The sequence below is a fragment of the Bactrocera dorsalis genome, chromosome 2, assembly GCF_023373825.1.
Source record: "Bactrocera dorsalis isolate Fly_Bdor chromosome 2, ASM2337382v1, whole genome shotgun sequence".
In the NCBI taxonomy this organism is placed as follows: Eukaryota; Metazoa; Arthropoda; class Insecta; order Diptera; family Tephritidae; genus Bactrocera; species Bactrocera dorsalis.
Window position 1 is genome coordinate 105,645,979 of NC_064304.1, and position 125,000 is coordinate 105,770,978.

A 125,000-nucleotide genomic window follows, 5' to 3' on the forward strand; every position below is an offset into this window, starting at 1 on the left:
TTTAGTTAAGGAAGCCATTAAGCCAGAAATATGCCTCATCTGAGAAGATGAACGTGTATTTGTGAGTTTTTCGGAAAAATGTTACTTAATTAAAAGGCAAACCTTACTGAACACACTGACAAGATTTTGCATAAATCCGTAAACATCTATTTTGAAGAACTTCGGCATAACTTCGACCTTCTGCAGGTTTAAGTAGCACTGCTTCTTTTCGTACTCTGGTTCTATTGGCCCATTTTTGCCTCTGAGGCTTGTAATTTTTTGTCCGTCTGGTGTTGCTTGACGTTTGCTCTCTGCTTTTGTCTCGTTTTGCTTCCTGTTTATTTTCCCTTTTACCAGATGCCTGTGCTTATTCTCGTAGTTGACGTTTAAGCGAAAATATCGGTCAAGTGTGAAATACATATATAATTGAAATTCAGATGGAGTCCTTTCCTGATAGTGCTATGTCTGTGTGTTACAAATACTTCCCTTAGACCACATATCGAACTTCCGATGACTTTATACCGCACATGTATATCGGAGAGTCATCTTAATACATTTTAGAGAGTGTGTTTTCATTATAAGAGTACTTCCCTGGTTTTAATCCTAGCAAATTGCAAGAATACGAAATGTTCGGTTATACCCGAACTTAGTTCTTTCTAACGTGTTCCATTTAATATTTAGAATTTGTGAAAAGAAACGTGACTTCAGCTAAGATTAACTATGACGTTGCCGTTTTTATTTTATTATTATTTATTTATTTGTAATTTTTGAGCAAATCGCATATATTTTTCAACATAAATGCTAGTTTTGGCGCAAATATTTTTATTATCATCAATTGCAGAACAGCAAATAGGACAAACGCATTTAGTCTTAATATTTTTATTAAACACGCGGCGTAAAAATTATTTTTATTGCGCTGACGCAAAATAAACACCTGGCGCTTGTCAAAACATGCTGCGAATTTATAAGATATACATACATTGCATATTTATATATAAACATTTTAACAGACAGTGCAAGCGTAATGAGTACAACACTGCGTATACTTAACCGAATTTTGTTTATTTTTCTTTGTGCAAAAAATGTCTATAAACTTTCAACTATGTGTATATACATATGTATGTGTGTATATGTATGTATGGCTATAAGCACTAATCTATGCATATTACAAGAAACAACAAGCAATTAATTAAATTACTAATTAGATTATGATGTGATTGAAATATAGAGAATCATTGAGTAAATATGGCTTAAAAAAATAGAAAAATAAAAAAAATACTAAAGGAAATAAAATTCAAAATTTTCTATAATATTATACCGAAATATATGTTTTTATGATAGTTTAATTAAAAATTATAAAAAATTATTTCAAGTGATAGCCCCAAAAAGTATGCTATACTTAATGGCATATTTACCCTCGTCTCTCTGCCAGCTGTTCCTTTTTGTGACTTCAATCTACATACTATATGCATATGTATGTATATGCAAGTATTGTACGCACCGTCAATCGTGATAGCGGCACGTGCAATTAACACGACGTATTGAAACGCCGCTGGGACTACCGTGTACACTTTCAATTATGTTTAGTAATCTCAGTGCTCATGCAAAATTACTTATGTTTACATTTGCAAACACAATGACACTTTTCACTCTGTGCTTGCACACAAATGCTATTGTATGCATGTATGCGTGAGTGTGCATTGATTTGACATGTTGACGCTGTTGAGATTTTCGCACGCGATCATGTTGTTTGCACGCGGCTGCCGGCTTTTTGGCACAACTCATAGTGAGAAGAGGCGCGACGCGACAATGAGCTGTCTATGTTTACAGTGTTTTCTACACTTACACGCATGTAAATATGTACATACATATACATACATATGACAGCTTTATTCAAGTAGTATTTATAAAAGTTTCTCAAAGAAAAGAGCAAATATTTTGCTCTCAATAATTAAAGAGTTGAAAGTAATTAAATAAATTTCATTGTTATCACATAGCGGTAGTTCTACTGCTTGTTACAATTATCTATCTCATCTAGTTGAGTGACAGAGTGTGAATGAGAGTTGCGAGTATATTTCTCTTAAAGCCGATTATAATCCAATTGAGTATATATTGCATTATCACAAACTTGCGAACACATGCATATAATTCATAATAATTACTTATTGTTGTAATTTACAATTTATATTTATGTTTGCAACTTTTTAACTCAAGAGCATACAATAGTATCTCCACTCTCTGTCGCCAATTTCTTATCTCTCCTGCTGTACGAGTATTTATTACATATTAAGACTTGTTTTGGATTTTAAGAGCAAAGCAAGTCAAAAGAGAGCCATATCAACACTTATGACAACTTCTTTTTCAAATAGAAAGAAGAGAACAATTGTGTATGTATGTAGTTAAATAGTATATACTTTAGGACCAGTTGCACATAGTCCAATTGCCGGCCCAAAGTGACAAAAAGACCAAAAGAGCTGACACTTCAATCTAAACTGATTTCTCTCAGGCTAGGCAGCTTTCTTTCATCATAGCACAAAAATTATAGGCTGGCAAATTAATATTTCAATTTTCTTCAGCAGTCTTTCGAATTTTTAGTGAGTAATATACGTAACAAATAAAATAAAGTCCTATAATCCAGTATATAGAAGCTTAAAGGTAACCGACGTTGTAAGCTGTTTAAGTGAAGTTCTTCCTAAGATCGACCTTTTAACCTCATCTAACTTAACTTAGGATTGAAGCCCACCACCAACTAGGGGCGGATCCACGGGGATAAGGGATTGACTTCAGAGAATTCCCCCCCAAAAGTTCAAAATTATGCATTATTTCTAGTCATATTCTGCGAAGAAAATAACTTTGAGTTGCAAGTACAAAATTTTATAGTTAACACATACCAGAAAAATAGAAATAAAATTAAATAAAAAATAATACCATTATATACATTAACTGAATCCAAATTAGAGGTCTAGCGAGTGGTATTTTTTCAATCTTCTACGTTGTAAACTATTGTCCAGCAGTTGAATCCCAAAAATATTTTCATAATGCTCCAAACGGAAAAGATAATATCTGGTTAATTCTTCGATTGTTTCCTTTACAGTAAACCACTTAAGATGCCTGTGGAGGACATCGTTTCTCCCATAGGAAGCAGCCCCCACTATGGTGTGCAGAACTTTATTTTGAAAACCTTGAATTTCTTTAAAATTTGAATTCCGTACACTGCTCCAGATTTCAATGCCATACATCTATGTTTACATCTTCCTTCTTTTCCGTCGGAGAGCGGGCGCCAATCAGCAATATATTGAAAAACTCGCTTTAATGCGGATTGCGGCTAGACGTTCATTCACCGGGGGGAATGCCGGGACCGGCGACGGAGTATCGCTCCGCCACTGTAGTAAATGCTACTAGGACCTAAGTGCTGTCAGCCTTTTTTTTTACAAGGACATCAACCGGAGATTCCATTTGTTTGCGCTTAAATCATAATCCTTAGTACGTTTACTATGGTGGTAATCAGAAGGCCTCTCATCCGAGGTTGTTGTTTACTTTTCATTGGGTGCGTTTTTTACGTGGCGAGTCCCAAATTACAAAGCGCACAACACAGTGGAGTGATGGTTTGCCTTGTCACTTTAGCTCGTCTTAAAACGGATGTTTATTGTTGATTTAGCATTAATTGTAATTTTAGAATAAGTACTCGCAGTGGTTCTACATAAAAGAGAAATAGTTTTTCATACATTTTAAATTAGCACGGCTCGCTACTGGGTTTCAGAGCACTGGCTTTATGATTTCCAAACATATGAACATATATGAGCTAAAGACAAAATTTTGTCTCCATTTCTCAAAAAAAACTTTTAGTGCTGTTTGAGTGCTCTTTTCTCTTGAGCGATTTACAGTTAAGAGAAAATATTCATCCCATCTGTTGGTATGTTAAAATTAATCTAAATTTTCGACATTGTAGTTAGTAAGAATATTTAGGTTAGTTTTTTAAAATATAAATACCGGGAGTTAAAAAAAAACTTATTAATGGAAGATAATGCCAAGTCACTAACAAGTAATATATACTTAATAAATGAACAAGTTTTTCTGCTTTAACTTTTTTCCATCATAAAAAAATATTTACTTTTATATTATTTTTATTTTTTTTTTTTGAAAATGTGTTTAACTTTTATTTTACTACAATATAATTTATACATGAGTTGGCCTTGCACGTGCAACTGGTATATTATATATAAATTAAAAACGCTCTTATGTACATTTTTGTTGTTGTTTTCTTTTAAGATATCTTCAAGTTTTACCCGTTTGCGTTGTAAGCTGCATGCATTCCGCACAGTTCAAATGCATGTAAATGTAAAGTCAGCGGCATGCATGCAAAGCCAACAATAACAATAACGGAAAATAAGATTGTTCAAGTTTTTGAACTTATGAACGGCAACACGGTTGTTAAAGTAATTAATTATTGATATTTTAATGTTTTGTGTGCTTACACCCATATGTTATACATATGGGTAAATATTTATATTTATATTAGGGTGGCTGCAAATAAAGAAGTAGACTATTTTTTTAGATCACTCAGAATTGATTAATTGGAATTTTTTTTTGTATTCAATTTTTTGTATTAAACTATTTTAAAAATAAACACGACATCTCTCGAGAGTACGTTCGAATGGTTTTGGTGGATATTTTTGGTACAAAACGTGTTCTTCTTCTCTAGTCGTCCCGATAAAGTTGAATTTTTTTCAAAAAGAATAACGTAAATATATTTGGATATATTTGATAGTACGAATTCCAATCCCACATTCATAGAAACCATTATAACTGATGATGAGATATGGGTTTATGAGTTTGACAAGCAAGCAGGTCAATTATCACCGCAATGGAGTCGGAAAAAAACGAGCCGAAACCAAACAAACTGTGCCGAAGCCGCTCAAAAATCATGGTGATGGTCATTGTTTTTTTCGATATTCGAGGTTTGGTGCATCGTGAACTAAAGAGTTCTATTTGGCCATATTGAGGCATATTTCCGTGAGAACATCCGTCGAAAACGGAAGAAATTGTGCAAGAACAATTCATGGAATTTACATTATGAAATGCACCATCGCATCGAGCCACGATTGTGACCGGATTTATGATAAAATCAAAAACGTGTGGCTTTTTCCCCCCAAACTGACCACCTCGGATCGACAACGTGGTACCCGCTATTTTGCGCAAGCAGAAGTTTGAGCAAATTTATTTTATGTTCAATGAACTTTAAACTAAACGCTTTTAATCATACCCTCCCTAATGTACAAATTTTCGTAAGGTCATTTAAGGTAATTTCCTGGCAAACACAAAATATGAGTAACTTACTGAGGATACCCAACGGTTATAAGCATTTACATATCGGTTATTAAAAAATATTTGAGCTTAATTTTCATAAGTTCAAGTTAAATCAACTGAGGTTTGAGCACTGTTTAAAAATGTTAGTCACTCTCTCTCTTCTCTTGATGTAAACACATTTTTAGTACCTTAAGTCTTACGTCTGTTAACCAACCAACCAACTGTAAACATGCCCTATGCAAGCTCTATACTAACCGAGTAATTAAGAGCATTTGGACAGCTAAATCACTAATTAGATAATTACAATTTTATTTTATAAAATCCACGAGCGTAGAGAGACTTCTGTCAAGACTCGATTATACAAGTATTGACCACAAAATTTCAATATTTCTGTTTTAAAATGAAACATTTAGATAATTAGAACACAATTTCTCTGCAAGAAAGTTTTGAAAAACAAAATTTTATCACATTTTCGGCAAATTTGATGTACTAATTGCTTTTTCCAAATCACGTTTGTTTCAACCATATATAGGATCAGTTAATTTAGAACTTAATTGCGTCAGCTAAATCAGGTAGTGCTCTAACCCTTGCAGTCTGACACACTATTATTTTAATGATCGATAAAGTCATGACAGTGGCAGCTGGATAGGTCATAAAAGAACGAAGGTGTGGTACATCCCATAAAAAATAATTAAGGCCATATTATATGCTAATAAGCTATTATTAGATGTAATTTAAAAACGATAACTTAAGTAAAACTTGAGATATATTGATGAAATCTGGTACACGTATTTCTTGGCATTTAATTTTGTACAGTGCTTGCAGTGCTGAGACTACTGCTTTTGGTTTGAAATTATTTCACCTTTGGCCTGGCTCCACCATCTAATAAGCTTAATGTACATATCGCCCAAACCACTTAACTTAAATCAACGTCACAGCAAATTTTTTTAGTATCCTCTTCAAAAGTGTACAAATGGTTGAAATCGGATAATAAACCAGCTCACTCCCATATAACGGTTATGTTGAAACAACTAAAAGTGCGAGAGTTAAATAATTAAAAAATATTCTTCTTCTTATCTCCACAGGCGTGGACCCCGCATGCGAGGTTATAGCCAAGTTAGCAACAGCGCGCCAGTCGTATCCTCTTTTCGCTATTTGGCGCCAATTCGAGATACTATGTGCAGCCAGTTCCTCCTCCATCTGATCTCCTGATCCGGAGGGGTGGTATTCATCTTCCTCTGCTTCCACCGGCGCAGCTGCTGTCTCTTGACTTGCTGAGTTATGTCAATCTACAGTGACATGGGAGCCAAGTCGCAAGTACGAAGGTTGTTTGTTTGAAGACATGACATATTTCGTCTTAGCATCGTTCACTACCAGCGCCATTTTTTCGCTTCTGTGTCTAACTTGGAGAAAGCAGTGCTAACGGAGCGGTTGTTGTGACCAATGATACAGATGTCTTCGGTAGATCTTAGTAGAGTTCTAAGGTCTTACTGATATGGTCCAATCAGTTTGTTAACGGCAGGATTCAGTCTTTTACACACTACGCTTGCTAGGACCTTACATGTTATATTAAAGAGGCTTATCCGAAAGTCAGAGATATTAAATTTCGCATCCTTGATAATACATAAAATCTTTATAAGAGGCAGTAATAAAATTGTATAATTGCCGTGACTTTGCCCATATTTACACGAAAACCTATATCTCGGCATCCTCTCGACTGCTTTCAACCATATTTGAGGCTTCACATTATCCTAATATTTCTTTCATACAGTGAGAAAATAAACGAATTTGGACTACAGCCTACTTTTCATGTAAGACAATTTTAAATTCATTCTGATTCTAGCATTTCCAGTATACAAATCAAGCCCCATTAATTTATCGCGTTAAAACTTTGCACGAATAGTAGATTTGATCCCGGATAGTAGCTTGATGACCAAAATTGTCGAATTATGAAGATTCCAGTTGCAATTGCGAACTTTTTATCGAAAAAAGTGGCTTATCTGTGAGATATTGTGAGATATATTATTGAAATTAGGAAGAGTTGCAAGAGTATAAAAATTTCGGTTGCACCCGAACATAGCTCTTCCTTACTTGTTTGCGCTCACATTTGTAATTTGTTTGTTAATAGTATTTATTTGCAAACTGACTTAATAAATTCAAAATATTTAAAAGTTAATACTTAATTGCAGGGAAATCTATATAAACACCTGTGTTTGTTATGATAAATAGCCCATTGGTTATTGGAGACTAAGTGACTTTGTGGCGCTGTGCGGTGACAAACACCTTGCGCAGGCGCAGCTCTACAAACGACTTGTAACCACTCAAGGTTACACTAGTTAGTTTGACGCAAATTTTATGCCAATTAAAATATTTATCATAATTTAATAAAAAAAAATGTGTAATAAGCACACTTTCAATAGTGGCAGAGATCACTTTTTCATTAATTCGATTACGAACTTAGCCTTGTGATTGCGCAGGTAGCATAAAATCTTGCTTTGGCATTGGAAAGCGTTCAACTGCTATAAAGCTGATTTTCTGGGTTTCTAGCAAAATTTATGAGTTCTCTTTACATTGCAAAAGGTAATTGTTTCCTTAACTGAATACTTGAGCGCTTGTGGTGATTCTAAAAAGTGCTTGCATTAAGCGTTTCTTTATTCAATTATGCAGTGTGAAGATATGAAGAGGTCGTGCGAAAGCTACAACTATTGTCTTTTGTTGTAGTTAAAGTATTTACATGATTTTTGCATAATTATCATAAGATGTTCATATTGTTTGCCTTTTACTAAGCAATTATGGGTTATGGAAGGTTATTTTGCATTCATCTTTAATGTAGGGAAAATTTTCTTGTATTATTCTTGTAAGATTAATATAAGATAGTGTAGGAGAGCGTACACTTGTTAGATGATGGTTTAGTTTAACTTCAAACTGGTTGGAAGTTCTAAAAGTCTAAGCTATTTTAGATCGACTGTTATATCTGTGGCTCCTTCAAAAACATCATTTACTGAAAGGTGAACCATTTCTACTTGGATCACTCCTTATAATATGACATCCGGAACTGATTGTATTCCTCTGCTTATGCTTTTTGTGAACTTTAAGAGTGATTTATTACTTCATTTTGATACTTCGTCTAGTTCACTTGAACTGCGATGCTCCTATACATTTAAGACGAGATTAGATAATGCAGGACTGATGCACCGGAGGTATTCCAGCGTTTCTCTCCTACCTACTTTTCTGCACATTTCGTCGTTACTAATGCCCATCCGGCTCACATGAAATGCCAGTGGGTTTGACCTGTCTTTAGGCCAACAATCGTCCTGCCACCTTTTCAAGACCGTGCGAGTAAAAAGGGTGCAAATTTTTCTTCGGGACTCTTACACTTGTTCCGTTTGCAGCATCCACTTTCCTCTTGCATCTAGTGACATCTTCTGACGTAATGTGATGTGAGCTTATTACCATAAGTTTCACCTGGCTATCGACATAGAGTATACATATAGTCACATTTATCCTTTTTATGTTGTATCGTGCTTTGTTAGCTATCTATTAGCTATATCAACAGCTTTCCCAACTCAACCTCATTAAGCTTCTTGGTATATCGCAATTTCTTACCACCTTTAAGGAATACCAAAACCACTTTAACGGCATTTACACCCAGGTTGGCCGATATCGCCCATCAGGCTATTATTCTTAGAGCACAGTCCAACACGCTACTGTTTGGGGCTAGATACTTCCCCGTCACCAATATAGGATGTTGTCTGCAATTTTGCCAGTTTTGGTGCATAGAAACCTGCTTCTAAGGTAGGCCTGTAATTATTAATTAATATAATTATAAATCTGATAAATAACCGTTATACAAAGTTTTAAATGCTAATTATTTAACGGAACCATCTGAAATCTTAAAAAAAAATATAAATAAAAAAAATGATTATAAAATTTATCGCAAATTTCTTTTAACTATGACTCAATTTAAGAAAATAAACAATCAGTCTTAGCTACTTTCACCTGTCAGAAGGAACACCTGTCAGAGCAATTAGTTAGCATGCCTATGTATTTGTTGTTTTAGACAACGAGTGTCTGCACTTATAAATTCTATTTAAGATGATAAAACGCTCAAAGAGTAGTGAAAATGAGAGAGAAAGATTAGCTAAATAAATGAGCAAGCGAATGTAACATTGTTAACAGCAACAGGCGGCATAAACTGCTGATTTGAGGAGAAAAGTTTGCCCAAACCTAATGATTCAAGAAAAATGTCATAAAATTAAAAAAAAATATATATATTTTAAATTTTATATTATTGAAATTATAATATTGCTTTTTTACAATCAATAATCAATTTTAATTTAAAGTTTTCTCATACAAAAAATGCACTTAGAAATCATAGAATTCTTTGACATAAAAATAAAACAAATTTTTATGGAAATATTTTATAAAGTCTAAAATTATGCTCTTATAATAATCTATATTTTATATTAAAATAAATAGACGTCCACAACAACCGCTAACAGTGACACAGTGTAACAACACTGTAACAGTCAGAGTGGATGCTGTTGCTGTTAGTTTCACTGCTCGTTTACTTTTCGTCGCCGCTGAGTTGAGTTGAGCGCTCATGCCGTCAAATTTTTTTGAATGAAATTGAGTGAAAATTCTGTACGTAGCAAACCCCCAACATACTCGCTTTTGCATGCTGTGGTCTACATAGTATTTTAGTCCCTTCGTTTGCCTGACGCTTGGAGCCATGGCGGATAGCCACTCGTTGGCGCTCAATCAACAATCGCCACACACACACACACACATCCACCAGACAACGCACTGCCGATATAAAAATGTTTGGTGTTATGAGGAAATGCTCAGTTACTCACGGATTTTCGGCATGCGATGAACAAGAAATCATTACTAATGTTAAACTAAAAGCAAACATATATATGAAAATTCAACAAAATAATATAACTGAGTGTTTGCAATAATTTGGCAGCAAAATAAATAAATTTATAAAAAAAAAATAATTTTGTTAGAAAAAACGATTTTCTTGCGCGCGGTAAACTTGAAAAGAAATCAACAAAAAAATCCACTTTCAAGAAGTCACGCCGGTCAATGCTTAACAAACGCATACAGTAAAAAAGTAATAAAATAAAAATATTTTATGAAATATTTCCTTTAGTGCGCGCAGACGAGACATGACAGCAGACAAAAAGCGAAAGCTTGAATAATGAACGACCAGACAATTCTCGCAAATCCCACAACTCATAAATAAGTCACATAAAAATACTGCAGTGCGTTGTTTAACGACATATTTATTGGTTAAGAATATAAGTGATCAGTTTAATGAATAACGGAATTTATTCCCGCAACACCAGAAACGTGCAAAATTGAACCAAAAATTAACCTGTTTCGAAAATAATTTTCAACTGAAGCGTATGTGATTATTTCTGCCGCAAGATTGTTGAAAATTATGGCAACTGTTTGATAAACGGTTAGTAAAAAAATTGTTTCTAAAAAAATATTTAAAATTTTTGGTAATTACTAAGAAAATTATTTAATTATTAAAAAAACATGTTAAAATTTTCAAAAATATAGCTTTGTATCATGTTTTCTGACAAATTGGCTTTAATTTTATGAAATTTTGAAAATTGTTAAAAATACTTTTACTGGAATTAAAGAAAATTTTAAATCAAAAATAAATTTAAGAAATATTACATAAAACATTTTGCATTAATTTTTAGAAATTTTTTAAAATTTTCAATATTTTTTCGATTGCAATTTCAGAGAAATTTATTTAAAAAATAAATTTAAAAAAATATTGTGTTCGAAAATGTTTAATATTTTTATAACTGAAATTTTAGAAAAACTTAAATAAAAAATAAATAAAATAGATTAGTTTTGAACAAAATTATTTTTTTTTAATAGAAATATTTTAAAATTTTATTTATTTAATGAAAAAAATTATTTATTTATATCGATATTTCCAAAAACTTCAAAAAAAATTGAGATTAATTTTTTGTACTTTTTGAAAATTTTTAATATTTTTGTAAGTGGAATTTTAGAAAATTTTGAATAAAAAATATATTAAAAAAATATTATTTTTGAAAATTTTTATTATCATTTTAATTGGAATTTTGAGAAATTTAATTAATAACTAAATTAAAAAAATGTTATTTTTGAAAACTTTTAATATTATTTTAACAGAAATTTTAGGGAAATTTAATTAAAAACTATTATTTTTGAAATTTTTAAATATTTTTCAAACTAGAGCTTAGAAAAATTAAAAAAAAAATAATTAAAAACAATATTATTTTTGAAAAGTTTTAATATTTTTGAACTGGAATTTTAAAAACGTTTAATTAATTAATAAATTGAAAAAATAAGATACATATGTACAATATTTTTAGTATATTTTCTGCCATTAAAACAAAATAAAAATAATAATAACATAATAACAACAACTAAGTTCTTATATGCTTATAACATTCTATATAATGTTTTTCGAAATCTTTTACAAAAACAAAAGATTCTTTACAAGAGCTCGATTTTTATGGATCAGTTTGTATAGCAGCTATATGCTATAGCGACTCGCTCAGAACAATTTCTTCAGGGATTATGTTATTGCTTTAGTTAATATCTGTTGCCAAATTTAGGGGAGATAACTCGCCAAGTGAAAGAGTTTTCTATACAAACGATCGTTTAGTTTGAATGACAGCTATATATAGTGGAGGATATGAGGAAAAAATACGTATGAAAATTTTAAAAAAGATATCTCAAAAACTGAGGCACTAGTGCTCTTATATACAGATTGAGGAAGGCATAGACGTACATACATATGTATGTACATGGCTAAATCGACTCAGCTTTAACGCTGCTTACTTGTTTTTATGTTTGTATACTCTATACAGTCTCCGACGCTTCCTTCTGTATGTTATAAGCTTAATATACACTGCTCAGCGTTTAAAAAAAGTTTCACTGGACTCAAAAATCGTATGTAATTCCAAACTGGCTGTATGAAAAAGCAACACATAAAAAATGTGGCAACAACTTTATTATGACTACGCTTTAAGATAGTGAAACTTTGAATGAGTTTTTAGAATGAAATGATCTATCATAAAAATTATGCTTATCACAGAAAATTTGTATTGTACATATGTATGTATGTATATGCTCTGATGCTATCGTTTTTCCGGTAGTTTTATTTGCATTACTTATACTTGTACATATATTTCGTTATCTTCGAAATTCTGTGTTATAATAATATAATAATTTGCAAAAAAGAGGACGTAAGCATAGAAATATTGGTTTTCGATTCAACATTTTTCAGCGCGCTAAATTTAAGCTCTGTTCTTTTGTGAATGCCTCTTTTAGATTATGCGTGTATACATATTCAACTTATGTGAGTTGTTTGTCCGCTTCGCCACTTTTTGAAATCTTGTAAAGCCAAAGCTGTTAACTTTCCATACAACTTTATTTACTTTTAAGATATCTGCGTAATTTTTTTCAAGTCTACTATATACCTATTTGTGCTTTGTAACATATTTATATACGCATATATACATATATATGTATATGTATGTAACTGCATTTATATAATTATGTGTATTATGTATATACAGCTTCCTCTATATCAAGATAATATTATAAAGTATAGCAACAACACATGAAAACCAACACAATTTTGAATATGATAAGTACACAGTGCACAAAAAAACACATGTAAACATATTTTTCTAATCAAAACCACCGCAATATTAAAATTGAAAAAAAAAAAAATTTGCAAAAAAAGCGTACGCTCATTGACCAGCACTCAGTAGTACGTAAATGAGAACATAAACAAATGAAAAGAAGCGTGTAAAAAGGCAGCAGCAACAAGCTGCCACCTAAACAAACCACAAAAAAAAATAAAATAAAAATGTATTACATTGATATTAACATACTCGTATATAGTATCCATGATATATATGTATATATGCTACATTATTCATATAGTATATTTTACTCATATGGCACATGTGCAAATTCATACAACACCAACAACCAACAACGCATGGACTTATCAGTAAGGCCGTTTCGCGGTCAACAGCCGTGAGGGTGGCTCTGACTAACAGCTGCCGGCTGTTGACCACCAACAACAATAACACCAACTACCTCAACACCAGCACAATGATCATTGTCATTGCACACACCAGCTACCCGACACCAGCAAAGCAGAAAGCTGGCAGGCAGGCAAGCACCGGTGTCAATAAGCGGTGTCAAAAGCTGTCCACAGCTCGCACATTTCCCCCCCTATACTAATACACACACACACACATACACTTAAGCCTTGACAAAGCGCACAATTTATACTCTCATTTTGCTTTGCGTTACATCGTTGTTGCAACCATTGTTCTTGTCGTGATTGCTGTTGTGACTGCTTGTTAATTTTTTTGTTTTCAAAATGTTTGTTGTTGTTGTTGCTGTATTTTTTAATTCGCATTATGCGCACAATATTTGTCACTGCATATAATTCTCATGTTTTACAAATATTGTTTTATTTGTTGCTTCTCTTTTGGTGCGTGTGTTTGTGGTGCGCTGTGTTCGCTGTGTTCGCTTGCGGTAAATTGTAAATTTGTATTTCACATTTCTCTTTGGCAACTTTTGCGCGCTAAATTTTCAATTTCTTACTCATATTTGTCCAGCATACACTTTTTCAAGAATGATTATTTGTGCTTGTTGTCGTTCTTTTAGCTAACGACTTGCCAACTGCGAACAGCTGCTTGCTACTTGTCTCAAGTCTACATAAACGCTGCGAGTTCATTTGGCATATACTTATATGTAATATATTTCTGCAAATACTAAGTTTAATGTTGCACCTGATTTCTTGTCATGGATGCTGACTTTTTATGCCAAAATTTTTTTTCTAACAACACTAATTTACAATCATACCGCGACTGTGATGTTAGTGGCTGTTTGTTTGCTAATTTACTCCTAGAATTTTTTGTGTTTTAGTCAAGCGGCGTAGAGGTCAAACAACCACCATTTACTAAAATGACAAAAATAATTGTACTTGATGGGAAATTTTAGAACTCAAAATCCTTAACTGGGCACCTTAAATACCTCACAAATTGTGTGTCACATCAGTCGTACATTTTTCCTTGAGTTCTTTTGAATAGTATATTTATATGCCCATCGTAGTTACAGCACCAATCTTTCTCATTGTTTTAAATTTATTTTCACGTTAATAGGTATCATTACTACAAGTCCCCGAAAATTGTAATTCAAACACAAAATATCAAATTATTCATCAATATTATTTTGTCGGCTTCAAAGTAGTTCCCACCAAATGTAATACAGTTACGCCAACGATTTTTCCTGTCCTCCAAACACTTTTCATAAGAACTTTTTATGATGGCCTTTAGCTCCTTCAGCAAAGTTTGTTTTTCTCTTCGATCGACTGCAAGCTGGTTCCACGGAACGTCAATTTCAGTTTTGGGAACAAGAAAAAATCACACGGAACCAAAACTGGTGAATAGGGTGGTTGATCAATGGTACTCCTTGCGTTTTTGGCTCTAAGTTCGGTCAAAATTGTGGCTCGATGCGATGGTGCAATATCATTACCTAAAATTCATGAATTGTTTTTCCACCATTCCAACCGTTTTTAGCGGATGTTCTCACGCAAACGTCTTATTGACCGTCTGTCCTCCGAAACAAATTCATGATGCATTCAACTATGAATATCGAAAAGAACAATGAGCTTCAAAAATAGATCACTTCTTTAATTTTTGATAAGCAAATCACAGACGTTGATGCGACGAAGCAAATTTTGTTCTGTGTGATCATAAGGATCCCATATGTAATGCTTCGAAATTAATCTTGAACGTTTTATGTGCTTCTGCTCGAGTTGCTGTTTAACGATTTGCATAGAGCAATTTTATTTATATTGGTTTCAAGAGTTCTACCAAAATGTGGTGTATCCTCATGATAGAAATTTCCGGCACGAATCTACTGCTTATACATCTCATAATTTCGACCTGAAATTTTGCACAGAACCTTTTGGCCACAAGTAGGTGTCCATTTGTCGAAACCAGAGATATCGTATCACTATAGCGTATAGCTGTCATACAAACTGAACGATTGGAATAAAGAGCAGTATGGAAAACTTTTTCATTTGACGAGATATCTTCAGGAAAGTTGGTTGGTTGTTTAAGGTTACGGACAACTTAATAAGAAATTGTACAGATCGAGTAACTATAGCAGTCGTGCAGACTGACCAATTCTTTTTTCTTTCGGAAGGGTATTATAGCTTCCATGCAACCACAGTTAACGTGTTTCTGTGAAAACCAATCATAAAACTGTCATAGAAGTTTTACTGCGATATCTTACCTTTACAATGCCATATAGCATCTACTTATACCACGTGAGAGGTAGATAACTAAATTCATCTTTTGGAAAAATAATCGATTAGACCATATTTATTTGTCATTTACATATTTATTTGAATTTCGCACAACATCTTCCATATTTCATTTAATTCTTATATTTGTTTTCATACGCAAATAAAAAAACATATCAACATATATTTGTGTATATACATATATACATATATGTACTATGTACCACAGCATAGGCACACTCATATATCACACTTGCCATTTCCCTTTGTTCTGTACAATTTTTCATTTCAGTTTTTTATTCGAAAAACAATTTTTGCTGAACAACAAAAACAACATAAATACAAAGATTAGCTCTGTGTGTGTTTGTATGTAATATAAGCATTATACTAAGTATATGAAATGCTGTACTTGTACAAGCTTATGCCACTACTAATCGTTTAGTTCTACATGATGCCCGTAATTAATAGGCATTCGAATGTATACGAAGCACCATGCTTGTGTGTGTGTTTATAAGAGAATGGCAGTTAGTGTGTCTGTGAAGCGAAATATTTGCAGAAAATTGTGTGAAAAAATTTGCCCTTCAAAGCGTACGCTGATTTATGACAACGCACATTTTGCGTTTGCACACAACAACTACAACAAACACAGACGCGCTTTTAGCATATATCACAGAGAGTGTGCCAGCATATTGTATACATTATTATTTCACAAAATTATACCAAATTCGCACATTTTTTACTTTTAATTTGAAATATTAAAATAAAGTGACCTGTCATTTGAATTATTTGCCTGAGTTTTCGTGGTTTTGTTTTCCAGGTTTGTGAATTTAGCGGCAACTTTTTATTGATGATTGAAGATATGTACAAACGAATATTTACATGTAATGATAATGATATTGGAGATTGGTTATTATTTTGGCAAAGATGATATAAACGAAAATTACCGCCATTTATAGATAGATAAGGTTTTTAAGAAAAATCGAATAAAGCAATGCATTCGAAACACTCATATCCGTATAATGTTGTCTCTCACTCTAGACAAAAATTACTATTAAAAATTATTTATTAACGGTTTAAACTCCAAGCCCAGCTTTTCCGTCTTTAAGCTCAGTTTACGTGGCTTTTGGGAAACCTATTAATTAAAAAAAATAGATAAATTTCTGTTATCTCTCTTAGGTTAGAGCATTCACTTACCTATCTACCTAAAGAGCGGCGGAAAAGTAGTTACCTACAGAATTTAATAATGATACAGTGAAGATAATTCTGAGTAATTTATATAATATGGTCCGATATAAAGTTTGATGAGCTTCAGTTTAAAAAAAATATTTTTTCCTGCCGCTCCCTTCAACTGCGATCGCTTCTACTATTCAAAGAACTCTGCACTATTTCAAATACTGTACAAATGAAATAAAAAGTAAAAAGTTTCGGATATCAATGAAGTTCTTTATTCCTGTGCAAATCAATTTGACATCACACAATTACGCCGCCGGCTCATGGAGAATGTGCTGATTGCTGCCTGAGAAATAATGCATATTTTGCTTATTGTCGAAAACCATGCAACCAGAATGATGATAAGTTCAGCACAATTCACGAACATACGACGAATCTGTATGTAGGCCAAGATCTTCTCTCAAAATTCGCTAGAACGACGTCACAGAGCTGCCCAGATATGTGAGAGACTGACTTAGATCTTCCTCAATTGATGTGCTAGCTTTGTCTCACTGGCTTGGGAACATTTTGTACTGTGCTTGTAGACTCAATTTTTGAACTAGATGCTCAATTTTAGATCTGATAGGACGACCAAATGCTCTTAAAGTTGAGGCCACTGTAATAATTTCGACTCATTGTTGGATTGTACATCTTTTCATGATGAAATGGCATACTGAAGAAAAATGTTAAAATACCGGAAAAATATGGCGTAGTTTGATGTCCCTATCGGTCTGCTTTTGTTGCGTCCCTGTTGAAAAACGTGTTATATATCTTGCTACCATATCCTTCATTCATTTGAAATGAATTCGGCCTGCCAATTTGTACTCGGATCTTCATATTTCTGCGTCTACCTCCATTTCCGATCCTTGAGAAAAATGCATAATATGTTCACTGCCCTGGATAAATGATACAGCAGTGCGTATAAGCAACACTAATTGAAATGTGATTACCTATAGAAGCGCAATCCGGTTTAATATTTATAATATAGCATAAAAAACTAATATAATTCACTGCAACTTCTAAAATATTCTATAGTATCTATGTGTAGGTACATGCTTCACAATTTGTTAATTATTTTCTTTGAAATCACACTCAGACTTATATTTTGCATACATTATCAAAGCTTGGACGTGAAAGTTATTCATCTGAGATAAACGAGATTAAATTTTTCTATCATTTGTCGCTCTTCTATATAAAGCTGGATATAAAAACTCAAAAATTAAATTAAGAAATTATTTAAATTAATTATTAATAATTCAATTAATTAAAATTTAATATTAATTACAGATAATAATTTTTTATTGCGCTTAAAATATAGAAAATTCAAAAATTTCATTAAAAATTTAATTGTTATTAATTATAGATTTTAAAATTCCAAAATTTTTTTAAAAAAATTAATCATTATTAATTAAATTAAGTGAAATTTGATATTAATTAAAAAAATTACTGTTTTTAATATAAATAAAATTGAAAAATTTTATTTAAATATTTAATTATTAAAAATTAAATTAATCAAAATTTGATATGAATTAAAAAAATATCAGCTTTTAAAATATGGAAAATTCAAAAGTTTAATACAAGAATTTAATTGTTATCAATTAAATTAATTATTATTTAACAATTTAATTAAAATTTTAAATTAATTATAAAAAATAATTTTTTACAGCGATTAAAATATAGAAATTTCAAATATTTAATTAAAAAATTTAATTATAATACCATTAATTAAATTAGTTTAAAATATATTCTTTTTATAACGGTTTTTAGTCATTAGTCTCACTTTATGCGAAAAAAACGTTTTATTTTCTAACAGGTTATACTTTAAATAATAACAGCATAAAAAATATGTCAAAAAGTATTTGAGTTACTGCCATCTCAGTTCAGCCTCTTAGTTTAATTACTTCTATAAGTTCGTCAAAACGTCCGTTTCTTAAATTTTGCTTGTGTGATTACACGAAGACAAATGCTTTAAAAGTACTAAAAATACAACAAGCAAAAAATAAATAAAATATAATTGTTAAGAGCAACAAATGTGAACTGAAGCGCCGAGATAAAACGGTGGCAACGCAAATGTTACGCAGTTCAATAAGCATAAATAAATGCAAAATATTTGCATACTCACCGAAGCACAATAGGTGCAGAAAAATTGAACAGAACAGCAGCTGAATCCACTCAACCAATATACATGTACATATATATATGTATATATATATCACAGAACCGCATCATTAGCAAACTCCGCAGCAGCCGAAGGCGACGCTGAGTAAGTCATAAACTGGCGAACGAGCGCAACGCCGCGAATATATTGCTTGATTAAGGCTTTTTACACATATATACTTATACATATATATATGTGTGTGTGCATGTTTATTTACATGCGTGCTTGTGTGATTGCTTGCAGCTGTTTTTTCAGTTTTATTTACATTACATTTTTTCCCCCGTTTCTGCGTTGCTCATACGCCATGTACAACGCCATGCGGAAAAAAGACGCAGTTTGGTAAACGTTTGCGGAAATTTGCAACCCAAATCAAAGCCACAAAAACATTTCACAAAACCAAAAAAAAAAACGAAGGAGATATGGGAAAAAGGAGCTTTTTTATTTTGGCGTGGTGTATAAAATAAAAATATAGGCAGCCTGAGAGGTAACAAGCAGTGTGCCGGCTGTGTTGATAGAGAGAGGAAATAAGTGGCATATTTTGCATGTGATTGCATACAGGATGAGCTAATTTTGTTGTTGTCCTTGTACTGCTTTGGCTTTGACTTGAGCAGCTGAAGCGGCAATTTGCGGCCTTGATTTGCATATGTGGCATACACGGCGTGCGCTCAGCTGTCTAAGATTTGCGCGACATTTTAAAGCTCAAACATCTGCAGAGACACACACAAGCAAACGTATCCACAGGCACAGATGTTTGCCTGTTCCTTTCGCAAATTGCTTTTCATCGTCTATTTGAAAGACTGGCAGCAATAAAGGAAGTCGCTTGTTTTCCCATGAGCGCTAGTGATTTGCGGGCACCAATCGATTAGCAATCAGCCACAGCATGTTGCCACATATTTTACTTCATACTTTTACGTACAGACACATATGTCTTCATATAATGTTGAACTGCTTCGTGGGAGCGTAAGTTAATGTAGCAAGTAATTGCGGAAAATTGTTTCTTTCCTGGCGCTGATTCGTATTGATATTGCGATTAGGTTATAAGTATTTCAATTCTTTTGGAATTGGGCACATAACGCTGCAGAAATCAAAGCTCAATTGCTTGAAATTGGCCACAAATGGAGTTGAACAGTCGCTGCTTTGCTCTGTTTTGCCTTCAAAAGCATTTTTCCTCTGCCAATATACATGTGTGTAACGGTTTATTGCTCACTTCTGGTTCGCTGATTTTCTGAGGAAAGTAATTTCGTGGTTACTCCTATTATTTTTTCTGAAATTTGGTGCTTATAGGCTCGATAACTTGTTTGAAAAGGAAATGATTTTGTTGAGGAATTTGAGAAGTTTGAATAATTTTTCATTTAGTAAAGATTAGAGAAGCTTAAAAATTGGTATAAATACGTTAACTGCTAGTTATTGATATATGTATTTGAGTGTTTCTGAAAAATTATAAACAGAAAAAATTTAAGTTCGGTTGCACTGAACCTACCATACACTTGTGTATCCTTCATTAAATAAAAATATTCCTTACTAGATCGGTCAATTTCTTCGGAGATTGTATGATTTTTTTAGGCAATAACCCATATCAAAGTCCATGAAGATAACTCATCAATGAATTAAGCTTTCCTTACAAACACTCTATTTCGTTCGTTCAGTTTTAAGGGCTACAGAGACTCAATCCGTACAATTTCTTAGGAGAATGTTCCGTTGCCTTGAAGAATAACCTATGTCAAAAGAGCAGCTTTTTGTAAGAAAGTTTTCAGATCGATGTCTCAAAAACTGACGTGATATTTATATACTACATATGTATGTATATGTATATTTATGGAGTCTTAGAAATTTCTTTTTGCGTATTGCAAACAACGTTCCCAACTTAATAAACCATTTTCGGAGTATATTTTTCTTTTTTTGAAATTTCATTTTTTTTATTTATTTTCCACTTTTTTTGCATCTTCTTAAAATTTCCCCTTTCTTCTTATTCGAAAAACCACTAAAACTGAGCTCATTTCGACAGAAAATTCCAATATTACAAAATGTTGCGCATACGCACAGACCAACGCCTGTCCCATAACTGACAGTAATAAATAATTTCAAGTTTTGAGTTGAGAAATTTAAAGCAGTAAACTATGCATTATGCGCTATTTAATATTCAACAACAAATACAACAAAATAGCTATGCGCATATATACATTTTTAATGATTTATAGGTGAATAAGCGCACTGTGGCGTATGAGTAACCTGTTGTCATCTGAAGGAAATATTGCAAATTCTTCATTCAACTAAATTTAAATGGCTTGAAATAAATAACTTTGATGAAAATAAAGATTGTGAGGTAGTATTTTTTGATGTTGAGCAAATGCTCGATTATTTCTAACTTTTATTTCTTATTTTGTATATTGTAATTGAAAAAGAGAAAAGCATCACAAAATATGTATAAAACATACAAGTCTATACTCTTCATAGAAAATTATTCAAGAATTAAACCCTAAATAACCAAAGCGACGTCAAACTCAAACATCAGTGACTGCAGTTCAACAATTTATTTGTATTTATATTTTATTGGGTGGGCAGTTAGGGTAATGAGGGTCTTACTTAAGTCAACTGATAACTATACTATTTAAAATACTAAATTATCACTGAAATTGATAAGTAGTACTGTTTTTTAGTTATACTTGGAAAACGTGTTAGAATCATTGTTTAAAATAAACTCTTTGCTATCAGTAATAAACACATTAACTGGTGATTTTGAGATTAATGGTTGCGACAAATAAAAATATTGAGTACTTTCTGGAGAAGTGATAAGATTAGATCGTTTTAAAAGTTATTTTTAATATATGTGAAAATAGATTATAATGACGCCTAAAATGCGAAATAACGTAACATCACTTTTCATAAGTGTACGGACGAAGGAAAAGCGTTATAATAGAAACCACTTAAACTGAAAAAAATTGAGTTTTGGCAAAAAGTGGTTATAATAAATGGTTATTTATTGGTTATATAATGGTTATATATTGGTTATAACTGATACCGGAAACCTCAAATTTTATGCAATATGTGTTAAAATTCTCTAGTCAGCTATTAAGCAGATATAGAAATGTTTAGGTTGACAGCGGTTAGTTGGTAACCAAAGAACCAACTTAAATGGGTTAGTTATAATCAAAATGATTCCACACAGCATTTTTGAGTTCTACTGAAAAAATTGTCACTCTTGTAAAAACGGTACTTCAGTCATTTATAGAAACCCCAAATATCGAAAACAAAATAAATTCACAGAAATCACTATTATTTCTTGAAGGAAATGCAGCAGGGAAGAGCATGTCTCCTCCCTGTCTCTAACGCATATCATGCCAATAGTTTTTATTTTTTATATGTTACAAATACTGACAGCTTTATATCTGCTTCTCCATAGATGTATCGCATATTTCTTTAACTCATTTTCCGATTAAAAATTTATTCAGCTTTTGAATACTAAGAATACCATTTTGCTTGCACATTTTTCTTTCTTTTTTTGTTATTTTAACTTTGCCACATTTGCGAAATGAAATTGCAAAAATTTGCGAAAGAGCCAGGCAATGCCATCTTGTTTGTCCGTCAGCATTGAATTGCGTTGATTTGTTGTTTTTCATTTGTTACTGATAGTGTTTCGTTTACTTTGGCGATGTATGTGGGTCACCTGGTCGTTGCGGCAGATATCATGATATTTAGAGCTACGCTCTTTTTGTTTGATAACCGAAGTGAATTGGCATTTTGTGTGTTATTTTCTATCATTCAATCTCTGCAAAATGCTATCATTCACATTGTCCCGTGTACTTGCACTTGTACTGTTTTGTGTTGGCAGCTTTGTTTGGCAGGAAGCATGTACTGCTCGACATCTATTGGTGTGTCGGTTATCTAGTTATGTAAATATTTTTTTTTCGCTTGTCACTTGGAAGTCGGCAAAAGTACGTGCTTCAAAAATTGTTAATTTTTTCATAAGTGGTTTGCTGAAGCAATGGTTTTCGTAAGCGTCAGTTTTGCAGGCACTGGAAAGAATTACTTAAGCCTTTTTAAAACTAGCTGTGGTTAAAACTTGTTTTTTTCTATCAACAATAAATCCAAATATATTACTTTTATTGGTTTAATTGTGATACCATCGACCCAAAATAAAACCGAGATTGTTTTTTTAGTAGAAGATATAAGATCCCTCTAGCATATATCTGCAACCGGTCGCTACAGTGAAATATATAGGGCTCATCCTAGTTAGGAAGGTTTAGCAATGGCTGCGAGAGTCAGGGTTTCTTAAAGAACATGTATCTGAAAACCCCAAAAATTCCCACACACTTTGACTGTTTTGGAGTACAGCCTCCTTCAGAGAAGTGACCATCCACTCAGATAGCAGGGTGGCGATACTAGCCCTGAACTCATTTACAGTCTATTGTTCTGTTAGCGGCCATGCTGTACGGTTGAGAATGTTACCAGACGCCTTTCTGCAGAAGCTGTATGAAAGTCGACGAGGTGGAAAAAATTCAACACTTCGTTCATGGCTGTTTGGAAAATCAAGGCTTAAGCACTTGGAAGCGTATACTTAAATTTTTGGGTTCGAACAGGTGTTCTTCTTGCCATCTTGTAATTTGCCAAAATACTCTGAACATACCTATGTAAATGTCGAACACATCTCTTTTATTTGAAAGCTGGTTTGACAGCTAGCCCTCTATGACAGCTAATATCTCTAAGAGTTATCAAATATAACCTTCTTTCACCCGTAACAAAAAGTCGCATGATTTCCTTAGGAAGGCTCTTTGCTAATTTCTCTAAAAAAAATCTATTATTGGCGACTCTCTTTATTCGACGAAAATTTCTCCCCAGTGAGCATTCTTTTGAGATCTGAGAACAAGAAAAAGTTGTTGGGGCCAGATCTGAAGAATATTGTGAAGCAAATCGAAGCCAAATTCATGAAATTTTCTCATCCTTTTTACTGACTTCTGACACGTGCATTGGCTTCATGAAACAGCACTTTCTTTTTCTTCAAAAGCGGCCGTTAATACAAATTTATACACACGCACTTTGAAGATTAAGACTAATTAAAAATCATATGGATTTAATGCGTCATCTATGTGTCAGGAGGGGGACTTTTCAATAAGATTCAGTTGCGGACTGTAATTTGAAAGGAAAGTGTCTTCAAATTTTACGGATGGTTATGCTTTTTTCGAAGTAGTCAAAAATTTACGTAACAGAAAAATATATTTTCGCAAGATTTTGTATGTTTTTAGCACTTTTTTTTAACATATAATCTTCATACATTAATTTCTTTATCTGTAAGTCACTATCGATTCCAGTTCTTTTCCATATTACAAAATGCACATGGTTGCCAAAAAAAAAAATAATATAAATACAAAAAGTGGAATATCATAAATATAATATGTACATATAAGATTTGATTGGAAGATCGTATCGTAAATTTAATTGAAAAGTGAGAGTGAATACTCACACATAAATTAACCGTTAGTCACGCACATACGATTCTATATATATATGTAACCTTTATGTAGCATCAAAAAATTATTTTTAAACACAAACACACGCACACGAGCTCGGCTTAACGCAGACGACCCTTTGACACATTGGAATTCGCGAAATGCGACACACTGCCAGAGGCTTAATTCATCTAGCTGCTCGTGCAAAATTTATATATTCATATATACTATAAATAAGTATTTATATATGTACATATATATGTATCCATATTTGTTTAATGTTAATTGTCAAAGCCAATGTCATGTGAAGCGCACAATTAAAAGTTATTATGAAAAACGATTCTTTTCAATTGATGCGATATTGTTATAGCACCCAAATACAGCATGAATGAGTGCGATAGTTGGACGTAAGCTAACCAACGAGTGGGAGTGAGAACGTGCTAAGTGAGTGAGTAGATGTGAAAAACAATTCACACCCACAAGCAACAATTAGCTATCCATCTATTTCCAGTTCTTTAAAAACTCATAACTTATTAATTAAATCGCACAGAGCACCTATACACATATACATAAACGTATGTATGCGTTGATATGTACCTGGGTTTGTGTGTGCATGTGCCTGAGTTTAAAGAACTAGTGTGACGATCGAACGAAAATTTTAATTGGGTAGATAATATATAAAAATATTTTGATAAATGTGTCACATATTTATATTTGTTATACTATTTTATGCTAGATTTGGCTTAAAAGTTAAGTATGCGGTTCCCACATTTTTTTAAATTTTAAATTCGTTGACTATAAAAAATGATTTCGAAATGAAAATACATGTCAAATGTATTTCAACCGGCTATGTTAAAGAAGTTCTTAATTTATAGAGTTGCCAGCTGTATTTTATTTTATTTTTGAATTTAAACTAAAGTTGAGAGCTTTCAAAAAAATATGTATGTAACTGTGTCCTCATTAATAAACGGTCAGTATAAATGCTTGGCTATATATGTACATTAGAACAGGGTTGCCAACCATAAAGAAATTCTAGTTGGATATAATTTACGAAAAAAAAAAATCAAAATAAATATGAATGATATTTAATCTGCTAGCAATACAGCATCAGCATCATGGTATTAAACACTTGTCACCTTACTTTAAGTAGATTAAAAAAAATTATGATTCGAAAGTACTTGGCAAAAGTAATATATAACAGCGCTGTTCCAATTTATAATATATTATAGTAATTTATAAAGAGTGGCAGCTTTAATCACATCTATAATTATTGTTGACTACGTTGTAAGTTTTATGCCAAATTGTATTGGAAGTTTCACTCTTGTTAGAAAAAAAATTAGGTGGCAACTCCAAAAAAAATTTTTGTGAAAAATTACGTGGAAACTCCCAATTTGTTTCTTATAAATAATAGTGATATATTTTCTCTCTATAAATTGTAAATTTTATGCCAAACTGAATTAGAAGCTTAACTTTCGTTCAAAAAAAAAATGAAGTGGCAACTCTAAAATTTTTTGTGATAAATGTTAGAATAATATTTTATCACGATTAAAAAAAATTTAAAGAATAGCTAAAGTTTGTAGTTTATTTAACTACATCTGGCAACGTTGTTCAGACGTGGCAGTTATGCGACGAATCAGCTATAATAAGAGTTTTTGATACTCGTATTATAAAATCATGAGTATGCTGAGTGTCGTGGAAGTTGCAAAGTCGTGATCAAAGCTTTCGCCCGCATTTAGAAGAGAACTCACAAATGTCATAATTGCAATCTTCTCAACATTTGCGGTATCTGCGACGTTAATTTCTTCTTAAGTTATTGGTTTATTCAGAAGTGTTTAAGGAACTAATTTTTTTGTGCCGTCAGTAGTTTTGTAAAAAAAGTATGGTTTGATATTTCCAATTCATTATAACCTTAAGATTTGTCTTTAGATAAACTGGGACGAAATCGCATTGTCTTTCTTATAATACTTAGAACTTTCAGTGGCTTAAAAGTATTTTAAATAAAAGCACACATAAGCTGCGGAAGGACATCTCAATTACATTGAGACAATTAAGTGCTCAGTTGCAATACTTGAAGCTATCAATGAGACCACTTCAACTGTGATTTTATTTTTAAATAGATTAGTAGAGTGATAAGATAGCATTGATGACACTCTTTCTGCGAGTAAGCAGATATCTTTCCTATAATATCTCATATAATCAGTGCTGTCTACGATTCGTCAAAATTTTAAGTGTGACGAATAGAACAAACAACTGATATGAATGCAATGTTCTGGCATAATAAATTAGTGGTAGAATAGCGAGTGCTTATACAACTTTAATGAGGGAGCATAAAACTTTATTGTCGCCTTTACATCTGCATGTTCTTTTAACAAGAGAAAAGCGGCGAAATATTGCGCACAGCAAATTACAGTTAGACTACAATTCAGCGTGAATTATTGATAATACAAAATAGAATGGTTTAAATGCTTTGAATTTCAGCGTTTCACTATTTGCTCTTTGGCTGAATGAAGAATAAAAGTGAAAAAGTCGGAAGAGTTTTCTATAGAATTTTGGCCAGAACTTTTTGCTTAAAGAGCACAAATTTTTAAAACTTTAAATCATTATTAGAGACAGATTAGAAAATGATGCACGCCATATCAGCTTGCAAGCATTCAGCGCTTTATTCAACTATTATTCTCTTAAACTGAATTAGAGCTGAATGCCTAAAAAGCTTGATATAGGTTTTTAGCTTTAAGTAGAAAAATAATATTTGCAAAAAGTACGCCTTATTAGTTTCAGCATACAGCTTTTTATTCACCCATCATTCTTTTAAGCTGAATAAGTGCTGAGAATGTAACCATTGAAGGACACACAAAGTTATTGAAGCGCCTTGGCATTCAGCGCTTCACTCAGTTACTTTATCTTTAGCTGAATAAATGCTAAGATTTAAATGGTCAGAAATGTCGAATATAAATACCACTTATAACATTTTACTTGATGGGTAAAAACTTTTAAAGCGTTAAACTATCAACTTATCCTTATTTCGCAGCTTAAGATAATTTCATAACATAATTTTAATAGCCTATAAAATATCGACCAATACGCAAGACGTCTCTATCAGAAGTGATGTTGATGTTTAGTCGCAATCGAAAACAGAATCTTGTAAGAAATTTCGAAAATGTTGTAAGTAATGTAATATATGTAAGTCTGAAAGTTACAACATTTCAAGTTTTTGGCTTACCAAAATTACTCTACTAGTTCTAGCTTGAAAAGTTTAAGGAGTATTTTTCTAAGGCCAGAATATTTTAAAAACTATATATAATATTTAACTAGCTTCTACTTTTTATTCTATAGATCAGAAAATGTCTCCATAAAGCCTTCTGTTTATTTTATATTTTAGTAATGAATTGTGAATAAATTTTTTGCAATATTTCATATTTTTACTGACAGCAAATTTTGACTGGCCGTTATTGGCCGAAATATTTTTTGAACAAATTGTTTTGCATCATAACAAAAAACGTTAATTCTTCACTTGCTTGGAGAACCCTTCTCAGGAGCGATGAATTTTTATATGTACAGACGAAAATTAACTTGCGCGGTGCTTTAGTGGCAATAAACTACAGAATAACATTAACGAGTAATAACAGCTAATGACACTGTGTGCATGCATGTATATAACGGTAAATATATCTAGAAAACAGAGACAATGTGTGAGTTGGTGCTGAAGCTCCCGCGTGCAACAATGCGCCAGAGAGTTAACATACTCTGAGTAATAATAGTAAAAGTATGCGCGGTGACAGTTGTGGGCCGCACTTCGTGGTAAGCAATTCCATTAGTGTAGATAGACAAAGAGTTTAGGTGCCACTGAATGCATTGTTTGCGCCTTTTTGTAATAAATCCTACCGAACATTTCTACACGCTCCCTAAATCCGCATTTATGTATGCACTTTTTATATATTTTTCGTGCGCTGCGAACCCACAGCTGAGTGTGTAGCAATCACGTGCTAACGCACTCGTGATGTTGGACAATTTCGGCAAAGCGCGTATTAATTTTCACACATGGAAAGCACACTTTTTTTTGTTTTTGTGTTTTTTTTGCATTTGCTTTATTGTTTTTGTGATCATTACCAGCGGTTGAGCAGTGCTTTTTCGCTGTCATGTTTTCATCTATTATCTTTTGTGTTATTCCTCGTTTTTACATACGAATTTTCATGTTTTTTGTGCTCGCCTCAACAATGCCGTAATTTAAGCCGGCCACGAAATGCCGCCAGCTGCCGCTTTTGTTCCCTCAATCGTTCGCTTTACACCAAACAATGAGCGCATCTACTTAACGGTTGTGTGTGTGCGCTTCAATGCAACGCTCATACCTACTCATTGCACTTGCAGTGAAGAGCGATATTGCTTTACAGTCATAACGCACACACACAAATTTGCAAGCGATATGTTGCTGCTGTGAACTGTCAGCTGTCAGCGAAAGTGTCAAAAACGCATTTGCGGTGCGGAAATTTGTTTAGAATGTGGGGAAGGAGTGTACAGTAAATAGTGTTCTCTTCCTAAGCTAACTGTTAAATGAACGGACTACATATCGTATTTATGTAAAGTAAGTGGTCGTTAACGAGACATAGCTTAAATTTGTAATAACTCCAGACCATTTTCCAATGGTCCAAATTTAGGAGGTTTCCGAAATTTTCACTTCTTTCACATATTCCATGGTATAACTGTCAAAACTTATTATAGTGCATCTTCATACAAGATTTTCAGCTGAAGATCAGTGTAGCTGAATACAGCGCTGAAAGCAAAACTGTTATAGTGTGCTGCTAGCTTAATGGGTTACAAATGTTAGAATTTTTTTTATTATTACAAACATACACTGTTAATAACAGAAATTCTGAAATTCACAGGATCATCTAAAATGAAAAATACGTGATACGTGGAAAAATCTTCGTCCAAGTCTTTAAGAATTGTATCAAAGCCCTGTGTAAATTTTAATGAAAATCAATTTTCGAGAAATCTTACCAACCGACTTCAAAAACACAGTTTCGAGGAAAACGCGCTTAAAGACGCCGTACTTAGCCTAGGTAGCCTCGAGCGCACATGTTCTCAAGATTGTATCTCCGAAACTATAACTCGGCTCAACTTGAAAATTTAGACAGTAAAAAAAACTACTAAACCCATGTAATCCCTTAAGGCTTTATTGCAAAATTTAAAACTTTTACTCTTTTTGATCAAGTTTTTTTCTAGTTATTCAGATATCGACCTGAAATTTTGCAACCGTCATTTTCTTACGAACAATCTGTTCAATTACCGTCAATATTGAACTACAATAGAATATTACTGCAATACAAACCGAACGATCGGAATCAAGTGATTGTATGTAAAGCTTTTTCATTTGACGAGGTATCATCAATAAGTTTGATATAGATTATTGTCCAAGCCAACAGTACAATCGCCTAAGAAGTTATTCAGATCAGATCACTATAGCATATTGCTGCTATACAAACCGGTCGATCAAAGTCATACTATTAATTTCATAAAAATGTAACTGTGAAGGGTATTACAGCTAATATATTTATAATTTAAAGAACCCAAAGTTGCAGACAGTAATCAAAAGAAGAACTGGCTACCACAAGTTTTTGACCAAAACTTTAACTGATGGAAAAATTAGAGATGAAACCTGGTATCAAAAACGGCAATTTTGCAAGTTTGGTTCCATAACTTGTTATCATTTTGATCATTGTTGGAGAAACGCACATCCCTATTTGCAAAAAACTCTGACAGTCGGTTTTCACAAGCTTCTCTTGAGACGAATTTTTAACCAGCAAAATCATAAATCATAGAAAAGAACAACTAATAACCCTATGGTACCAGGTTCGAACTATAAAATGGATGCATTATAATCTACAACCAAGTCCTGAAGCTTCTGCTGGGTTTTTATCGACATGTGTGACCTGACGTTGCTCTGATGGCACACATTTTCTTTCTTTTTGGCCAAAGCTGTTCACTTCTAGACTCTTTCTTCCTTCAGAGAGTATAATTGTTGCTAGTACATATCCTATTTAAGAGTTTGTGGAGCATTCCATAGTAGATCTCAGGTAGATCATAATAGTACTCGTGCATATTATCAGGAGTTTTTTAAATTTCCGTTTAGTTATCAATTATAATATTCAGAGCCTCGTCTTCTATTGATGTGACTCATGATAACCAACTATAATAAATTGCACTGTATCATATATGATTAAAAATATATATTTTGATGATCAAATCCTCCTTAGATGGATTCATAATAATGACAGTTATGGTTTAAAGAAATGCGGCTCGTGACTATTAAACCTTTTGCCAAAAACTTAAAGTGAATGCAACTTATTTGCTACACATGAATGAAAGGCCGTGGAACTTTCACAAACTACAAAATGCTATTAGCATTAGAGTCATCAATATGACAGGCACGTAATGCAAATTAAGAAAGACTAACAATTTTACAGTGTAACAGAAAGATGACTTGCAGCACTGTCACACTGCAACTATTAAGTAGTTGAGAACTTTAAAGGTAGAATGTATTGGTAAGCAGGCACGCAAGTAAGCATGGTCATCATGACAAATGACAGTGACAGCTACAACAAATTTATAGTGACAAGGCAATAAACATGTAAGTAATGTGTTTGCGAATCTATGAGAATACAACAACAATGACATTGGAAGCAGAAAAAGTGAAAATGCATTAAAGTTGTTGGGCACACATCCACATATACATACATATATTATATTTTAATATACCTGGCAGTAAAAAAAGCGAACAAAAACTTTCTGAGTAAAGAGCATTGCCTTTGGAAAACTTAGACGCAGCTGCAATGCTTATTGGGTTAAATAGGTTCGCAAATGTGTTAAGTAAGCCAAGTGTTGCATTCGTGTTGCTGCATAATTAATTCTGACAGGTAACAATATGAAATATCTCACAGACACTTTAATAGTGTCACTAGGAAAACAAAAATTCCAAAAAATTCGCGAGACATTTATTTTTATGGCATATGTGATTGATATTGAATATCAGTTGTACACTTGGTTTATATTTTTTTTTGGGGGGGGGAGGGGGTGTTATATGCCTTCCACATCATCAGTGCTGTCGCCACATCAACCGTCGCCCACCCTGAGACCACGTTTGCATTACTTCAGCATGGCGTTCCATTTTTCTCATTGAAAGACTTACGAATACAATTGCGCACCTGCGTCCAGTTTCCGTTGCGTAGCAAGATTGTTGCGAGTTTCTGGATAATCTCCCAGTTTGATTCACTCTCCAGCTCTTCCTTTTTTTTTACTGCTGCAATGTCGTCCGCGTAGCCATTTAAGTAAGATTTGTTTGGCATTTCGAGTTTTAGTAGCTGATGTTCCACTTATCTGGGCATAAAATTGATCCTTGTGCTGTTCCTGGCGTGGCCGTTATCTGTCACGATCCCTCTATAGTTTGGTATAGCAGTTTTCTGTTGCTAAGATAGCTTTGAAATAGTCGAGAATTTTAAAGCCTTTTTCGAGAGCGTCGATCATATCCACCCATTAGCGCTGTTAAAGGCGTTTCGGACATCTAAAGTCACCAGCAACACTATTCTTTTATATAAATGCCATCCACGCTGTGCGGTTTCTCCACTCTCAATGACACATTTTATAGCTCCTGGAGTTGATCTGTCGGAGCTAACGCCGTGTTGTCTAGGGGAAAGTCCGCCAACTTTATTGATAACCGCGTCGATTCTGGCTTTAAGTAGTCGTTCACGGAGCTATGCTATGCTGATGGCAAGTTGGGGTCTCCTCTTTCCTAACTGATTAGCACCAGCCGTTGCTTTTTCGAGGGTTCTGGGATTATTCCGGTTCGAAGCAAGCGTTGTACATGTTCAGTAGTACTGCTGGTCTCTCCGCAGCGATTGTTTTTAGGATTTCTGCTGGGATTCCGTCCGGGCTAGGTGATTTGGTAGCTTTCAGTTTGCTAGTGACTGGTTGCAGCTCTTTGAGTATAAATTGGGGGACTTGTAGAGATCTTAGAGTCTGTTCTGAAACACTAGTCCTTTGCGTTTACGATGTGATCCGTTTTGGAAGCGATTAAGTCAGGTGGCTTTGCTCGACAGGCGAGTTTCTTCATTACAATTTTATACCCCAATTCCCAGGGATTATATCCTTAATATTCCTCTCATTTTTTTCTTTTTGCTATCGTCGATGGTGTGCTTCAGCTTCTTTTTGCTGCTTTGTATTGCTCGGCTTCTCGGGTGCGGCTCCTCTGCGCTCCATACTCCGCACAAATTGTTCAGATCACTATAGTATATAGCTGCCATTCGAATCGGTCGATATATTATATATATACAGATCTTTTAGTTTAGAAGCACTTTACACGGTTAACACGAATAAGTTTTTAAGTTTGAATTATTCGAAAATTCACAATTCCTTTCCCCTCCCGACACAGCGAAGAATTTCAGGTAACATACGCAATTCAAATATCGATAAACATTAACAATTTATTATGTAAACGAATTCTTAAAATTTGGAAAATATCAAATTCGAATTTTGGCGCGAATTGGCAAGTTAACGCGGCATTACGCGTCATAAAGAATAAAATTTATAATCGAAAATTACTTACTTGCATACATATATACATATAAGTAGTCGTAATAAATTAAGAAAAAATTCATAGACAAAATAAAGCGCTCATAAATTTCTAAAATAATTGGCAGTATTGATGGCAATTGCCACAAGCAGCCAAATAATTAAAAGGTCATTTAAATTTAGAACATTTCAGCAGCTTTAGCTATTGAATAGTTTCGAAAAAATCGAAGGAATAGCGGCAAATAAAGGCACTTAATTAAATACTTAGCATATTTCGACAGTTTTCAATTTTATTCGCGGCGGTTTAAATAGCCAAGGCTCTGACGAGCGAGTGTTGACTGAATGGCATAAATGAGCTCATTTGGAAGTGAGGATGGCGTCAATGTGGTATAATTTCTAATGCCGCACATTTTTTGCAATGTTTGTTGCTTTTGTTTAATGAAGGGCTGGCAGAATTGCGGCTAGCCGCGAATGTCGGCGTGTTTGAGAAAAAAATCAATTAAATATTGAATTGTTTACTTAAGCGCCTTGGCTTAGTGTGCACAATTTACATTTGTTATTGTAAACACATCAATTTACTGCCACCTTGTTATTTTTATGTAAATAAATTCGCAAATGCTAATATTAAACAATCATTGAACGATTATTAATATTGGAATGTGCAATTCATTCTAATTTCGGAAGTTTTATAAATAACTATGAGCGCTAATATATCAGTTGCTCTTATAGGATGATCCATTTTGAGGTTCCCTACACAGAAATTTCAAGTTTAATGGGGAATGTTGAATATCATCGAAAGAAATTCTTTGACATTTATTTTTTGAAGATTATCTCTTTCAAATGTTGGCCATGGCTACTGCTCAAATGGTCAATCCATTGAATGCAATTTTCGAAGACTTATTAAAGCATTTCGACTGGCAACTGCCGAATAACACGCCAGATGTTTTGGGCTGAATAAAAGCGGGATTGTCCGCATAGACTTTAAACTTTATACATCCCTACAGGAAAAAGTCTAACGGTGTGATATCACACGATATTGATGGCCAATCGACCGGCCCAAAACATGGAATTATCTGTTTACTAAGTATTCTCTGAATAAGTCGATTGATTGATGAGATTGTCGCCAAGACACGAGCTTCAATATCATACATCAAATAGTCGCCTATCATGGCGCAATAACGGTCGCCAATGACGGTTACATTCTCAACGGCATCATTTTGAAAAAAATATGGACCGATGATTCCACCAGCTCACAAACCACACCAAATTATTCTTTTTTCTGAATGATATGGCAGCTGTAGTATCTCTTAAGGTTGCTCGTCGTTGCTGCTGCCAAATGAGCCAGATATGGGCCACATCGCTGAACAAAATTTGGCTCGAAAACGTCGAATCTTTTTGATCGAAGCTTTTCAAGATCTCATAGAGTGAAGCTATGCTGCTAGGGAAGGTCGAGCGGCTTCAGTTCTTGCGCAAGCTGTATCTTGTACGCTGGCAATTCAAGACAGTCGTTCCATATGTCAGTCCGAGTTGCTGCGGTCCTGAATGGACTCTCCACGGTCTCAGCTACCGCTACTATATTTTCTTCACTACGTGCTAGACGCGGTCTATTCGGTCAAATATTATCCAATATTGATGATGGTGTTGCGAATGGTTCTCTCAGAAGAACGATTATGTACACTATAAGTTGAGCGAAGCGCACAAAACATATTCGTAAGTCTTATCATGACGAAATGCCAAACAATACTCAACGAAAATAACATGACAATTTACCACACCTCACGCGTGAACTGTCAAAAACGGCTACTGAAATAGTAACACAACTTGGATCACCCGTTATATATTTTAAATTCGTAAAATACAGTTACGTCATTATTTTATTTCATATATTCTTTCGATTTTATAATTAACCATTTTTGGTTAAAAATGAATGGAATTTGCTGTACTATAGCAATGTCGTCGTATATCTCGAATGGCTCATCGTTCCATCTCATGCGATATTCGCCAAAAACCCGTAACGTCGTCTCATCAGTTGCTGTCATGTCTCTGCACCATATATCAGGACGGGAATAAAGAGTGACTTATACCTGTAGAGTTGGGTCTTTGTTCGTCAAAAGGAAACAGCAACCCCGGATGTGGTTAATATTGGCTGTACTATATTTTCTTAAGAGTTAGGGATCTTTACCGAAGCGCCATTTTGGCGATTGCTGATCAGATAATTGTACTTTCCGATCAAAATTCAACGCACACAAGTATCAAAGAAGCCGCTGAGAGAATCTCGGAAAACTTAATATGAGTCTTCACGCGAACTTAGAGCTTCTTTGTTTTTAAACACGCAATTATTCACCAGAATTTCAATAATCACTTAAATAAATGTTTTACCTTTCTAAGAAGAAAATAAAAAAATAAATAAAATTACATCTATTCATGCATTTTCAGCATTAGATCGTATGCAATTATAATTAATTAGCAAAGAAAATTCAGTGAGCATTATAAATTAGATAGACATTGCATCTGAGTTACTTAGATTGCCTTAATTGCTTCTGAAATTAGTTAGACAATAGGATTTTCTGCAAGCACCTGGAATGGGTGTTGTTCAACTAGCATGCATTTTTAATTAAATGAATCGCGGTTTCAACAAAATGCGCATAAATCAAGTTTTTAAAATCATATTTAAAGTTACGTGAAGGAAAAATTTTAACAAAATGAGTAGATAACTTCTAGAATGCCCAAGATAATTTCATCTTTTTAAAAATTGATTTGCTCATTTTGGTTTGTATTTGTTAAATAATATTATAACTGACGTATTTGAACTCGGCAATTTTTAGTTTAAAACATCACTGCTCCTCCCACAACTTCTGCATCTCTCGGAAACATTGTAGACTTTTTCAATTGCTCATTATGCAAACATGCTGAGTATTTATCTAGAAATGTGCATACAATTAAACTATTAGCCACTTAACCGCTTTGTAATATTTATGTAAATTTGTATGTATGTAATGTAATTATAATGCTAAAGTCTAGCCACAGTCTAATATCTCACAATTTTACATTCGCATAAATTAAACATTATTCAGTGTTAGCAATCAAACAAATGCTTTCGCAGAGTAATTATGGAATTCTCATTTAAATTAACTATTGAAATTTCCACACAATGTAATGAGCTGTATAATTTCGTTTGAATTATTTTCAAAAGTGATTTCTAGGTTTAAATAAGACAAAATAAGGTAACTTCGGTTTCATTGGAGCTTAAGGGGCTATACCAGTGTGACGCATGAAAAATTAGGCGATTTTCGTGAATTTTTTTAAGAGAAAGTACGCTATTGAATATTTCGAACTTCTTTGAACGTAATAAGGTATATTTTCAGCTATATTTTAAGATTTTTTTTTTTACAAAAATGTTGAAAAATAACGGAGTTATGTGCTGTCTTTGGAGGTACCAAAAAAAAGTGCCCTAACTGCTGGCACGATTCTGGCCGAATGAGTAGCTGAAACAAAAAAAATTGAGAAGTTTATTAAACTTAAAGATATTTCCTATACAATGAACTACGATCTTTGAAAAAAAATCAGAAATTAACAAAATGGCGGAATTTTTTAACGCGAAATTGACACGTTTCAATCAATCAAAAAGATCGTAGTTTATTGTATAGTAAATGAATTCAAAAATACTCAGTTTTTATTTGAAGTCTATCGATCGATTTCTGGTTGAGTTATGATGCCAGCAATTTTGAAAAATGTCGTTTCGAGAAAAACGCGTTTAAAGTTTCACTTATATATGCTTGCACCTCCGAGCGGTCGCTCTTTAGAACTCTGCCATCCGAAAACTATTCAAGAAACGACCTTCCCGATTTCACAGACCCTCCGAAAACTCACTGATTTTTGCGATTTTTTTTAATGTTGAAATTAGCTAATCAGACAGACTTTTTATAAATAAATACATATATTCATAACAACTACAAAATTAGTTTTTTATGTTTATAATAGGGAAATAAATTGTTAAAATTACACTTAAAAACAAGTCCTGTACGACCTGGCTATGAAAGCTTGTGTGTGTTTTTTTTTTGAAATTTGAACAAGAAGTACCGAATTTGGCCCCTTTTATCGACAGTTTTTCTTAGACAAAAATAGACAGTAATAATACGTTTCATGCCATCCGGGTAGTTCGTAAACATTAACGCGACGCTGTTTTTCGAAAAAAATCGAAAATTTTGGAACCAATCGTGCATTCACTTTTCTTATGCTCAAATGATCTTTCAAAATGGTTTTCGCTGTTCCTTCCCATATACCAACGACGCCAGTAAGATCTCTGACGTCTGTTGACGTGTAGATTATCAGTTGACGTTGATAACCATCCTGGACATGGTTCGACGTCAACTCGTTTTCGACCCTCGATCCCGATTTTTCCGATTTTCTTGTTACCTGTAAATCAAACCGCTCTAAACTTGGGCTAGGCAGAGATTTTTATTAAATTTTCCGCCAGATTTAGTAACAAGCAGCCGCAGATTTTTAAAGCAGTCGCTAATTATTTTAAGGCTTGCAGTGCTGCCTGGTTTTCCATATCGATGATGGCTTATATTAATTCAATGTCTGATACTATCTGCAATTGAAAAGTACCTGTCCAGTTAGGCAAAAACATTGAGAGAAATATATTTAGAGCACCACCCATCTTCGCTAACGGATAATGAAGTCATGATCCCCTTAAAAAGGTTGCCTGCTGCAAGTTCTGTCTGCATCGAAATTTTACTCGAGCCATAATAGCGATAACTTTGAAGCTTAGGTTGAATCGGTGTGTCAGTTTGACATTACAGTGGCTGTTTTCGATTTGCCAATGTTATCATTGTGAATGGTTCAAATTGAAAATTATTTTCAAAAGAACAACAACTTCAACACCTAAAACAAACTTATTTTTCAAATAAATTTTGAGGTTATGTGTAAAAAGTATGTATACAAAAGCAATACACTTTTTATTACCCACAATTTCTTTATTTTCTTCTGTAGGACTCGTAGTTTTAACGGAAATCGAGATAAAACGCTTTTAACCCTTATAAATTCAATCACGCCCACCCCTGATCTAATAGTAATTTCATGTTTTACTATTTCTTCCGCATTTAAAAAAATGTCAATGTATCGTAAATTCTTACAGACTCATCGTACACGCAAATTCACTATACAAACACCTGATGTGTGTGCAACACGTTCCAATTATTGCAATCGATTTATCAAAACCGGAAACATTGTATGATTGTTGTTGTTTAATTATAATGCTTTAACAGTTGGCAATTGCAATAGAATAGTTAACATGCAAATGTTTGATGATTTGCTACACAAGCAACACTTTCATTCATATAGAGAGCCTTGCGCAAGGCTTGAAGCAAACCAGCAATTAAGTGGCATGCAAATGAAGAGCACAAGCCGAGACACTCGTGCACGTAAAGTGGTCGCATTAAGCATACTACATATACATATAAATGCATAAATATGTGCGAATGCTCTCATGTATGGTATGCACGTACGCCACCTGATGATCTGTCAGCGTAGTTGACCTCCTCAACCACGCCCAGCTAGCCAGTAGCCGCACTTCCGCATCCCATATCTGTCCTTGATATTAACACCAATGACATTGTCACCTTCCTCTCGTCGGCTCGCACCCATTTGTATCGCTTTAAATGTAATTTGTAGCATTGAGCGTTGGCTGACCTTGCCACCTATGGCCGTCAGTTGCCACCGATGCGGGCAACGTCAGGCGCTATGGTTACCAATTTTGCTGAAAAAGCCCAATACCAAGATCACCGTGTGACCATGAGTCCCGACGCCAGTGATGACGACACTGTGACACATGTGTACTGACACATACACACAAACAGATATGTATGCGTGTATGCATAGTTGCCGGTGTGTATGTGAGTCATCACTATGCAATGGCCAGCGTTCATGTTAAATGCCACAATTGTGTGCAGTGGAGTGTTGCAACAAATTGTCGCAGCTGTTGCTTTTACTTCCGTTAACACACAGTTGCAACCATATGCGGTATGTCTGTTGGTATGTGTACTTGCACGTTGCTTTCGTGCGTGGTCATAAAATTTGAGCATCAACGCATTCGATGCATAAAATAGCGAACGGTGAAAAAGGTAAAGAATGGAAAAAATGTATTAAAGTGGCTGTTAGTTTTTTAACTTTAACTTAATTTAAAAAAATATTAAATTCGAAATAAAATAACGATAAATAAAGGCAATTTAATTTGATACATATAGATACTCACACCAAGTAAGCCATGCTAGAACCTCAAAACATAGATTAGATTAGGTTATACGGGCTGATAGTCAGCCATACATAGACCGACAGGTCCTTTATAATGCCAGATGGAGTTGCCAGACGGGCTGAAGTTCACGTCGTGCAGAACGTCAACGCTTTTTGTGAAGCTTAACAGATAATTGAGGCTATTGTTGAGAGTAGTTTCTACTGGGCGAGTCCCAAGCCCAGCGCACATTTATATAGAGAGTTTTAGACTGCATCAAACTCTCAAACCGAATAAGTCGGAGTAGCTCCACTACTCCGCACTCCACAGCTATTTCTCTCTTTTAGCCGTCACCACAGGCTACACACGGCTATCGCATCTTACACAAGAGCTATGAAAGTGGCGGCTTCTCTAGTTTCAAAGATGAGCGGCGAACACGCAAGGATAGAAATTGGATATCCTTACCACTGTAACTGCTTACCAAGAAGCATGACTATTTTCCATTAAACTCTAATACCTCATCCAGTTCATTGAACTTTCAGACGCCTAGATACCTAAGCCCAGTTTTAGATGAGACTGGACATAAGCAGCGAAGATCCTCCAGCGTCTCTCTCATGCCTAATTTACCATATTTTCTACATATACCAGAGGTACTAGGCCTATCCAATCCATATTTGCCAATAAATTAGAAGTAGAAAGCTTGCGTGTTTTCCTTCATTAAGCCATTCTACTTCACCCTGATCCGTCTCTCATCCCTTTCGGAAATTTTATAGCGTATCGCTCTTAGCGACTTATGTATTTCTTGTACTTGTTCGGTAGAATGACGGATGGCAATCTCAACAGCTATTTCGTTTCCAAAAATGCCTTTGTGGCCTGAAAGCCCGTATATATTACACCGCTTCCCGTCAGTCACATAGTCTATTGCCTTCCTGCTTCTACGCCTGAGATCTAGCTTCGCGCAATAGATCCCGACATCTACCTTATCAGCCATTTTTAATCCGTCTCTATTGATGTTATAAATATCTCTTTCGAGTCGCATGATATGTGATCTATTTTATCTACCGACCCCCTGCCTAACGAGCGCTTCGGAGGTTATATGACGGGATCATGTACTTCCATATACCATATTCGTCTTACCGGTATTTATTTCTATGTTAGCCAACCATAAGCCAGAGCGCTATTCGTCACGTTATTACTTGCATAGTTATGTCGTTTACAAAAGCTATCAGTTTGGGTGCATTTCCTAAAAATTTTCCCAGAAACTCAGAAACTTCCAGACCTTATTAAACATTTACTTGCATTTTGACAATTAAATATAAAATGTATACTACTGGGCTGATTCTTGGAATCATCTTTACAACATAAGAGAGCCTCTACCGGCGCAAGTGTTGCTATGAACTCAAGCTATCTGAAACTAGTTTTCTACCAAAATATAGCAGTAAATAACAGGTCCATTGAAAAGTGCCACATAAATGGCGGTTTGTGAGTTATATCCTTTGGAGTGAAGCAACTTTTGTTATTGTGGCAAAAACTGGATAAAAAGAAACTTCGCTTATTGGTGGAATATTGCTTTTGGAAGAGAAATATTCAGTTGAGGCAAAAACTTGGTTTGATGACCAGTTTCCGTACACTGTCCCAGAGAAATCAGCACTTAAGGATTGGCATGATAGGACGATAGGTTTAGAATGCAGTGTCTCCTCAGCTTTGACCAATAACAACGACGAATTGATAATTCGAAGAGGGCAGGAAATCATTTTTTGTTTTTGTACCAAAATCTTGATAGGAGCCTACAATATACTTTAAGCCAAAGAAAAATATTAAATAATTTGTTCGAAGATTTTGAAAAACCACAACCATCTAAACTCTCCAAAAGTAATCACAAACATACAAATGTGTCTTTAGAGGACTACATTTCTACATGAGTAAAAGTGAGTAAAATTGTGTCTCAGCCAAGTTTATATACTGACCATTGTACTCGTATAAAATGCATGCGTCCGAAGTGCGATAATTAATTATCGTCATTGCAAAATACAGCCATGCAACATGCATACACACAACCATATGTACATTTGGTGTATGCCACACGCAGCGCTGAAAGCTTGGCATGGACTAAGCCAACCGACCAACACGTTGTGGCTATGTCACTGCCAACTAGCGTCACACAGTCTATCATGCGTGTGCCATTGGACGGACAACCTAAGCGCAAAAACAAATTTATTACCACTTGTTGTTGTTGTCACTACTGGTGCAGCTAGCTGTTGCAATCGACGCTCTACACCATTGTCATATGGCTGTAATTGTTGTTGCATGCATGGATGCATGCATGCCTGACTGATTTAGTTGACTGCAGCTTTGCGGCAGTCGCAGCAGCAGCAGCAGCTGTTGCAGTGGACGCAAGTGCATGAAATTTTTCGCTGGATGCATTTCAAGGCGGGAGCAGCACACTCAAGTATTATGTGTGTGTATGTGAGCGTGTATGAGTACAGTGTGCGAGGATATGAATATGCTTGCTCATAAATTGATAGATTCTATGAATGCACATAAATATTTTAAAGTGTGTGTGCATATAGTGAATTTAAAATTAATAAAGGGTGAACCAATTCGAGGTCTCCCACTTTTTTGAAGAAAAAATTCTAATTTATTTGGGAATGTTTATTATTATTCGAAAGAACATTCTTTGCCATTAATTTTTTGAATATTATCTCTTTCAAATGTTGGCCGCGGCCACGTCTCATATGGTCCATCCAATGGATACCATTTTCAATTACTTGTTGGAGCATTTCGGCTTGTCATTGGCAAAAGACACGCGTGATATTTTGCTTCATAGCCTGAATGGAAGCGGGATTGTCCGCATAGACTTTATACTTTACATATCCCCACAGGATATTGTCTAGCGGTGTCACATGAGACGGTCTTGGTGGGATTGAATAGACCGGCCCAAACCGTAAAATTATCTGCTCACCGAAGTGTTTATTCTCTTGATAAATCCAAGGATAGTGCGCTGTGTGAGAAGTGGAGCCGTCTTGTTGGTATCAAAATAGTCGGTTATCATGGTGTGATAACGGACGCCATTGACGCTTAAGTTCTCACCGGCATCATTTTGAAGTAGTTTTGACCGATGATTCCAACGGCCCACAAACTACACCAAACCGTTATTTTTCCTGGATGAAATTGTAGCTCTTAAATCTCTTCAGGTTGCTCTTCGTCCAAAATGTGACAATTTTGGGAGTTTACACATCCATTGAGACCTCAAAATTTGGCTCGTAAACGTCGGATCTTCTTGGAACTTTTCAAGAGCCCATAGAGCGATCGGATGTCTCTTGAGAAGGTCGAGTGGCTTCAGTTCTTGCACAAGTTGTTTTTTTACGCTTTCAACTCCAAATCTATACGCCAGTCGGAGTTGCTGTGAACGGCGCCGAATGGACTCTCCATGGTCTTCGTGTACACTCTCGTTTACGACTGCTTAATTTTTTTCACTGGAGATCTGTCCAAAAATCAATTTGAAAAAAAAATATCTCTGCTTGGATCACCCGTTATAAGTAGTGTGTGGAATTATGGAAGCGTACATGATAAAGTTCACTGAGACTTAATTTGTGCTTTCGCTCGGCGGTTGTACAAGTATGTGATGTCAGTGTGCACCCATGTTGCATGCAACATCGCTTTTATTTAATGCGTAAAGTTAGTTGGACCAAATAACTGTTGGCGTTCGCTTTACTTTCGCCGATTAGCAAAGTTTAAAGCACATGAAGAGGAAAGTTTTGCGGACAGTTATTTGCAATCATTATTTAATCGTTTTATTGCGGCATTTATGCAACATATCGTGGGTTTATTGCATTTCAAATACATTTATTATATTTATTCTAAAAAAAGTAAAATATGTTTAGTACTTTTAAGTTTGATGAGCCACGCATAGACACTTTTTGGTCTTTTGCGATACAAGAAGAAGTTCTGTTACGAGTTCAATGAGGAGTAGTCATCCTTTAGATCCTGCGCTTGACGCGAATTTCAAAAGACTCTAACCGATACCTCTACCAGTGTCCCATATGGTGCTGAAAGCTTGTCCTTGTCAGTGTGGTACTTGTTCACAGGAGATGCTCCATTGTTTTCCTGTTGCCATGCTCTTGACACCTTCTGCAGTCTTCTCTCACCTCAATCGGCAGGCGCGTGCCGCCAACAGCCCGTGACCAGTGAGCATTCCGATCATGTTCCTACAGTTCCCACTGTCGAGTATGAGTGGGAAGTACGTGTAATTCCGATCTACCGTTTTACGCATGAATTTTTCAGTTTTGCACCCTGGCAGCTTGTTCCACAGTCTTTTGATTGACCATTGCCTTATCGCCGTATAGATAATGTATGAGTTTTCCAATGTTGATCACGTTTGCAGTTATCAGCCGTAAACCATTCTTGGCAATATCGTCCACTAAGCCATTGCCCTCGATGTCTTTGTAATCAGGCACGAAATAGTTACCGCGTTAATTGCTACTTGACTATCTACTTAGATGTCGCCATTCGAGTGGTTCCTAAAGCTCTAGTTATGCACAACCCTGCTCGCCTCTGAACTCTCTCCGTTGACTATCTTTAGGTATCTCTCCTCGTTAGATCTACTACTGAATAGTTGGGCTTTCCGAGAATTTGGCCAGCGTTGGACTACAATCGGCTTGTGTCCAGTTAGCTCTTTGACCTCAGTAAGGCTAGCTACTCCCTAGTTGTAGTGGCCCTATCTGCGTCCTTGCTGTAAGGTTGAGAATATTACCGGGCATCAGCTGCAGAAGTTATATGGAAGTGGACGAGGTAGAGTCATCTTAGCACTTCCTTCTTGTCCTTGTGGAGACAACTTTTCAATTGAAATTTGGAATAAATTATTGTCTAAAGAAGAACTATAATCTCCGAATAAAGAAACCAAGATTAGATTAGGTAAATAGGCTAATATTTGTGAGACCATACATAATCCCAATTGTTATATCCAGAATTGCTAAGTACAAACCAAAAAGACCATCTTATATCAATAAGGCGCCTGGAGCTAGTCACAAAATTCTTTGAGCTGACCAGTATCTATATACTCCAGCCAATTCACCGGGCAAGTACAGTACACTTGGAGTTAACCTATGCAATTAAGGACTTAAGAACTTCTCAACAGTCTTTCATTAACGCTCTCTTGTCCAGTTCGCTTTTCAATCCGCCATATTTCGATCTTAAAGCTTGAACTCAACGCATCCACTGTAAGATAGCGCCAAATACAACAAAATGAATATAGTTTCCTCGAATAATAAGCTGCAAAGGTTGAGAACTCACTTACGCTAGTTAACTATTAATTAATAAAATATAAAATAACAAATGTGGAAAAAATACAAAGCAAATCTAAAATCAATTAGCAATAGTATTGTGTGGCGTTAAATAAATAATATAAACAATAGATTTACAATTCCGCACTCGTAATTAACACACGACTCTCCTTTGTACGCAGAACCAAGTTCGGCGCAACTTTAATTAATTTAACGAACTCTTAGTGAAGTTGGCTTAGAGCGCATTCTTTTATTTGCTCTGCGCGGATTTGTTAGCGGTATTTTCATTTCATTGCTTATTCAACTCTTTTGTTCATAGCGCTGGGCACATACTATAGTTAAGACCCATACATGCACACACACACATACACATGTAGTCACTCGAACTAACGGTAATGTGTCAGTGAATCACTGCTAATGCTAGATTAGTACAAATTAAATTACTCTAAGCTCTTTATACACTTACTGTTATGAGCAGTATCAGCAAACTAAACACTACCGACTAAACTGAATGCGAAACAAAAATGAAAGAAACAAGAAAAAACGTTAACTTCGCTCGCACCGAAGCTGTAATACCCTTTACAAATACAAAAGATTTCCGTACAAGCGCTTGATTTCGATCGTTTGTGTGGCATCTATATACTATGGAAGTCCGGTTCAGATTTAGATTTTGACAAACGAGCAGCTTCTTAGGGAGGAAGGGCAAAATTTCAGGCCGATATCTGAAAAACTGGGGGACTAGTTCGCGTATAAACAGACAGTAGACAGACAGACGACTATGTCTCAATCGACTCAGCTCATAATGCAAACCACTTATATTAGGTAGTCGAAAAAGTCTTTTCGTATTCCTAATCAAAATTCAACTTCTTATTTCTTTTCATAATACTCTTTATTCAACCAAATATACACTATTTTGGATAACTATTCCATCAGTGTAATATTTTTCTGGTTTCTCGCCGAAAACCTGCGTCAAGTAATTTTCATGGCTTCTCCTGAAGCAAACTTTACTTCATTAAGGAAGTTCTGCATTGACCGAAACAAATGGTAGTCCAATGGTGCAACGTCAGAAGTATATGGTGGATGCATCAATAATTCCCAGCCAAACTCTCCCAGTTTTTGTCGAGTCATCAAAGATGTGTGTGGTCTAACGTTGTGCTGATGGAAGACGAAACCCTTTCTGTTGATCAGTTGTGGCTGCTTTTTTCGATTTGCTGAGCTTCATCTCGCTTGAACCGCGATCTCTTTCGCACATTATTGTCGTATTAAAACGAAGAGACCTTTTCGACTACCCAATATATGAAGATATATTTTATAACGTTCCAGACTTTTAATTCTGGATAACACAAAATACATGGCAAACTTAAAAAGTGTGCCCTGTTCAGGGTATAAAAATTGGCAAAAAATACAAAAACTGCAGTGCTGCCGGTTTTCTTTTGTTGTTGTAGCAACTGAAGTCTGCTTAAAAGGATTAGAGAACTTACAAAAGGATTACAAGCAACTTTCCAACGCCAAACGGACAAAGTCTGCACACTCACACACACACTAAGGCTCATACGCATAATGAGTTTATTTATTTGTATTTTTTCGTCGAATTGCGAAACTTTTCGCATTTACTGACGCGCATAAAAGCAGAAAAACGGAATAATAAATAAAAAGTAAACCCAATCAGAGCTGACTGTCTGTGCCCGTGCCGGTCAGCATAAATAAATAAATACATATGTAGAAACATGCATACAACACTACATAGTGTCCAGTTATGCAGTGTGCTTTTTAAGAGCTTTTTCCAATAAAGTTTCGCCATTAAGTCAATTAAACGATAAAACAAAATTTTGAGAAATGGATTCGGGTGTGAAGGATGCACTTAATTTACTTGGAATTTTATCTTTTTAATGCATTTATTTCCGGCCGCAAAGAGCCGAGAAAATCTTAAAAATATTATAAACACATTGTCTAGTCAATTTGCAAAAATACGGAGATAATGATTGTTCATTATACATATATGTATATACCAAGCCTAAGGAAGGGGAAAGTACTAACTATGGTCCATCAAAATGTATTTCTTTCGAGGACAGTTAAAATATTTCATCTTGAACTCAATCCTCGTAGTGTTCGACAGTGACAACATGACATTGGCTTCAAATTGCTTGGTGGGCGACTTTTCTCGATTAAGTTTTTTAAGCCATATTTGACTTCTGGTGCAAAATGATAGCTCCATCTCCTTAGTATATATGTGCAACAGAATGGCATTTTTGCTTTTTCCATTGTATAACAAGGTATAGCAAGCTCACAGTTGTAGATCTGATCCTAAGTTTTAATTTAAACGATATTTTAGTAATAATAAGTCAATTAAAAAGGCCCCGCTTTGCCATAGTAAACCATTTTTTTTTTTTTGCAAAATTCGTTTTCATAGTTCCCTTTGAGGGATTGACAGCGACTCGTCAACTTTTCGATATAATTTTTGTAGCACGATTTGTTTTTTTATTCGATATAGAACCCAGTTTCGGGAATTACCTCTTCAGTCGACGAAAATTTCTTCACAGCGAGCATTTATTTTGAGACCTTAGAATAGGAAAAACTTTCTGGAGACCATATCTGGAGAATACGGTGGACGCGGGAGCGATTCGTAACACAATTCATGGATTTTGCTATCATTTTCACTGACTTGTGACACGGTGTATTGCCTTGGTGAAGAGCAGTTTCTTTTCCTTCAAATGAGCCCGTTTTTGGCGACTTCGTCTTTCAAACGGTCAAATAACCCTATGTAAATGTCGCTGTTGATGGTCCTTCCTTTTTTGAGGTAGTCAGTAAAAATTACTCCCAAAATAAGGATGTCATAACCTTGGCAGCCGACTATGCCGTTTTCCCACGCTTTGGAGCGGGTTCATCGTTTACAGTTCAGCCGTATGACTGTCGATTGGACTTCGGAGTAAAATTCATTATATAGTTTTTATGAATCTACGCAAAAACTCGGACTTTTTGCGCTCGAATTAATTCTCAATGGTTGATTTTTCTGGGTCTGTGTTTGGAAACTCATCATCAAGTCAAGTTTTTGGGTCAACTGTATTTTTTCCTTCCCAACGCAATATCAACACACGAAAGGGTATAAAGCCTGAACAGGGTATATTAGCTTGCCAAGTAGTTTGTAATACCCAGAAGGAGCGTATGTTGACCTGAGTCGAATTAGCCATGTCCGTCTGTCTGTATATATACGAACTAGTTTTTAAAACATCGTTTGCTCATTCCACTATTACATATAGCTGCCAAACGAACTGAACGATCGGAATGAAATTCTTGTAAAGAAAACGTTCACATCTGACAACGTATCTTCACAAAGTTTGCACAGGTTATTTTCTAAGGCAACACTGTAATCTCCGAAGAAATTGTTCAGATCGGTTAACTATAGCATGTAACTGCCATACAAACTGAATGATCGGATTTAAATGCTCTTCACGAAATTTGGTATGAATTATTGTTGCTCCGTGTTTTTATAAAGAAAACTCTAAGTATACATATACTCGTATATGATATATATGTATGTAATAATTTATAAATACTATAATTTTTTTTCTTTAAGTTTAAGTTAACAAGAAATCTTCTTAAAATTTTAAATAACTATAAACGTCTAAAAGATCAATTTTCTTTATTAAATAACCTTAATGTTTCTAACAAACAACCTGGCTAAAAAGAACTAGTAAAATGTTTTCCCTTGGATGAAAACCACTGGCTGGTTACGTCTTTAGATTTACTTAAACACATAGTTACTGAAAGAAATGCACCCGTGAAGGGTATAATAGCTTCGGTGCAGCCGAAGTTTCTTTTTTTCTTTTTTTATCCATTTTTTTCACAATAAAAAGTTGCTTTACTATTTGTGATATAATTTACAAACTAATAATCCAAAGCTGTCAAATTTATACACGCACCCTTTGAAGATTAGACGTAACTAAAAACCATATGAATTTAATTCGATGAACATTCTATTAGATTAGAGTGAGGGGATCTTAGTCCCGGTGGTTTCACAATGGTCGTCCTTTAAGCAATAAGATGGACGTACATACATAATTTCTGTTAATATTTAATTGCCACCCTACTATACTTATACATATACAAACTCAATCTTGCCTATATACTCTTAATGTCACTCACATAGAACTGAAAGTACACCAAGTGGAGCAAAGTTCAACCGAGCGTTAAGAAGTTTGACCAATTCACTTAAGTCAAGAAGGCATTGAACGCACACAAAGCTTCAATAAGCACTAACGCCCACACGCACACACAAATCCATAGGTATTTGTACACAAAACTGGCAAATTCAGCGGCAAATATCACCTATGGCCATCTTATTTAGAAAGCAGATCCGAAGGAACACAATCATATACATATAAATGTATGTGTGTATCACTCAGGAATGTTTTGTAGCAACAAACAATTTAACAACGAAAACAACAAATAAATAAATAACACAATAAATCAGCAACAAAACGGTCTGCTACTGAATGCGGTCAAAGGCAAATCACAACAAACATGTGCACGAAAATTCGCAAAATAGCAGGAAAGAAGAATTACAGGGAGGTCAAAGGCCAATTTCAGTTCAGTGACTGCTTGTATTCTGTGGCCTTACTATTGCGATTGCGTTTACTCTTAAGCGAAGCGCAATCATTTAAACACAAAAAAGCAGCAACAGCTAAATGAAATTAGAAATGGTAAAGAGGATAATTGCATGAAAAATTTATAAATGAAATCAGTGGAATGTTTAATTAATTAGAAAGAAAGAATTAATTAGCAAAAAATAAAGGGTGATCTATTTTGAGGTTTCCTACTTAAAAACCATACCACGGAAACTTTAAATGTGATGGGAAATGTTTATCGTTCGAAAGAACATTCTTTCGTTATATCTTTTGACTGTTGGCCGAGGCTACGTCTCAGATGGTCCATCCGTTGAGTCCAATTTTCGATGACTCGTTCCTGCGTTTCAACTAGTAGCTGGCGGATGAGGCGAGTGATGTTTTGCTCCAAGGCCTAAATTGCCCTCATAGATTTTAGATTTTACTCATTTAACCCCATAAAAATCGGTTCAAAACTTAGTTTATCCCTCATATACTTAATATAAAGTTAACTTTATACCATCGATATTAGTCAATATGTAAGATATCTTAAAAAATTAATTGAATATGTTGCCATGGATAATTGGAATGCGAAAATGGATGAAATAGGTACGCGAATAACCCTGACCGCTATAGAACCAAACAGAGTATGTAAAGTTCGGCTGCTGCGAGCTTAATGCCGTTCTTCCTTGTTATCTATTGTTCTCAAAAATGGTGAAAATACTTCCGGTCATCCAAATATTGTATTCCAATATCCGAATTTTATATTTAAGTTTTCAATAATTGGAATATATTACCTCTGTACAGATATCAGAAATTCAACTGAAGCATATAATCTCATAATTCCCTCTTATTTTAATTGCAGCCACACCATTTGGTAATCAACATAACCGCAAACAACCGTCCCCAACGCATGCACACACAGCTAATGACTGCAAATTAACAGCAGCAACAACAACGGTGACGTCACAACCGCAAACGCAACAATATCAACAACAACCGCTGCACAAAACACACAAACAAATGACGGCGAAACGTAAAAATTCCAATTCGAATGAGATCAACAACACTGCAACGAGCGAAGCGCCACCTGCCAATACAACGACGAATACGACGACAACAACAGTGACGTCAGCGGCGAACGCTAGAGCAAACAGCGGCACGATCGCCGCCAATAATGGCCCCTCACCGCTAGCGACAGCGCCAACCGCGCGACGGGAACCACACCTCAGCACGAGTAGCAATGGTGAGGATGAGACCGATGTAATTGGCGATTTGGTGGGGCATTTCGGCAAGTGGCAATGCCTGATGACAATGCTGTTGTCGCTGTTTCAGGTGCCGAATACATTTCACATATCGTCGTCGGTTTATCAGGTGAGTCAGCAAGCGTTGATGTAGTCAGCGCAAACTTTCATGAGTGTCGCGTAATTGTGTGGGTTCTGAGTGAAAATTTAAATGAATACCCTGAATAAGCTGTTAATAATGTTTGTCTAGAATTTTTTAACAAATAAAAAAATCGGCGAAGGCTCTATACTCATGAAAAGGTGAGACTTACATAGCCATGCTCGCCTGTTTGCCCTCTGGTTATAGGCGTACTATTCCCCCGCCTGTTGAGGTATCGATGAATTTTCCGATATGCTATTCTCCTTAAAAAGCTACTCATTTTTCGAAAACGACGATATAACACCACTATAACATATATCGCCCATACAAACTGAACGATCGGAATCAGGTGCTAGTATGGAAAACTTTTTTATTTGTCGAGATATCTTCACGAGCTTCGGCATGTAGTATAACCCAAGTCAGCATAACAATGTCCAAAAAAGTTGTTCAAATCGGGTCACTATAGCATATATCTCCTATACAAAGTGTTCGACCATAATCAAAAGACAAAACTCCTTTTACCATTTTCCATTAAAAATAATTCACTTGTGAACCATATTATATTTACAAATGTATTTTGCTCAACAATTTTCTCACTTATGTTTCGCTGCAGGCGATCAACAAAAACTTCTGGTGCAGCCGACCGCCGCACTTACAACACTTGCCGGTGGATGTGTGGCGCAATCTGAGTGATTCTCAGGACAATTGCTTTCAGGCGAATATTGACTGGAGTCAAGTGGGCAACAACAGCTTGCAGCTGCAGGTAAATATCAAAACAACAACAATACTGAAAACACGACACAACGCACACGGCTGCCACAAGACCAGAGGATTAGCTGCAAATTGCCGAAATTTTCGCAGTATGAACCCCCTCAATCACACTGTGGCCGGCTCGTGCATGTGCCTGTGCGTGTCTACTGCTAGTGCTGCAAACTCGGCGCGCCGTGCAGCCAAACGTGAAATTTCTACAAATTCGACAATTTAATGCCTACTCTTACTCTCGCTCTTCCTCCTCTCTTTGCAATTTCTTTCCGCTGCCATGCACCTAACTGTGCACTGTTGCATGCCATGTGACCACATTTATCTCAAACACACACCCATCAACATACACTAGCCAGCATTGCAACAACTGATACGCCAACAACAGCAATCACAAGGCATTTTACCACACGACGTCTCGGCGGTGTCGGCATTTCACAGTTATCTACTCTCACCGCTGGCAGTTGTGCAGAATGAGACACGCATACCCTGCACCGCTTGGGAATACGACGCCAATGACAATTTGGGCAACACATGGACTTCACAGTGGGATTTGGTGTGCGACAAGGAGTACATTAAGAATGTGGCGGAGATGTTCTTTCTGCTGGGTGTGGCAACAGGTGGCATACTGTCGGGCTATTTGTCGGATAAATTCGGCCGCAAGAAGATGCTCTTCGTATCTGCTGTGCTGCAGACGATATTCGGTAAGTGTGTGCCAACAAAAGACAACAAATATTTATATTAAAATGCCTTAGCAAGAATAACGTCGACAAATTGCATTAAACTGGAATTCAAAGACTGGCAATAAAAGCTTAATTTATGGATCCAAAAGTTTGTCATGGAAACTCTTTTTATTTGTGAATGCTATTGTTCTTCTTAGGTAACCTTCTTAGCAAGCAGTGTCTCATTTCTAAATACAATAAGAAACATAAAAAAATGTCAACTTCCAGCTTTGGCTTGCAGGAAAAAGGTCTATTTAAAGCTTAGTAGCCGTTTGGAGCTTTCTTTAAATTTCCTAGATTTATCTACACTTATACAACACGCAATATACAATAATATACGAGAAGCGGTGGTAATTTCAATAATTCAGACCTGTCGAGGTAGCGGATTCTTGGAACTGGAGTCCACTCTTTTTCTGCCATAAAGGATCAAGTTGGCCTAAAGTCTAAAAGAACCTTGAAAGTGTAATCGTTGACACAAGGTTCGTGTTTAGTCTTGTACCTCTTCTCTCTTTTATCATTTTTCAAGGATAGTTTTCGGACTTTTTTCTGAGAAAGTGAAGCATGATTGAAACTAGGCGAACCGATAGATTTTAATATAAGAGAAGATGTTTCAAATTTTTTAAGGGGTTTTCAGTCATATTTACTTAGTCCAATTTGAGAGAGAACGTTTTTACACCAAAATACCAAAGTTGGACTTGGTCTCTGCTGCTATTTGTGCACCTTTATTCATGCATACATATGGACAACAACAAATATGCACACGTATGCATTGCTGCAGCCACTTGAAGTCATTGGTTCGATACTTGCTAACGCCTTTTGTTGATGGTGTCTAAGCACCGGCAGCAACTGTTGCCAATTCGATCAACACAATCAGAAGTGGCTGCGGTATGCAGTATGTACATACATATGTGTTTCTAATGCACAAATACATACACAAACACCTGCTTCAGTTAATGGCTTATTTGATTGGCAGCCTTGTTAGAGTGGCGGCATTGATTGTCAAGTTCAGAGTCAATTCCTGCCAGTTGTAGCCACAATCAGTAGCTATTGTTGAGGTGTGTACCATTGTAGTTGTTGTTTTTACAAACACTTATTCATTGTTGCATTGCATTTGTTGTTTTAGCTGTTAGGCTGACACTGGTCAGTGGTAAATTTCAAAGTCAACTGCAAGTGTACAATGCTGAAATTTAATTGCAAGCACAAGATAATAACCACAATCGAGAATAATTGAGATGGAGGGAAGGATTAAGATTGCTCTTTCATTTCAAAACGAGAAGCTTTTGTATACTCATATTGTTTGGAAGTGGTGTGGAACATTAGTGTTTACTTTGAATTTTTTCATTAATGTTTATTTTAAGCAATGAAAAAGCAAACGAAACTTACCATCTATAAGTTAAATTCCTTCCGAACGCATAACTTGAAGAATGTATGCAATATTTCATTTTCTATAAGCCGCTTCCATCTCAAAAGCCTAGATATATATAAAAGATACTTTTATTTACACCAACGATTTGATTTCAGTTTACTTAAATATGTCGTTTCCAAGAAATATGTTATACATATATGAGATTTGCCTCTCTGAATGTCTCCATTGTTCTCAAGGGGAGTTACAGTGCTATGTTGTATAGCAGTCTAATAGATTACCCAGCGTTTATAGGTGAGATTTCAAAAGTATAAATGATAAAATCTCTCCTACTAATTTTACAGCACTGTTCTCCCTCTTCCAATAATAGTTCTGATCCCACAAGAAAGAATGGGCCTTCCCATTCTAAAACCACTCTGTCTCTCTCTCTCACTGGTTTTATTTTACCTTAGAAATGAGTATAACAGTGTGATAATATCTCCTAATTATCAAAAAGAAACGCCTTAATAGTCAATATGTGGACGAAAATCCTTTAATCAAAATTGACACCTGATAGAAAATTTCATATTATATAACAAGTAAGGCAGAGAAAAGTCCGGGTATAACCGAACATTTCAGACTCTTGAAACTTGCAAGGACTGAAGGCAGGGAAGTACCTGCAGGTACATGAGGCCTATTAGTTATATGGGGTCTAGTTTCCATCCGATTTTAATCATTCGATTTCGCAGATGGACGTAATCGCACCTTGACACGCCCACAAATCGCTATTAACCGAAAACATATAACGTGCCATACTCGTAACTAAGCACTAAAGTATGATATAAAGCTGTAATTTGGTACAAAGAATCGCAGTGGTAAGGGGCACCTGTGGGTAAATTTTTTTGAAAAGAGCGGGCCCGCCCTCTAACAAGTTTAGCAAGCTGGTATTAGAGAGATTTATGGGATCCGGTGTGAAAATTGGATGATGGGCGTGGCACCACCCTTTTTTGGTGAAATGCCATATCTCAGTACCCGACCAACCAATTTCGACAAAAATTAATACGTGGAATTCTTCCTACATTCTTATATCATATTGTGAAAATGGACGAAATCGGACATTAACCACGCCTACTTTCCATATAGCAAAATTTTATTCCACTTGATTCGTTCAGTTTCCAATACATAAATCAAAAAGCAATTAATATGACGGGATAAAGCTTTGCACGAATAATGTATTTGGTGTGTGCCGCTTTATGGCTAAAAATTTTTTGACTCCAATAAAAACTGTTTAAGCCCCTAGGTACCGGATATTTAGTCCCCAGTACCTATAGTTGATTTTTAATCGAAAATGTCGATCAATGTGCGATATATATAACTGAATTTAAGGGATAATCCTTCTCTTATAATGGAATGTCTGTATGTCAAAATGGGTTGAATTGGATCAATACTTCCCTTAGCCTCCTCCATATACTTAATATTTAGAAAGATTTTCGGAATTCGGGATGACTTCGTACCTCATATCTCGGCCAATATTTGAGTTATTGCAATGAAAATGAGAGAGCGTCTTTTGCTCATAACAGTGTATCTTTGTGCCTAAAATGGATAAAATTCATTGAAAACTTGACCTAGCTCATATACAAGTAATATCAGGATTTTCGAACATCCAGCGGACTTAATACTATTTTTTTACACCTTAAGGTATTTCTCTGGCTTTGATTATTGAAGGTTGCACCAGAGCTCAACCCTTCCTTACTATTTTATACTTGTTTTTTTTTTGGACTTTTTTAAAAAGTATATTTTAAAGCAATTATAATCTTTGGTATAACAATTTATAACACAATTTTCACTGCTTTCTCACAGGTTTAGTGCTGTACTTCCCAAAATCTTTGGAAATGTTTTTGCTGCTTCGCGCCCTACTAGGTTTAGTCTCCGTGTCCGTCACATATGCGGGCCTCATTTTGGCCATTGAATATGTGGATGGCAAATGGCGTACCATAGCCGGCATGTACAATTTATTTCCACTGCCAATATCGTACATGTTGATCGCCGGCATCGCCTATCTGACGCAGGACTATCAGCGGCTACAACTCTGCATCGGCCTACCGGGAATATTTCTTTGCTTTCTATGGTGAGTATCAACTCAACGGTATTTAGAATTGTGCGTGAATACCAAATGTTGTTAAATATATATTTGAGTTCTTCCCATTATATCTAAATTTTCAAAATACATATAAAATAATTTTTATAGTAAAAATTAATATTCTTCATTAAGTAATCAAATTTAAAGAAAACTTAATGAGAACAGACAGTTTGATTTTGTCTGAAATAATTAAACACACGAGAAGTTCTAACTTTTTAGTCAAAAAGTACCATATTAAAGCATTTGTATATGTATGTATGGATGTAGCTCAAGTGATTTTTCTCACGTAGACGTGCGATTTTTGATACTTGTTGTTTATGCTCCATGTGTGGGCGTCGATCGAATGAATAAATATTTTTTTAGTTTCTTATCGTAAAATGAACATGCGCAGGCTATGAAAACAGACTGCGATTAAAACAATAACAAAAGAAAATAAATAGTCGGAAATATTCATCTGCCATCTCTGCAAATTGAAAGTGAAATTATTTACACCAATTCATTAGAAAATTGATTGAAGTTTTGATTTCTTTTTCTCCGATTTTGAATTGGTCGATCGAATTTTGTATGCGCGATGTCATTAAAATTTCTATTATAACATACTATTTTGTATATCAATAAAAATTACTAATAAATTAAAAAAAAAAATAATTCATAAAAAATGTTAAGTTATTGAAATAAATTGCCAATTGAACTATGAGAAGAATGTAGATATACAAGATTCCGATAGCTGTCGCCAAAGTATAATTAAATTGAGGGCTCGAACTTAACTCAAATTTGAGTTTTTTATAGATAGTTGATTGCACCTGATAAACATGTTTCCGCTAGATGGCGCTAAAGTTGATATTTTTCCAAACTAATCAGTTCAAACAAGCGAAGTTAAGTTCTGATTTCGCCTATTTCCGAAATATTATATATTCTAGAAAGACAAATTTCTTGATAGTAGCTATAATATATTTGCATTATCTTTACCAGTAGATAAGCTACACTGAGGGTTCGACAAATATCCCGAAAACATCAAAATTTCTTAACATAATTCTTTTAAAATTAATCGTGATAACTTATTCTTTTGCATAATCATTGCAGGTTCGTCGTGCCCGAATCTCCGCGTTGGCTTTTGGTCAAAGGTCGCATAGCCGATGTGAAGAGTATAGTCGAGCGTGCCGCTAAATTCAATGGCCGACAATTACCACCTGACTACGAGTCCATGCTGAAACCACCACCGCAGGAAGACTCATCACAAAATTGCATCAGCCTCTTCAATTCGGGCTATCTGCGCTGTGTGACAATTTGCTTTCTCTGCATTTGGTTTACCATGAATCTGGTTTACTATGGACTCATACTGAATATGAGTTCGTTTGGCGGAAATGTTTACTTGAATTCGGTGAGTTGACAAAAGGAATGCAAATACAGGTTTTAGACAAGTTTAAATGAGAAAATTAAAATAATAAAATGGTAGAAATAGTCAAATGAAATCAATTTTTCTTAATTCTGCTTTACCAGAACATTTTTGCTAATGAAAAAGCGAAGCTAAATTTTAATGTTTTCCGGAAATTTGGGTGAAATCAACAGGTAGAGAGAACTTCCACAAAATATAAAAAAAACGTTAGCTGCCGGCTTTTGCTTCTTGCCAAATTTCGTGAAGTTAACTCCCCAAAGGAAACATTTTTCCAGAAAAGCACTTAATGGCGATCGTTCAGTTTGTATGACAACTATATCCTATAGCTGTCCGATATTGGCGGTTCCGACAAATGAGCAGATTCTTGAGCAGAAAAGGACGTGCACAAAATTTCAGAGCGAAAATATATAATATTAAACTATTGTAGAAGAAAAATTGTCCAGCGACGACACGTCGTATACGTAACATATGTTACAAGTATTCCATCAATCCTTTGTTCGTTTTATTTCTTGCTCAAAGCAACGACCAAATTAAATGTAAATGAAATAAGATAAAATTAACAAAATTAATGAAATTACACTTCAAGCTAGACATGTTAGAACATAAACGCAGATTTTCCTAGGCATTCGCATTAAAGTAAAGCAACGCAAACATCCATTCATATATGAATAACCTCTGCTAATAACTTATGTAAATGCATATAACTAATTCATTTCACTCATTTCATTTGCTCCTATCAAAGATGAGTTTGTGTTGACGTGTGAAAAGCTCATTTCCTCGGGTTGACGGCACATGAACTAACTGACTGAAATATTGTGAAGAAGATGCATTCGTAGACCTATTAAAAATCTAATTTACAAGCATATGTCGTTTATGTGCTTTAAGCTTTTTCTTATGTTAACTGTCAAGCTAACAGTAGTAGTTGTACTTTTTTGTAAGTTTTAATTGAACTGAAGGAAAATGAAAAAAACAGCAAGGCGAGTAATTCGTAACACATTTTGAGTGAGCTAATCTGGATATGAACGCGAAAAAGGTCTTAAAAGTAAAATATTCGCATTTTTTTAAATAAATATTTAGTTATGGGTAATATATAGTAAATGAGAAACAATTTTGTTAGATTTTTGGTAGAAATTCTAGTAGTTTTTACATCTAGTTTCAGGTTTGCATAAGCTAATCTAGAATTCGATGAACAAAATTACTAAACCTGTTTTCCAAAATCTTTAGCCCGCGAGGCCCCACACTAACACAAAAGTACCATTTTTTCTATAAAAGTCTAGCCTCAAAAATTTTATTTTTAATAATTGGAATTTGTCACATCTTCTTCATGTATTATCACCTCAGTTATGAGACTCCTTACTGGTTCAATGATATATAAGTATGAAGGAATTCCTTAAGAAATTGAATGAGTAATTTTTTTTTGGTTTGACCTTTCAATGAAGTCATATATAGTATGTTTATGTACATATGGGCTGACGACGTCGTCGACCAACTTAGACCAAATGAGTATTTTCTCATACGAATTTTAGTTCCATATTAAATGCAGTTAAGACATATAGTCAATTTAAAAATTGCTCCGTCTAGAGGATAACTAAAACTCTTTTAAACCAATAAATTTATAAGTGAAAATTTCAACTACAGATTGATACCAATTTTGAAAATTCGTAAAAAAAATAGCAATAATACATGAGTGTCTATAGAAAAATCCATTGTCCAGCTTTTGCAAGACTGAGACTGAAACATCACGATAGTCTTTCTTTCCGCGAACCAGAAGACATAGCCGAAACTAACATCAGTCGTCTCCACAAGTTAGTGATATGCTCAAAGTGCCTTTTTGTTTGTAAGGCCCTTATGACCCACTGTATAAAAGTTTTAGATACCACAACGGACCGAAGTTGTAAGCAGTCCAAGTGAGATTCTTTACTGGGATCGACTTCTTAACCTAACCAAATATTGCTTCCTCATGCAATCATGGTTGAAGAAACAAAAAAAATGGTATTTTAGTTTATAACGATACCTAGACAGTTGACTATTTGTTTTGGTTCTAACTCCTATGAATAAATCTAAGTTTCGTTTTCAATTACGATGCTCAAACTCAAGTCTCTGTATGGAAGACCTTTTTTGACACGATTTTCTTCTTCTAAATTGGCACAAACAGCGCTAACGCGGTTATAGCCGAGTTTACAACTGCGCTTCAGCCGTTCTACTTCGCTGTTTGGCATTCCAACTGAAGCCTTCCTGGTCCTTCTCCACCTGGTCTTTCGAATGGAGTGATCTTCCTCTCCATATGCTTCCCTCGGCGGGTACTGCGTCGAATATTCGTTGCATTGACTACGGTCTTCGCCATCACCACTGCGCAAAGGACCATAAGTCTTCCGCAAAACCTTTCTCTCGAAAACTTGTAGCGTCGACCCATCAGCTGTTGTCATCGTCCATGCCTCTACACAATATAGCAGGAAGGGGAAACATGCTCAAGCAGGCTTACATATCCATGCTGCACTGTACTTTGTATCAACAGTGCGATGTGATCGAAATTAACAGATCATTAAGCTTTCAACCATGCGCTTCAATGGTTGTCTACAAGAACATTGCTTGCTGGCGCTGTGCCAACTTTCTTTTAGTAAGATAGAGCCGTATCTAATAGTATCACAGTATTGACAAGGCATAAATAGCCAAGTAAATACCATAAATATATAATATATAAATTTAAATGCCTAACTAAAACATAACTGAGTCACGGACTGGCAACATAATGTTGTTTTTATTTTTTTGTTAATTTTTTTATTTTTTTTAATTAATGGCTAAAATGAGAACGCCAGACGCTCGTAAACGCTAATTAGGCATATTAAAGGGAAAAAAGTATGGCGAACATATTTGCTTTAGTCCATAAGTTTATTCCATAATATTCTGGTATAAACGTCAACAAAAATAAGACCGATAATTATCGATAAAATAAGTTGTTAAGAAATAAGAAAAACAGATCCACATCATATGCTCAATCATAGCACTTTTCTCGTTCTCTTTTCATTACAAAAAATATCAACAACAACAATGCGACACACAACCACAGGCTTTAGCTGGCCTAGTCGAAATCCCCGCCATCGCCATCGCCATGTACATCATCACAAAGGTTGGCAAAAAGTGGCTCTTCTGCGCCACATTCTTCTGCACGAGCATCGCCTGCTGTTGCGCGGCTATTACCGAAGGCAATGATGACCAGCTCTGGCTGAAGATTACATTCCTCATGATTGGTGAGTTGTTGCTGTGATTTTGCTTGTCCCAGCAAGTGCCCATAAATATGCTTGTATGCGGTTCTTTTGTATGTGCGTGTATGTGCGCACAAGTATATGTTATAAGTCAATCGGAATTTAATTGAATCGCATAAATGCCATTCACAAGCGCACACGCACACATGCACTCATACATGAGTACTTAGCGCAAATTTATGCTCCATTGCCTTACAAGCTCCCACATATGTATGTATGTATGCATGCTCCAGCTGACTATCTTTATTTTCGCAGGCAAGTTCACCATCAGCGCCGGCAACACCATTATGCCGGTCTACACCGCCGAGCTCTATCCGACCGCCATTCGTAATGTGGGCGTGGGCGCTTGCAATGTCGCCGCCGGTGCCGCACTGATACTCACGCCATACTTGTCGTTGTTGGTAAGTTTGTGTGGCGGGTAGCGCCGCTCAATTTAAAATATGTTTAAGTCTGTGCAAATGTTTTGTGATTAATGCGCGTATACGTATCTGACCAAAATCGCCGGCCACACTTCGCTGCACAAAAATGTTGGCGCATATTTTTTAAATCAACAATTAATCTTGAGTATTTATGGCTGACACATACATATATACATATTTTATTTATGTATTTTTTGTTTCGTGTATTTCAATTAAATTTGATTTTTGTTGCTTTTATTGTTTTTGCTTTCAGAATAAAATAGAGATTCATTTCATGATGACACTGCTGACAGCTTTTGCATTCTTTGGCGGATTTGTGGTGCTGTTCCTGCCTGAAACTATAGCTGCTCAAACGAAAAAGGAACCACGAGAGGAGAAGTGAGTGATTTCAATTTTAAATTTCAACGGACTTTTTTAAATACTTGTTAAACATTTATTTATATAGCTCTTATTCTGGGACTAACTCAAAAACAATTTATGCTTTCTTGATTTGTAGTGAAATATTAACGTATTTTGCATCTCAAATAATGCACCTCACCTATTTTCTATCCCTTGTGACTTCTAAATTAAAATCAAAGCATTTCAGTTAGCTCTTCCTTCTACAGAATATTACATTAACCGTCTACCAAGTATGAGTTTTGTGTTAAGGTTGTCTAAGGTTTTGGATCTTAATAATGAATAAAATGTAATAAGATTTAAAAGAGAAGCGAGTACATGTGGGGCCCACGCTGATCATTTGGAGATTTCTGTCAGAGATAAATGCCCAAATACCCGCGCTAACCTGATGGAAGCATTACTAAATGATATAAATCGATGGACCGTATCGTGTGGACTAACCGTAAATTTTAGCAAAATAGAGCAAGTATTTTTCACTAGGAAAAACAGAACTTCAGGCATTATAACGTCTTTACTAAATGGAACCAGGCTAACAATAGTTCCGTAAACAGCTGGTAGCGTAGGAATGGTAGTGAAGGTATCCTCCGTATTAGTAGTCTGTAATAAGAGCATTCTAAGATTAGTTATATAGTTCCCCTTTCTACACAATAATACGGATTTTCGTAATCCAGTAAAACTAAGCTTAAGTTCGGTCCGCAATATTGCCTTCGCTTCCAAAGAAAAATGAGTAAAAGGGGCGAGGTAGAGAGGGACGCAGGGATAAGCATCTATACGGATGGGTCCAAACTAGATAATTAGAAAAATCAGATACAAAAATAACCTTCCATCTCCAGATAATTGCGAATATCACAGCAACTAAAGGAAACTTTCTTGTTCTGACGAGGAGTGTGCTCACAACAAGGAATATATCATATATACTGTTAACCAAGCGACTTTGAAATCAAATTTAAAATTTAGCTGAGTCTTGTTGGAATCAATCCCTGGCTATGTATATATTGTAGAAGCTGTCAGAAGGTGAAAGAAGAGGAGACAATAAAATGTCTATTAAGCGAAATGAAAGCTTTGAATAGGAAAAGAATCGGTCGAGAGTTGTTTATCGACATTTTGGAGGTTGCACAGATACAATTTTTTGTACTACGAATTTTATCAAAAGCACTGAGTGGTTCAGAGAGGAGATAATAGAGTAATCTTTTAAAAAAAAAGGTATTGAAAAAAGCGCCTCTACTTGGATCACCAGTAATTTTATTTGAGAGGATTAATTATTTCAAAGTACATACATATTTTAACAAAGAACCAGTTGAAGTGGCTTAAGTTAACTAACAACGACGTTAAGCATGGTCGGCCGAAGCTTACGGCAACGCTTTAGCTTGCTAAAAGAGAATATAAAGGAATAGCTACTCACACAATGGAACTTTATAAAGAAAATTAATAGTGAAGAGCTTAGAACTAGGCTTTAGATAATTTGAAATGTTCCACGAATTTTTACTTATATGTTTTCCTTTTCATTTGTAAATAATACATGAAAGCTATAATCTATAATAATCTTCCATTACACCGTTTCATACAAATATCGATGATTATTTCTCCTTTCAGATGTTAGAATTGTAAAAATTTAGCTAAGATACCTTCCAGCAACTGGTGCCACAAAGGCCACAAGCCAAAAAGAGAGGAAAAGAAACAATTATTGTCAAAATACGACGAATTTAGTAGGCAAAAGATATTAGGTAAACTCGCCGCTGACGATTTTCAAATGCCAATTAGCTGTAAAAGGCGACGCAAAACCGAAGAAATCATAAAGAAAAATCACAAAGAAAGCACACAATTATTTAAACGCAAATGTAAAGCATTAACTGTATTTTGGCTGGACCAAAATGTATGAAAACAAACACACTAACTAATAGACAGACAGTTGATTGAAGACTTCCAATTCAAGCTAAACCTAAGTGCAGCAAGTATTTGCTTAAGCATGCTTACATACATATTAAAAAATAACGGTAAATAATTGCAAGCATATCATGTAACGGTAATGAAATTGTTGAAAAGTTGTAATTTAAAAAATCGTATGTCAAAGCTCAGAGAATTAATGAAAGCTTACAACAATTCGATACAAAAGCTTAAGTAAAGCGAAAGTTCCAAATGTTAAAATCGCTAAAATTACTGTTATGCATGTAAGTTACCAAACAAACACTTTTATTATAAAAAGAAATAGAAATAAATAAAAAATATTAAAATAAATAGATTAATGCACCCAAGTTCCATAAAAAACTACTAAATACAGGCAGGACCTTTTGTTGCAAATTCACAAAGTTTAAGAAAATTGTTTTTAATACAAAATATTAAGGAAAAAAATAATAAAATAAAAAACTAAACTCACATATTTTTAATTAAACACAAAAAATAATAATAAAACAACAAAGTAGTATAAAAATTAATACGGTATTAAAGTATTTCTACTTTATATAAATGTGTGCTTAACTATGTATAAATATCATCACCTAAAATGCAAAATGACGTAACATCACTTTTCATAAAATTACTGACGAAATAAACCAATCATATTGAAATAAAATTGGAGTTTTGGTTATAAAATGGTTATTTATGTATTACTTAATAAATCTGACAGCAATTTTTTTTTTTGATAATATGTATGTTGTTTTGCATTTTAGGTGACGATATGTAGTATTAAATTTCATAATTAAGTCAGACGTAATTAAGTAATATTTTTATGCCGTTAAGAAAGAAAATAATTTATGCCACAAGGTACTGAAAATGAAAAATTATTTGTATAACTTTAAATTTAAGTAAAATTTATAATTTTAATAGGCACTAAAATAATATTATTAAGTGGAAAAATTATTTAAGTGTAACATTATCAAAAAAAATTTGGTTGGAATATTTTTTTATTTTTATATATGTATTAAGGTGAGTCAAAAAAAATTTCGCTTTTTTGTTTTCTTTTTGTGGCGAAAGGGGTGGAAAATGCGTTCCGCATCATCACTGCTGTCGTCACAGTAACAGTATGTGTTATTTATTATAAAATTCAAAAGAACAAATAAACCACTACCGGTAATATCTTTTAAACAGTTAGGTTTACGAATGAATTGAAAGAGACCATTTTATATAGCACTCAATTTCACACAAAATTTATGAAACAAGATTATTCGCAAGTAGTAGGAAGCGAGATTTAAATTTTTCAATCAAATAAAATATAAATTTAATTTTGACCACATTTATTTGGACAAATTATTTTTATACAATTTTAATATAATAAAAAATATGTATTGTTGTAGTAAAATTATTATTATTATTTTTATTAATTTTAATTAAATATGGGTTATTTACCATTATTTTATTTTATTCAGTAGTTTTGACTAAGTGGTTCTCATTTCTTCCTCTAATTTTTATAAAAAAACATAATTAAATTTTGATTGCAAAGAAATTGTTCTTAAATTATTCATTTCACTTACAAAAATTAATCATTCAATTATATGTGTCTATTTAACATATTTTTAATATTTTTTTTTATTTTTATTTACATATTTTTGTATTTCCTATTTTTTTGAATTTAATTTATATTTTTGTCTCCCAAATTATTAATAGTTTACTTTCCGCAAATCAAGGAATATCAATAAATTTATATTTTATTTAACCACAATTACAGGAAGTACTATTGGTGCAATACTTTCCAACTTTGGACAGTCAATTAATTAAAGTAGGAAATTTTAGTGCCAAAAAAATAAAAGAAAAATTAAAATGATGGTCAATTAAAAAAGTTATGTGCATAAAATAACGTTTTTTGGAATAAAAGAGAGTAAAAATATATAAAATTAAAATATTTTTTCTTTTTCAGCAATATTTTTGAATTTCATATAGTTTTAGGATTTTTTAAACAAAAACAAAACAAAAAATAATATTTTTTTATTCATAAAACATAATTTTAATTATTTGTCTATTAGTTTTTAAGCAAAATCTACTATTTTACTTCCTAAAATGATATGAAATCAAATAATATTGTTGATATATCAAAATTGAAAGAAATTGTTATAACAAATGGCACGATTAAATATAAAAGTCAAACAAATAAAGTAAAAAGTATTCAATATGCAGTCCTTGAAACTAAAACAACACACAGCGAAAATATTTAAGCGCAATGGCGTGGCATTTAGTAATAAATTTCTCCAAAAAGAGTATTCACAGTGTTTCAACATTTTCCTTTTTATGGTTGTTAAATATAAAAATTATTATTAAAAATTATATAATTAAAAATATTTAATTTTATTTAATGCCGCTTAGATTGCTATAAAAAAATTTATTTTTACTTAGCGGCAGATTTTTTTTGAGAAAAAATAAAAACATCCAAAAAAAATTATTTAAATTTATTGTCAAAATTTTTAATAGGTTTTTATTTAATTAATTTTTGAACTTTATTTCTGTCATATATTTTATAAAGTTCTAAGAAAATAGAGAGAAATAATAAAATTTCAACGAGCACGTGAATACCACCTTTTCAATTTCCACTTAAAATATGGAATTTTACTATAAATAGTTATTTATTATAGTACTATATATATGTGTGTGTACCTAAATGTTTGTATGTATTTCTATATGCTACTTCCACACTAACTGAAAATTTCCTAAAGAAAAAGTATATAAAAAATTGTTATAAATAAAAATAAATAAATAATTATAATAAAAAAATATTAAAAATAAAAAAAACTATATGTTCATTTATAATTACAACAATGACAACAATGTATTTATGTATTTTGTAGATAAGTAGTTTTAATACAAACATACATATATTATCACTCAGTGATGAAGCATATCACACAGTCAATTGGCCACAAAGTATCTTGTAATAAACATAATGAGCATATTCAAATTAAATTATAATTAATTATTTTTTTTATATATAATTTGAAATATATGTAAAAAAAACTAAATATTAAATAGTATATTTATATTAATATAAATTATCATTTTCTTATATTTATTTTATACATATTTTCAAAAATAAAATTTCTTAAGATATGTGCTGTATTTTTATTTAAAGGTATTTTATATAAAAAGTTGTTTCTTTCGTTTGTTTTGTGAAAAAATTAAAATACCAAATTTTAACTTACTGAATTGTACATAACTTTTAACATTTTTATTGAAAATAATTTATTTTAGCTCTGCTTTTATATAAACCTTTCATCTTGTTGCCAAATAATTAATAATTTAGGCACGTAGTGGTCGCGAAGTACTTATGTTTTATATTCATTATATAAATTTTATGAAAAATTACAAACAAAAATTCGTAGTTAGCAAACGAAACAGCAAAATGTTTATAAATATGGCAACTCATTAGAAAATATCATTGTGAAAATGTTTTTAATTCTGACTCCACAAATAAGCATGCATTCATATATTTACATATATGTACGTATGTATTAACAGTTACATATGTAAATATACATACTTTTAACCAACTTAATTATTAGTAATGCAATTATTATTTTTATGTACTTATTAAAGTAACGGTTAAGTTTGTGATTGTGTAACGATTTCATATATTTTTTATACATATTTCTTAAAACATACATTAGAGCTGTAGCAACAGCGTCAATTATATGTAAAATGCATAAAAAAGAGTAATAACTTGTGTCAAATTAGTAAATAGCAATTATTAAGTACATATGTATGCATGTGTATAATATTAGTGAAGTAATTATGTGAGTAAAATAAAAAATCCAGTTATTTATTTCTCTGTTGTATATTTATCATGATAAGGCCAAAAGTAATATGAAATAAAACAAATAAAGTAAAATAAATTATTAAGTGAAATGTTGAAACAAATTTATTAGACGTGATTTTATTTCTGAAGATGCCGTTAATTGAGGTGAGATGCCAAACAAGTATAAGTCTACTGTCGTGTGAATACATGTCTATCAATCCTATTAATTTTCCAAACATAGCCAGGAGGTTTCGGGATTGGAGAACAAAAATAAATATTAATCATGAAAAATCGCTTTTTTTGTTTATCTAAAAACTCACCGAGGCTGTTGGTAATTTTTCGTGGGGGGCCGGCCCAACAACCTTTAGGAGGAATGGTTTTCCTTCTCACTTTAGCTCGCTTTCAAGTGGATGTTCTTTGGCTACCCAGAGGATACTTGGTCAAAATCCAGAAGTGCTTGAGCCATATGTACCAGAATCGTTTCTAGCCACTCCCAAGTGAATGGCAATCAGAGAACCTTCCTCACTTGCGTAAACTACACATGACTCCATCCTCAGCTGCTGTCGTACGCCGATGATATTGATATCGTTGGCCTTAACAACTGTGCCGTTAAGTTATGCTTTCTACAGAATGGATAAAGAAGCGATGCAAATGGGTTACGTTCATTAAGTTAAAATGCTCACACTTCTGTAAGTAAAGAGAATAGTTTACGAGCAACAGACTCCAATGGCATCGAACTCAAATTGCATTAATGTGAGTAAATATTTGAGTGACTGCATTTGAGCGCTAAGATGACTGAGCGCTGAAGCGCTGAGCAAAGCTTTGATTTAAGAGCTTTTAAGCGACGCTTTTTAATAAAAAGTAAATATATTGATACACTTAATTTATATACATACATAGATAGGGATGTATGCATTACATAGATGCTTGTGCTTTAAATTCCAACCTACCTCAAGTTTTAAATTTTTGTGTAGGACAGGTTTTACTGCCACAATAACGCAAAAGTGATTTTTAAAAGTTAAATGTCAGTCCTCATAGTATAATCAAAGCTTTGTATTAAGGAATATTTCGAAAAAATAATGTTTAAAGCACATATATGAAAATATAGAGAAAATGCTCCTGATCTCAATTTCATTCTTAGCCTGAATTGTTATTGGAGGTATGTATAGTATTGAGCTATGGTTGAAATTTGAGTGGAAGCGCAATAAGAATATTTTAAGATAAATCACAATGACCAATACTTTCGGTAAAAAGTCAACTATAAGCAAAAGATAACACACATCAAAGGCACTATTCATGAAAAGTTTTATACTGATATGCTGCGGAAATGGTCTCTAATGCAGGCGATTCCAGAGTCAACGTCTACATAGACAGTCAAGCCTCATATGGCCAGAAGTGTCTTAGGCAGGGCAGCTGCGGAAAGTGTGGCTAGAAGCAAACAACGTCACTTCTACTGGGTGCCAGGCCACGAAGGCGTCGAGGGCAATAAAATAGTGGACGAGATTGCCAAGAATGGTGTACGGCAACACCCAAACGTGATCAACATTGGAAACCCATGCATTGTCTATACACGATCTGGACAGGAGCATGGGTGCAAAACTGCAAAAGTCGTGTGCAAAGCGATAAAAAGAAGTACACAAAATTCCTCTTCCCGATAGAAGAGGCTATAGGAGCATGATCGAAATACTAACTGGTCACTGTCTGACAGCGGCAATGAAAAATCTTCCCAGGGAAACTCAGTCGGATGTTTGAAAATGTGATATTACTTATATGGGGTTTCGTCCAATTTTATCCATTTTAGGCACAAAGAATACTGTTATGAGTAAAACAGGCTCTGTAATTTTCGTTGAGATAACTCAAATATTACAAACATAAGTATGCAAATATGAAATTCTGTTTCTATAAAACATAAAGTTTGCTTTTCGTTTTGAAAATGTGATTAATGAAGGCTGGCAACAGTTGCCAAGCAAAGCACAAAAAGCTCTAACGATCAGTGCTATGAACAGTCAACTGAACAGAAATGCAGGTAAAAACAGAGAAATGTGCTAATATACAGATAAAGCAGCAGAGTTTGTTGATATCAAAGAATTCATTAACATTCTCTGTTAATATGCCAAAAATAGTTTCAGAGTATATTAATAAATTAAAAATATTATATGTATGTATATTATACCTGTAAAGCAGATTCAGTTAACAGCGCTGTTGAAATGTTAGAGAGAATGTTAACAGCGTGCCCGCGAACATCGCACTCCACTAACATTTTCTGCTGTGTTCACCAATGCTAACAGCGATTGCTATCTGAAAGTAGCGCTGTTAATTACAGCACACTGTTAAAGCCTTTTAAATATACTTGTTAAATAGCGTTGGCGCTTTTGTTGATTAGCTTGTAGTATAATATCGCGGCAGTTGATAAAATATAATTAGACCGCTGCAGCGCGAAACGCACGCGCATGAAATTTGAAGTTGAAAGTGCTGTGTAATTTCCATTTTTATCTTGATTATGTGAGAAGTGGATGTCTATAACTTTGTTGCTGCGAAAATAATTATAATTTTTAATTTTAAAATTGAAAACAAAAAAATAAAATAAAATAAAATAAAATTAAAATTAAAAAAATTAAAATAAATTAATTTAAATAAAATAAATAAAAATAAAAGGTGCTGTGAAAGTAAAGTGCGTGTTTGTTAAAAAAAAATAAAAATAAATTAAAAAAATAATAATTTTTTTGTTATTATTCCGAAACACCTACATTTTACGCGCAACAAAATGAGCGGTGTCCTACGTCGCGGCTCGCTGAACTTTGACTGCAATTTGAAGGGCAGCAATTCGCGCGGTAGCATCGAGGCAAATTTATATGGCGGTTATCGTGATCCAAAGCCGGGTACGCCGGAAATCAGCGTGATCGCTTTAGACTGTCGTCGCTACTCGGAAGATTTAAAAAAGGATGCAATGTTGAATAAAGGTCTGCCACCATCCGCCGTCGCTGATTTGAGTCAAGACGAGGATGCGGATGTGATCTCGAATTTTATTGGACATCGTGGCAGGTGGCAATATATCTGGACTATTCTGCTTACGTTCTTTCAGATACCACCGACATTACATTTGTTCGTCTACACATTTCAGGTAGGTCAAGTAGTGCTGATATAAGTGACGGCATATGTATTGTAAATGAAGTTTTACATTACGCGGCCTACAAGTGTTCGACCGTTATTTGATATGTGTGAAAATTTTTGAGCAAGGCTCCTTCGGTATGAAAATTAATACGCAGATGGTTTATTGCGGTTACCGCAATTGTGTTAAAGCATCAAGTGAGCGGTATTGTGTGTTAAGCGAGTTTTTTATATTGATAAAGAAATACTTGCCATTTTTTGTCAAAGAATTTGAAAAAAATAATATGCTATTGAAACTTGTTTAACGCTTTTGCTTTTAACGCATCTTAAAGCAGAAATCTATTTTAAATGGAAAAAAAATTTATTAGTGTAATTATTTTATAATTTTGAAAAAAAAACTAAGTATTTTTGTAGAAATACGACTAAATTTTGATATTTTAATTTGATGCCCACAGTCTAACCAAGTAAAACTCCTAGAAAATATACAAAGCGAAAGCTCCACAATCGAAACCACTGAAGTAACAGAACCAAATAAGTTAATTTTATAGTAAGAAAATTTAAAAAAAAAAAATTTAATTCTTGTTCGATTGCTAAGTGTCCTACGCTACAAAAGCACCAGAAATAAACAACTGTTTGATATATTTAATTATAGGGATGTTTAATTATTTTTCTTACCAAAGTTTTGGTATTTACGTGAAATGTGTATAAATTGATACGGCTATTTTGTTTTGCATTTTCGTTTTTTTCGTCAAACGTTTTTTAGAAAGTGTTAACTTATCTATAAGACCGATCGACACTTCAATATTTAAGCTTAATATTGAACTTACTAATAATCAAAATATAATGCCCAAGAGTCGCTGTTGATAGTACTACTATATTCAACATAGTCAACAAGAATTATTGCAAAAGCATCCCAAAATATAGTCGCCATAACTTTCCCAACTGACTGTTGTATTTCCACGCTTTGGAACGGGTTTATCGTGTCCAGTCCACTCGGATGACTGTTGATTGAACTTCGCAGTGAAATGATGGGGCCATGTTTCATCCATTGTCACATATCGACGCAAAAATTTGGGTTTATTACGCTTGGACATCTCCATCTGCTCCGAAACATCAAATCGTCGTTATTTTTTGACCGAAAATTGAACTCACGCTGCACCCTCTTTGTACAGAGCTTTCTGATACCCAAATATTCGTGAATAATTAAGTACATATTCAGTTGATTTCTCTAAAGTGCCTGCTATCTCGAACAACTCCACTTTACGGTCATCCAAATTATATAGTGGACTTCTTTGATATTTTCATCCACAATTCACAGATGTTGGAACATTGGTTCGTGAGGTATACATAAACTTCGAGTGAAACAAGCTTTGGTATTTAAAAAACATTTATTGCCAGAAATTAGCTAAAAACAATTTTTGAACATGAAAACATTTAAAAAATTCCAAAAATGAGTTTATATGACTCTCAAGATAGCAAAATAACACATTGGTCTTATCGTTCATTAATATTTGAGTAAATCAGAGCTATCAATATATTATGTTGGAAGTTAATGATACTCAAATGACGAACTTCCACATTCACAGAATTCTTCGAAGCTTCATTTTCTTTTCGCATTCTTTAAAAATGTTCGAAAATAAGTTTGGCGACAAATTTACGGTCATCATGGGGACTGAGACTTATTTTGAAGCAAAAGACAAATTGTGCTGTAAATATGGTATCTAAAAGTTGGAAAATCCCTATTGACCAAATATAATATTACCTCTATTTTTGAATCATTTTACGCTTTGGCATTTTCCGCTATTTAAAGCGTGATCACACTGGGTTTTCCATGCGTGTCTTTGTTTAAATTTTCTTCTTCGAAAATATACATAAACGTTGGAAATTCCAAAGTTAGTTATTTCCTCAAAACTGTAGTATTCAATATAATAAAAATAGTATAAAAATCATGAGTATGCTGAGTGTCGTGGAAGTTGCAAAATCGTGACCGAAGCTACCGCCCGCATACGGAAGAGAATTCACGAAACGTCACAATTGAAATCTTCTAAGCATTTGAGGTTTACGAAGAAATGATAAATCGCATCATTTCTTCTTAAGTTACTGGTTTATTCTGAAATGTTTAAGCAACCCATTTTTTATGTCGTCAGTAGTTGGCTACAAAAAAGTATAATTGTAATAAAGAATGCATCTTTGATATTTCCGATTTATTAAAACCTAATGAAGGAAAGTGTGACAAAATCGTATTGTCTTTCTTATAATACTTAGCACTTTCAGGGGCTTAGAAGTACTTTTAAATAAATGCACACATAAGCTACGGAAGGACGTCTCAATTACATTGAGACAATTAAGTGCTCAGTTGCAATACTTGATACTATCAATGAGACCACTTCAACGGTGATTTTTAAATAGATTAGTGGACTGATAAGATAGCATTGATGACACTCGTTCTGCAAGCAAGCAAATATCTTTTAAACCTTTAAGTGTGACGAATAGAACAAACAACTCGTATAAATGCAACATTCTGGCTTAACAAATTATTGATAGAATATCGAGTGTTTATACAACATTAATGAGGGAGTAAATAACTTTATTATCGCTTTCATATCCGCCTATTCTTTTAAGAAGAGAATAGCGGCGAAATCAAAGACGTCTTATATAACAACAAGTGTGATGCGTATGTACATTTTACTGTTAAGCTACAATTTACCGTGATTTAGCAAGAGTGCTATGCTATGAAAGCGACGACTACAGTTAGATGAAAACTAAGGGTCTAACAAAAGCGTCACACTTATTCAGGCTTTCTGATTCAGTTCTAAGGTACAATTTGAAAACAAGCGACTAATATTGGAAAATCTGCCTTTATGAGCTGGTTACGAGTGCAAACATTTCCATTTGCAATTAAAAAGTAATAATTTGTTGTGTGCAGTAAAAAGCCTACATTATTTCAGGTATTATTTCATGCATGTTCTTATTGGGGTAATAATATTGCAAAATTGTTTAGTGATGCAATAAATAATACATTTTACACAATACCAGTATATTTTGTGTCCAATAAAATTGAATAATAAATTACAATAATTCTAAAGATGGAATAATTTGCCAAGTATGTCTTTTAATAAATTACATTATTCCCGACAACACTTCAAAAATTTTTTCGTCGATTTGGGCATTACTGCTTATCACTAATGTTGTATCGCTTGTTCTGTAGGGCTACGGAGCGGTGCACTCTGACTACTACCATATGCCGGTTTTTCTTTTTAAAAACATCTGCCCAGATCTCAGCTCTGTATAATGGGACGCCGATTGTCGTTGACATTAGGAGCTTTCTCTTTCCTTGGCAAAATCAATTTATTTTATTCAAAATAGTCTCTTTCTGCTTCAATACAGCTTTTTGCACGGTCCAAAAGCATGTCGAACGAGTGTTTTAGCTCGTTGGCCGGTATGGCCGCCAGTATGCCGGTGCAAGCCTTTTGAATGGCGCCTACGTCTACACAACGCTTTCCTTTCATGAGCAAATGATTTTTCCGAAAAGGAAAAAGTCGCACGGTGCCATATCAGGTGAATACGGGAAGTGGTTAATGGTTAAAATATGATTTTTGGTCAAATAATTTTATTATGACGTCCTTCGAATGTTGGATTCTGAGCAATTTTGGGTCGTCAGTCAATTTGTGCGGAACAAACCGTGCACACACTTTTTGTAAGCCCAAATGTTCGGCCAAAATTCGATAAATCGTGGTTTTGGAGATGTTCAATTCCATTTTCATGAATTTCAATGATGATTTCGGCTGACTTTTGCTGAATTCACGCACAGTTTTGATGGAATTTCTGGTGATCACGGAGTATTTTAGCTTCGGTGCAGGCGAAGTTAATGTTTTTTCTTGTTTATTGTAACTCCGTAACTCTCTTTTGGCATTTGCGTATTATTTTTGAGTTGAATTTACTAAGTAACCATTTTGTTTTTGTACTGTATTTTTGTTGATACTCGTAAATAGTATTTATTTTTGTTTTAGCAAATTCCTTCCTATTTCATGCTAGCCTATTTAAATTTATTTTTTATTTCTATTTTATTTTTTAATTCAAACCATATAATTCATCAATTTCATTTATCATATTTCAGAGCATGTGATTTCTTAAAACTATCCTAACTTTCCAAAATAATTTGATTTTCTTTTCATTTTAATATTCATTAAAGGTTAATTCGTTATTAATATTATTTTTTTCATTTAATTTTGCACTTTACTTAAACTGACCTCACCGTCCCGAATGTTTCACTCCAGTCGCCCTTCGCCATTGCTCACACGTAGTAATTATGTAAACTGTATAGGTATGTGTGAATATTGCCTCAGTAACCCATAATTAAATGGTTAGAGTTCACTGTTACAAATCTTAATTATAGTTAGTTGTTTTTTGTTTTTAGGGTATATTAATTTTGCCACGAAGTTTGTAACTCCCAGAAGGAAGCGTCGGAGACTCTATAAAGTATATACAATATAAATGATCAGTATGTTGAGCTGAGTCGATTTAGCCATGTCCGTCTGTCCGTCCGTCAGTCTGTATATATACGAGTACGAACTAGTCCCTAGAATCTAGTGATGGTATGGAAAACTTTTACATTTGAGAAGATATATTCACGAAATTTGGTATACATTATTTTACCACCAATGTAATCTCCGAAGAAATTGTTCAGATGGATTAACTATAGCATAGAGTTGCCATAAAAACTGAATAATCTGAATCAAATGCTTGTATGAAAACTTTGACATTTGACATAGATTACTGCTTATTATTTCTTGTTTGTTTTCTTTTTGAAAACAGGACTTGTCGCAATCTTACCAGTAACTACTGAGTGGCACACAACCATTTTTTCCCCAGTTGTCTTTTAAGAAGTGACGAAATCTCACTGTTGAAGATTACTTTTCACCATGACAATGCGAGCTCTTACATATCGACTGGCACAACTGCATTTTTGAGCACTCAAAACTTCGTTTTGATGAGGCATCCTCCATAAAGTCCTGACTTGGCACAGAATGATTTCTTTTAATTTCGGTGCGTAAAAAATAAACTAACATGTCAACGTTTCTCTACGCTTGAAGAGGCGGTTTTAGGGAGATAGCTCAATGAGTGGCAAAAGTGCTTCGACGGTTCAAAGCATCCAAAATTTCATATACTTTTATAGAAAATATGAAAATATTAAACAATAATGAAGCGATTTTCGATAATTAAAATTGTTTGTTGTTCTCTAATCCTAAAATATAAAAGGCAACACTCATATGGATAGGTTTTCAATGACATCTGTCTTACATAAATGTAGAGCTGAAAATCTCCTGTTGATAATGACGTAGAGTAATTTGATGAAGTATGGATATGTTTAAGTTATTTCCTGAAAACGCACGATCTTTCAAAAATTTAAAATAAAATTAGGAAAATTACTACTGTTAATTCAGAAACACTCGTATTGCTGCATCTGGCGATATCATGCACAGAAAACTTACCTTGAACAACATTCACTTGCAACATTTTCATTCTACTAACAATAAATCCATCAGTAACAGCAAGACATTGCATAAACAGAGAAGAGACGCACGACAAATACCTTCTTCTGAGGTTTGTTTTGCGTACTAAGATTTTTTATGGGCGAATACCCTTGACCACATTAAGCTACTACGTGCGGAGTCATGTACGAGATGAGTATGTACTTGAGATGGGCCATTTGAATGCATTTATCTGACCAATAAAGGCAAAAACGATAATTAGTGGGGACAGAGATATAACTTTTTTCCCATTCACCTGTAATACTATGTTTAATAGATGCAGTTAGTGCAACACATATACTTAGTATGAAGGCTCCGCGCCATGCTTTTGCATTAAATGCGCCTATTTACCAGTTTTACGAAAAGGAAAATTTTGCATGCCTAAACTTGTTGAGCCATGTCTACACATATTTTATATTTTTTTTTCGCTTGTACAAAATTAATTTACATACCTACATTAACATTTGAAAGTAGTATTTTGAATAAAATACTTAAGTATGAGTAAAGCCATTAATAAGTGGTTAATTTAGAATTTTGAGTGGTAATAAAACCAATTTCTTGACAAAAAGAATATTGTGGTATCTAAACTGGCTTTATGTATGCATGTATGTTAGACAGGCACTGCGCCAAAAGGAGTAATAATTTGGAAAATTGTTTGTTCTGAAAGTCCATATATTGGTAACCAAGGAACCTAGTGATTTTTCTAGAAAGGAAAACAAGCAAAAACGTAAGCGGCCTTAAGAATTCCTTTGGAGATTGCACCATTGCCGACAGTGAACAGCTTCTTAGAGAGAACAGGTCGTGTGCAAAATTTCAGTGGGTCGGTGCTACAATTTCGTGGCAACTTCCTGTTCAGGGTATAATGATTTAAGATTAGCGTTAAAGTAAGGTTATCGAAATATTTGTTTTTTTCAATATTTCTTTATTTATTGGACTTGCTTTTTGCTTTTAAAGCCTAACAATAAGTTATAAAATCTTTAATCTGTTTAAAAAGTTGACAAGCTCAGGGAACTGACTGAACTGTTTTGGTGATACGTTCCTTTTAGTATGCAGGCAAATCTCTTCTTTTAAGGCACGTTTGATCGCAGTAATGTACTAAGGCATTAGCCAAAAGGTTTGGGTGATCTCAGAGTTTAGATAAACATATATTTCATTCTGCTGCCCTCTACTTCTTTCTTTACCAAGGTTTTTTGGGTATTTTCGGTTGTGTTATTTTTCCCCAGGTTTATCAATTAGAATAATCTGCGTCTTTTTCCCTGAAATTGGAAACATCTTTGGGGTAATATGTTTTTCCATGTTCTGGCGCTTTTTTTGGATTCAGTTTTTTTATAAATCTAATAATTTTGTAAAGTGAAGTTTTAAAAGACTCGAGCGTGTTGTATTTTCTTCTCAACTCTTAATAAAGACTATATTAGCTATTTCCTTTATATATGTATATTTTAAAAAGGCCACGATGTTTCAACCTGCAAGATAACATATGCACATATGTCTTCCGCTTAACTACAGCAGGCAAGGATATATTTTGGTCAGGGTTCTCATAAGCATTCGTTTAACACTCCTCTACAGACCGATTTCACTACAAGGAAATGCAGAACATTTTATATGAACCAGAAATCATAAATCAAGTTAAAATATATCTTGTATTTTATGCAAATAAATATCAATAAAATAAATATATAATCAATTAAGAAACAGTTCACTATTCACCACCAAGGTTTACAACCAGCACAATATAAATATTTCCATATTGTATTGAACAGTTGTTTGCCTATGAATTTTCCCACCTTGTAACTTTGACACACCCAAAGAATTATTTGAATTCCCTCAATTAAAATTATTAGCAATTAAAAAGCGCATAAATACCTGCATGTGGTTTGCAACTAGGTATAATATTATATTTTAATGGAGCACGTATTAACTTCTGCAAATTTTAAATATTTAAATAACCTGCAATCAGACCAAATACTTAGCGAATAAGTGCTTGCCACGACTTATAGAGATAAACGTGATCGCAGTAAAAAAAACCATAAAAGGATCACTTGAAAGCTTGTCGCTGCGCAAAGCTCTCGGGGAACAAAGCAGCAATAGGTGCATATATACAAGCTTCTATATAGACATATATGTAAACGTATATACAAACATATGTGGCATAGCGCTATATCATGATCGACATAAAGGTTTCTGGTTAGAAACATAAATACACTTTTTTCTTTTTGAACAGGTGAGGAACCAGTTAATACAGCTAAGCTAGTTAATAGCCATCAATCATGAGATTCAATGCCGAAAGAGCACTTGTGTCTACTCCTTTCCGTTTGCAATTATTTAGGGTGTGTATGCCTGTTTGATGGATGGAGTCATGTGTAGAAGTTCACGCAAGTGAGGAAAGTTCTCTGATCGCCATTCACTTGGGAGTGGCCAGAAACGATTCTTTTGCATATGACTCAAGCAGCTCACGACTTCCGGTCTTTGACCAAGTATCCTCTGGGTAGCCTAAGAACATCCGTTTGAAGGCGAGCTAACGTGAGAAGGCGAAACATCCCCTGCATAGGGTTGTGCGCTGGGTTTGGGACCCGCCACGTAAAAAAAACACCCCCAGCGAATATTAACAACAAGCCTCGGATGAGAGACCCCCTTTTGATGACGACCATGGCAAATGAAATAAGGACAACGAATTGAGGGCATGCACCTAGAATGTCCGGTCTCTTAGTTGGGAAGGTGGCGCTGCTCAGCTGGTTGATTTCCTCACGAAATAAAAGGCTGACATCACCGCCGACCAACAAATGCGATGAACGCGACAAGGACAGAGACGAGTAGGTCCTTGTGACATTTACTACAGTGGCCATATAAAGGAGCGCAAGTTTGGTGTTGGATTCGTGGTGGGAGAGAGACTCCGTCGCCGAGTACTATCATTCACTGCGGTGAATGAACGTCTAGCCACAATTCGCATCAAAGCGAGGTTCTTCAACATATCGCTGATTTGCGCCCACGCCCCGACGGAAGAGAAGGACGATGTGACCAAAGATGCCTTTTATGAGTGCTTGGAGCGCACTTATGAGAGATGCCCCGCCACGATGTCAAAATCGTGCTTGGCGACTTTAACGCCAGGGTGGGCAAAGAAGGTATCTTTGGCACTACGGTCGGTAAATTCAGCCTCCACGACGAAACATCCCCAAATGGGTTGAGGCTGATCGACTTCGCCGGGGCCCGAAATATGGTTATCTGTAGTACTAGATTCCAGCATAATAAGATACATCAAGCTCACCAGATCGATCATGTTGTGATAGACGGAAGACACGTCTCCAATGTTTTAGATGTGCGTGCGCTCCGAGGTCCTAACATCGACTCGGACCACTATATTGTTGCAGCCAAAATTCGCACCCGCCTCTGTGCAGCAAAAAACGCACGCCAACAAACACAAGGAAGGTTCGACGTCGAGAAGCTGCAATCACAACAGACAGCCGAACGTTTTTCTACTCGGCTTGCACTCCTGCTCTCTGAGAGCACTCATCAACAATTCGGTATAAGGGAACTGTGGGACGGCATTTCAAACTCCTTACGTACAGCTGCAACCGAAACCATTGGTTTTCGGAAAGTGCAAAAGAACAGCTGGTACGACGAGGAGTGCCGTGTCGCAGCGGAGAGAAAACAGGCTGCCTACCTCGCAACGTTACGATCGACCACAACACGTGCGGGATGGGATAGATACCGAGAGTTGAAGAGGGAAGCGAGACGCATTTGCAGACAGAAGAAGAAAGAGGCCGAAATGCGTGAGTATGAACAGCTCGATAAGCTGGCCGACAGGGGTAATGCTCGAAAATTCTACGAAAAGATGCGGCGGCTTACAGAAGGTTTCAAGACCGGAGCATACTGTTGTAGAAACCCCAAAGGTGATCTAGTTACCGATGCCCAGAGCATACTTAAATTATGGAGGGAACACTTCTCCAGCCTGCTGAATGGCAGTGAAAGCACAACACCGGGAGAAGGCGAACCCGATTCCCCAATCGATGACGATGGAGCAGACGTTCCATTACCCGACCATGAAGAAGTTCGAATAGCAATCACCCGCCTGAAGAACAACAAAGCGGCAGGGGCCGATGGATTGCCGGCCGAGCTATTCAAACACGGCGGCGAAGAACTGATAAGGAGCATGCATCAGCTTCTTTGTAAAATATGGTCGGACGAAAGCATGCCCAACGACTGGAATTTAAGTGTGCTATGCCCAATCCATAAAAAAGGAGACCCCACAATCTGCGCCAACTACCGTGGGATTAGCCTCCTCAACATCGCATATAAGGTTCTATCGAGCGTATTGTGTGAAAGATTAAAGCCCACCGTCAACGAACTGATTGGACCTTATCAGTGTGGCTTTAGACCTGGCAAATCAACAACTGACCAGATATTCACCATGCGCCAAATCTTGGAAAAGACCCGTGAAAGGAGAATCGACACACACCACCTCTTCGTCGATTTCAAAGCTGCTTTCGACAGCACGAAAAGGGGCTGCCTTTATGCCGCGATGTCTGAATTTGGTATCCCCGCAAAACTGATACGGCTGTGTAAACTGACGTTGAGCGGCACCAGAAGCTCCGTCAGAATCGGGATGAACCTCTCCGAGCCGTTCGATACCAAACGAGGTTTCAGACAAGGCGACTCCCTATCGTGCGACTTTTTCAATCTGCTGCTGGAGAAAATAGTTCGAGCTGCAGAACTTAATCGAGCGGGTACAATCTTCTATAAGAGTGTACAGCTGCTGGCGTATGCCGATGATATTGATATCATCGGCCTCAACACCGCGCCGTTAGTTCTGCTTTCTCCAGACTGGACAAGGAAGCAAAACGAATGGGTCTGGCAGTGAACGAGGGCAAGACGAAATATCTCCTGTCATCAAACAAACAGTCGTCGCACTCGCGACTTGGCACTCACGTCACTGTTGACAGTCATAACTTTGAAGTTGTAGATAATTTCGTCTATCTTGGAACCAGCGTAAACACCACCAACAATGTCAGCCTAGAAATCCAACGCAGGATAACTCTTGCCAACAGGTGCTACTTCGGACTGAGTAGGCAATTGAGAAGCAAAGTCCTCTCTCGACAGACAAAAACCAAACTCTATAAGTCTCTCATAATCCCCGTCCTGCTATATGGTGCAGAGGCTTGGACGATGTCAACAGCGGATGAGTCGACGTTGCGAGTTTTCGAGAGAAAAATTCTGCGAAAGATTTATGGTCCTTTGCGCGTTGGCCACGGCGAATATCGCATTCGATGGAACGATGAGCTGTACGAGATATACGACGACATTGACATAGTTCAGCGAATTAAAAGACAGCGGCTACGCTGGCTAGGTCATGTTGTCCGGATGGATGAAAACACTCCAGCTCTGAAAGTATTCGACGCAGTACCCGCCGGGGGAAGCAGAGGAAGAGGAAGACCTCCACTCCGTTGGAAGGACCAAGTGGAGAAGGACCTGGCTTCGCTTGGAATATCCAATTGGCGCCACGTAGCGAAAAGAAGAAACGACTGGCGCGCGGTTGTTAACTCGGCTATAATCGCGTAAGCGGTGTCTACGCCAATTAAGAAGAAGAAGTATGCCTGTTTGTACACATAGGTATGTTAACAACTTGTGAATATACATATAAAGGCTCCAGAACAACACGAACAGATGTTGCAAATTAATCAGAAAATATTTAAATAGTGAACAGCTTTCTGCTTTTACATAGGTATCTTATTTCCGGAAAAACAAAACTATTCCAACTCACATAAGTTTCGCAAGCGCTTCCTAGTTATGAATTACACTTACAATTAACTGCTAACAAACATCCAGATAAATTCTCAATTAAGCTTTTGAACACATATGAAACATGTAGTCTTATTTATCTAATTCTTCATACTTTCAAATCCATACAAAATCGATGATCGAAAATATTTGATATACAGATATAAGCAAATTAAGGGCCACAAAATGGAGTAATACGTAGTCTTAAAAAATCTTCGTGAGCTGATAGCCCAACGATTGTGGTGTTGAAAGCGGGAGGAGCAAGTATGAAAAACTTCTTCAGTTATTTTGACTCTTGTAGTTCTTTATTATAAATGGTCGTAACTTTTCGTATACGTGATCAAGAAACCCCACGATTTATTCTACATACCTGATAAATCCGCCATAAACCAAATTGGTATGGGATGAAGCAATTCGAAACCCAATTCATGAATTTTTGCAATCATTAAATTGTCTTATTATTTTACGCACTTTCAACCGACGGTCTGCCAATAAGAGATCAAGAAGTTTCGTCACCTCACCTTGGTAGTATCCATTTTCGGTGCATCTGACCGCGGCTAATCGAAAACTGACCTTGTTAAAACTCGCTAAATCAATTTTTGACGAACGCAATCAGACGTGAAGGGTCATGACGTAGATCATTCAAGTGAATATTGATATCACTACGTGATTTTCGTTCCAAAATCAAGATTCAGCTGCACACGCCAATTTCCGTACGCAGATAAAATACAAAACTCCTGGTTTAAACCGGCTAAAATTTGGGCAGTATTAGTCATCGTAATAAAAATTTCTATATCTCTAAAATACATTACTTAAAGTACAGCTATCTCAATCTCTATATATACGCTACTGCTATCGACTCTAATCAAGATACGCTTACTAGCATTTACACGGCAATTACTTAGTCATTCAAAAGCACAGACACAAATTAAATTTGATAACAAAAGTATAAATATGTATAAATACAAAGACGGATTATTTTAATTATCTGGCGTATGTGAATTTAGAAGTCTGCATTTTTTTTATGCTATGAAATGGCATTTTTTTCGATCTTTAGAAATCTAGATATACAATACATAAACTCTCAATTAAAAATTTATAAAAATCAAACGTATGTGCGTTGAACTTGAAAAAAATATTGAATGACAGAGTGTTCAATGATTCGTACGAGACACTCGGCTATTACCCTAATTTTACCGATACGTTTTAATATAAACCGTTACACGTTTACCCAGGCAGAAATGATATTTGTCAATGAAAAGCGAAAGTTATTTATAATTGTTGTTTACAAATTAGAATTTTTGCCGGTAAATGCTAATGAAGGTTGTTGTCCTCAAAAAAATATATATGTATGTATAAGAATATAATTAACCGAAAATGTACGTGAGAATGTACTATATGTTAGCTGGCGTACGCAAACATGTTTCATTTCTAAAGAGATCCCCAAGCAAACAACGTATGAGTAGCACGCTAATTATTATTTACATTGTTATCACACGATCAATTAATTTGGCCATAAAAAAAAAATTCATATAGTATACATATCTGGCAGAAATATGTACTATATATACAAATATTTGAACAAATATCAGCGAAGTGAGTTAATGATTGATAACTGTATACGTACTCTATATGATTAATCTCAAAGTTATTATGCCAAAATACATATACCGTTCAAATTCTAGCAAAGAAAGACGTACATAAGTCTTAAAAGATCTGACAAAAAATCTCTGATATGTTCTGAATTATGATTCCTCCATGGTTATGGTTGTATTATTGTTGTTCCTATTTATAAACATATAAGTAAGTCTAAAAGTGCTGCAGGCGACCTCTAATTTCAAATAACCAATCGACTGATCTGGAAGAAGTATTTAAGAAAAAATACCCATATTGAATTTTTTTAAATCTACCAAAATTTATAGTAGGCAATTAGTTAAAGGAAGAAAGAAAAAAACGATTGCCTTATTATAAAGTAAATAATGTAGGTATTCAGAATTTTTTTCAGGTATCATTCTTTGGACCAGGCCTTATCGATGGTGTGGTCCATTCAATCAAGGGATTATACTCCAAAACAAGTCTCGTGAAGGTCGTCGAAAATCAATTATTGAGCCGAAAATTTTTGATGCTGTCCCCAAACTGGCATTGCAAGATCCTCAAGACAAATATCCTCAAATTCAGACGACTATGGGTATTGGTAGTGGGCTCAGCATTCATTTAATATTGAATGAATGATCCCATAATTTATCAATCGCCCAGAAAAAGGCCGATTGTTCAAGAGAAATGTTAAAATAATACGATAGCGGTGCTTCGATACACGTTTATGGCACCGTGAGATGATCGTGGACTTACGCGTGTGAGACCGAAGGTAAAGAGCAGTCGACTGTACAGCTGTTTTCAGATGAGTCGCAACAATAAACTGGCTAAATACAGGCGTGATGTTTTGCTCCACGGTGAGATATATTCTCCCCACTTATCGTCAGTCAACAAAAAATTTGTATTGCTCTGGTTGTGTTGTAAAAAATTGCTCTCATCCCTAAAAATTTTCCATTTATATATAACAATGCCATAACTCTGCTATTTTGTTGAATATTTCTTCCAAAATACAAGTCATTACCAACCCAAAGGTATTTCGGACAATAGCGTAATAAACACTCTAAATGAGAATAAACGCCAAAAAATCTAAGCCCCCTTTGGCCTTTTCACGTCGCTATCTGATTATACTTTAGAATCATTAAACTGTTTACATTTTAGGCAAACTTCGTAAAATTGTCACGTCAATAAATTGCGATACTTATCAGCATGATCTTCACCGTGTCAAGCAAGTGTGATCAACATAATTTTAACACTTAACTTAATGACATAATTAAAGCACAGAAAATCAGTGAGTTTAGAGGCAATTTGCAAAAATCGCCTGAGAATATCGGTGCATGTGAAGTGCCGTTTGAAATCGCAGCAATTAAGCGAAATTCGTTGAAAATTTGTTTCCGCAAGTGTGAATCGCATTCGAAATTACAAAACACAGAGGGACATACATGCATTTAGTTATTTATAAATAAATAAATAAACACTAACATTTGAGAAATTTGCTGAAAATAAAGCTTAGCCACGCATAGTAGAATAAGCGTTGAAGCTAATAAAGCGTAAAACACACACTCACTTATCTGCACGCCTCAAACGCTTCAAGTCTCACTAACTAGCAGATATTTAGTTTGTAACTAATTTCTAACAGTACAATAAAACAACAATAACAATTGTGCAGTTAAAAGCCGCCTCTCTTTATTGGTGTTGTTGTTTTTGCTTGTTTGCAACAAGTGATTTGCGGTCGCGTGCCGTTGCCGCAAGCATGTTTTGCCAGATTATTACTGGGTTAAATGCGCACAACAACAACAACCATTAGTGATGTAACGCAATTACTCGATGATGAAAAGTAAACGCTTACAGTGCTTGATCACACTAATCATGAATTGATGTGGGTATTTTATGATCGGAGTTATATGTACTTACATATGTATGTATATACTCGTATAAGCAAGTTGACACACATGCAATATTAATTGCATCTAATTTTAAAGAATTTTTTGCTTGAGCATAAGGCCCTGCCTGATCATTTTTAAGTATGGTATTAAGTACTTGAAGACGCTTCACTGAACATGCAAATTTCTTTCAAGGTAATATAATTACTATTTATAACGATGTTATTATGCTTATGATGGGCATACGTACAAAAAGTCTCAAGTAACTTAACATGGAATGTAAAACTTTAAACTTACGAATACTTTAATGTACTACTATGAGCAAAAAATAGTCAGACACTGTTCGTTATTCAAAAATCCTTAATTTATGTATTCTTCGAAATCAATATCGTCCCTTTCAAAATAATCCCCCTTGACCTCAATACACTTGTGTCAACGTTTTTTCCAATCCTCGAATCAGTTGTAAAAGTCAGTTTCTGGAATAGCTTTCAATGCGCCTAGCGAGATACGTTTGCTGTCTTCAATTGACTCAAAACGGGATAACGGAGCGGTCGTTTGAGTTTGCTGAAAGCCAGAAATCAGACGGAGCTAAATTAGGCGAATGCGGTGGTTGCGGTACGACGTTGGTTGAAAATTCGAAAAATCGAAACTTTTTCACGAAGAAGCAATGCAGTATCTGACGGTGCATTATCGTGGGGGCTAGCCTTACTGAGGGCAAGGAAATCACTAGATCCTCTGCGATCAATCTTGGGCCAAAAAACTTTTGCTACACCGCAAGTACCGATGGTGGCTCCCCGCTGGCTTGGCTTCAAAGGAGCACTGCCATTCTACCGATAGCTGTTCTAGGGTGCCTCTTCTTGCTAGCTCATTAGCTTTAGAATTTTCAGCGATTTCGCTATTGTCCGCAACGCTGAACGCGCTGTAAGTCAAAAAGTGTTCTTTACGTTTTCTTTTGAAAGCCCAACTTCTCTGAGTCCTATTGCCACTTACGCAACCATACTTCTTCCGGCGATGTCTACGATTGGATGTGGATGGGAGTGAACATAAGTATCCAGAATGTGCCCTAGATATTGCTTCGTATCTACCGGGTGCAGACGGGTGCTCAAGCCAATGACTTCCTTTTACAGTAAACATGTTGCGCTCCTCATAGCTAATTCCTAGGAATGCGCCTCCTTAAGTACCAGTCGATCAGTCTCTATAGAGTTTTTAGTAAGACGGAGGAGAGACTGATGGGCTTTACGCCCTTGCCTTCGCGATGAACATAACTCTGACTCGTCTCCAGAACCCGGAATGTAACTCAGTCTGATGCAGTTCACATAGGTGCAAAAATAGTACTATAAAAGTATTTAATCTAATCTGATAAGTTCTTAAACACCGACTATAACTTTTCAAGAACACAGACACCATCCATACCCAGTCTACAAGTATATAGCATGAAACTAGATTACAAGTACTTAGTAAGTATAAGGGGTTCCTGCCAGTGCTGTATGACGATTGACACTTAAAGTTCCGGATTCTTAATTCCAGGAAGCAAGAAGAAGAAGTCCATGTTCCAATCCTAGCATATCATAGCTGGAGATTTTTCTAACTAACAGGTCACGTTAATTGATTTTATGCGAGTCAATAATCTCAACATGAAAATTTCGTCATATTGCATTTCATTAGAAAACTGCGAACCTCTTTCCAATTACAATACATTTATTATAATTTTATGCAGAACAGCTCGTAACCACAAATTAAACTTTCGAAAGAAGTGTCAACTTTTCAATTAAAGGCTTAACTATGAAATTCTAAAGAAAGATATTAAAAAAACACGTGTAGGAAAATTAATGTGTTTGTAAGTGTATATACTTCTTATACTCTTTTGTTGTTGGTTGGCATTATTGCAATTTACTTGTCGCTACTTCAATAACTTTACGTTAAATTACTATGCAATTATAATAATATTGTAAAAATAATTCTATATTAGTTTTAATATTGAAATCTTTGAACCATGCAGTGGATTTAATCTCGGCCAATGCAACACTTTAATTTACAGTTAAGGCACACTCTCCAACAAAATATACCAACTAATCGTACCTAACTGGTTTATTCAAGTTTCTACTGTAAAAGAATCAGAAACATTTTTTATAATTTTTAGAAAGTATTTTTTAAAATTTATGTAAAGGCGTGAATGGAAAAAATTGAGATGAACAAAAAGAAAAATCTCTGCGCAAACAACTTTTTTTTTACAAGTGACCCAAGTTTGTTCTTCTGGTTCCGAAAATTCAAGTAATTGCTCCCAATCGGTTGAAAACACAAAACCAATTCTCTGTTTCGCACAAAAACTCATTCGTCCAAATATTTTTGAACGGAAAGAGACGATCAGTCGGCCACGTCATGGCAGATCAAAAATCAAGATTATGTATGTTGACAGTTTAATTCGATTATCGAGGTATGGCGCCCTTCAAATTTCTTCTGAGCGGCCTAACTGTCAACAAGGAATATTATTTGAGTGTTATGCGTTGGCTGTCTGAAGCTATGCGTAAAAAAAGGCCGGAAAGGACAATTCCTTATTTTTGCACCACGATAATTCACCGTCGCATAGTGCATTGATTCTTATCCAAAAAAGAAAATTTTACTGGATGCCATATGCCGGTGCACTCCATTTGTTTCCTACTATCAGGCTGTCAGGTTAATGAGCCCTAGAACTACTCTAAAATCAAATTGGAAGGTGAATTTTGTTCCATCTCCTTCAAAGGCATGCCATGCGGCACGATATGTAAGTAAGAGATGGTCCATTACCACACTTCTTTGTTCAATAAATTTAGACATAGTAAAAATCGAAGAATTTACTTTTAGAGTCTCACAAAGCGGCGTGTATCTCAAATACTAATGAATAATTTGAAGTGAAATTCAGCATAGATGTCCCTAACAGTACTACCAACTTTCAGAAAAAAAAATTACTGATTCGAAAAACACGCGAAATATAAATTAAAAATTCACCTTTCAATTGGATCACAGTATATACATACTAAATTTCATAAGTTCTTTTTGGTAATTTTGGTATAGCTAGGGACGTCCGAACGAAAACTACGAATATTATTTTAAAGTACTTTCATCTGCAACAGCCAGCTTATGTTGAGAATTAGACAGTTGACACTCAAAACAAGCGCTTTTAGGCAAATAATAAGGCTACATACAAGATGCGTTTTAAAGTAAACAGGACTTAAAAAACAGAACAAATGTTTTTTTGGCAAAATCAATTTATTTTATTCAAAATAGTCTCTTTCTGCTTCAATACAACTTTTTTCATGGCCCAAAAGCATGTTGAACGAGTGTTTCAGCTCGTTGAGCGGTATGGCTGCCAGTATGCCGGTGCAAGCCTTTTGAATGGTCTCTACGTCTGCATAACGCTTTTCTATCATGGTCAAATGCATTTTTTCGAAAAGGAAGAATTCGCACGGTGCCATATCAGTTGGATACGGGGAGTTGTTAGTGGTTAAAATGTGATTTTTGGTCAAATAATCGGTCACAAGCGTCGATCGATGAGACGGCGCATTATCGTGCAACAAACACGGTGATCACGGATTTCGATTAGCCCACATGTTGATCGTCATTTATGTCCTCACGACCACTTTGAAAACGTTGCACTCTGCTACGGGATAAGCAATCATCGCCATAAACTTCTTTCATCAATTGAAACGTTTCGGTAAAAGTTTTACCAATATTAAAACAAAATTTAATATTGGCTCTTTGTTCGAAGCTCATTTTCGTCGACATATAGATGGCGCCACCGAGGGGCAGTAGATCCAAAAAGTCCTGTTTAGTTTGTAAAGTACCTTGTAAACTTAGACAGCCTTATAAGTGTTGTGGGGATACTAAATACAGACACAGCGGCATAGAGGTAGTTCCTTTTCGAGCTAACAAAGGCTTCCATTCTGGAGTCTTTTCAAAGAATTGGCGTATGTTGAAAATCTTCTCATTTACAGATTTTCCAGATTTGAAGCCACACTAATAAGGTTCTCAGTTTGTTGACGGTGGTTCTTCAGTCTTTCACACACTACGCTCTATAAGAGGGTATATATGTTCCATTAAAGAGGTGGTAATTGTCGAAAATGTATACATTTAATTTCAAAGTTTCGCTGTGAATGTGAAGATCTAAAAAAGTTGTACCAATTCTAGCACTTCGAAGGCCGATAGGCACCAAACAAAAATTATGTTGTCTGATTGATGGTATTCCGAAGAGACCGTGTTTTTTGAGCTTTTGCTTGACAATACCACAATTAATGCTGAAGTGTATTGTTATCAATCGGCAAATTGAGCGATGCACTCACACAGAAGAGGCTGGTCAATAGAAAAGATTATCCTCATGTAAATATGATAACTGGCCAAAAGCTTTTGCAGCCTTAATGTGATGTTTTTATTTTTTCCTTATTTTCCCGACTTGGCATCTTCGTACCAATACTCGTTTCGGTCTCTACACAATTTTTTGTATGATAGAACCTTCACCTCAAATAAAGACGTCAAAAACCACTTGGACTAGTTGCTTGTTTGTAAAGATCAACAATTTTTTGTGCGTGGAATCTATGTCTCGCCCGAAAGATGGCTATAGATATTGGATCAAAATGAAGAGTATATAATTTCACAAAATGTTTTACACAAGAAAAAATTGTGTTTGAATTAATGAGCCACTAAATATAAGAAATTCACACGAAAAGAGTATTAAATATTATAGCATTTTCTTGTTTTTTTTTTTTTTAATTTCATAAAATTCTCGCTTTAGCGGTATCAACTCAATTTAACGCTAATTTTTTCCAGTGCACTCACGTGACTAATGCAGCCTCTCTGTGCATAAAATATTATATACAATATTAGTGACCGCTGGGCACTAATCTTAGTGCTCCATGACGCGTAGAAACTTGTCTGAGACCGAGGCTCGATGCAGAAAAAAACATGAAAGGCAAAAAAAACAGTTATTTATATATGCGCTAATGAAAATGAATAACGTAGAGTTTTTTCGCCACGAATTAAATTATAAAAAATTAAAAAAAAAATACAACAACAACTATTATGAATGAACTCACAGCTTAACTTACATATAGAAATAAATGGAACTAGAATATGAGATGCTAGATTTACACACACCGATTGCTGATGCTGTGGCAGCAAGACAGATACAGATACACTCATACATATAAATATGTGTGTGTTTGTGCTGTGCAATAGACACTCGTGGCAGGGAGATAGTATTTTTTCTATAAACGCCGCAGTGCAGCGCGGGCACTGTGAGTAGTTGTTGTATTTGGATTTTTTTTGTTAATGCTTATTTCACTTTTTGTTGTAGACGATTTTTTGTTGTAACCAGGCCAGGTGTTGAAGTACTTATATTAAATGCTGCAATTTTATTGTACTTGTTAATTTGTTGCTATTGTTTACTTTTCCATTATTTTCATTACTGTTGCATGCGATTATGGCGCTTGCTGTTGTTGTTGTTTTTATTATTATTGTTTTTGTTGCTAATGTTGCAATTGCTTTATGTTTAATTACGAAAAAGTGATTGTACAATTGCTGCCTAATAAATTGCACACACACACACGTACATTTGTATACTTGTATATGTATATATACATATATGCTTATACATGCATACTTTGTATATGTATTTGTAGCTATGTAACCCATACAAATATACATACATTTCAAGAATTTTGCTATGAAATTCAGTTGCAACATTTCGCAATTGCCACCCAGAGCACAGTTGTCTACATCTCTAAGAAGCGTTTGGTAACGGTTCCTACTACTGTAACTGCGCATTCGTGACATTTTCTGCGATCAACGCAACGCAAAAATTTCGAGATAAAACAACAAAAATGTCAGACAAAAAGTCAAAAAAGTCAGCGCCTGGCGACGAGGAGCGCGTGGCCTTCTTGGGCGTTGGCTTGGCGGTGGCGTGCGGTGAGCAACAAGCAACGCAACAACTTACGCAACCGAAAGTCCAAATATTAGCTGCGCAACAGCCGCAGCAGGATGAGCGTTGTGTGGACGTCGATGACGCACTCGAGCGGCTGCAAGGTGAGGCGTTGGCGCGCATGCTCGGTGAAAACGGTCGCTGGCAGGTGTTTTGGTGCTGCTTGCTGTCCGCTTTCCAAGGTGCCTCCACTATGCACATTTTCTGCTTCGTCTTTCAAGTGAGTGAATTTTATAATATATTTTAAATGCATATGCAAACAGGCATACATAAATATACATATGTATATAGTAACTGCAGATTTTGCTGGCCCGAGTGCGTGACGTAACGCCAGTAAAGCCATTACAATATTTTTCGATTTTTTATAAAAAACATATAAAACGCTTTTTAATCGCTTATCGCTTTAGCTGTTGTGTAAATACAGGCTTCGTTTGAATTGCATAAATTGCATGTAATGATTTTTGTATTATTTGTTTGCGTTTTAACTAAATATTTGTTTAAAACATATTTTGTTAATGTGCGCGAATTTGCACGAGCTCCAATTGAAATTCTAACACTTCACAGCGTAATTCACCGTGGCAAATGCATTAATAAGTATATTAAATGTTAGGGTGCTGTGAGGCGGAACACTAGGGTGATGCTAAATAATTTTTAATTGAAAAAATATTAAATTGAGCTTGTGAAGTGATTGACAAAATAAATTATGTATTTCTCAATCAAATTAAATGACTGCAACGAAATTGTGTGACGCAACAAAAAATCGTAACCATATTTTTTTGTTTTATTTGAACCGAATTGTGGATTTTACTTTATTTTTCGGTGAAATACTACTACCCTTAGTGTCAAAATTGAATTATAGGGTGGCTATTTGTTCGAATATTAGATATTAAAAATTGGTTAGATTACAAAAATTATGACGAAAACGCAAACAGAAGAGCTAATAAAGCTGAAAATTTTTCGATAGGGTTGCCACTTAATTCCAATTTTTTACTGATTAAAATTCGTAGGAAATATAAAATATTTGCAACAAAAATCTCTATCTATTTTTTTGTTTCGAAGCGAATCGATGACTTTTTCTACTTTTCGGTGAAATACCCTGCTTTTACTGTAAAAATTATATTATGAGGTTGCCATTTGTCCGAATATAAAAAATAAACAATTGTGAAGTAAAGAAAATAATGAGGAAAATAATAAAATGAGTTAAAATAAAAATTTTATTCGATGAGTTGCCACTTTATTTGAAAAATTTACTATATTATAAATATTAAGAAAAAAATGGTAAGATAACAAAAAAATGAGGAAAATGGGAAACTGAAGACTGTTTTAACATATATCAAAAATTTCGAAACGATTACTACCTAATTCAAATTTACTGATTTAAATTGGCAGGATATATAAAAGATTGTTAGATACAGATAAAAATGCGGAAAATGACAAACTGAAGAATTAAAATAAAAATATTTTTCAAGAGGGTTACCACCTTATTTGAAAATTTCTTTGCCATAAAGAAATTGAAAAAAAGTTCAGTAGGGTTGCCACCTAATTAAAATTTTTCAATTATATAAATTTGTAGGACATATAATTTTAATTTTTAATTATCCTAAAACCCTTGCGGCTTAATAAGAGTTACACTCTAAAATATTATTGCGAAGTGATGCCACCTGCTTAAAAATGTATACGCCATTAAATAAATTGAATAATACAGTACGCGTATTAAACTAAAGAAAAATGTTTTTTTTCGTATTTTTAGTAAGATTATCAAATTATTTAACACATTTCCACTGAGAATCAATCAAGACTTTTACAACATATCTGAAAATTTAATAAAATTCATGTAAACCAATTTAAATTTTTAATATTATAATAGCAATAGAATTCTAATAAATACGGCAAACCCATTTCAGCTTAGCTTACATGTAGAGTTCAGCAAAAACCCAAGTGCAAATTCTTCATAAATTTTTTCCAATATGAAATTTAGAATTCTTTACAATCAGATGGCAACTCGTCCAATTTTTTTTTAATAATACCATCTCATATCTCATAGAAATTATAATAATTTTTATTTTACTTTTTCATTAAAACAACTTTTGCCACCGTCTCCCTGATTAGGGTGGATCTGGAAAATATATTTTTCAAAAACTCTAAATAACACTACGCAATTCTATTATTAGCAAACCAAGAGTTGTATTCTTATTTATTTCTTTTTATACATATTTTATGCCAATAAGACTCCGTATATCGTACATATATGCCCCACCCTAATGTACCAATCGTAAAAAACTTTAAAAGCTCGCTATGCTAGCTTGTTTTACATAAATAGCATTGAGTCTAAAACAAATTTGTAACTTGAAACTTTTAATTTGAAAAAAAAAAAACTGAGCGGAGATTATTCCTAAATATACCGTTAAATAAATACTCAACTTTTTATTGCTTGAGTTACAACCCACGTTATAATAAAATAAAAGCTCAGAGAAAGCACTTTCGAATAATAAAAATCTATTATATATTATATAAACCCTCCAGAATAGGTTCCAACTCCGCCAATGCTCTCTTTGGGTATGGAAAAAGTGGTAAAGGCCATCCAGCGTTTGCCACCAAAAACATAAACTTTTTTTTAGAAAATATCAGTTACAAAAAATTACGAAAATGCAAATAGTCGTTAATGTGTACCCATTCAGAAATTTTTCCAAGGTTTAATAACACTCATTAAATGTTGAAAAACATGTTGGAAAATAAGTCGTTAACACCAAAGCCACAAAGTTTATGTAAATATGCGAAAAACCATGCCATGGCGACCAGAGAGAAAAACTCAAATGAAAAATAACGAAATTATCAAAAACCACAAAAGTACTATAAAAAACTCAAAATTAAAGAAAAAAGCTTTTTCGGCGATGTACAATTAAATATGTACCTCAGCACAGGGTGGCTCATAAATTTATTTCTTTTTTTAATTTGTTTCTCAAGAAAAAAATTTCTACAAATTATTGCAATTCGGTTTACTCAAAGCAATAAGTACCACTATTCATAGATATACATATGTATATATCGACGTTTGACTTCAATTCCCTCTTTTTATGTGAATCCCCAACGAATTAAGTAAAGGTTTGAGCTAATAAAGAATTTCTAAAAATCGTTTAAAGCGCACTAGACACGTGGATATGATAGTAATTAAAGGTAATAAAATTATTGTCTGAACAACGATTATACTTTGGAAGTAGCTGAAGTAATGAACGAAATTTGAGAATAAATTACCTAGAACGTGTGAAGCGCATTATTACTAGTGCTGAGTCTTGAATCTGTGCTTACGACCCGGAAACAGGCGATGGGCGAATATCGTGGCAAAAGTGAGCCGCAGACGAAAAAACACGTCAAAGCAAGTCAAAAATCAAAGGTATGTTGACAGTTTTCTTCGATTATCGAGATGTGGTGAACTCCGAACTCGACCGGCCAAATTATCAACAAGGAATACCATTTAAGTGTCATGCGTTGTTTGCGCGAAGATATTCGACAAACTGATCGATCAAAATGAAGTCATTGTATGGAAAACTGTTTTAATTTAGAAAATATCTTCACAACATTTTATATAAAATATTTTTCTAAGCAACACTACACTCTTCGAACAAATTTTTGAAATTCGAGGACTATATCATATAGTTGTCATACGAACTGATCGATCAAAATTAAGTCCTTGTACGGAAAACTTTTTTATTTTATAAGATATCTTCCCGAAATTTGACCTACATTATATTCCAAAGAAGCGTTTTAATCTCTGAACGATTTTTCAGGTCAAACCACTATAGCATGTAGCTGCCATTCAAATTGGCCGATCAAATTTAAAGCAAATACTAATTATACTATTTTATGCTAAAAGAACTGCACCTGTTAAGGGTATTAAAATTTGATGCAGCCGAAGTTAACGATTTTTCTTGTTAATCTAAAAATTGGTCTCTTTCATGAAGTTATGAAGCCAATAGTCCAATGTTCTCATAATTTCTGAACCCAAGTCTCACCACATCTTCTCCAATCAGCATTTTGCCGGCAAGTTTTACGATAACTGTCACCGTTTTGTTGTTGTCGTTACAACCTTTGATTTATATCTAAACTCTGATCATCAAACTAATGAAACGACGTCAGCAAATAGCTGGACGCCAAGCGTTGTAAATTTACGTAGTTGAGAAGATAATGTCATGTAATTTGTTGTTGCTGTAATTAAGCTGTCAGCAGGTTATTAACCGCAATTAAAGACGTGTTTTTGCTTAAACTATATTATTTTAAATACTACATTTCGTTGTAGACAAACGAGTGAGGGTTTTACAACAGCATATACATATGTATGTGCGCGTGTTTGGCAAGTCAGCTGGTGCGTATGAGTAATCCGCGTTAGTGTCAAGTAGCAGGCGATCACTCATTGTGATGAAGTAATACCTTAATATATTTGTTGTAGTTGGTTTTTTAATTTTTTATTGCTGTTTCATTCACTTTTTCCCCCTTTTTTATTGTTGCAATCTATTTAATACTTAAGTGTTGTTTTTTCGGAAGCATTTTCAAGTTCAAGTCGGTGTTAACGGCAAACTCATCGCGGCTGCGCGAAATGAAAGTGAGTTTTTCTCGTTGTTGTTTTTGTAAAAGCGAGTAAAAGTTGTCTGTTAGACCCAGTGGCGTTGCCCGTTTGCAATAGTCATGGCTGTAAAGCGGTTTATTGCTAATTTATACTGCTTTTAAGCTTTTTTGTTTTGGTTTTGTTTTTCGCTCACTTTGTATTTGGTTGCGTTAGTTAGTGCGCTTGGCTTTTCGGTTTGACTTTGAACTGGTATTTCGCCACTTCCAGTCAGTTGGGACGGATATGCGTGTGTGGATTCAATTACCTCATAAGCATGAATATGAATTTGAGTGTCTAGTTTGGTTACACACTCCAGTTAAAGTTTAGTGGCAAGCACCTTCGAGTAAGTCTAGTTGTAGTCGCCTTATGGAGGTTAAATGTAATTGTAGTAAGCAGGGCAATGGAAATATTTACATAAACAATATCATTTTTCAATCGGTTTAAACATTTTTCATATCAACTTGATTAATGATATGCGTAGCAATCCCAAATATGTTAAGAAGTTAAAAAAACATCTTGTTTCAGTGCAGAGTTTGTTACTCAGTCCAAAGTAGCACCTGTTGACAACAGAGATTATGCGTAGGATTTCAAGGTTAGTAGACGAAGTTATCTACGACTTCGAAGCTATAACTGTCAATAGTGACTGCGAGACAAGTCGCGAGTGCGATGACTGTTTGATGACAGGAGATATTTCGTCTTGTCCTCGCCACAGCAAGACCCATATGCTTCGCTTATCTAGTTGGGTAATTGCTATTCGAACCTCATCACAGTAGGGTAATGGAACATCTATTCCATCGGCATCGATTGGGGAATCTGGTTCGCCATCTCCTGATGTTACACTTTCACTGCCGTTGAGCAGGCTGGAGAAGTGTTCCCCTCATAACTTCTCCAGCATAAACAAAATCTTCATGCATTTTTACACAGGTCTTTGAAATACAATTCTTTGTGACTTGGATGAAGGATTTTCTCGATTACAACTATTTGAAAAACAAAATTTCGCGAAATTTTTACGGAAATTTTAATTTTTTTTTAAAAGTGTCTGCCAAAAATCCATTTTTCAGTTTTTGTTTTTCCATCATCCAAGTTCTACATCAGCTTATCAGCTTAGAAACCAACAAATCCATTTTATCGATTGTATTATAATTTCTAAAATAATTAGATAATAATACATAAATTAATATCTAACAAATTTAGTTATAAAAAATTAACTAATTCCAACTTTAATTATAGAGGTGCCTACTGGTTTCTATATTTTTTACATCATTTCTTTAGCGGAAGAAAATAATTTTCCCATATTAATTAATAAAATCTAGTAAAATCGAATGATGCATAATAATTATTTTTCCTACGAAAATATTAAGGAATACCCACAAATCCAGCTGAAGTATATTCTCAATTCTTCAGTCTGCTACACTTCATTATTCTAATACTACTTATCTCGGAAGCTCATCAGCAATTTTCCTTGAGAACAAATTCTTCCAGCAAAACTTTATTACTCATATCAGAATAGAATACCGCTTTGCACTCTGAATTTCCCCCCTTCAACACAAACTGTTTTGTTTACACGAACACCGAATCAGATAAAAACCGTTTGCGACAACTGTGAGCTGCTTCTACAGCGCTGTTAAATCGATGTTAGCGCTAAGTACGTGCTACTCACTCTGCTCTACAGTGCGAAATGTCAATGCCAGCTGGGAAAATTGGTTCTGGTTTTTGTTAATTAAGTGAATTTATTTGTTTATTTATCTATGCTAAACTAATTGCAAATACCTATTGTGCTCAACGGGTCACGTTCTTGCCATTTGTGAGTACATATGTGATTTTGTTTTAATTTTATTTCAAACAGCTTTAAATATATTCATTATTATATATATTCGCAATACCTTGCATAAAATTAGCAGCAGACTTACTTGCCTATCTAAGTGCGCGTGAAGTGTTTGTCATACTTTGACTGACGTTGGCACTCCAGCGTGCATCTAAGCCAGAGTTTGACATGTGAATGAATTTTTTTAGAGTACGTCAACGTATTGTTACTGAAATTTCCATACAGCTGGTCGGCTTGTGTTTGTAGAATACTAAAATTTATGACTGGTTATGATATAATTGTAGGTACTTATATGTCTCATTGTACGAGGGTGAACGGATAAAACCATTAAATTAATGTATTCTAATGAAAAGTTATTTATTATTTGGAGCAAATCAGCGATATGTTGAAGAACTTTGCTTTGAAGATGATTGTGGCCAGACGTTCGTCCACCGGGGTATATGCCAGGTCTCGACGGTGGAGTCTGTCCCCACCACGAATCTCACACCAAATCTGCGCTCCTTTATATGGCCTATTCGTCTCAGTCCTTGTCCCGTCCATCGCATTTCTTGGACGGCGGTGATGTCAGCCTTCACTCTAACGAGGACATCAACCAGCTAGGCAGCGGCACCTTCCCAATCAAGGGACTGGACATTCCAGGTGCATGCCCCCAAATCGTAATCCTTAATTTGTTTGGCATTGTCATCATCAAAAGGGGGATCTCTCATCCAAGACTGTTTAAACTTTTTCATTGGGGGCGTTTTTTGCGTGGCGGTGCGTGGCCCAATCCCAATGTCTAACCCTGGGGAAGGATAGTCCGCCTTTTTACTTTAGCTCACCTTTAAAAGAATGTTTTTTGACAACCCAGACTTGGTCTAAGACCAGAATTCATGAGTTGCTTGAGATATATGTAAAATAATCAGAATCCGTTCTGATACTTGAATAAACTTCAATACATGACTCCATCGTTGTTTGATAGCACAACGCTCTCTTAAAGAGTTCTGATTGGAAAAAAACCACTATCTAATCTACATAGTTATACCTTTATAAGTGTCTTTCGTAGATTTTCTGTCAGATTTATTTTAGAAAAGTATAATAACCATATGAATTAAAAACTTTTAACTGCCGACTTGACATCTGAAACAACCATCGTAATTATGTATAATTTTCTATTGTTTGTGCCAGAAATTCTCACACATATCCCCACCGGTAGTCCATGAAAAGCCATAAATCAAATTGACGGCTACGAAACTACACTTAAATTTAAATAAATCGAAGCAGTGGCAACACCATGTTATAAACTAATCATAGTATTTATATAAATATCTTTGACAATTATTTATTTGTAAATAATAAACTAAAATTACCACTTATTTAAATATATCACCCAACTAGACCATCGCCAAGGTCTACTGGTGCGCACGCCCTGATACTGCACCCGATATGGATGTATCGCTGTGGCGCAATCTAAGCCAACCTGCTGGCGCTTGCTCTATACTAAATTTAAATTACTCGCTGCTAACTGAAACCGCTGACACCGCTGAGACCGCGCAACTAATAAAATGCAACAATTTTGAATTCTCCCGTGAAGACGGTAGCGCGCGCTCGGTAATTGAAGAGTTTGGCTTGGTTTGCGGTCGTGAGTACATGGTGAGTGTGGTGGAAATGTGCTTCTTGGCCGGCGCAGCGGTGGGCAGTGTGTCGAGCGGCTGGATCTCCGATCGTTTCGGTCGCAAACATACGCTGATGGGTTTCGTTTTAGTACAAATTGTTTCCGGTAAGTAAATCTTATGGAATTTTCGTAGAACGGTTTTAAAATATGAAATTTTTTCTTCCCTCCAGGCACTTTAATTGCTTACTCCGTCAATTTGGCTATGTGCATGTCGATGCGTGTGTTTGCCGGTTTTGCCTCCATGACGGTGACTGTGGTTAGCTTCGTTCTCGTCGTTGAGTTGGTTTCTGGCAAATGGCGTACCATAACGGGCATTTTAAATATTTTGCCAGTTCCGATTTCGTACATTCTCATGGCTGTTATAGCATATTTTGTTCGGGACTGGCGGAATCTGCAATTGGCGATTACTCTACCTTGGTTATGCATGTTGCCGATGTGGTAAGTGAAGTGGCTGCACAAATTTGACGATATAAAAAGAAGTAATAGTTCTTACCATATTTTCATGGGCCCTTTAAGCAAGGATAAAATTTATCCGAAGACTGGCATTTCTAAAAATTCAGCTCCATTCAGTATATTCAGACTTATGGCCATCTCGAGTTCTGGATCGAGTCACATTCGGACCTAGCTCTCTATTACTACTTGCTCGGACTCAAAAAAATATATACACTCTGAGTATAAAATATATATCTAAATGAGCAGCTTGACGAGCTGAGTTGATATAGCAATGTCCAATTGTGCGTCCTCAGTTCCTCAGTTTTTGAGATATATGTAGATCTTCCCTTCAGGAAGCTGCTCACTTGTCGAAGCCTTGAACTACTATAGCCTATAATAATAACACGTCTGCATTTATGTATATAATATATTATACTCGTATTATATATATGCCATTATATACATATACATGTATATGGCCCGCGATTAAGTATTGTTATCCTGTTAATGCAAAATTAATTTCTGTGCATACCTCGGCCTCAAATCGCATACTCACAGGCCACTTATTTGTTATCAAGCTGGCCTTATCCCTTTTTCGTCAGCCATTTTAACCTTTTTTATGCGCTTGACTAACTCGGAATGTGCCCATTAAGTATTCATGCCTGCACATAGTATCGTATGTATATGTGTACATATGTACATGTATGTAATTCATGTTGACATTTTCCTTCAAATTCCTTGCAATCGACCCTTCGGTTTATGCAACGAAAATCACTTTATTGAAATTAAAATCAATTTCATTTCACCTCAATCGGGGTCGTCAGCCAACAATAGCGCCTTATGCCGCCCTACGGATGTACCGTTTGCTTTACTCATGGTTAATGATTTCAGCATTCCAACCATATTTTGCTTTCGCAATCGTATTTATTCACTTGCAACCTGTTGCTACAGAGTATATTAGTTTTGTTCTCCTAACGATTAAGGGTTATGTATATAAAATTATCAGGATGACGGAACGAGTTCAAGTACGGATGGCTGTCTGTCCGTCCGTTCGTCCATACTAGCTGTAAATTGAGTAAAACTGTAGATATTTGATGAAACTTGATATAATATTCCTTGGTAAAATGGAAATGACGAGTTCTTAGAATGCGTAATTGAACCAGTGCCACGCCCACAAAATGCCATTAGCCGAAAACTTATTCAGACCCATAACTACGCACAAAATTAAGATATAGAACTCTAATTTGGCACAGGGGAACGAATTATCCGGGACAAATAAAATTTAAAAAGTGGGTCTGGCACCGTTCTCTAATAAGATTAGTGTACTTAACTCCAAAATCACTTAAGCTACAACAACCAAATTTGTCAAAGCATATATTATAAGAACTCCTACCGGTAGCATGAAAATAGTACTTATAACTAAATACGCCAGAGGTACAGTGAGGTATGCCACCTTATGACGTCAAATTGTCCAAATATAACCAAAACTTTTAAAGCCATTAGGTACCGAATATGCGGACCCCGGTACCGATAGTTGACTTTTGACAGAAAATATCGGTCAATGTGTGAGATATACTTGTATAATTGTTATTCAAATAGAATTTTTTCTGATAATAATATGTATGTGTTTCAAAAATAGGTTTTATTGGATCAATAGTTAGACCTCATATACCTAATATAAAGATTTTCGAACTTCTGGAGGACTTAGTACCGTATATCTTAATAAAATAGGGAGAGCGTGTATTACTCAAAACATAGTATGGATAAAATTTGGCGAAGATTTGATTCAGCCCCCATATAACTAATATCAGGATTTTCGAACATCCGGCGGTCTTTACTCCATATGATTGGTTATTGTATGTGTGGAACCTTGATGAAACCCTTGGAGCATTTTATTAGTCTGGCATGTTAATTATATGTAGTCTTGATTAAAATAGGTAAAATCGAGTCAATACTACCCCCAACTCCCACTTAGAATAGAATAGGTCTAATCTCATATGCCAAGCATAATGAATTACGATCCTCTGGCTGACGTTTTCCACATCTATTCAAATATGTACCTTATATTATAGCCTATTACCTTATCGGTTGAGTCTACATGACATAGTATATGTGTCTCACTGGAAGAAGTTTTTAATATAATTTTAACTGACTCGAACTAAAAGAAAAGTAATCTAAGTTTATGGTCTTCAACATAAATCAAGAAAATACCAAATTTACTTGAAATTTATTCACGATCTTATCGAACAATGGACATTTAATCCTTTCACAAAAAATTTGTTTGCTATCAAGTTTTGATAGCACCTGAAGAATTTCCCTATCTTTGATTATTGCATGTTCAAAGTGTATAAAATGTTTGGTTACAGCCGAACATAGCCCATCCTTGCTTGTTCTATTTTATTTTACTGTTTTCACATGAATGCTAGAATTTCCCACAAAGATTTGATTGCTTATAAGGCTACCTATGTATTTAAGAATGTCTAAATAATTTGTTTGCGGCATATCTGCTTATTTGGTTTATCATTTTGTGCTTTGTTCGCGTCTTTTAGTGCTATCGACTCATGAAACCCCTTTAAGTGCTTACCTATGCCTGATTTTTTTTCCAAAATATACATAGTTTATGTGTACATGTGTGAGTAAATTGAAGGCTTTTGGATGCGCTCTTTTAACTGGAATCAAATCAAATGATAAACTGATTCAATTGGTTATTGCTATTGTAGTTGTTTGCTTTTGAATGACAGTACTCCCTAATATTTTTTATGTAAAAGTATAGCTAGGAGCAGTACTTAGAATCTTTTATTAGAGCGGCGTAGAGAAGGAGGGTAATATACAATTGCTATGATGGATGCGAAATTTGCTCAATATATTTCCGGAAAAGATTTTAATAGTTTCAACGTATTTTTGTAAACGAGGGAGAAAAAATAGCCATACTTCTTCTCAGGTATTTCAAATAAACCAAGAAATACCTTGAATTTTAGTAGTATATAAGCGGTAAATATGCAGGCATATAAATTGACATTCTTAAGAGAAGATTATTCTTTAATATTACTCGAATAGTAGTAGTTGTTATTGTAACGGTGATACCGTGCAGAATTAAGGTTATGAATTCACCAGTTTCCAGTGTTTTGACTTGAGTCAAAAGAAGTGTAAGCAGAAGGGTATCGGCGTTACATTACCTGATTTAGTGATTTTCTTCTCATTACGCTTCACCCCTACCCCTGATTACCGAATGTATGTATGTAATCTCACATCTATTATTCCTCATTTAATCATTTAATCATTCAATTTTCTATTTCTTCCACCAGGTACTACATGCCAGAGTCGCCGCGTTGGCTGCTCGCACAAGGGCGCCTCAATGATTTATATGCACTAGTAGAACGTGCTGCCGAGCTAAATCAACGCACCCTGCCACCAAACTATAAGAAGACACTTGAAGCTGCAGCACCGGCACCAATACCTAAGCCCATCAATGCATCAGCTACGGCCAAAAGTCAGCTGACGAACATACAAGCACAACAACAACACACACTGCCAGCATTTATGATGGCGTCTGAAAGAGGCGGACATACCATTGAAGCGGCAATCGCCGGCACTACCGAAGCTGTACCCGAAATTCATGAGAATCCATTAAAGGTGGTCTTTAATCGTTTTTATTGGCGCACAACTTGTCTGAATTTGATTGTCTGGTTGACTTTGATTATCGTCTACTATGGATTGACCTTGCATTTGAGCAATTTGGGTGGAGATATCTATTTGAATACGGTGAGTTGGAGGACGGATTATTATGTGTTTTGCGAGACATTTTATTAATTAGAAAGTTTTCACTAAATGTCCTAAGACAATAAGCAAATTCGTTGAGGTGCAATTATTCATTTGCAGTCTCGTAGAACCTCAATAATCAGGAGCTTTTCGCCTAGCTCTCCCAGAAGGGGCAGACAAATGCGAGCACGAAGTCTTTTTAAGATATCTTTGGAAAATATAAGGTTCGATTTGAGGACTTCAAAGACGTCGCTAATTTTAACGACCGCGGTACGTGCTCCTAATTGTTTTTGAAGAGTCAACCTTCGGTTGGGGACCCGCCGGATTGTCGATTACATAGCTTAAAACTAGGCACGACAACCCGCCGCCAATTTCCACCCATCTCTCCTGTATGATGCTCGGTGAAGAGGAGTTACAATCTATGACAGCCACTTTCAAGCTGTGGCTGTAACGCCTTTTAGTTATTGCACTGAACTGCTCTGTTCCCCCTTTCTTGGGCTTTTTCGCTTCATTCTTCGATATTTTGGTCTTCTGGCAGCCGCTTTGAATATTGGTTTCGGCGGAACGATCTGATTGTTTTCAGGAAACTTTCATACTATTCCATTACATATTTTTGGTGGTTTTATATACATATATATATTTTTACATAATCACTCATACCAAGGGCATTCATTAGAAGGGTTTCTTCTTGAGGTACCAAAATAATTGTTCTTTTATTTATTTTTTTATTGTTCTATTTTTATTTATATTTTTGTATCCCAGATCGTTGCCGGCGCAATTGAAGCGGTCACTGTTTGTGTCAGCATTTTTGTAGTCTTGAAAGTGGGTTTGCGGTGTAGCCTGATAGCATATATGCTAGTACCCGGAATTTGTTGCTTAGCTACAAATCTTGTGCCAACCCGAGATTTAAACCAAACTGCCGTAGTCGCGTTGGCAATAATTGGTAAGTTATGTTTAGAAGTAAACTATAAATATATATATTATTCCAATATATATAAATATTTATCTTTTACAGCAAAATGTATTATTGGCGCCAACAATGCCATTATTCCGTCGTACACCGCCATGCAGTATCCAACGGTTGTGCGTAATTTTGGTGTGGGCATGGGTAATCTGGCAGCGGGAACTGCCTTAATGTTAGTACCCTATATGTGGCTTTTGGTGAGTATAGCTTGGTTTTATTGGAGGCATACTAATATTTATATTCTCTAAAATGTTGCACAAAGTATAATAGTTTGCTTCTCTCAAAGTGGAATAGAGGTAGCAAAAGGGACGATTGATAGTATAGTTGAGAACCCTTCATTTATTGACGTTAGTTTATGAATACGACATCGAAACTATCCAACAAGCATGCGTATGGGAAATGAATTTATAAAATCAAAATTCGCTGAAGACACTGAAGGCCAGCGCAGCCAAAGCTAACCTCATTCTCCGTAATGAAATCTCCCTTAAGGGATACACAGTTAAACATACATATTTTATACCGCCTTAGTATATTGTATTTTGCATTTTTTTAACCAATTTGATTTTAAATAAATTTGTTTGCAATTTTTTTTTTGGTCCTTGCAGGAACATGTGGACCCACTGCTGCCAATGAGCATAATGGGTGTGTGCGGTATTATTGGCGCTATTTCGTTATTCCTTATGAAAGACATTGAACACTAGGGATATGCTAAAGTATGCATAAGTAAAGGACAACTTGAGAAAATCGTGCGCTTGGTCAATTCCTTCTCACAAATTGCAAAGAGGAGCCGAGAACGACATACAAGTAAAATATACGTAATATTAAAAAATTAAAACCCTTGGCCAACATTCCGAAGCTGTCGAAACTGTGATAAACGTAACTATTTGGCAGTTTGGAGATGTGAAAAGTTATAAAAATTTGTCCACAATAATTTTAGAGAGGAAGTGGAAAATGTAATAAAGTGTATATAAAATGTATACGCATCTAGTTGAAAGTAAATAAGGGAAATAATAGTTTAGAATATAAGTATTATTAAATACAAATAATGTTCATGTTTCTTGCCTCACTTAAAACATACATACATATCTAATTGAAAACCGAACTTTTTTGTGGAAATGTCAAGTTTCCAAAAAAGGAATTAAGTTTTACTAAGCTTTTAACTGTCGTCTCAATATGCAAAGCTCTCTATCTGTTACAATCACCACCCGTAAAAGCTCAAAAAAAAAGCTCACAAGCTTTCCAGAAAGTAACCATAAACCGAAGAAGAAAACTTTGAGCTTCATCACATACATATTTACTAAAGCTTGGTTAAGTTCAATTAAGTTAAGTTAATACCTATAAATCACACTTACATATATGATTTTTAAATGTATGAAAACTTCAACATAACATTATAACAAATAAATAATCTTAAAAAAGTTAATTAATATAGTTTAACTCGCGTAGTGGAATTGAGTAGTGGAATTTTCTCCAGAAATTCTAATTATAAAAGAAATAGACTGCAGCAAACAAGACGAGTCCAAGGTCGATTTAATAACAGCTTATTGGTAATTTAGAACTCTTAAGCAAATTTTTTTTCAATACATAAATTTTTTTAGAAAATATTGATTGCGCTTCTCAAGCTTTTTAAAAATGTAAGTTCAATGTTTGGATTGCGGTTGAAACTGTTATAAAAATTAAGGTCTTGCCTTGCTTTAATTCGTATGTAAAGTTTTATTTTATCTGCAATATAACGGGATACCTGATATTCTCTAAGGTTCTGTTTTATTTACTTAGTTCCTTAAGTCTATCAACATTAATTCAATCAAGTAGTACTTTCTCGAAAATGGAGTTAAACTCACGCACAGCACGATTGAAAGAGGTATAAAATGCGAATTTAGAAATACATCAGGGACAATGCAGGGGAATATTGAAATTAATTTTACCTAACAAATAAGGAAGTCAATACTTCCTTTAGAAACATCGAAAACAAGTGAAAGGCAGATAATGGACCATCGATGATTAAAATGATGATTTAAGGTGTAATAGTCATAAACGAGATTCATAAGACAGTATAGGGTCAACAATCTTAAAGGACTGCAGAGCAAATTTAAGAAAACTCCTTTGAACGTTCAAGCCTATTGAGCATAAAGAATATGGTCTTCAGATGAACACAGATAGAACGAACAAACAATTCCCACAGAATTTGTTTATTTTTAACAGAGCACTCAAAAATTTTGGAAATGGTACAGAGCTTAGAATTAAGCTTGTAATTGGAACTACATTTTTCTTAACATCTATAAGGATAGAGGTAATGAATGTCAATTTCCAGTCAGAAAGAAAAGCTTGAGAGGTTAAACAAAGTAAGAACAATTTTTTATAAGTGCAGGCGGCAGCCCATCAAGATCAATTTTGAAAGAAGGCTTGATATCACAAATGGCCTTAGCTATAACATCCTGCGAAAGGCACAATATGCCAAAATTTACAGATGAAAAATGATTAGCAAAAAAAAGTATATCAGCAAACAAGTTGGAAATTTCACTAGGAGTTAATGCCGACTAATTTGAATCAGATTGAGTCTAAGCAGGCTATCAATGAGATATAACTCGTGAGAGGACGAAACCTTGGAGGAAATAAGGGTAGGGCTATAGGCGTGACCCGACCAGACAATATTGCATAGATTAAAGTCACCAAAAACACAAATATTTTTCTGTTTCTTCATATTTAAAACCAGTGAAAAATTATTATTTCCATGCATCTTACACAACTCTATCGAAATATGAATGATTTGGTTTTTTCAAAATTTCACACTATGTTACCAGGCACTCTAAAGATATCAACTGAACGTGCACATCATATCGTTCACGACGACGAGTTGATTCGGAGCAGTATTTGGAGATGTTCACTCCGAAGTCCACTCGACAGTCATCCGAATGGGAATGACTGTCTGGAAAAAGGAAAGGTAAGGACCATCAATAGTAACTATTACATAGTGCTATCGGACCGTTTAAAGAACAAAATGTAATAACAAGGTCACATTTGTGAAAAAAGAAATTCCTGTTTCACCAAGCCAATGCACCGTTTCACAAGTCAATGAAAACGATAGCAAAAATACATGAATGGGCATTCGAATTGCTTCCGTATCCACCATATAGTCCATATTTGGCCCCCAGTAATTATTTCATAAAAATAACACTCGCTAGGAAGAAATTTTCATCGAATGAAGAGGTCATTGCCGAAACTGAGTCGTATTTTGAGGCAAAGCACAAATCGTACTACAAAAATGATACCGAGCTTAAGTTTGAGAGTTACTTTAATCTGTGTATCACTCTTAAAGGACACTATATTGGACAAAAAAGAACGAATTTTGCCTAAAATACGTGTCTTACGATGGTAAGCCGGGCTTTTTTCTACCTGTTAAGTGTGAAACCTATTGAATTGAGAAACTTATTCAATGTTTCCAACTAAAAGTTGTCACGGCCTGCTTAGGTGCATAAAACCGGTGATACACTGGCAGCCAACATGTTAAGGTCAAATAAGTTTTGAGATTTGGTGACGACTGAACATATCTCTGACCTTTTATGATGCCAGCTTTACCTAAAAACTCCGTTTACGTCAAATGAATATAGAAATGCGCATCATAATCACTGGCTTATGCAACACCCGCAAATTGAAAAGAAGTGAATTGTTTTTTCCATGAGTTTACGCATGGGATAAAGTAAGATAAGAAGAGCTGAACTCATTTAAAACCAAATCACTTATTTTCAAAACTAGTTTTATTGTTAGTATGTATGTTTATCACGTATAATAATATTTTTTTGGGTTTCAAAGAGTTTTTGGTTTAAATTTCTCTGTCATTCCTGGTCAAATCGGTGTTTCAATATTTTTTAAAACTTTTTTCACCTTCGTGACATAATACTTTCCTTTGAAAGTGTGCGGATGGCAGTTGTTATTGGAAGCCTGGGCGTCACGCATGCGCTAAAGCAAAAAGGTTTTTGCTGTGTTGCCTACAAGTGGCGAAAAGTTATAAAAGATTTGACCGAATTCGAAGAGACAAATAAACTGTTTTTTTTTTCTAGTTGGCATACAACAACAACGAAACAGTTGTATATACACACAGGCGCAGCAGATGATTTACGTATGCAAAGCACAGACGAAATTTATTGCTCATTGACGAAAACAATTGCTAAGCATTAACTGTACATTTTCGTGATGTCATACGTTTGACAGACGTGCGTATGCTTAACGGAATGACAATGAGAGCAGGCGATTACCATATGTTATAGTTCAATAAACTATTTTTATTAAGCGCCATTATTACGGCTTTCAGCTGATTTTACTTTTGCAAGCTTTGCTAAGTGCTTTAAAAATTTTATAACATTTTTCCAAACATTTTTATTAAAATTAATTTGTTTTTGTGTGCTACCAAGAAGCGCACTTCCACCGGAAGCCCGCAAAGCGCTTCCTGCGTACATTTACACACTTCAAAGCGCAGCTTTTAGACCACTTTCCAGTCAAAGGCGTACAAAAAGCTCACTTCCAAGCAACTATTTATATATATCTATATACATCTGTATCTTGTTTGTGTGTTTGTGTGCATAAAACAGCTGCGGATTTGATTGTTTCTCCTTCCGCGCTGTATTAACAGCCGTTACAATTGTTGTTTCTGCTGCGGCAGCACAAGCCATAAGCCCAGCGTTCGGTATAAAAACGAAATGGAAGCGTGTGGCATAAAGCATTTGACAAGCGAGTTTCAACGAAACGGTTATCAACACCACTAATCCGTTAGTAAACGCCCAGCCGCAAAGAAACTGCTGCAAATTTGAGCAAAAGCAAGAAGTGAAAGACAAAGCAAGTGATAATATCGAAAAACGCTAGAAATTTATACACTTTGCCTGTGTGTTTGTGTAGTGCCTGTGTTGGTGTGCGCCTGCGCATTAGAACCGGAAGTGCTTAGTTTGAACACAAATTAAAGTTTAATAATTAAAAAAGAAGTAGTTAAGCACGTCGCAAACCGCAAACGACAACAACACATAATTGTAAATAACCAATAGCGGAATTGGAGTAATACTTGGCGCGTGCAAATATGCAAGTGCAACATTTTGTGGTAAGTTGTTTTCGTTATTGCATTACGTGTTACCAGAAACGAAGTGATTTTGCAACATTGTTATATCGTTAAGCGCGCAACAACAAAAAAATTAGAAAAATAAAAACGTTTTTTGAGTTTGTGTGTTGGTCCAGCAGACAAATTGCTATACTATTTTTTTTAAATTTTATTTCTTTTGTTAATTATTATTCTTTCTTATTTTTTACTTTAATTTTTTCTATAATTAAACAATTATCATTTTATTTTGCAATTTTCTTCAACTACTTTTTCAATTTTTTTTCTTATTTTTACTATTTTTTTAGTTTTATTTTTTCTGCATTTTTTTTTTATTTTTATTTTTGTGATAATTTTCTTAAATTTTTGGTTTTTATTTAATTTTTTTTCTATTTTTTTTTTTAATTTCGTTTTTTTTTCAATTTTTCTTATTTTTTCACTTTTTAATTCTTTTTTTTATTTTTTCAATGTAATTTTTAATTTTTATTTCTTTTATCAAGTATTTTTTTTGATATTTTTAACTTTTATTTTTTTATTGCCATTTCTTTTATTTTGAATTTTTTACTTATTTTTACTTTTATATTTTTTTCTTATCTTTAACTTTTTTTCTATAATTTTTTATTATTATTTTGCATATTTTTTCGTTTTTTTAATTTTTGTTTTTCTTTTTTTATTCTTTTTTTGTTTAATTTTTATCGTAACTATTATTGTTATTGTTGTTGTGTTTTTTTTTTCTCTTCTCAAACCACATTGCACGTCGTGTGGCAACCATAGCTGATTTTACAGCGAGTTATGAGCGTGTGAGTGTCAGCCCAAAAGACTTACAGTCCAGCTTATTGTCATTTGTTGAAAAGACTGCCACATGTTCGTAATGCGCAGTGGGTGTTTTACCAATTTTATGATCTCGTTTTCGTTCGAAATTATTGCGCGCACTGTTTTTGCTTTATAGTATATGTAGTTGTTGCATATCTGCATAAGACAGATTATAGATATTTTTATCGCTGCCGCTAATGCTATTAATGACTTAAGTCGACTTTGTAAGTCATTTCGTGCGCAACTAACCTGAATAAATTTTCAGCTCAAGTTTCTTTTTTATGACATAATTACGTTTTGTTCGGTGTGCTGTGTAAAATATTTAAATATCATGGAAATTGATTTTCTTAATTAACAAGAATTTTTAATGAATTTCCTAATCAAACTGTAATATTTAGTATATGTAACTCAATAGATTGTTCAAATGTTCCATTAAAAAGTTCTGTTAAGCTCCTGTAACATAACATTTTTATCTTCGATTTAAAAATAGTGTTAACCTCAACACAGAACACTAAAGAAGTCAATAAGCTTCAACAGTCATTCAAAATACCGAATCGGCACAAGCTCTTTTTCGTTGTTGTAGCAATAAAAGAATTTCAAATAGTTTGAGAAATACTGTTGTAGTAACAATCCTTCGCCAGTACTTCTGTACGAATTATGTGCATCCATCAAATTCAGATTCCTTAGACTATTTCTCTATTCTGAGATAATTTTTCATCAATGTAGTGGTTCACATTTAGGCAGAGCTCTTCTTAAACTACTCGATCTGAAAGCAGATCTTGAAAAATTAATCTACACCTAAGCCGAATTAGTGGAGTGATCTTGCCCAAGAGGAAAAGTTACTAGAAATGTCCTGATCTTAGTTCAAGATTTCACCTTTCTGGCAGACATTATCAAGTTAAAATGGGCCCATCAAGTAAATAGTTGGCGGCGAAAGCGAACATCCCAAGCGAACATAAAAAGGCTGCCTCTGAAACTATTTATAACTAATATGTATGAAGAAATGCCACTTGTAGTTAAAAGGCTGTTATTGTTTTTAAAAGTATTATATGTATTTGTTATGAATTCATTTTTGTATAGCTTATCTAGCTTATCATCTAAAGGGGTAATCTTTGACTACTGTATTTGACTGTAAAGGGTAGGAACATGAATATGTCGATGAGAAATACCATACTTTTAGTAGCTAATCTTAACCTAACCTTATCAAAAGAGGATTTTTTCTCTTACCGCTGGCTGTCACACCATTCATATAGACTTATTGACCATTCGTAATGCCAAATGGAGTACTTCAACGATTTTTGCGAAGATTAAAAAATATTTTTTATTATTTTGATACTTCATCTAGTTTTTTTAACTACAAAGCTATTAAGTTACTAAGTTGAGTTCTAAATGAACCCAGATAGAAGCAGGGAGAGGTTCCAGGGTCTTCTTCCCTGCACTTTTATATGCATACCAACGATACTAAGCCTATTCGGTTCGCATTAGATGCCAGTAACTTGTGACCTGTCATTACGCCAACAACCGCCCTGAAGTACTTTCGAAACTGTGTCTACAAAAAACATGCATGTTTTTTTTTTTATCATATACATACATGGGTTTCAAGTATTTTGTGCCGAGTTTGTGATGGAGCTGGCATTCACAGAGAAAGTGGAAAACTGTTTATCCATTCATATATATATTCAATACCTGGTCCTAAATATAAGGCCTTTGGTTCTATTCTTGTTATATTTGGACCATACCTGCTTTGTTATCTTGTAGCTTGTTATTAATTTACATCTGCTTTGAACTCCTTATACAAAATGCATACCAAACTCTCTTGATTGGCTCTACACGGTATTGAATCCGCCTCGGATTCGTCTAAAGAGATTATTAGCCTTGCTAACTCGTCAGCCTGTTCATTCCCGAAAATGTTCCTGTGTTCCTCAGGCGAAAATGTCCACTGAAATCTAACCTTAGAAGGATTTATGTACTTATGTTTAGCTGGTTCAGGATGACGCTATGTTCATAATATTTCCGGTTTCAACACCCTAATTCCTTAAATTTGGGAGCAGAACTTACTGCTACTTACCGAGTATACACGTCTATGATCACTTGATGCGGGAGCATATTAAGCGCCAACTCAAATTAAGTTTAGTAAAAATGAAGAATAATATTTTTAGGAGAGTTTTAATTAGAATAATTAATTTTTTTTCTGCATTTTTTTAAATATATATAGATGTTTGTAATTCAAGTTATTAAAACTTTTAATATTTCGGCAAAGTGTATTATGTACATGCACAGCACTGTCATACAATAAAACGCTCACTTAAAATGCAAGAAAATCTGACTCTATTAAAATATTTTTTAATGACATCATCATGCATATGTATGTATGTAATATGTTCATATCTATATAAATGAATGACTTTATAAAAAGTTGTAAATGCATGATGGAAAATATGCAACCAGAGCGAAGTAAGCAAAATAAGCGCAACAATTATGCAACGGGCGAAAAAAGTTTTGCAAATTTGCAAATTTGTCATCAACCGATTCGCTTCATCTACATATCTATGCACATACATAAAACATATGAGAGCAATAGTTGGCTAATGGCCACCATAACTTTGTTGATTGACAATCGCCAAATTGCATAATTGTTTCACTTGCTGCGGCCTCATGGGTAAGTTATGGCAAAATACTTGAATTTATTGTCTTGCAAGCGAATCGCAATTGGTCACACCTTTCAAGTTTGATTTTTGGGTGAAAAGAATTGCTGAAAAATGTATGAAAATACAAAAATCATATACCCATATACATATACATATATGTTTTAAACTAATTATTTAATTTAACAACGAGCATACATTTCAAACATAATTTTTTTCTTTGCTGCAAATTTCAATTACCGGCAGCACCCAAAACAATTTCACGCCTCCAAATAACAGTTAACATGGCACCATCCATAACAGTGCCGTGTTTTAATGATAGTAAGGTGTCAGTGCTTAAATCAGCGTAAAAATTAAATTAGGTTTTTAACCAATGAGCTTTGAAGTTTTGGGTGGGTCCGCGCGCAATAAATAGCAGAAGTTGGCCAAAGAAATTTTTTTTTATATTTTTTTATACATATATACTATATATATTTTTTAATTTCTTGTTATGATTTATGGTAGCGTTAGCTGTTTTGTATCGACAGAAAAAATCTTTTCAAATGGTTTTTAATACAGAAAGCCGCTGACCTTTCGCCAAATTACTTTAGTATTGTCAATTTTGAAGGTCAACTGAAAGTTGTTTACAATTTTGTAATATTATATTCATATGCGTGTATGTGGAGCAGTTAATTAGAAAATTTTGCCAATTCATTCGAAGTGCTACAAATTTTGAATAAAAGCATTAAATGCAAGTGCATATGTATGTGTCTATCGTTGCATATCGTATATCATCGTTTATGAAAATAGCTTGCAGTAGCTAATTTTTGGAGGTTAGAAGTCGCCTCATTAAGCAGCTATTTTGATTGAAAGCAATAACAGTTTGGAGGTGTCAGTTGATAAAGCAATCAATGTAAGTTTCTGAAAATATGTCTGACTATATCGTATTAACCAACCAAATTCGACAAAATTTGAAATGTGGCGAATCGAACAAGGAACTAGTATAAATTAAGTGCATATACTTGAATAATTAAAGTTAGATAGAATAGCAAGCGATTAGAAAACTTTTTTGATGTATCAACGAATACTTGGAGTCACTTTTTTCATTAGAAAGAACGGTTTTTGCCGTTTTCTTACTATAAAAAATATGAAGAGTAGTCTATAGCAAACAAGTAATGAAGAGCTAAGTTCGGTTGTAGCCAAACATTTTATGCTCTTTAAACATGCACGAATGACAACCGACTAAATACCATCAGTTGTTAGGAAACGTAGAGAAAGGGTTCAACTTCTTTCTTCGACGGAAACTCTAATGGTTTACATTCAAAATGGATATTATATATCCCCAATCGATTTTATCTATTTTAGCCAATATCACATAATTAAATATAGTCGGGGTTTCGTTGAGGTACTTCACATATCATCACCAATTTATATGGCGTCAAGTCAGCCGGAAGTTCGAAAATCTTTATATTGTCTTAGTTATATGGAGCTAAAGGAAATATTGGTCATTCTTGGCACACAGACCTACTATTGTTAGGAAAAAATTTTCTTCGAATTTCAACTATATATCTCACATATTGACCGATATTTTCTGTCAAAGTCAACTATAGGCACAAAAATATTACTTATAGAATGTTGTTGATGGTGGAGTAAGTCCCGAGGGGCTTAGCTATGACCCATTTACAAAACGAAACTTCTTATAGTGCCAAGAAACATGTCCACCAAGTTTCATTAAGATATTCTAAATTTTTACTCGATTTAGAGTTTTCACAGATGGACGGAAGGATTTCAACTCGTCTCGCCATCCTGATCGTACATACATATACATTTAAAGTTGACCCATTTAAAGTTGACCCATTTGTTTCTAAAAAAAAAGAACAAAAGAAAACAATGTTTGTTTTTGTTTGTTTGTCCAAGGGGATTTGTTTCAGCTAATATTTAAAAATTAGATCGCGTAAATGGGCACCTTTAGCTTTGACAGCTAAATGCACTCTTTTTTCGACATTTTCCATGACTTTGGCCAATGTTTCGGATGATATGGCGGCTGTTTCACGTCGGATGTTGGCTTTCAGTTGAGCTAAGGTCTTTGGCTTATTAGCGTATACCTTGGATTTCAAATAACCCCACAAATAAAAGTCTGGTGGCGTCAAATCTGGTGATCTCGGTGGCCAGTCAACATCACCATTTTTCGATATCAATCGCCCGGGGAAAAATGGTCGCAATAAATTGATTGTTGGTCGAGCTGTATGGCATGTAGCCCCGTCCTGTTGAAACCAGAAGTTATCCATGTCATTTTCGCGAATAATGGGTATCACAAAATCCGTTATCATGGCTCGATAACGCTCACCATTGACTGTTGTCGTGGCTCCATCATCGTCTTCGAAAAAATACGGTCCGATGATCATATTCGCGCATTACTTTTTGGTCGTAAAGAGGCTGTTCTTCAATTAATTGAGGATTTTCGGTGGCATAAAATCGGCAATTTTGCTTGTTTACGCCTCCATTCAACGAGAAATGTGCCTCGTCTGACATGATGAGTTTTCGCCAAAAGTCAAGTTCGTTTTCAGCCATTTCGATGGCCCATTTGCCAAAATTAAGGCGTCGCGGATAATCAGCTGGGTTTAGTTTTTGTGCCATTTGAATTTTATATGGAAACATCTTCAAATCTTATGAATTATGCGTCGGAGAGTGGTGCGAGAGATGTCTAATTCCTGAGAGCGGCGATAACTCGATGTCGATGGAGTCTCCTCAATACTGGCTCGTACAGCTTCGATATTTTCATCAGAACGTCTTGTGCGTTGTGTGGATGCATGACTGGCATTACTGAGATTACCGGTGTTCACAAATTTTGCGTATAAAGACTTAATTGTGTTCTTAACTGGAGCACTTTTCACTTTATTTTTTTTGCGAAACGCACGTTGAGTTAACACAATTGAAAAGTTATTTTGAATATAAAGCTGAACAATTTCAGCGCGTTCTTTTGGAGTGTATGTTCCATGGTATAAATTGTCTTCGAATGACGCTTCTAACGCGGTATGACATTAGCCGATTTGTCAGCGCTGTTAAAAGTTACAGCGTTGCCAGATGGGTCAACTTTAAATGGCCTACCCTGTATATAACCCTGTACCTATGTCGATTAGTTTTAGGTGGTACTGACAACCCTTAGGTTAACAAAACTATTATAGTCTATGTAGCGGTATGTTGCAAGAGTATAAAAATGTTCCAGTATATGGTTTTCGTTATTATATAAGACATATCTTATGGCCCGGGAGAAGCCGGGACACCTTATTTAGGAGAATTAGCGCTTGTCGATATTATATAGCAGTCGAAAGTGTGCAGAGAAGGATTGCAGTATCCCAACATCTCCTCAATTTTCTCAGAAGTTGAGGCTTCAGCTGATAACCAGACGCGAGCTCGAAGGCGTGGGTGGAGATCCACTTGAGACAACCCCCCCCCCCAGTTTGGCTCTCTTTGAAATTTGCCCTATCCTTAAGGCAGCTTCCTGTCAAAGAAATGCCCAACGCCTTGTCAGATTGACAGTCATCAAGATAGATGGCTCTCTGGTACGGTCAAGCAACCCGATTACATTAGAGGTTTCGTGATTTCGCTAAACGTTGATGGCGCATCTGTTAGGCTTCTTGTTGACGGAGGCTACCCCCTGCGACCACTGTCGCTTTAAGGCAGTGGGCATCATTCGATCCCACTTTGTTTACACCGGCGTTCTGCACTCGCTAGCCCACTCAAGTATGCTAGCATACTGTTTGGATAACTGTCCAGCGCACCGTGGTGCTCTGAGATTTGGTTTTTAGCGGAGACTGAAAACTTGTATTACAAATTTAATTTCTTTCGAAATAGTCGGCAAGTAAGCACTTTACTACTTGTGTACTCTCATTTTAGCAAGTAAATTGTAACTCTTTACCGTTATTGCATTGCAACCTTTCACTAAAATTAGTGCTACACTTAAGAGTTAACAAGCCATTTCAAATTTAGGCAGCTAATTGAGGCTTAAAGCCATTCTGTGCGGTGTATTTATGCACATTTCATGAAACGAATGAGATTTCTTAGCACAAAGTGTCAGAAAATGGCACCAAACCGATTATGTATTAATTAAAACTGTTGGCAACACAAATGCGTGGTCTTAGGAGCGCACAAGACAAAAAAACGCGCAAAAATACGGTGTTTGCTATGAAGCAATAATTCGTCTATTTGAATTAAGCCAGTAAATAACAAATGTCAACTTGATAGAGAAATATTTTTGTAAAAATATATCGCATGCGATAAAAAGTTTTAATGTCAAAAGTTAATAAATCTCAAGCAAGCACTAAATATTTAGCATAGCATTTTTTGCTAAGCCACCAAACAAATGACAGTTAACTGCTATGTAATAACGGGACTGATCGATGCTGTGATCAATCAATCAAAAATTTTTGAGCGCAGTGCATATGTATGTGTGCATTTGTTGCAAGCAGCAGCCGAGCCGCATGGCATACCAAAGCTGATGTCGTAAAATTGCAAACAATTTTTTTAAGAAAAAAATGTTAAGAAAAAAATTAATATTAGATAATAACTCATATTTAATAGGCATGCAATTTTGTGCTTGTTGTTGTTGTGCTTTTTTTCATGCAAAATTTTCCGTCGTCTGCCTGTGTTTGGCGACACTGCAAAGCTCTGCTAAAAATTGATATTTCTGCACAGCCTCCGAAGAGGCCACACAAATGCGGATAAACAAAGGCACAAAGGCTGCACGCCGTGAGGAAAGCCCCAAGGTAAGACCTTAGAGGCAATCAGCTAGTCAGCCAGTGAGGCAACCGAGTTATGCGAGGTAAATAACCTTCAAGAATGGCGGCAATAAACAAGTGGCAGCAAAACAATGGGCCCAATGAAAACTGTAGCAAAACAAGTAACAATGTTACAATAACAACAACAAGAATTATAACTACAAACAATGTTGTTGTACCAACTTTATGCACTTACTAACCTAAAAATGCATTCAAGCTTGCCGCTTGCTTTGGTCGCCAGTCGTTTAGGGTACACACTGCTACACATTTACCTACATACGTATGTATATGTAAATATAGTTCGTAGATATATACAAACATTACGAGTATGTGTGCGCTTACTGCATATAAAGTATGTGTTTGCCTTTATGTGGCATAAAATTTATGACGCTAATCTACTCAGATCTTAAACTATAACAAGTTTGCAACAAACACGCCAGGCGGCCAGCGCAAGTTGGTACTTGCACATTAGTAAGCTGGTGAGTAGCGCATGCGCGTCGTGTGTGTAATGAACTATTGAAATTGGGCGTTCACATTGCATAACATTGCGCTGACGTAAATATATGTACATACATATGTAAGCGAACACAGAAAGCGAAAGGAATTTAGAGAATTGTAGAGTACAGTGGAGCCAGTGGGGGGAATGCACTTAATTTAAAGTTGGAAGTAAAGTATGTTAATTTAGCATGAAATTTACTCAGAGAAAGGCTCTGCACGGTATTAAGAAGGTCTAGTCTAAAAGCTCACAGATTGTCGCTTTCATTTTCCATACAATGTTTAAATATTTGGCGGTCTGGAAAGAGACTTTTTCGACGAGATATATTGAAGAGAATACTTTCTCAATAATAATCGCAAAAAAAAGCTCTGAACGGTATTAACAAGGTCTAGTCTGGAATATATTATATAGATATATTCAAGGGAATATTTTCTCAATAAGCTGAATGATAAATAAATTGTGGATACAGTGAAGGAAGAACGACTGGCGCGCTGTTGTAAACTCAGCTATAACCGCGTAAGCCAATCAAGAAGAAGAAAAAGATAATGGAATATTTATGAAAGCAAGAAAATCATGCATTGCATGTCAAATAGAAATATTTTGGATATATAGTATATATGTACATATTTTCTAATAAAAAATCTTATTATCAATTTAAAACTATTTTGGAATAGAGTTGCCACATTTTGAAAAACTTAGAAACATACATATTACCATATACATACATATGTAGGTGCACATACATGAAAAGTTTATAAAAAACATGTTATGATATTTGGGAGGCTTTATTTTATGAGATTTTTGTTATGGAGTTGCCACCTCTAGAAAAAAATAAAAGTGAAAAATAAACAAAAAACTAAAAATTACTTCGGTGAGCGTATAAAAAAACATTAAAGCATACATACATTAAAAGATAATAGTGAAACGGTTACAAGATACGTGGGTTGCCTTTTAAATTTCGTGACTTGGCAACTCTAGTGTTGCCATATGACAACTCACAACTTTAATATAAAGTTTGACATTTTTGAGGTTATAAATACTTAGAATGCTTTGACATGCGAGCGCTTTTTGTGTTGTTAACAGTAACTTAAAATATTCATCTCATACGAAAATGGAATTAAATCGTGAACTTAGTATAAAAATAAGTTTAGTCAACTCTTCACTTTTCGCACAGACACACTCATGAGCAAAATTACAGATATTCTTTTTATGTATGTATGTATATATGCTATGTACATATGTATAACTCGATAAAACAACTCAGAAACCATACACTACAACAATGTAGCAAAAATTCGCTTAACATCGCAGATGGAGCGATATGGTATAATAAAAATTCAGCGATTGCTGCTAGGCGGCAGGCTAGGCATTTTTTGCCTACGCATTCTGCGCATGCACGACTGCATTTATAGGAGTCAGCCAAGCAAAGTTCAAGCATATGCAAGCAAGTTGAAGAATCATAAATGCAATTGCAGAAAATTCGACGCAGCGTTTCGAGCGGAAAATAATGCCCGATTCAAGTCACATGCTGGCGGTGTATTTTTCAACCATTGTAGTGCGCAGACAATGCAAAAATTGTTTAAATATGTATGTCATGCGTTTGTACTAAGTATGTACATATGTAAACGTTAAGCTATGCGCATAATAAACGATCTCAATGGGCGTGAGTTGACTTGATTTTGCTACAAAATATGTTATGGCTTTTAAACGCAGACAGCGGATATATGTATACGTATATTATATACATACATACATACATACATATGTATATAAGTATAGTAGCTAAATATGTATATAACATATACAAACCTATATACATACATACAATTTACTGAGGCTCAGCTGAGTAAGTCACCAAGTCATTTAATTAGTCATTCATCGTGTATAATTGTAGGGCGGCTTGTGTGGCAAATGGTGCCTAGTAAAACGCTTACCAATCGGCAATTCGCTGCACACGCTGATTCTTCGCTGACCAACGATAGTGCAACGGCTATTAGTCAGTGCGCGATATAGTGAGATTATAGCAGCACCGATATTCATATTAACATACATACATATGTATGTAGATGCACACCTACATGCAGTAATCGGCAGCCGTGAAGGAGGTAATTGGAATTGATTGTAATTGAAGGAGTGAATGAGTTGCGAAACCGTGTGAAAACTATAATATTCCAAACACATACAAACATATGCACTTATACATATGCAACCATATATGTATAAACTATTGTAGATATGTAACGTATATGTGGTAAATACGAAAAAAATGAAAGAAAAGTCGTAGCAGCGGCTACGCCCAAGGCCAACTGCATATGTAGCCGGTGATGGAGCAAAATTACACAACAACAACAAGCACTGCAGATGCCAACAATGAAAACAAGAAAAGCTCTCAATATGACAGCAATTGCCATGGCTTTAATCGCAACAATATCAATAAACACTCGCTTTAAGAAATCTGTGGCACGCATACTAACACACACACATATACATTTTATGGTGGTACCCTGCAGGAAAGCGCAAGAGTGCGACTTATTGTGTTATTTAGAGTCAAATTCTCTTCCAGCATATTTTTTTTATAGTTCCGATAGACTACAGAGTCGGCTAAATAATTTATACAGTTGAAAAAAATTGCGTTACGCAACAAAATTTCGTCACACACTTAATAATTTTCATATTACTTTCAATTTTCATATTACTTACAACACAGTAACACTAAATTTTATTTCTTACATTTACATTTCATAAAGTTAAAAAGTTATAAGGTTGCCACATATTCGAAATTTTCAGTAAGAAAATATTTATAAACCGTAAAGATAATTTGAAAATCAAATTTAGTAGATTTAGGAAACTTTAGTGTTAAAAATATTTTTTTTGTAAAAGGTTGCCACATATTCGAAATTTTCAGTGAAAAAATAATTCTTTATGGAATCGCTAAGGATATGAAAATAAAATTTTGCAAGTTTAAGAAACTTTAAAGTTAAAAATATTTTTTTGTAAAAGGTTGCCAACTGTTTAAAATTTTTAATTTTACAAATTTTAATACATAAACGGTTTATTATAATATAGTCAACAACTTTAATGAAAGCTGGCAATTGAAAATATTTTCGAGTAGGGTTGCTACTTAATTAAAATGAAATGTTCTTAATAATTGTCTCTCTGCTAACAACAAAACATACTAAAGGCATCACCAATCTTAATAATTTCATTTTCTTTCATTAAGATGAAAGTGTGGAAAGGTTGCCATATGTTATACTTTTTTAATGAAAAAATAATAATAATTTACAGCGTTGCTACAATATGGACATCGGACATAGTAGATTTAAGAAAGTTTACAATTGATATTTTTTAAAGGGTTGCCAACTGTTTAAAATTTTTATTTTTGGAAACGTTATTAGATAAACGAATGATTAAATACACTTAACATTTTTAAGAAGGCTTTCAAAGTTAAATATTTTTGAACAGAGTTGCCACCTATTTAAATTTTAAAAAATTATCTCCCTTCTAACTAAAATGGATGTGAAGAACGAGACAAAATAGTCAATAAAAATCAATTATGCCTCATAGTTTTAATTATGCAATTTATTTTCCTCGTTATCCTCTTTACAAGAACATTTGGTAACTTTTTTAGATTATTTTAAATATTTTTTTCTATTTTAATTAAAATCTTAACATTACCATGAACTGGTACTAAGGGGGGACAAATGTTCTCAGTTCTGCAACATAAATTGTCGAACAAGTTTGCGATTTCTTGAAGGGTATTAAGGCAATCTCTTGTATATACATATATAATTTGTATACTTAAATATAAAAATTGCACAAATGGTACAAACAAAACGCTTTAAGGTAGTTCTAGTTAAGTGAATCTGAAGAGGAAAAGTGAGAGCACCCATTCAGTGGTTCCTTGAAATTCACAAGATGTGCTGATTCAAGGATTTAACTGAAGCACCGAATAAATTACAATTAAGACAAGAAGGTTAAAAAGAACAAAAAAATTCTTTGTCGGAGACTATGCGAACGATTGCTCATTGCATAACCGCTGAAATTCAAGAATAAGACTTACTTAGAAGATTTTTAAGATAAAAATGAAAGGGTAAACAGTAAAATATTTGAGTAGTATGAATTTTTGAGGTCTCTATATATGGTCGGATGAAAGCATACCCAACGATTGGAATTTAAGTGTACTCTGCCCAATGCATAAAAATGGTGACCCCACCATCAGCGCCATTTACCGTGAGATAAACCTCCTCAACATTGCATATAAGTTTCTATCGAGCGTCCTGTGTGTATGATTAAAGTCCACCGTCGACAAACTGATTGAACCTTATCAGTGTGGCTTTAGACCTGGAAAATCAACAACCGACCAGATATTTACCATGCGCCAAATCTTGGAAAAGACCCGTGAAAAGAGGATTGATACAAACCACCTCTTTGTCGATTTCAAAACTGCTTTTGACAGTTCGTAAAGAAGCAATACCAAATGCTCCGTCAGGATCGGGAAGGACCTCTCCGAGCCGTTCGTTACCAAACGAGGTTTCACTTTCTCTCCCTTTCACGCAACTTCTTTATATACTCCAGGAGAAAATAATTCGAGCTGCCGAACTGAATAAAGAATTTACCATACTCTATAAAAGTGTACAGCTGCTGGCGTACGCCGATAATATTGACATCATTGACCTCACCAAGCACGCCGTTAGATCTACCTTCTCGCACTCGCGACTTGGTTCCAATCATCATCCCCGTCCTGGTATATGGTGCGAAAGCATGGATAATGACATCACCTGGCGAGCCGGCTTCAGGAATGTTGGAGAGAAAGATTTTGCGGAAGATTGTTAGTTTTTTGCGCATTGGCAACGGCGAATACCGCCGAACGACTGGCGCGCTGTTGTAAACTCGGCTATAATCGCGTAAGACGCATCTAAACCATTAAAGTAGAAGAAAGTGAAAATGAGACGGTATTATAGAGCAAGGTAGCTAAGGATATAAACTGTAATGGAAATTACGGAGTATGTTGTTAGATAAAAATTGCAGATAAAAAAGATTTGTATTCAAAAATATTCATAGAAGTTGTAGTAAATAGTTGAGTGAGATCGGATCGTGGGATTTTCCTGACCACAAAACTAGAATTAGCGGCTAAGTGAAGAGACATCAGAAGTATTCAAATTCATGGGTAAAATAAAATTAGCTGAATCATTAAAATACATAATTTGGTTATTATTAATTACTATTTTCCGCAAATCTTGGGTGCCTCGGCCATTGAGGTGTGATTATTAAGATAATTAAGGTAATGAAAATGTATTGACTAAATAATTATTGACCGCGTATTTAATACAACGGTCAAAGCAATTGAAGCGGTAAAGCAATCATGAGTTAAACAAAAACAAAATACAAAAACAAGACATAATAACACATTAAAACAATACGGCGCTGAAATCCGGAAAATAAAAGATCAAGCATAAATTTATTAACTCACAATTATATATATCTGTGGAGTGTATGAGAAAGCCACTTCATTGGTAAATCAAAAGTTGGAAATAATGAGAAATAAATAACAAAGCAGAGCAATTAATTTCCGCATCACGCTCGCCGGCTGGCCGCACAGGCGCAGAACCTGAGAAAAACTGCTGCTTTTATTCATAAAAATGAATTAAAGAAACAAATGTTGTTTAGTGGTTAAATGCGAATATTCTGCAAAGCATAGAAGAAAAAACTGCAACTTTTGACATGAATTTTTTTCCAAAGAATGTTCAACCAGCGACCAGTTCAAAATTGGTCAATTATTTAGCGGTGCTGGTACTTATCATTGGATTACATGTACATACTGATATCCATTTGTGCACTTATTGGCTTATGTGTGTCAATAACAGCCCGTCCACTGTTGCCAAGCTGGAGCAAGGCGCACCAGATCAGTAGCACAAGCCAAGCGCCACGCAACGCTGCGCCTTTAGGCCGTTGCCTTTTATTATGACTATTTCTTTATTGTTTTTTTATGAATATTCAGTCGCAAATAAAAATGCAAGCACAAATGTAGCAAAAACTCGAAATCGGAGATTAAAAATAACATAAAACCAAATAAAAATGCTGTGCAAAGTATTGCAACAATTTCAATTTGGCGAAAATTCGTAAACTGGCCTTCGGCCTGGGGAATTTAGGTGGTCAGTCTTGTAAGAAAATAATTTTATGTTTGAGTGCAATAGGTTAGGTTAATCTAGTAGGCCAATAAACCACGGATAGACCAGTTTAGGTCCTTTGCGATACCTGATGGAGTTCATTTGCTAGGTCTAAGAGAAGTAGTCATCCTTTCTGATGCCTGCGTTTGACGCGAATTTTAACAGACTCTGAGAACTTACTATACCCAGATGCTTACGCGTAGTATTGCCAATGCGGGACAAGTGCGCAAGAGATGCTTCATTGTTTTCCCGGTGCCCTGCTCTAGGCATTCTTTACGTTCTTTCAGCCCTTTCCTGCGGGCGTATGTCGCCACCAGACACCAGTCTCTTCTATCGAGTGCCAATAGGAATTTTGTGTACATCCGATCTATCGTTTTGCACATGACTTTTGCAGTTTTCCACCGAGGTAGCTCGTCCCATGGGATTTTGATTTTCTTTACCATGCTTCTGTCAAGATCTGTCTATACGACGACAATGCAATGATCATGTTTTCGATGCCCTCGGGGCACAAAGGAACCTGGCGCCCAGTAGAAGTGAAGTTGCTTGCTTCATGGCTCATTAATAATACGAGCTGAAGTTTATGACTTAAAGGACGTTAACGCTTTTTGCGCAGTTTAATATAGACTTGATATCTATATCTGATACTTCATCCAGTTCATTGAACAGCGAATCTTCTGGATATCTAAGTCACGCTCAAGATAAGGCCAGACATAAGAAGGGTCTTTCTCATTTCTACTTCCCCGCATTTCCTACCTTTATCATTCTTAATTATGCTCAGACGGCTCGCATATGATGGCAATGAATTATAATCTGTGACTAAACCAACAACCGTCCTGAGTTCTTTTCGAGACCGTGTATGAAGAAACCTTGCACGTTTTCCTTCCGACCTTTTGCGCATGATTTAGCGATACTGCATGTCCCAAAGGCATTTCACCTCACCGTGATCCTTGTGTCAGTCCTTTCAGAAATTGCGTTGTGTTCCTGAACCCTTGTGGCCCAAAACCGCATATATGTATATATAACCGCTTTCCGGCAGTCACAATAACTATAGCCTCCCTGCTTCTAAAGGCATTCTCTGACGCAATGCGATATGAAATTTTTGCTTCAATAGCAAATTTTTTTAACAGAAAGACATCTGCGAAATTCCGACAGTGAAACACAAATGTAGCACCACTCAATAGATCCCAGCGTTCACTCTTTCAGCCCTCCATTCGTATGTTTCACGAAACCAGTTTATTGTAATTATACCAGGTGGTTATTCGATTCGCCAATTTTGCCCAGTTGAATACAATATAACCTTGTATGAGAATACCACA

At 34.9% G+C, this 125,000-nt stretch overlaps 2 protein-coding genes across 3 annotated transcripts; both read left to right on the forward strand.

Annotated features, from left to right (window-relative positions):
- Nucleotides 1-10,029: 10,029 nt before the first annotated feature.
- LOC105227076 (organic cation transporter protein) lies at nt 10,030-66,787 on the forward strand. Its single transcript, XM_011206252.4, has 11 exons — nt 10,030-10,753; nt 49,991-50,499; nt 51,122-51,271; nt 51,623-51,971; nt 55,192-55,459; nt 56,555-56,852; nt 59,935-60,115; nt 60,386-60,531; nt 60,803-60,927; nt 62,539-63,705; nt 63,769-66,787. Exons 2-10 carry the CDS (start codon nt 50,149-50,151, stop codon nt 62,543-62,545), a joined length of 1,875 nt encoding a protein of 624 aa, XP_011204554.2. The 5' UTR covers nt 10,030-10,753; nt 49,991-50,148; the 3' UTR covers nt 62,546-63,705; nt 63,769-66,787.
- A 2,246-nt stretch (nt 66,788-69,033) lies between these two features.
- On the forward strand, nt 69,034-105,149 carry LOC105227074 (solute carrier family 22 member 15). 2 transcript variants are annotated; one of them, XM_011206244.4, is made up of 7 exons: nt 69,034-69,782; nt 98,295-98,676; nt 98,742-99,009; nt 102,309-102,765; nt 103,525-103,705; nt 103,778-103,923; nt 104,332-105,149. In XM_011206244.4, the coding sequence occupies exons 1-7, from the start codon at nt 69,426-69,428 to the stop codon at nt 104,425-104,427; spliced, it is 1,887 nt and encodes a 628-aa protein (XP_011204546.2). In that variant the 5' UTR covers nt 69,034-69,425; the 3' UTR covers nt 104,428-105,149. The 2 variants fall into 2 exon arrangements, with proteins under 2 accessions (XP_011204546.2, XP_029406412.2); XM_029550552.2 differs by lacking the exon at nt 69,034-69,782 and adding an exon at nt 90,383-90,715.
- The last annotated feature ends 19,851 nt before the right edge of the window (nt 105,150-125,000 follow it).

What these genes read in the sequence shown, in the direction of transcription:
- LOC105227076 (XM_011206252.4), top strand. Translation starts at nt 50,149, where the DNA reads ATGACGGCGAAACGTAAAAATTCCAATTCGAATGAGATCAACAACACT. An exon ending in GAAATGTTTACTTGAATTCG is followed by an intron (nt 56,853 to 59,934) that starts GTGAGTTGACAA and finishes ACACAACCACAG; the next exon opens with GCTTTAGCTGGCCTAGTCGA. An exon ending in CGCCATACTTGTCGTTGTTG is followed by an intron (nt 60,532 to 60,802) that starts GTAAGTTTGTGT and finishes TTTTGCTTTCAG; the next exon opens with AATAAAATAGAGATTCATTT.
- LOC105227074 (XM_011206244.4), top strand. Translation starts at nt 69,426, where the DNA reads ATGAGCGGTGTCCTACGTCGCGGCTCGCTGAACTTTGACTGCAATTTG. An exon ending in TGTTCGTCTACACATTTCAG is followed by an intron (nt 69,783 to 98,294) that starts GTAGGTCAAGTA and finishes TCACCCAACTAG; the next exon opens with ACCATCGCCAAGGTCTACTG. An exon ending in AGTCGCGTTGGCAATAATTG is followed by an intron (nt 103,706 to 103,777) that starts GTAAGTTATGTT and finishes TATCTTTTACAG; the next exon opens with CAAAATGTATTATTGGCGCC.